The sequence below is a fragment of the Sarcophilus harrisii genome, chromosome 6 (genome assembly GCF_902635505.1).
Source record: "Sarcophilus harrisii chromosome 6, mSarHar1.11, whole genome shotgun sequence".
NCBI classification, from domain to species: domain Eukaryota; kingdom Metazoa; phylum Chordata; class Mammalia; order Dasyuromorphia; family Dasyuridae; genus Sarcophilus; species Sarcophilus harrisii.
Genome location: NC_045431.1, coordinates 77,442,671 through 77,586,849, shown reverse-complemented (window position 1 = coordinate 77,586,849; position 144,179 = coordinate 77,442,671). Strand labels below are relative to the sequence as shown.

At 32.8% G+C, this 144,179-nt stretch overlaps 1 protein-coding gene across 3 annotated transcripts; it reads left to right on the top strand.

Moving 5' to 3' along the window:
* The first annotated feature begins 30,976 nt into the window (after positions 1 to 30,976).
* Positions 30,977 to 140,434, top strand: FBXW7 (F-box and WD repeat domain containing 7). Of its 3 annotated transcripts, XM_031943820.1 has the most exons (12): positions 30,977 to 31,099; positions 43,701 to 44,273; positions 108,587 to 108,669; positions 112,700 to 112,841; positions 119,096 to 119,230; positions 128,582 to 128,705; positions 129,237 to 129,373; positions 130,878 to 130,991; positions 132,170 to 132,351; positions 135,436 to 135,661; positions 137,560 to 137,770; positions 139,247 to 140,434. In XM_031943820.1, exons 2-12 carry the CDS (start codon positions 43,770 to 43,772, stop codon positions 139,513 to 139,515), a joined length of 2,127 nt encoding a protein of 708 aa, XP_031799680.1. In that variant the 5' UTR covers positions 30,977 to 31,099; positions 43,701 to 43,769; the 3' UTR covers positions 139,516 to 140,434. The 3 variants fall into 3 exon arrangements, with proteins under 3 accessions (XP_031799680.1, XP_023361706.1, XP_023361705.1); XM_023505938.2 differs by lacking the exons at positions 30,977 to 31,099; positions 43,701 to 44,273 and adding an exon at positions 62,977 to 63,735; XM_023505937.2 differs by lacking the exons at positions 30,977 to 31,099; positions 43,701 to 44,273 and adding an exon at positions 105,138 to 106,085.
* Positions 140,435 to 144,179: the final 3,745 nt, after the last annotated feature.

The following is a 144,179-nucleotide window of genomic DNA, read 5'->3' as shown; positions in this document are numbered from 1 at the left end:
CCTTTGACTGTAAAAATATTTTCCCAGTTTATTGCTTCCCTTCTAATCTTGTCTGCATTAGTTTTGTTTGTACAAAAACTTTTCAGTTTGGTATAATCGAAATTTTCTATTTTGTGATCAGTAATGATCTCTAGTTCTGCTTTGGTCATAATGCCCTTCCCCTTCCACAGGTCTGAGAGGTAAACTATCCTGTGTTGAACTGACTTTGGAAGGAAGTGAAATATTCTTATAAGCAAGAGGTGAGAAGGATATCATGGATGACTTATTCACAAGTCCAGAGATGTGACATGAAATATCATGTGTGAGAAGGAACAGTAAGAAGGACAGTTTGAATATGCTTAAGAGTATGTAAAGAGTTGTAGTGTAGGTTTGGACACAGATTATAAAAAGCTTTAAATGACCAATGGAGGGGTTTGTGTTAAATCTCAGAGGTAGAATCAAGGAATTTTTATTGATCAATGAATGGATTAATTAGAACTGTGACATAGGAATATTACTTTAGCTTCTATGTGGAGACTATCCTGAAAAAGGGAGAGAATAGAAGCAAGGAGAACATTTAGGGGCTTTTATAAGTGGTTATAGTGAGAGATCATGAAAGCCTTTACTAAGGGTATAGATGGAAGTAGGTGGAGAAGTTGAAATTAACAAAACTGGTCATTTCATTAGTTATATGAGATAAGATGGAGAGTGAAGAATGGTCTGGGTTCCACATTTTTGTATTTACCTTTCTAGTCATGAGTACCAAGTCATTAGCTACTATGTAATTTAGGCAGAGTTTCCTAAAAGAATAAGGTAAATCTGTAATATATAAAACTTTTTGTTTACTATTCAACTTATTCCACTGAGGGTTTTAAGACAGAATAGGAGAGTGAAGGTCACAACCGCCTAATTTCATGTAAAATATATACAAAATGGCTATTGAAAAGACCAAATTAGATTCTGAGTAGAAAAACCAAATGCTCAGAGTACATCATTGTCACAGAGCAACTTAGAGAGATATGCAGACACTGAAGTGAGAAACTAAGATTGAAGCTTGCTGGGAGCACACCATAGTTTTTGGTAGAAGAATAAGCAAGCTGTGTCCTTTTGATGGGGATAGCTTTTTTTTTTAAATAGCTTTTTATTTTAATAAATATATGCAAAGATAGTTTTCAGCATTCATCTTTGTAAAACCTTGTGTTCCAAATTTTTCTCCTCATTATGCCCTTCCCTATGGATAGCAAACAATCCCAATATAGGTTAAACATGTGCAGTTCTTCTAAACTTATTTCCATATTCGTCATGCTTCACAAGAAAAATCAAATCAAAAGGTGAAAGAAAAAATCATGAGAAACCCTCCCTCCTCCAGCAAACAAAAAAACTACAAAAATAAGGTGAAAATATTATGCTTTGATCCAAATTCAGTATCCATAATTCTCTCTCTGGATACAGATGGTTCTTTTCATCCCAAGTCTATTGGAATTGCTTTGTATCCCCTCATTGTTGAAAAAAAAAGTATATCCATCACAGTTGATCATCACATAATCTTGTTGCTGTAGACAATGTTCTCTTAGTTTTACTCATTTCACTTAGCATTAGTTAATGTAAGTCTTTCCAGACTTTTCTGAAATTAGCCTGCTCATCGTTTCTTATAGAACAATAATATTCCATTATACTCATATACCATGATTTGTTCAGTCATTCCCCAACTGATAGGTATCCACTCGACTTGCAGTTCCTTGCTACTACAAAAGAGCTGCTATAAATATTTCTGCAGATGTGGGTCCTTTTTCCTCTTTGTGATCTTTTTGGTATACAGACCTAGTAGAGGCACTAATGGACCAAAGGACATGCACATTTTGATAGCCCTTTGGGCATAGTTCCAAATTGTTTTTCAGAATGGCTGGATCAATTCACAACTCTAGCAACCATGCATTAGAATGCCAGTTTTTTCACATCCCCTACAGCATTTATCATTATCTTTTCCTATCATCTTAGCCAATCTCAGAGGTGTGTAGTAGTACCCCAGAGTTGTCTTAAATTTGCCTTTCTCTGATCAAAAGTGAGTTAGAGTATTTTTTTCATGACTAGAAATGGCTTTAATTTTATCATCTGAAAATTGTCTGTTCATATCCTTTGACCATTTATCATTTGGGGAATAGCTTGTATTCTTATAAATGCATAGAGAACTATGTTCTCTATGTATTTTAGGCCATTATCAGAAACATTGGATATAAAAATTTCTCTTGCAGCTTTCTGTTTCCCTTCTAATCTTGGCTGTATTGGTTTTTGTTGTATAAAACTTTTTAATTTAGTGTAATTAAATTCATCCATTTTGTATTTCATAATGTCTCTAGCTCTTCTTTGGCCATAAAATCCATCCTCCTCCACAGATCTGAGAGGAAGCAAAATGCCACTTGTTCTCCTAATTTATTTATAGTATCACCCTCTATGTCTAAATCATGAGCCCATTTTGATCTGCTTTTGGTGTACGGTGTTAGATGCTTGTCATTACCTAGTTTCTCCATATCATTTTGCAGTTTTCCCAGCAATTTTTGTCAAATTGTGAGTTTTTACCTCAGGAGTTGAAGTCTTTGGGAAGGGATAGATAGCGTTAGCAACAGTAGTGGGAGCACCAGACACAGAACACTGGAATGGCAAGTCAACTGGACACCTAGCTGGAAAGAGATTCCAGGGGATCCCTTTGCTAAACTTGAGTGCAGGCTCTAGGGCCATTTGGCAGTTCCATAGACTATTACCTAATTCTAGGTTACATTCAGTGAAGAGAGAACTAGTCCCAGTACCCAGTATGTGAGATGGAAAGATGAAGAACTTACAAGATAAGTATTGTATGAATCTTCCCCCTTGTCCTGCATAAGTATAATATATGCAGACATATTTACTTGACATTACTCAGTGACATTTATCAGTATTTGACATTTATGGGTATTTAGTCTATTAGCTTGACCACTTTCGACTCAATTATCTAAAGCCTGAAGGCCCAAGTTTTGTTTTCCTAGAAATCAGGTGATTTCGGGGAAAGGAAACCTTCCATCCCAATCTTTTCTGGTAGCAACTACCAATTAGATGGCCCCAGGCCTCTCAATGCTCTCTAACTTGTGATGTAATCCCTTGTAACAAAATCTATAAAAGCTGTGTGTATTCACTGATTCTTCCGCTCTCCTGCTGTGAGTACTTTCACTTCCCTTTTTCAGCTCATTGCTGGATCCCCCTCTTCTCATGAGATTCTACAATAAAAATTCTTCTACTTTCTACTTTCAGTGATCTCTGAGTAGTCATTTTGGGTAAGGGTCCTTACGTCCCCACACAACAGTAGTAAGGGATCAGGGACAATCTGGGTAAGGATCTGAGCCCAGAGCAGGACACCCTCTCTGGATCACATTACTGTGGAAGTATAGAAATCTTATAACCCCCTCCCATCCCCAGATCAAGCTACAAAAGCTCAAAATAGTGAACTCCTCCAGAGATGAACCAATCTGAACTCTAATATGAAGGCCAAAATTAAAAAATAATCTGGAAAAATGATGAAACAAACAAAAAGAACTTGATCATGAAAATTTCTCTGGGGGCAGGGAACTTTAAGAAACAAATTTGGAAAAAGATAACATCTTGAAAACATCTACAAACAAAGCCTTAAAGAAAAACACAGGTAGGACTCAAGCCCAACACGAATTAAGGAGACTTTTTTTTTAAATGAATAAAAAAAGACTTAAAAAAATCAAATAAAAGCATTAATGAAAAAGTTGAGAAAAGAAATGAGAGCAATACAAGAAAATTATGAAAAGAGAATTAAAAGCCTGATTAAAAAAAAAACAAACTTAAAACTTCACTAAAGAAAATAATTCCTTAAAAATTAGAATTGATTAAATGGAAGTTAATGACTTCATCACAGATCAAGAAATGATGAAACAAAATCAAAACACTGAAGCAAAGTAGAAGGAAATGTGAAATATCTCATCAGAAAAACAACTGACCTGGAAAATAGATTGAGGAGAAATAGTTTAAGAATAATTGGATTATCTCAAAGCTACTATCAAGAAAAGAGTCCAGATAATCAGATTTCAAGAAATTATAAAGGAAAGCTGCCCAGACACCATAGAGCTAGAAGGAAAAGAAGAAATTGAAAGAATCCACTGTTTACTTCTTGAGATACCAAAATAAAAACTCCCAGGAATATCATAGCCAAATTTCCGGGTTCTCAGGTTAATGAGATATTGCTACAAATAGCCAGAAAGAATCCAAGTATCATGGTATCACAAAACATGTTGCAGCTACCATGATAAAGAAGTGGAGGACTTGAAATAAAATGTTCTGAAAGACTAAGGAGCTAGGATTGTAACTAATAACCTAACCAGCAAAACTGTTGAATATGCAGTGTTACCTTGGTACTTATCTTTAATTGATTATAGAAGGCATGAATGAATTTTTCCCTATAAGGAGTACATCTCCATTTCACAGCTTAACCACCCCAATTCCACAAAGAATCAAAAGGAACTTTCAGTTGTGGAGAAATAAGCCTGCTCAGCCCAGCTTAGCCAGGTTCCTCTTTTCTTGACCCAAAATCACTTTCTGAGAAGAATTGAGACCTTTGTACTCTTCCCTCTACTCCACATCATCCAATCTTCCTTGGGGGAAAGGGGGTTGCATATGGAGATAGAAGCAAACCATGTTCTGTACCTACTCAGAGCCACAAGTCTTTGTTCCATGCCAGTGTCTTCACATACACTTGAAACTGTGACCCAGAACAGTGTTTGGGCAGTGCAATGGAGCCCACTACTTATGCCATCAAAGGGTTTCATGTAATCAACTTCTGGCTAGTTTTTTGTTCCCCTTACAATCTGTGGACTAAGAGCTCCTGAAGCTATTACTCCTAATTCAGTTGCCCACGAAGACTGCTCCAGTTTGCTGGGGTGTGGCCTGCTCCAGTCTATGTTGGACTATGCTCCACTCTTGCCCCAATGAGACAGAACTTTATTAATGACTTTCTTAAGTAGTCTTGGGCCGGAAAATTGTCTTACCCCATACTTTTTTTTGGTTCTTCTCCAGAATTCATTTTGAGTAGTTGTTTAGAGAGAATTTGGGAGGACTCAAATGAGTCCCTAAATTTACTCTGCCATCTTTATTATTACTCTGTCCCTTCTACCAAAATTCTTGAAGGAAAAATTAAAATGAATTACAGGAGGAAATAGACAAGTAAAAATATTCTGGTGAGCATCAATTTACTCTTCTCAGAACCAGACACATCTAACCTTAAAATAAGTAAGGAAGAAATTATGGAGATGAATACAATTTTAGACAAATTAGGTATGATAGATCTCTAGAAAAATGCTGAAAGAAATGTACCTTTTTTTCAGTTTGTACATGACACCCTCTTAAAAATTGAACATTTATAAAAAAAAAAGTCTTAAACATGTATAAATACCTCACAGATGCTTATGCCTTTTTGAAACCATTATGCAATAAAAAATATTTCATAAAAAGTCATGGAAACTAATTCTAAAGAATAAGTTGGTCAAAGATCAAATCATAGTATCAATAAATTCATTGAAGATAATAAGAACAGTGAGGCAATATATCAAAACTTGTGGGATGCAACCAAAGCAATGGTTAATGGAAATTGTAGATGTATAACATACTTATGTTAATAAAAGAGAGAAAGAACAGATCAAATTGTGCACACAATTTACACCAGTGAAGCCTTAGATTCTAAAACAAACACTGGAATCTGTGATGCACTGGAATGATCTTTAGGTCACAACAGGAGGAGTGGGTGGTGATAACCACTTGCTAATTGGGCATTTGCAATCTTTGAAGATTTTGTTGTTGTTGTTGTTGTTGTTGGTCATTCTGTCTTAGAAACTCGGTGTTTATTAGAGAATTGGTTCTTGCTGAAGATTTCTGTGTTCCTGGATTCCTTCTTTACTATAGTATCTGTTCCGTTAGCTTTCTCAGTAGTAGTCAAGTGAGTTTTACAAAATAACTTTTGGTGGGGTGGTAGATAGGACTTAGAGTAGAAATACATATTATCCATAGGGGTTTTGGAGGGAGTCTACTTAGACAGGGTTCTGAATGTCATGCTCTTATGCTGGTACAATATCAGAAAGCAATGAGAAAATGAGAAAGGACAAATGAGAACAGGGATTCATTATGAGTGCAGAAAGCAAAAAGGGATAGTTTATATAGGTGAAGAAAGAGAAGGGAAAAGGGCCACACTTGAGCTTCACTTTCACCTAAACTACTTTAGGTACAGAACACCACCTATACAAGTATTCTTAATTCCACACAGGTGAGAGAGATACGGTTCTAAGAGGTTAAAAAACTAGACCCAAACAAAACAAAAGAGGATAATGAGCTGGAAGATAATGGTTTAGATCTTGGCTGTATGGGCAGGTCATTCTTCACTGAACTTTCTTTTTCTTATTTATAAATAAGGATGAGGGAAATTAGAATTATTCAAAAAGGCCCCTTTCAGTTCTTTATTTTTTGATTTGGTCTCTAGTCACATGGAGCAGGAATTCAAAAGCCACTTATTTATTTGTTTATTTTTAAATTGAGGCAGTTGGAATTAAGTGACTTGACCAGGTTCACATAGCTAGAAAATGTTAAGTGTCTGAGGTCAAATTTGAACTCAGATCCTCCTGACTTTAGGGCTGGTGTTCTATCCACTGCACCACCTAGCTGCCCCAAAAGCCACTCTTAAGTTTAGGTTTTTGTTGTTCATTCTCATTCATATATATATATATATATATATATATATATATATATATATATAATATATTATATTATATTATGTATATATATTATATATATATATTATATTATATTATGTATATATATTATATATATAATGTTCTATCATGCTATCTCTTATTGCTCTATAGTGTTGTTGAAGAGAGGACTGGACTCCTCATGTCTGAGATTTAAAAATCTGATTGAAAATTAGTTAATCTTTATGTATTTTAATCACCTCATCTGTAAAATGGAGATAATAACTCCAGTCCTGCCTCAGGGTTATTGTAAGAGGTAAATGAAATAATGTATGTTTAAATTACTTTATAAACTTCATATAAATGTTAGCAATTAATATTCTTGAAAGGACACAGCAACACTTTGTAAATCTTATGGTGTGAAGTATAAGCTGATTCTTGAATATAGAGATACTTTTTATAGGGTAAGATTCTAGGAAAGTAGAACATCAGAGAAGTTTTTTAACGAGTCTTCCAAATTCATCTCAGGTATATAAATGTTAAATAAGACTCATTTCCTAGTCATGGAACTGATAAAGGCTTGCTATTCCAGGAAACCATTGGACTAATATTAATAGTGATTAACACATTACTTAAAAGACATATTGGAAGTAATTGTTGCTATCTCTTCTAAAAAGCAACAAAAGATTTAAATGCATCTGCTCAAGATTTCAGAAAATCAACACCTAGTGACTTCCCCTCATATGAATCATACTTATCTGCCAAGGCCTATCTCCTCTGCAGATCCCTCTCATTGCTTGTAGGCCTCAGATCTCTCTTCTAAATACTATAAAACTTATTTCCTACTTTTTTTGACTTTTATATTTCATTATATTTTGGTTATTTTTCTTTGTACATACATTATCTTTTCCAACTTCCAATGGCAAATTTTTTGAAGAAACTTGCTGTTATATGCCTCAATGAATATATTTGTTTTTTTGATTGAAGTCTCTGACAGTTGTCTCACTTTATGCAATACACATTATTCCTTCAAAGTTTGTATATTATCATTTAAAAAGAACCATTTCCCATTGCTTTTTGTCATAATTTCAGACAATATTCTCTCATCTCCTGTTTGCTATTATTCAATAGCAATATTTAAGTATCTTTTCCCTTATCTCAATCCACTTGAAGATCGATTTAAATGTACTGTTGGTAAAATTGGTGATCATGATCCTTCATAATCCAATAGGTTTTTATTCAATTATATTTCCTAACAATTAATATGTTCTGTATCAGTCAAATATGGATATACTTTTCTTCTTACTGAATTTTCTGATTGCTTATGATGTTTAATAATGAATTCCTCTTCCTATTTCTCAAATTGAACAAGTTCCTAAAGGTCCAAGGGCATACTTTTTACCTTTGTGACCTTGAGACAAAACACTTTAAATTTGCCGCACTTTAGTTTCCTCATTTATTTAATGAGAGTTGAACTATATTTCTAAGGGTTCCTCCTGTCTAGATCCTTTGATAAGGATCTTGTTTAAGTTGGAATCTCTGAGGATAGGGAATTCCTGAGGGTTTTTGCCTTTGCTTCTACTACATGCTGCACTGTGCCTTTGTACAAAGTAAGCATTTAAATGCTTCTTGATTGAATTAGAAAACAAATAACTTTCTTCTAGGTTAGGTGGGAATAGGGTGAACTAGGTGGTAGTCTTTCTTGGCTTGAAGAGAATGGAAAATATGAAATTTTTCCTGAAACTTGAGATTCTGGGAAAATTCATAGAAAAGCTTCTTGTCAGGCATTGTTTAGGTGTTCAAGAAGGACTAGTACCTCTGAGAGCTTGCTGAGCCATTTTCAGAGCTGTTTATCCATCCGCCTTGGTATCTATCTATCTAGCACTCATCTCCCACTTGTGGCTCTAAAAAGCTTTAGCAAGTACAGTGGCCACATGGCAGAAATTGTCTCGTCAGGTGGTCTAAACCAGGTTAGGGGTAAATGGGCATGGTTGGTGAATTAGGGAGTGTTTCCTCAAGCAGATGAAGACTTTTCTTAGCAAAATGGATATTTGAGAACAATTTGTTCCAGTGACCATGAAGGTGACTGAAGCAGGCACTTTGGTACACTTAGAGCTTGATCAGGCATGGAAGATGCCAAGATCATCTATAGCATTCTGGGCATTGTCATGAGTCATCTTGACTTTTGCTTTGGTGCTGGACTTTGATGACTCTGGAAGGGAGAGTGAAGTTGATGACTTTGAATTGGTTTTAAATAAGGCTGAGTTGTACTGTCACAAGTCAAGATGAGTCATTGGTCCTTTTCAGAAACGAATGACAAACAACAACAAAATGGTAAATGATTTGGAGAGTTCTGCAGGTGAGGGAAGCTGAAGTGATTATGAATTTGTAATGTGTCCAGTTGATTTTTTTCCTTTTGTTTTTAAAGAAGTAACTTGGCATTTGTTGGTTGTAGAGGTTTGGCAAAGAATTGAAGAATTCTAGGATTCTGAAAGTGTCTTTGAAAAAGACTGCTAAACACTGATCCAGGTTGTATAGAGAGGTGAAAGGAGGAGAGAAACAAGTAGAGATTGTAGTCAATCAGAAAAGAGAAATTTTAGGGTTTGAAGTTTCTGAGGCAAAGTGATGATAGATACATTTGTGTGACTGAAATAGATTAGAGTTGATGAGAATTGTGATGGAGGTCAAAGGACTATAAGGTAAGGGAGAACTGTTCAGTATTCCCTTCATTGTTACAATTAACAGCCTGATTATGTGTTAGCCTGAATGATTCTTAGTATTCTTTTAGAGGCTATCCACAGAGGAAATAACCAGGTTGCTAGAGGCCTTTTAGGACTTTTTATGTATTTATTGATATAATGGAGTACTTGAGCTGTTAATCTTTTGTGCTTCACATTTGTGACACAAGTGGTCCATGCTCATACATTTCTTCAGTGGTATTCTGTAAACTACTTCTTGGCTTATATGCCAAGAAGTTAATGTCGGATTTCTTAGCTTGCTTTTTCAGATCTTTAAAGGAATCATGAAGAAATTTCATGGGGGCCCACAAATTTGGAGGAAGAAAAAAAATAACATTTTTATTTCAATAAAATTTATTTTTCTGTTATTTTATTTTATACTTTTAAAAACATTGTTTAAGAGGAGTTCATTTGACTTCACCATACAGCCTGCCAAAGGGGTCCATAACACAAAAAATTAATGAGTCCCAATTTGACAATTTTTTTCTGTTCAGATATTGATGATGATGATGATGAGCTGTTGATTATTTAAAAAGGTTTTTAGGCAAGGTTTTCTCTTGATCTAAGTTTTTTCCTATAATATTTATACTCTTGAGTGAAGAATGCTATATTTAATGTTTTATCAGCACTTCTATTCATAGGCTTTTCCAGTATACTATAAAAATGTTCCTAAACTGGATATAATACTTAAGTGTAACAGCTAAAAATAAATGTATTGTTGCTTTTCTTCCTCCCTCCCTCTTTCCCTCTCTTTTTCTCTTCTTTCCCTTCTCTCTTCCTTCCTTCTCTTGAGGGATGAGACACCCCTAGCAGCGTTTGGGCCTTCCCAGGTTGGTGTCGGTGTTTCAGGTATTGTGAAAGAATTCACAGTCTCAGTCTCCAAGTTGGCCAAAAAAAGAGTTTATTTTGACACTGAGAATTCTTAGTGGGTTATATTCCTGTTTGGGAAATAGAAAGCAAATTGGAGAGAATTACATGAACTGATGCTAAGTGAAATGAGCAGAACCAAGAGATCATTATATACGTCAACAACGATACTGTATGAAGATGTAATCTGATGGAAGTGGATTTCTTTGACAAAGAGACCCAATTCAGTTTCAGTTGATCAATGATGGACAGAAGCAGCTAGACCCAAAGAAAAAACACTGGGAAATGAATGTAAACTGTTTGCAATTTTGTTTTTCTTCCCACGTTATTTCTACCTTCTGAATCCAGTTCTCCCTGTGCAACAAGAAAACTGTTTGGATCTGCACACATACATTGTATCTAGGATATACTAGGACATATTCAACATATATAGGACTGCTTGCCATCTAGGGGAGGGGGTGGAGAGTGGGAGGGAAAAATCGGAACAGAAGTGAGTGCAAGGGATAATGTTGTAAAAAAAAAATTACCCTGGCATGGATTCTGTCAATAAAAAGTTACTATAATAATAAAAAAAAAAAAAAAAAAAGGAAATAGAAAGCATTGAGAGACAGAGAGCAGCCTTTAGGGTTAGTCTTAAGAGCTAAGGCTAAGGAATATGTGTTGATTCTATGACTTGAGTTTAGAGAGCAGTCTCCAGATGATTAAGGATGGTGGGCTAGGGAGTAATCTCCAGATGAATTAAGGGTGAAGGGTGGTGGGCTAAGGAGTAATCTCCAGGGGAATTAAGAGTTGTGGTTATCCTAGGAGTTTCCTGAGACTAGAAGCTAAAGAGTGGTCAGAGTCAGGAGAGTTCTCTGAGATTCTAAAGCCAGAAGAGTCAGGTCCTGACCCAGCCTCTTCATCCCCCTCCAAAGATTAGGGGACCAAGGAATCCTGTTACATCCCTCCATCTATCCCTTTGTTCCTCCCTCCCTCTGTTCCTCCCTCCCTTTCTCCTTCCTTCTTTATTCCCTCCCTTCCTTTTCTCCCTTCTTCCCTCCCTTCCTTTCTCCTTTTCTCCCTTCCTCCTTCCCTTGAATTTTAACCAGATGTTAAAAATTGTCTTCCTAATGTTTTTGAGTACAATATTTTGCAGTTTTCTTTATAACTGCATGATAATTAAGACCATAGACTTCTTTTCTACTGTGAAAACTTTGTTGAAAGGGAACTTGATACCTTGGAGACTTTCCATGTTATAAAACTAGAAGAGTAGAAGGAGAAAGAAGCAATTTTGATTTATCAAAGAAAGGTTAACCAGCTTTCCACAAGTCAAATAAATTTGCAAATAACCTAAAACTCCTTTTAATCAGATTGTAAAATGAGGTAGAGTTGAATTATATAGTGCTCAAGTTCCTGTTTTTTCTTCCTTAATTCTTCTCATTCCTTTACAAAATTTGAAATGTGGCACCCTGACTTGGAGTTACAAGTCTGAAGGTCAGATAAAGTCTGCTCTGGTATAAGAAAAGGTGTAAGGTGACAAATTCCCTGAGCTCTAGCTTTCAAGCATAGGTAAAGGAGCCGTTTCAAATTTTCTCCCTTACGTGATGAAATTAGATCTCATTGGCATCTGTGCCCAAGGAAAATTTATTTGGCTCAAGTTGAACATTTGTTTTTTTTCCTGCTAGTAACACTGATATTTTGCTTTTAGAACTCAGAACAGAGATAAAACAAGTATAAGTATTACCTTATTTTCTCATTAGGGTATTGTTCTTTTCTTTTTTTTTAAATAGCTTTTTATTTACAAGTTATATGCATGGGTAATTTTATAGCATTGACAATTGCCAAACCTTTTGTTCCAATTTTTCCCCTCCTCCCCCCAACCCCTCCCCCAGATGGCAGGTTGATCAATACATGTTAAATATGTTAAAGTATAGATTAAATACAATATAAATATACATGTCCAAACAGTTGTTTTGCTGTTCAAAAAGAATTGGACTTTGAAATAGTGTACAATCAGCCTGTGAAGAAAATCAAAAATGCAGGTGGACAAAAACATAGGGATTGGGAATTCAATGTAATGGTTCATAGTCGTCTCCCAGAGTTCTTTCGCTGCTCCATTGGAACTGATTTGGTTCATTTCATTGCTGAGGATGGCCAGGTCCATCAGAACTGGTCATCATATAGTATATTGTTGAAGTATATAATGATCTCCTGGTCCTGCTCATTTCACTCAGCATCAGTTCATGTAAGTCTCTCCAGGCCTCTCTGAAATCCTCCTGTTGGTCATTTCTTACAAAACAATAATATTCCATAATATTCATATACCACAATTTATTCAGCCATTCTCCAATTGATGGGCATCCATTCAGTTTCCTGCTTCTGGCCACTACAAAGAGGGCTGCCACAAACATTCGTGCACATACAGGTTAGAGTATTGTTCTTGTCTTGTGTCATAATAAGTTATAAATCTAAGTTTCATTATTATAATGTGCTATTTAAACACTTTTATTGTCATTAAAATGACTCTAGATTTCAAAATAATGTCTCTAGGTCTAAAGAATGTTCCCTACTAATCTTTACTATATTCTATGTATTGTATTTTGGTGCTGATAAAAAGAGAAACATGAAGTAGTTCCTTCTTTCAGGGAGGTTTTTTGTTTTTGTTTTTGTTTTTGTTTTTTCTTTTTGTGGTAAACATTGCACATGCAGAAAAATGCAAAATAAATACTAGTTAGTTTTGGGATTGTGAACAATTTGGGGATTGGAGGGAATCCAGAAAAAACCTCATGTAGCTCTTAATATATACATATATACAGAGTAGCACGAGTCATTTGGAAGGAAGGAAGAGATTCTAGGGGAAGGTGAGAAGGAAATCCTTAAATAGCCTGAGGTTTTAAAAGACATAAGAAGTTACACTAAGCCAGAGTCAAACTTAGAGGTCCTCTCCTATCTCCCATTTTTATAGGTGAGGAATTTAAGATCCAGAAAGTGGAAAGTGTCTTGTTGTTAATTACACTGTTTTCAATGATTGAGCTGCAGTTTTAACATAGTTTTTCTGATTCCAAATCCAGAGTGCTTTTTGTGGTTGAATGATGACTTCTTAGTTCTCATCTTCACTTTTTTTTTGGAATAGGAATAGAGCCTATTCTGTCTTGTAAAATCTTCCAATCTTTGTACTGGAATTAGGCTGATGACACTTTCTGCATTTTCTTCTAACATTGATAGTTGAACATAAAGTGCCTCACAAGTATTATTTCTTTCTACTTATACAAAAGTAATTAGATAATAAGAACTATATTTACCACCCCTAATTCTACCTGATCTTCTGTCAATTTTCTAGTTGATGGTTCTTCAAAGAGAAACTGGGATTTGCAATGATAGATATGTTTTCGGGGTCATGAACTGTTACAGACCAAATAAGATTACTTATGTTTTTTAAGGTTTGCTGATCTGATGAGATTAAATGGAATGTAATAAACTATCAAAGCCTAAGTCTAATTTTGCCCAACTTTTAAACTTAGTTTAGGAAGTGCTGGACTGGAGGGGAAAGAAAGGTGGCTTGATGATGCTATGGACCTGGTTTCAGTAAATAGTTTCTTGACATTAGGTGAGTTACTTAACTTCTTTAGACACAGTTTCTTCATCTTTAAAATGAAAAGGATTAGGTCAGATGAGAGGCACAGAAACCCTGCTAGTAGCAGCGCTCTTCAGACCCCTGGTTTTGCTTTTAGTCTGGTTCTTACAATCTTCATCCTGGTAAATAACTTTGTGGAGAAGGGGACCTGTACTGACAGGTGTCATCCCAACAGAGGACTAACATCTGTGGAGAATGGACCAAGAATCCTCACCAATTGTCAGCCAAATGGCATGCATGTGGCGGGCAAGCCAGCTTAGGCAAGAGATAGGGAAGGAGGCAAAATGTGCCAGACAAGTCAGATTCCCACCACCTCCTTAATTACCATCTTTACTTGGATCCTGATGGAGATAGCCCAGGGCCCTGAGCCCAAGAGCCTTGGGATTGGCAGTGATTGCAGCCCAGTGCCCTCAGCCATTATCCTTGGAAGCAGTTCCTGGGAAGATTCTGCCTAGCACCTGCTCCTGAGGTAATAAGCCTGCTAGTTATAAGCAGTTCTTACCACTAAAGTCATTGGCACTGGCAAATGGTTCAAAATATCATAAACTGATATTTTATCAGTGGAAATGACATTAAGGAAGAGGCATTTAAAAATCTGGGTTGCCATTGCACCTTAAGGATTTTTGGAGGTTTCCATTTGACGTCTAGATGAAACCATCCACATGTAACCATCCAGATGTATATTATCTCCCCCATTAGAATGTGAACTTCTTGAAAGGGGGAACTTTCTTACTTGCCTATTTTTAGTGCTTAGTGTAGTTCTTTGTCCATAGTAAATCTTTAATAAATGCTTCATTCATTTGTTTCTCCATTCATTTGGTATAGTGTGTGTGGTACATAATGATGTTCATAAATAATGCTTTAAAGTTTGCAAAGCTTGTCTGAGTTTCACAAACAACTTTGTGAGTTGGGTACTGTAGTATTCATTTTACTGCTGAAGAGTCTGAGATTCAGCAGTTAAGTTACTCGTTCATGATCACAACCCTATGCTTGACTCCAAATCTCTTCTGTGACTCTTTAATGAAAGAAAAATACTGCTTGGTGACAGGTGTCGTAAGTTTGAATGCCAGATAGGTCATTTAACCCACAATTTCATTATATGAAAAAGGCAATAATACTTGCTTGCTAGGATTGTTTTGAGTAAAAATGTTATATAATCTTTTAAGAACTTCATTAATACATTTGTTATTATTGTGGAAAGGTTTAAATATTTTTGAGAAGTTATAGAAAGTAGCTTACATGTAGGGTCTTTGAAATTCAAACAAAAAGAAATGTTATTGGAAATTGTTTCATGAACGTTTTACTTTGTATGAGGGAAGTTGGGTTGGAAGCTCTTTGTAACAGGGATACTTATTGGTGGAGCTTGATGTCCAAATCATTATCACCTAAAATAGAAATGCTTTTGTACACAGCAAGAGTAGGAAGTATTCAATATTCTATTTACTAATTTCCTAATTTTGGATTCTTCTTTTATGTCTTCTTTCTTTTTTGGATAAGTATGTTTTTCTTTAGACTTTGCAATCCAAAGTTTTGACACTGATGGTATGTTTGATAATTCAGTTAATAAGCCTTTTGCTGTATATTTATTTCAGCTAAACTCTTTTATTGCTCATTATTATTGTTTATTTATATCTCTACAAGGAGGAAAACTGGGGAAACAAAGTAAAACTAAAATCTCTTAAATATAATTTTAGAAGTTTATCAATATGGAATAATTTCTATGGAGATGATGAGCAGGATGCTCTCAGAAAAACCTGGAAAGTCCTCCATGAACTCAAGCCAAGTGAAGTGTACTGTGTACATAGTAATAGCTATGTTGAGGGATGATCAGTTGTGAGTGACATTACTATTCTCAGCAGTACAATCATCCATGACTACTCTGAAAGACTTATGATGAAAAATTCTAACCATATCCAGAGAAAGAACTGATTGTGTCTGAATACAGATTGATGCATACTCTCTCTATTTTTTCATACTTTGTTTCTTGAGGATTTGTGTTGTTGGGAGGAGGAAGGTGTATGTTTTCTTTTACAGCAACATGACTTGTATGGAAATGTTTTTTGTAATTTCACATGTACTTTCTTAATGGGGATTGGGGATGGGACTAAGGGAGAGAATCTGGAATTCAGTTTTTGAAAAGGGTAAAAAAAATTGCTTTAAATGTAGCTGGGGAAAATATTTTTTAAAAGACCCTCCAAAAAAACCTTAAAATTAAAAAAAGAAATTATTAACATCAATTATATGTTATGACAGGTAAGCCAGCAATCACTTACTTGAAATATACAGCCATTTTACCATGTTTGTTGTAAAATAAACATATAAATAAACCCCCCAGAAGAACTTGAAGCAGACCTTCTTTTGAGATAGCTATTATTATTATTTACATGTGGCGTTTTGAATTTTAAAAAACCTTGGGTTGAGCCTCAATTCTGCCATTTATTTTACTTTGAGACTTACAATGGGTTATAGGGAGGGGAAGATTGGTTGCCTATTCCCTCTCTTAGGTCTCACAGATAACAGGTTGAAACCAGCATTTGAACCTAGGTGTCTCTTCACTTTAATTTATATCTGAACTGTCTCCTTTAAAATTCTACTCAGTACTCCTAGTTTTGGATTGTAGGAGCTAGAATAAGCTCTTTCCTTTTCCCATATGAAAGACCTCTGTCTGTATCAGATATTATCAGTCAGTGTAAATGTCCTTCTTCTCCTTATCTTATCATCATATGGCATATTATTGATAATCTTGATCATCTCAGATGCCCGTGTGAATTCTTTTAAGAATTCTTTAATACTCAGATTTCCTTCCTAAAATAGTGGTACCTAGAACTGAACACAGTACTCCAATCTGAGTTTGAACAGGACAGAATCCTTGGCTCTCTAGTTCTGGACACTGCTTCTCAATTCAGGCTATAATTTCATTACTTTTTTTGGTTGACATATTAAATTGTTGTCTCATGTTGACTTAGCAGTTCACTTCTATCACCTCCCTTCTCTGTAATTATTGTCCTTTACATTGTCCATATAATCATTTTTCTGGGTTTATAGTCTCCCATCTTTCAGGGTACCAATTCTCTATTGGAGCTCCAGTTTACTTCCTCTTGAGTCAGCATGAGGCACATCACTAATCATTTCCAAATTAAATTCATGCCAAATTCCCAATCTTTTGTCATAAACAAGATACTGTCCTCTTTCACTATTGGAAGAGTTCTTTAGTTTCTTTAAGAAATTTGTTGGGTTGAGAGCTTCTTTTTTTATTTCCCTAGTCAATCCTTTGTTTTTCTGCCATCTCTCCTGTTCATTTTCTTAGCAGGAGACTAGCAGCTATTTTTCCTTTGATGTTCGTCCATAAACTTGATGAGTGTATATTTCACATTCCCCACTATCTTCTATATTTCCTGTTCCTATTTATTACATTGATTCACCTGTAAAGGGCTTAATAATGTTAATCCATTATGTTTCAGACCTGCTTTTCTACCATCACTTTCTATTTCTTTAAATTCTGCTTTCATTTTTGGCATCATGACATCTTAAAATAAATTCTCATGATAATTTTTAAAAAATTCCTTAGGTTGATCATATTTTGAAAAAGAAAACTCTTGAGATAGTTATTTCTTTGGTAGTTGTACTTATTATCAATAATTCTTATCTTTCTTTTGTTTGCAAGTTGAATAATTTTTTGCATACCTCTTTTTCTTGTCTTTTATTTAGATTTCATCTTTTTTCATTGATAATCAGACTTAGGTTTGAAGGATACATAATTTTGAGTTTCATATTGAACTGTTTTTCTTTGTGGAATAATATATTCTGTTCCCTTCTCTGACCTCTAGTGGGTACAGATTAATCTTGAATTATTCAAATTTCTCTTGCATTATCTTTGAAGTCTATTTCCTGGATATTTACAGAATTTATTATTCATCATTGGAATTGTTAAATTTAATCACTACATGTCTTGGGATTTGATGTCTAGGATTTTATTGTGGATATGAGCTATGTTTTTTTTTTTTAAACTTTTATTGCTTTGTTTTTTGTTTTCAAAAGTTTTCAGTATTTTTTATTATTTCTTACCATGTTTTTTGACTTGTCTTATTCTTTTTGGAGAATTATAATCCTTAAATTGTGTCTCTACAGCCTTTTTGAGATCGGTGGTTTTTGCTTTTGTAAGATAATGTGTTCTTTTAATGTTCTTGCCACTTTCTTCTATATTATCTTTCCACTGAAAATTTTTCTAATTGCTTATTATTTTTTGCCATGAAGGTATTAATTTCTAAGCTTTTTTCCCCTTCTAACTTCTTTGTTTTTCATTTTTCTTTTGAAGTAATCTGGAATATCTTCTTGTTCTTTGTGCTCTGGGAATGCTATAAGTTTTTGTATTTCACTAGACCTTGGTTTATTTTCCTTCATTTTGTAATATTTAAGAGAATGTTGTTATTTCTTGGAAAATGTAGTATTATTATTTGGGGGGATGGCTACTCCAAGCACATGAAGACTTTCCCTGGCAGAATGGTGGATGAGAACATGTTGTTTCAAAAACTCTGAATGAAGGTAACTGAAGCAGGCATTATGGAGCCTGGTTAGGCTTTGAAGACACTAAGGTTATCTGCTGCACACCAGGCCATTGCTAGTCCACACTTTTTTGTCTTCCTACTGGACTTCATTGACTCTGCAGGAATATGAGGCTGACAACTTTGTGCAGCTGTGTGCCTTGTTTAAATCCATTTCACATGTGAGTCCCATGATGCCATTGATCCTTCTCAAAAACAAAGGATAAACAACAACTTTATGCTCATCCTTCCTACTATTTTCTCTTGATTTGTCAGCTCGTGCTCTAGAATGTTACTTGAATTTCCTTTCCCTTCATCTTTAATATTCTAAACTTCAAAGCTGATTGAATTTTCCCAAAAGGAAAAAGATTTCCTTTTCACTGACCTTGATTGAGTCCAATAGTTTTATTTCTCTTTTGAGCATATTCCACTCATTCTGGTCTTCTGCCCCCGTTTCTTCCCCAGCTCATGCACTTTCTATAGCTGGGCTACATCAGCTTCTGCCTTTATTTTTTATTTTTTATTTTTTTTAAAGAGTATTGGGAGTAGTGGTCTGGACCAAGCTTTGTCCTTCTCTAACCTGAGGCTACTCTAATTCCAGTAGTGACTCATACTTATAGAGCCTCTATAAGAGAATGGGAATTACCCCAAACACAAGCTCATGATTGAATTTGTGCATTGCTACTTGAGCATCCAGGCTGGGAAGTGTTGCTGAGTGAGCAGAGCATTCACCATTATTGAGCATAGCATTCGGGTTTCTGTATCTTGTCCTGTGGATTGAATTCTATTTGCTTAAAGTCTGGTGTATAATAACTCTTTGTCTACATTTTTGAGAAGTTATAGAGAATAGGGGACGGAGTCTCATCTTAGTAGTTAGATGACCAGAATCTTAACCATGAGTTTGTTCTATAACCAAGAACCTGTCTCTGCCCAGATTGTACTGCTTGCCATATAATGAATTATTTTTTATTATCTATCTTTAAGGTAGTGATGAATGCAGCTGATCTTGTGATACCCAACTAGTATGTTCTGTTCACTTGTTAGGCTCAAGCTATCAATTTATTAACATATATATATATATATATATATATATATATATATATATATATATATATATATTTACATGTTTGAGTTTGATAGTTAACTACAAAAGCCATTGTTCTATGAGACTATATTTTCTCAGAGTATACTTATAATTTCAAAAATAGTCCTCTTGTAACATCTCATTCTCAGAGGAGAATATGAGCCCTTTGAGATGACCTCACACTACTGTTTTTTTTTTCTTCTTCTTTGTATCCCAGCACTTAGAGAGAGCCTTCAATATATAGTCCTTAATAAGTGCTGGAAATGAATAAAATATTTGAAAATTGGTAGCTGCAAAATTTCTTGGAAAAAAAATCATGGACCTTATGAATATCTTCTCCATCCTATGAAGGAGAAAAAAAAAAGAAAGACAAGAAGAAGATGATCAAGAAAACATACTTCATTAAGATAGCATTCAAAAACCCAGAATCAATTCTATTGTAAGATGAAGCATCAGAATAGTACTTGATATACATACCATATCATTAAGGGAACATTTTAAAAAGAGATTCAAAGTTTTTCTTGAAAAATTTCTTTAATAGTATCTTTACTACTTAGTGTTCTGATACAGATCTTAATTCCCTGATATCTAATATATTTGATAGTAGAATATTACCTGGGAGATAAACCTATTTATATAACTTGCTGTCCTTTTATTTTGCTCCTTATGAAATTAGAGAAAAGAGAAACTATTTCCATTGATCTTGAATTATAACATTCTGTGAGAACAAAGCACCATGATAACTCTCTCTAATCTTCAATGGCCAAAAAAATCCCATTTGTTCTTTATGCCTTTAGTCTTGTCATCATCCATAAATGTTCAGCTTCCATGTTTATGAATTTTGAAATTTGCTTATCTGATCATAGTCTCTTGTCATTCCATCTTTTCTTTTGCCTTACATCTCTTAATTCTATTCTTCATCTTCGTCATGACTTCCAGTTTTCCTACCCTTAAGTTGTTCATTCAATAAGTTCTAACATCCTAGGATTGGTTACACTTTGCTTTTAACCGCAGCTTGATCCTTTGCTGAACTAAATCATCTCTAAACTGCTCTCTAGGTTTTTAAGATATTCTCTCCTGACTTTCCTCCCTATTTAGCCATTCCTTTTCATTTCTCTTTGCTGGAACGTCACTTAGTTCATGCCTACCATGCTTCTCTTCCAGCTCTCTTTCCTGAACCCTCTTCTCTTTTCTCTCTGTACTTTTGTGCTTGTTGATCTTTTCATTTTCTGTGGATTCACTTATCTCTATGCTGATTATTCTCAAATCTAACTATTTATCTTTAATATTTTTCCTGATTTACAATCTCACATTTCCATACATTGAGCTGGGCATCTCAAATTGAATGGCTCATTCGCATCTTAAATACAGCATGTCCAAAACTGAACACATTATCTTTCTCCCAAAATTCTTCTTTCTTCTTAAATGTTCTATTTTTTCCACCATCTTACCGATCAGCCAGGTTCATAAAACAAGCTTCATCCTTGAATCCTTATTTTCTCAAGACTGGCTTAAGTATCAAACTAGGCAAGACAGGCATGTACTGTTTTGACTGAAATATAAGAAGGGTAACATTAAACAATACTTGGAAAAGGGTAGATTGGATTCAGATTGTAGAGATCATTTAACATCATATTTAAGCCTTTACACTTTGTCCTAAAGGCAATAGGCTAGCCACTTGTGCTTTAAAAAGATGATTTTCTTCCTTCCCCTCACCCCCCCCCCCCCCAAATCCAGTTTCCCCCCTAGCTGTGTGGAGGAGAGAAGGAAGAAAGACAATGCTGGAGATCAATAAGTAAGTTGGGAGAATTGTGATTGAGATGCATAAGATATAGTATAGATAAATTGATAGGGCTTAATGATTGATTAGATATAAGGAGATAAGGGAAATAGAAAAGTCAAGTATCATTCTGGGGCAATGATCCTTAATGACTAGAAGGATAGTTGCAACCTTCATAGGCATGGGGATGCTTAGGAGAGGATGGAGAAGATGACTAATTCTTTTATGAACATTTAGGTTTTGAGATGCCAAATGCATGTTCAAGTCAAGTCCAACATTAAGTTGGTTATGTGAGACTGGAGCTTAGGGGAAAGATATGGTTCAATAAAAAGATTTGAGAGGCAGCTGTATAAAAAGTTATATTAATTGAGGCCCCACTATAGATAAAATTGGCAAGGAAGAAAGCACAGAAAAAGAAAGTGGTCCATTTATATACCTATATATATATACCCATATCAGGAGATAGATTATAATCCTTCAAGGAAAATGAAACATTCAGAAAAGGGAATAAATCAGCAGAAAATAATTTCATGAAAGCCAAGGGAAGAAAATATTTGGGAGAAAAGGATGGTTTTGAGTGTCAAATATTGCAGAAATTTACATTAGGATCAGAAAAAGAAAAGGGTAGTAAATTTTGCCATTGAAATCACTGGTAATATTTATAAGAGTAGTTTTAGTAGCGTGATAGTTAGAAACCAAATCAGAATAGTCTGAGAAGTGAGTGGGCTGTGTGACATGGTTTGTTTGTTTCGGGAGTTTGGCAAGGAAAAGGAGGAAAGGGATGGGATAGAATTTGTGAAATTAATAGGATTATGAGAACATTTAAAGATAGGAGAAAATGTTCTGGGCCTCAGTTACCTCTGCCTTTGTTTGGACCAGATGATCTTCAATGCCCTGAAATTCGTTCTTTATTATTCTATTAGACATGTTCAAAAATCCCCAAAATGAGCAAAAAAGAGACAAAATAAGTCACAAAGTTCATATGTAAAATAAAGTATGTCTTTTTTTCATAAGAAAGTCCATCAGTCTCTTATCTTACTTTAGAAGTAGACTATAACTCAAAAAGTTATCAAGCTGTGCATACCCTTGACCCAGCAGTGTTTCTATTGGGTTTATATCCCAAAGAGATCATAAAGAAGGGAAAGAGACCCACATGTGCAATAATTTTTGTGGTAGCCCTTTTTGTAGTGGCAAGAAACTGGAAACTGGATGCCTATCAGTAGGAGAATGAATGGCTGAATAAGTTATGGTATATGAATGCTATGGAATATTATTGTTCTGTTAGAAATGACCAGCAGGATTATTTTCAGAGAGGCCTGGAGAGACTTACATGAACTGATGCTAAGTGAAATGAGCAGAACCAGGAGATCTTTATACATGACAACAAGAAGACTATATGACAATAAATTCTGATAGACATGGCTCTCTTCAACAATGAGATGATTCAAACCAGTTCCACTTGCGCAGTGATGGAGAGAGGCATCTACACCCATTGAGAGAACCATGGGAACTGAATGTGGAACACAACATAGCGTTCTCACTCTCTTTGTTATTTGCTTACATTTTGTTTTCTTTCTCAATTTTTCTTCTCCCTCTTGATCTGATTTTTCTTGTGCAGCAAGATAATTATATAAATATGTATACATATATATTGGATTTAACATGTATTTTAACATATTTAACATATATTGGACCACCTGCCAACTAGGGGAGAGGATGGGGGGAAGGAGGGGAAAATTTGGAACAAAAAGTTTTGCAAGGGTCAATGTTGAAAAAATTACCTATGCATATGCTTTATAAATAAAAAACTTTTTAAAAAATGAGATTGAACACCTTAAAACTTACTTTAATTAGGATGGGAGTTACTTGGCTGATTAAATCAATCAACTAATTTTCCACTTAAAATCTGTTCTAACAACACAAACTGATAATTTTGACCAGTCAGTGTTGGGATAGAAAGAGCATTGTTTTTATAGTAAGGAGGAACCTGGATTGGGATTCTAGTTGAATACACTCTGAATGACCCTAGGGAAATTGCTGAGACTCAATTTGTTCTTCAATAAAATAGGAATTAAAAAAAAAAAAAAAGTAGTAAACTATAAGCCTACCATTTTCTCTATTTTTCAATACCACAGCAGATTAGAAGAAGGCATACTGCTAGACAGCTAATAGGGAGAAAGAACCTGAATTATAAGAAGTATCCAGAAGCCCAAAAAAAAAAAAAAATTGTCTTGTGCAATTTGGGGCATAGCATATCATTTCTATATTGATCTTGTACCATCAATAAAATTGTTTTGTAGGGGCAGCTAAGTGGCTCGGTGAACAGAGCACCAGCTCTGAAGTCAGGAGGACCTGAGTTCAAATGTGGCGTCAGACACTTAACACTTCGTACCTGTGTGTCCCTGGGCAAATCATTTAACCCCAACTGCCTCAGCAAAAACAAAAACAAAACCATAAAATTATTTTATTCTATAATATACTAAAAGACAAGAATGAATAGGTACTTTTAGCAAATTTTCATCTAAATTTGTTAAAATTATGTAAAGTTCATATATTAGTCAATCTTCAGTTATATAGAAACTTCTTGATGGATCTATTGAAAATACATGGGAGCACTTTAAAACTTATGAACTTTTTCTACTAAATTGCAAAACAACTCTGCTTAGGTAGTAAATATTCCTATGAAAAAATACTTTACAGTAGTTATTTGTATTTCAGAGAAAAGAGAGAACAGTGATCATAGATCTTAGCAGGGAGTCATCAAAAAGGTAGGATTTAAGCTAGAAGTTGAATGTTAAGTAGTATTTTCAAGGACTTTAGAATCATAGAGGTAGAAAGACTTCAAAAGCTGGTTAAGCCAATCTTCCCATTTTTATCAGTGAGGAAACTGAAATTGAGGTATGTCAGATAGTAAGGCAATATAGTAAGTGACAGAGCCAGAATTTAAACCTTGAACTTTGAACTCCCCAAACAGCACCCTTTCCATGTAAATTACACGCTTATTTTTTTTTCCTCAAGCTATTTTTATTGCTGGAAATCACCAGATCCCAAGGAGATGTACCAACTTGCCCAAATTGCTAATTTTCTAAGTATTTGGATCTTAAAATAGTTTTTGTATAGCATTTTAAGGTTCACAAAATACTTCATAAATGTTATCTCTTATTCTCACAGCAGCCCTGGGAGATAGGTGCTATTAGTATCCTTATTTTACAAATAAGGAAACGGGCAGACATAGGTGTAAAGTGTCTTGTCCAGGTTCATACAACTAGAAAGTTTCTATGGCTGGAATTGTACTCAGATCTTACATTCTTAAGTTCAGCATCCTATCCGCTGAATTGTACAGCTATTTTTTACCTATAGATATGTCACTTTCTTAAGAGGTATTTTATTTCTTATTTCTCATACTATACTAGTTTAATATGTTATATGCACAATAGATAATCAGTAAGTATGTTAGTTGATTGATTTATAGGTATTTATAAACATTTTGGATTTCAGGAGACTAGAGTTAATTAGCTATATATAATCTTTTAATTCAAAGCTTTATCTTAAAGACCAAGGAGTCTAATTTAAAGGAAAGATGAATATGAAATACACTAATTCTAAAATAACTAATAGTAGATCATTTGCAAACATTCATCTGGAGTTGCATAGCAATTAGGGAAAACAATTGCAATTTAGCTCTTCTGTTTTCTCTTTCTTTTGATTGTTTCGTTATTTAGAATAAGAGTTTCAAGTCTTTTATTGCATTTTTGTATGAGAAATCTGCATATAAAATGATGATCTGCTTGTAATTGAAATATATCACTGGTATATACCGAGGAATTCCTTTCTTTTTAAGTTGCAAGCCCAATTCTTCTGACATAGTTGTAGGTGCATAGCATAGTTTATAGTTTATAGGCTGTAAAACACTAATTTGGTATAGATCTGGTTCAGAGATAGTGGAAGGAGTTGGGAGACCTCTTTGTATTATATATATATATAGTATTATGCAAATGGTAATTAGTTCTTCTGTAGCCACTTGTGAGCCACTGTGTATACTTTTGATTTTTTTCCTCTCTCAAAAGATAACATGTTCATTTTGGATGGAGGGATGGGATCAATAATCACTTTAATAACTTGAAGAAGAGTTTCATTTTAGGAGGCAGAAAGATGCTTAAAATTAAAACTTGATAATTCTAGTCCTTCCAGTTTAATACTGAGTATACCAGAATAACTAGTTCCTTTGTTGGTCACAGTTAAGATGAATTTTCGAAATATTTATAACTCAAGAGTCCCTCAAAAGGAACTGATTTTTGTCAGTCCTTTTCCTCATGTAGTTTACTTTCTCTTAGGAGACCCTAAAACTTAAGTGCTCTAGTTTTTAGAAAAAGATCATTGCTTAGTAAATCTGTATTTGATAATCAATTAGCAGTTATTTTATGCACAATCATATATTATGAGGGAATTGTCCATATGTGTGGAAAAATATCCTGTGGTTAGTATTGTTTCTGAAGAGAATCTCATATAATGAATATACTAGCAATTTTTCAAAAACATACCCAGCTGTTTCAAAAAATAATTTAATAGCTAGCTAATTTTAATAGCTATTGTTTTAAGGTTTGCAAAACACTTTATATATGTTGACTTTGTTGATCCTTATGATAATCTTATGAGGTAGATGCAAGTGAGGGAATGGAGGCAAAAGTAAGTTAAAGTGACTTTCCCTGTGTCATATAGTTAGTGAATGTATGAGGTAGCATTCACGTTTGATTTTGTTTGACTTAAAGTCCTGTGCTTTATTTACTGTGCCTCTTGGTTGCCTAAGTTATCAAATATTTTTAAGCATCTTGGGAGTTAAGATCATTATTCTTCTAGAACCTGTTTAAAGTATCATAGATTTAGAGCCAGAATGAACTGTGAAGGTCATGTAGCCTAACCCTTTCATTACAAATGAGGAAACCACTGCAGAGAAATAGCTTTTCCAAGACTACATAGGTAACAGAATATGAACCCAAGAAGATTGATCTGATTCCAAATTTGGTGCTTTTTCCAATCTACCATACATCCGCTTACCCATTGTTTATGTAGACCTGCGTGTAGTATGTTAAATATTAGCATGAATCTCATATTAGGAGAAATTGAATAGAGAGATTGTAAGAGGGGAAATTATATTCTTCAGTCATGATTTTTCACATAATTACCTTTGCAAATGTATTCAGAAATATCCTTTAAATATTTCCTATATTTACAATTGTTTTGAACAAATAATAAGTACCTTCTACCCACAAATTACTTTATTAGATGCTTAGGTTTATCAGGGCAATTAGGTAGCACAGTGGTTAGAGTACTAGATCTGGACTCAGGAAGTCTTCTCTTCCCGAGTTCAGTCTGCCTTAGAAGCTTAACTATCTGTGTGACGCTAGGCATGTCACTGAACCTTGTTTGCCTCAATTTCCTCATCTCTCAAATGATTTGTAGAAGGAAATGTTAAACTGCTTCAGGATCTTTGCCAGGAAAATCCCCACATGGGATTATGGAGAGTTGGACATGACTGAAATGATTGAACAACAGATGTAGCAATATATCTGACTATAACAATGGAAATGAAAATGACAAAAATAAAAAATAAAACTCAAATGATTTGCCTTGAAATAGTAGTTGAAATAGTATTCCTGTAATAATTTCTGAGATGGGAGTTGAGAATGAGGGGAATAGCTAGAAGAATATGGAGATGCAATTTGAAATCTTTTCTGGAACTTTTTTTTTTCCTGAAGTAATTGAGGTTAAGTGACTGTTCCAGGGTCACACAGCTAGGAAGTGTTAAGTGTCTGAGACCAGATTTGAACTCAGGTCCTCCTGACTTCAGGGCTGGTACACTATTCACTGTACCACCTAGTTGCCCCTCCTGAACCATTCTTTAACAACCCTTTCTTTGTTTTTCTTTTTCTTCATAACTTTGAATTCAAGTTATAACAAATACTTTCTGGCTTTTACTTAAGCTTAAGGTGAGCCTTGACAGTTCTGGTAGTACTAATTATTTATGTATGAATTCATATTCCTATATTTGTACTTTATTAGATACTTGACTAAAAGTTATAGCTGTTAAGTCAGACAAGAAGTCAAAGATTCAGAGATGTAAATTTTAGTTTAATATGAATCTGCTTCAAGTACAGTGGACTTGTTACTAAATGGGAGTCTTGTAAGCAGAGGCTGCCAGATGGATATATGCTGTATGTAGTCTTGTAGATTATGAGACTCATTCAAATAATACACAGTATTGCTTGATCAACATAGTAGAGAATTGTGGGCCCCCCCTCCAAAAAAAAAAAAAAGCCCTGTGATGTTCAAAGGGGAAGGGTTTACTAAGTAGAGGGATCAAGGAGCAGTTGGCATTTAAGTTGGGCTTTAAAAACTGGGTAAAACAGGAGAGTGGGTCCTTCCATAGAGGTGCAATCTAGGCATCAAGACTACTTAATTGACTTCATTGGGAGAGTTTTTTCCTCTGTTGCTGCTCTGCCAGGACTTTTCTCATGTGATTATTAAGCTCTCATCTTATTTTAATTCCTTTATTCTAGTGAAACTGAATTCTCAATTGTCAAAAGATATAAAACATCCCCTTCTACTCCGTATTCTCTCATTCCTATCCATCCTTAATTGAACTTCTTCAGTGTCCTATTCCAGTTCCCTCTGTACACCATAGGCTGTCATACCTTTTACCTGTGGATGCTTTGCCTAAAGGAATGTAAACTTTGATCGATGAAATCTCTCAAGATATCTTGAGGTATGTGGTCTAAGACCATGCCTTAAACCCCAGTTCAGGGCTATCTCCAGTCATTCTGATCTCTGTCTGGCCACTAGACCAGATAGTTCTGGAGGAGATTGTCCTTTTTAAGAATAAAGGATAAACAACAAAATAATGTATTACTCAAGTTTTAACCATTCTACCCTCACACCTCACTCCTTCCATTGCCACAACACCAATAAAGCCTAGCCATATAATCTTGGACATGTTACTTAACCTTTGGGAACAATTGCTTTGAAATATTTGAAAGACTGTCACCCAATAGGATTAGATTTACTCTGCTTTGCCTTGAAGGGCTGAGGTAGGAACAAAATGTGAAAGTTATAAGGAGGCAGGTATAGGCTGCAAGTAAAGAAACTGTTCTTCAATAGTAGATTATTTCAAAAGGGAGGTACTTAAATCTGTTTCTGGAGGTTGTAGCTTTCCTATCAATAGAATTCTTATATTTGATTGCCATTTATTGAACTAATGCCATTCAAATTTCCTTTTAGCTTTCAGACTGAGAGCAGATAATCATTTGAGGCACTTTTAAGTAGAAGTTTATTACATATATATGTATGCATATATTTGTATGTTTAATTCTGGTGCAGGAATCACCAGTATAATTTTCTTTTGGAAATGATTATGGCACTTTGAAAAGGATGATAACAACCTTCATTTAAGAAATTTATAATAACCATAAGAACTCTATATTAACTTACAAATAATTGTGGTTTTATTAAATTCTGACCATACCAAGAATTAAAAAAAAAAAAAAAAAAAACTATTCCTGTTAAGAGAAATATTTTTGAGAGGACTTGGCTGAATAATTAAGAGAGAGTGTGTGTGTGTGTGTGTGTGTGTGTGTGTGTGTGTATCTGAGGAGAAAAATTCCATTTGTTAAATATTCAATTAGTCTTTATCTAGCTATGATTTTTTTTGTCTTTTTCATTTTCAATATTACTAGGCTTAAATCCATCTTTTCTGCTATGTAATTACCTTAAAGTTTTAGATGAAGAAATTATTTTTCATATCCTAGCTTGATAAAACTTTTTATTGTATGATTTTATAAATAGCTGTAATTAGGTAAATGAGGGGAAATGATTATTTTTTCCTTTTTTAAGTCAGGAGATTCTTGGCATAGATATATTTGCTACTTCAAGACTACAATACACCACCCATAGTAGAACTAGGAACTAGACTATGATATTTTCCGTAATAATCAAATAATTCTTAATCAAACAACGTCTCCCACTACAATTTTTAGAGTTGATTTTTAAATTTTATTTAATTTTTTTTAATTTAGATTTTAAAATAAGTATAAAATGTTTAAAAGTAGTTTGTTAGCCATTTAATCAACTGTTAAGTACTTAAAGTGGCGTGCTGCAGACATACTTAAATTTTTAGGGCAGATAATTTATCACAGACCTGATAAAATTGCCTGTCTCAATTTGGAAGGAGTAAAATTTTATTTTCTTTCCTAGCCATTGAGGTTGTACAACTGAGGTTAATATGACTCAGGAAAACTTCATATTGTATTATTTTAAGTGTGTGTGTGTGTGTGTGTGTGTGTGTGTGTAATTGAAATCATTTAATGCCTTTATAAATTTTACAAAAATGTGTCCTCTTACCTTACTTTAATTTTTGAGTAGTTTTTTTTTTCCTTTCCCAGAAGTTAACAGTTGAAGTTACTTTTTTTTTTTCTGATTATTTGGCATATTTAACATTTTGTTTAAAATTTTTATACAACATAGTTTTATACAACATAGTTTTAATATTCTGGTTGATGTATATTTATAGTTTTGTGAGAAATTTGAAATATTTTCTAGATTTTGGAATCATATACTAGAAACCTCAGAGATTTGATCTTATACAGTTTACCTAAATTAATGTTATTAAAAGTAAAGTGCCACACCTGCATCTTTGATTTCCTTCACAAGCTAATTGTACAATAATTCAGAGTCTGATTCTTTTTGTACAGCAAAATAATGTTTTGGTCATGTATACTTATTGTGTATCTAAGTTATATTTTAATATATTTAACATCTACTGGTCATCCTGCCATTTAGGGGAGGGGGTGGGGAGGGGTAAGAGGTGAAAAATTGGAACAAGAGGTTTGGCAATTGTTAATGCTGTAAAGTTACCCATGTATATATCCTGTAAATAAAAGGCTATTAAATAAAAAAAAAAATAAAAAAAATAAAAAGTAAAGTGCCATATGAATTTTGTGATTTTTCATTGGTGATGTAAAAGTACTAGAAATGTATTCCCTCAAAACAAATGAAAGTTTTGTAGTAATGATATTAATGACTGTTTTTTAGCTAAAAGATTTTGTGAATATGTAAATGTACTATCTATCTGTTCATATATTGTTGCATACATTTTAAATTTTAAAAATCATTCTGATTTTGTTGCATTATGTCCTCCTCTATATCTGATCTGGCACATTCATCCTTTACCCTTTTTTTATCCCTCACTTATTGGTCATAATGTCCCTAGCTGCATGTAAGAGTCTGTAGTGTCAAAGAAAAGGGATATAGCATCTAGGATGTAGAGTTATGAGGTCAGTATGTTCATTTGAAAAATTTATGTTCTTGCCACTGAGAGGAGAGAATACATGAAAACAAAAATGTGCTGAACTTCTAGGGTAACCAAAGGGGGAAAAGAGGCATTCAGGTTGGTTGAGATGTCCTGGGCCTATTTCAGATATTGTGGTATGGTACAATGTGGTATAGTTTATTATAGGGTAGTGTAGGATAGTATAGTATAGTTTAGTGTTGTATAATTTAATACAATGTAATACAATACAGTGTAATATAGTAAAGGATAGTATGGCACAATTTGTATTATAGCATTGTGGTACAGTATAGTATAGTAAGGCACAGTTCATTTTTCCAATTTTGTTCTTTTGTCTGTGCAGTGTGGCCTACTGGATAGGGCACTCGACCTGAAGTCAGGAGATCTGTTCCTAATTCTTCTACTGATTTGCAGTTTGAATTTGGGCAAGTAAGTTTTTTTTTTTTTTTTTTTTTTTTTTGTGTGTGTGTGTTGTGTTGTGTTGTTTTATTTTATTTTGTTTTATTTTGTTTTGTTTTGTTTTTTTGGTTTTCTGTATCTATTTGCTCCTGGATAGAATGGGTCTAAAAATATCAGTTCACCCATTTTCCACCAACAGAACTTGTGAGATTGCATCTTCAAAATATGTGGAATTTGGAAAATTTAATAATATGTAAAATAATATTTTAAATTGGTATTTTTATAAGTGTAGAAAAAATTGTCTATTACAACCTTTTTAGTAAATGTGACCTTTATGAAAAGATAAACTTAGATTATCTAGCTACATCTTTACAAGGTAATATGGTAACTATTGATATTTGTAGGCTTTGAATTCATGTTTACAATACTTGGAATTTGTTATTTGTTAATTTTGTATTTGTTAAACAAACGTTTGGTTATTTATAGTATTTGCCCAGTGTCTCAAATATTGGAGTTTTTTAAACTTGATTTTCTTCAATGGATGCTGCATATAGATCATGTTGAAGAAAGATCAAATGGCATAAAATTTGTGCATAAAAATGGAATAGAACATTTTACTTTTTGAGCAAAAGAAGTAATTGTTAGTTAACTCTTACCAAAGCTTTGGCATGCATATACATAGCATTTATTTATGTTGAAAATAAAGGGGAAATGGTAGAACTCTTGAACTGCTCCAACTCTTTTGGAAAGAAATTTGGAATTTTAACATTTACATTTTCTAAACTATGCATTGACCCAGTGATATCACTGTTGGGCATATACCCGAAAAAAAAATCAGAGAAGGAAAAGACTTATGTTAATAATTAAGCAGCACCTTTTATTGTAGCAACAAACTGAAAATAACGTCTATGCTCATCACTTAGGAAATGACTATACAAAGTATGAAATAAACTAATCTATCATTTTTGTACTACATTAAGTGGAATAGATTCAGAAAAAGGAAAAAAAAACCTGAGAAAATTTTTTTGTGAACTGGTATTAAGTGAAATGCAGAGTAGTACACTTTTGAGATCTTGCCAATGTGTAAAAAAATTTTTTTTCTAGACTTAATTAATTATAGGAGGGCTTTTTTTTGGTGTGGGTGGGGAAGGAGCAGTTGGAGATAGTAATGGTAATGTCAAAGTAAAAAAGAAAAAAACATTTTAAATGCACAATAGAGAAGGAAATTCATAAGCACAATTGGTAATACCAGGTTTGATTTAATATATTTAACAAATAAGTTGTAATAGATTCATAGTTTCATAAAAATAAAGTTTTGACTGAGTTACTTATACAAGGGAGCCAGCTCTGAAGGTGTTAATGCAGAAGACCGATTAAGCAAATTTAAAAATATTTAGCATATAATCCTCTTGTTTTCAAATCTGTTTAAAGATTTACAAGTTAAGTAAAATGTAAAATTGAACAAGATTAAATTTGGGTTAAAGTAACTGTTACTATGTAAAGATGTCTTAACTTTGAAACATAGTTGATTATGTTTCTTCAGCAAATAGGACTGATCACTACCTCACCCTGCTTTTTTTTCTCTGTTGGTATTCTGTTAATCTTGCCCTATAAAATGTCTTGCTTGCTGCCAATCCTTGGAATGAATCTGTAATTCTTCTCTCCATCACCAACTATATAAATGATGCATGAATATAGAATGGTTTTGAATCTTTGATCATTATTTCCAGGTATTAGCCTTGATATATTAGCTGAATTATTTTTCCTACTTTACCTTATGAGTAAGAAATCAATTTGTTTTCTGGACTTGTTCCTTGAATCTCAGATCTCTTACTTTGGTGGGGAATAAAAATGTGCATTTCTGTTATAGTATGCACACTTGAGTTAATTATAAACATGCCAGACCTGGAAATTTTGGGGTTCTAAGACATGATACATTTTATTTATTCTCACACAGATTAGACAATCATCATTTTTAGATTATTTTTGTGAGCAACTAAATTTCTGAAAATCTTTTCTCTTCTTACTCATATAAATTATAAGTAATAGAAAACCAGTCAAATTTTTTTTTCTTTTTTCCCCTTAGAACTCTGATTTCATTGGTTCAGATAACTCCTAGATGAAGAAACTTCCCTCCTCTTATTCAGATCAAAATCAGTACCATCAGTGGTTTTGGAGTTAGCAAAATCTGAATTTGAATCCTGACTCACACTTCTAGCAGTGTGATCCTGGATAAGTCACTTTACTTCTTTATCTGTAAAAATAGAGAGTTGGTCTCAGGTAGCTCCAAGGTTCCTTTTATATTTTGAATTATGCATAACCTTAGAGAATTTAGGGCATTGAGAAATTAATTTGATTTGCATAAAGACATATCTAATTATTTATTACTGGTGTTAAGGCTTGAACTCTGGTGTCTTTTCTAAGTTCTCTAGCCATTATATCATACTTATTTCTCATGTTCATACTCACACCTACCCACATCCACACCTACTCACCCACACAGGTACATGAATATTTTATTTTGAAAGATTTTATATAAGTTGTCACATTACCTAAAACAGTTTGGTTTGTTATAAATGAAATGGCATTTTTAACTTCTTCAAATAATATCTTTGATTTCTTTGAGCAAACTTGGCACCATGTTCAAAATTTCTAAGTCTTATGATTTAAATGATGAGGCTATTTCCTCTCCACTTTCTTAGAAGATAACCTATAAGTTGCTGTAACCCTGAGCAAACCAACCTTTGGCTTGGTGATGATTCTTTTCAATTATATTTGAGTTGGTCATACTCAATGAGTTTTACAATAAGTGGTTTTTGAGTTCCTGTTACATGCACAGTAGCATATTAGACACTGGCGTTGCAAAAATAGCAGAGAACTTAATATCATCTCATTATAAGTAAAAACTGTGGAGTTTAAATGTAAATCAATATATTATGCTAGGTTCACTTTTTTTTCCTATTTTTTTTTCCTTTTGTGGTTTTCTCTTTTGTTCTGATTTTTCTCCACCACGATTCATAAAGAAATGTGTTTTAAAAGTTAATATACATATGTAACCAGAAAAAATAATAAAACAATTAATTAAAAAGCTAACAATGGTGTTCGTTATAGAGTTTGTAATATTGGCAGAATATGTATTCTATGCTTTGGGTGGCCAGATGGCTGTAAGCCAAAGTGGTCTGGATAGGAAGTTAGGAACAAGTGGCACCTCCAGCTGATGCTAAACATATATTCAGCATCTACTGGATTTGAACCTTGCTGCCTAACTAATTATTTTTCCCCTCTTTGAATCTGACCCTTACTACATTTCTGAAACTTTATGTTGCTCTTTTTTTTTTTTTTTTTTTTTTGGATGTCAGTTTAAATCTTGCCTTTCTGACACCATTTTGCCTTTCTTCTCATTATCATTTCCCTAGGTATTGATTTCACTTTTGTGTAATAGTAACAACAGCAACAGCAACATCTAACATTTGTATAATGCTTACCATGTGTCAGGCCTTGTCCTGAGTACTTTAAATTATAGTTGCATTTGATTTTCATAACAACCCAGGGAGGTAGGCACTATTCTTATCCCCATTTTACAGATGAAGGAGCTGAGAAAAACAGTGGTTTAGTGACTTGCTCAGGTTACACAGCTAGTAAATGTCTGAAACTGGATTTGAACTCAAGTCTTCCTAAGTTTAGGTCATATGTACTATCTACTGTAACACTTAGCTACCATGTATATAGCTGTTTATGTAGTTGTACATATATGTATATTCCTATATATATGTAACAGGTGGGTACTTAGTCCTTCCATGTTGTTTTGGGAAAGATCATTAGGTCAGTTTCGTCTAGTTGAGGAGAATCTTAGTCCCTTTGGAGAAAACCAGACTTAAATGTCATGGTGAATCCTTATGTATAAGATATCAGTATGAAGCATTGAAAAATTGGTGGTAAATTAAATTTTAGGACAATGTTATTTAAGACATGTTCTAATTTATTTCTGTAGTGAAGTATTATCTTGGAAATATCTCTCAAAGGTATAAACTCTCTAGATATAGCTTGCACAGTTCTCTTACAATCATAATATTATGAAAGTGTGATTTTTATATTATCATAGTGTTGTAATTTTCTTTTGACTAATCAGCTGAGTACTTTCTGTCCTTCTATCTTCTCATTCTCTGTTATTATAGTCCTCTCTTTTCTCACTTTTTAAATCCCTCCTTTCTAGCAAACATACCCAATCTCATCTATCCCTCTTTCTTTATTTATAAGTATTGTCCCTTGTAAGCTAACTGCACCTTAAATCTAATCATTGCAATTGCTAATTGGTATTATTTAATCATACATCATAGTTATTTTGTATACTCTTACATTCTTTTGAATGTAATGATTAGGGTAAAATTGTTCTAATATTTAGAGAGTATATGTTTAAGAATTAATTTAAACTGACACCTCTGAATATTATATTATCTAAATGTTTTTGTTTATGCCTTCTTGCTTACATATAGATTAAGTCTCAGGATTTTTCTCTGCCATAACTGGTAAACATCATGCTATGGGTTACTGTGGGCTGCTTCCAGAGTATCCTGAGATGATTATTCTTCTTGCTAATTAAAGGAAAGAGTGGATTATGTATAATTTTAGTGTTCAAATTATCCCATATCCCTTGGTGCATTTCATTGGGGGCTAATTTTTTTTTTTTTAAATTTGCTTGGCTTAAAATTTTAAAATAATAATGGTGTTATGTGGTTTATTAAAATGCTAGTATAAAAACTTTTTACATATAATTTAAATATTTTGTATAAACTTTTATATGTGATTTCACATGATTTTCCTAGGTATGCTTATTCTTATTGTACAGTATGCTATTATGGAATATCTAATTGTCTGCATCTTTTTTATTTTAAAGAAATTTTTCATTTACATGTTAACTATTCTAAATGTTATGGTATTATTTTCATTGTGTTAAGTGTTTTTACAAATGTCTTCTTTTTTGTTAAAGCATTATTTTTTATTGAATTGTGATTATCCCATTTATGTGGCAGATTTGCTTCCCTTACATTTCTCTTCTAGTGATTCATCAGGACACGAAGGTCAGTCACTCTAGATTTCTAAAGGCTATGCTAATGAAACATAAGTTTTTGCAGGACCCCCCTTGTTGAGAAAGGCCTAGAATGTGCCTTTTCAGCAAACTTTCTGTCTGTTAGAAAAGGTTCTCATTAGCAAAGTTCACGGAGATACATCAGCAGTGTTGACCATCAAATGATAAATTCTTTTGGCCACATCAACTCAAAATGTTATCTCCTAATTTCTTTTTAAAGAGATTACAAAGATAAATAGAAATAAAAAGTTTAGAAAATTAAAAAAAATGAATTGGTAAATACCATTTTTTGTCTTAGAATATAATAAAATTGATAGATCATTGATAAATTTAATAGAAAAGCAAGTGTATACAATCAGGATTACAAATGAAAAAGGAGATATCACAAACAAAACAGAAGAAGTTAAGAATATTACTAAGTAATGAGATGCATCGATATAATCTAATGAATTTGTGAACTTAAAGGAAATAATTACCTTAATTAATCTTTTTAAAACTGACAAAACAGGAAAATGATCATTTAAATAAATATCAGAGGTAGAAATATCAACACATTTTCTGCTTCCCTCTTTTGCACTTTTCTCAAAAATTCTTAGCCTAGGTTATTCGTAGCTGAATTCTTTCAAATTTTTCAAGTATAAATGTATGTAGATTATATAGATTACCCAAATGTGGAAAAAGATAAAAACACTATCCAGTACTTTTATAAGGCAGATAGGTGATTCACCTTGATTCCTAGTAAAATTGACACATATTCCTAATTAAATATAGGTACTAAATTGCTAAACAAAACATTAGCTGTTAAAATGCAATACTGTTTTTAAAAAAGGATTATTAACTACAATCAAGCAACAATACATTTTCACCTTGGATGCTGAACTCATTCAAAATCAGAAAAACTCATAATAAAATAATGTGCACAATGGAAGAGAAAAAAGTCAACAAATCATGATTTAGATGGATGCAAAAATAAAATTTAGCAAATGTTTACCAATAAAATATATAATCTCTCTCTAAAAAATCCTTGAGACCTTGTCTTGAGTTGTTTGTGGACAAAAGTATTTATCACTTGATGGTCACACTGCACCCACTTTTCCTTATATAACAACCATGAAAATAAGCACCTACTGTCAAAGCCAGACAGTTTGCCTTAAATCATGATATTTCATATACTCATTCTCTTTTCCAGTTCTTTTTTTTTTTTTTTTCTCCATTATAACTGTATGTGTCATATAACACTGTCAGTATGCTGGGGCATCTGAATGGGAGTGTGATGGCAGATTGGTATTCCGAATATAGCTGGAAGAAGACAATATTTATATTATTTCAGCCCATTGACTGATGTACTTTGGCATAAGAAAGAGAATACTGGGCTTAAAACATCTGAGTTCAAATAATGCCTCGAGTAATGAGTAGCTAAATAATTTTGGAGTCACTTAAAACTCTTTTGAGCCAGAATAATTCCCTAAACTTTATTAATTTATGTGTTAGCATTTCAGGGTTTTAACCTTATGCTAGGCAGCTAGCTGACACAATGGATAGAATGCTAGACTTGGAATCTGGGGAAGATCTGTGTTCCAGTCTCGTCTCAGCTGCTAATAGTGTGACATGAGCAAGTTCTTTAATCTCTGCCTACCTCAGTTTCCTCATCTGTAGAATGGCAATAGTAATAGACTTCCAGGATTGTTGTGAAGACCATATAAAATATACTTGTAAAGACTTTAGCATGGTGCCTGCCTGACACAGACTGTCTATCACATCCTCCTTCAGTATTTTTGGTTGTATCAAATTCTGGTAATAATGGCAACAGTTCTCAGCAATATACTTAAAAGAACACGGGAATGGAGAAATGCTTATGGCAAATATGACAGGTCAAAACTTGACTTCTAAATTTAAAAGAAATTGTTAAAAAAAAAAAAATGGAGTAACTCCCCATGCACTATAGATACATGATCAAATACTAAGAACAGTTTTCAAAACAAGAAATGTAAATTATTGTTAATCTCTTGGGGAAAAAAACACTCAGAAAACTGCAAAATAAAACAATATGTAATTCACACCCATGAAATTCACAAAAACAATGTAAATCAACAAATGCTATGTTCACTTCTTTTTTCTGTTTTTTTTTTCCTCTTGTGGTTTTCCCCTTTTGTTCTGATTTTTCTCTCCCAACATGATCCATAAAGAAATGTATATTTAAAAAGTTAATATCCACGTACAACCCAGAAAAAAATAAAACAATTAAAAAAAAGAAATTTGTAAAAACCATTTGATAAGTATTGAAACTCAGTATTTAAAGGGTAATGGAGAAACAGGAGCTCTTTCATTGCTGGTATACTCGCAAGATTCATAGAATCTTTCTGGATACCATTTGGTGGCATACAGTAAATTTAAAAAATTTTCAAAGTAGTATTGGTAATTGCAAAAAAAAAAAAAAAAAAAAAAGCTTGAAAGAAGCCTAAATGTCTACTAATGAGGCATTTAAATTGTACATTGATGAAATTAAAATTGATGAGTATGAGGAAGAAAAAGAAATCTACAAAGATCTTTATGTAATATTTATAAGTAGGGGAATGAAGAGCAGAGCTGTAAGAACAGATTATCTAGTAAGTATGACCATATGAGGAAATGAGAGTCAGAATGGATGGAGAAAGAATCCTGACAGACTTAAAGAGGAGAACTCTTGCTATCTTCAATCCTGTCATCTTCAGGTGTTTTTTACATATAGATAGATCTAAATTTAGATCTATCTATCTATCTATATTAGCATCTCGGGATGGTATAGCCTTCTTATTTATCTAAATATTTGGAAAATACCAGAAAAAGAAAAGATATTTTTTGTGAGTAGTTTTATAGGGTCAATATGGGAGGGGCTTTGGAACAATAAGCATACTAAGGTTCTCTTGTTGGACTTATGAATTAATATAACCATTCTTCAGAGCAATTTGGAATTATCCTAAAAAGAAAGTGACAAAAATATACATATGCTTTGACTCCAAGAGCCTATTGATAGTCATAATTTCTCAGGAGGTCAAAGAGAAAAAGTATAATTTACACCAAAATATTAAATAGCAACATCAAAATGTTCATAGCACAACTTTTTGTAGTAGCAAAGAACTAGAAAAAATAATGACCATCAATTGGGAAATGACTAAATGAACTATGGCTATATTAGGAAATTACTCTTCTTTAAATGAATGTAAAGAAATCAGAGAAGCATAGAAGGACATGAATTGATGAAGACTTAGCAGGAGATAAGGCTGCACAATGAGTATGATAGTGTTAGTGAAAACAGGAAGGAAGGGAGGAAGGAAGAGAGGAAGGAAGGAAGGGAGGAAGGAAGGAAATGGTATGTAATTATAATGATCAAGTTTGGTGACAGAAGAATTGATAAAAAAAAAAAAATCTTCCTCCTTTCTTTTCAGAAGTGGGACTATTTATAGGTTTGGACTATTCTCAGTATTAATAGACTTTAGTTTTTCCAGGCTGCTTTTTAAACAAGGGTAATAATAACAATAGAAATAGTATTAATGTAGTGCCTTAAGATTTAGGAATTGTTTTGTTAACATCTCTTTTTACTCTCACAACACCACTGGAAGGTACATGATATTATTATTTTATTTTACAGATGAGGAAACTGAAGCACACAGGTAAAATGACTTTTGTAGTCATAGAAGATTGTGTGAGACTAGATTTGAACTCAGATTTTCTTAATTCCAGGTCTTTACCCATTTTGCCACCTACTTATTTTGTTTCCTTCCCCTTTTTAAAAATATTTGTTATTGTGTGTAGATTGCTGGAGAGGAGAGGGAAGGAGAGAGAAATTCAGACAGTAGAAATGCTATTATTAGTAAAAAAAAAAATTAGATGGAAAAACAAGGTCTGTAGTAGTCTTACATTTTTCAGGAATGGAACACTGACACTGAAAAGAATGGTGGATCGCTGTAATAATAATAGGTTTGTTTTTTTTTAAGTCTAAAAATGGTAGTTTTAGATCTTTGTTTTTCCACAACTTCATTTTCAAATACTTAAAAACTGCTCTGACTTTTGAGTACCTTGTATATCCCTTCCTTTTCTTCCCTGGGAACCATCCTTTATAATTTAGAATAAACAGAATAAAAAAGAATGTAAATAAGGATGGGACAGTTACATCATACTTGACCTATACTTATTTGTAAATTACCACATACCTAACTTTGCAAAAGAGGAAACACAAGAAAGTGTTGTCCTTGATAATTGTATTTGTGTTCAATTTCTGAATATTGTTGTTTTGCCATATTTTGTTTTTGATGCGGTAGTAGGATCATTTACTTATCATATATATATATATTGCTTATTCTGCTTGCTTTACATTTCATCAGTTCTTATTAATCATCCTGTAATTCTCTGTGCTCTATTTTATCACAAATTTAGTATTTTATTATGCAAAGAACAAAAGAAGATTTTATATGAAACTTAAATTATAAAAAGTATATATATATCTTTGCATTAAGTGTGTATATATTCTTTGTATTCTTCATATTCATTATTATTGAACAGTAATATCCTATTATATTTATTTAGCTATTCCATTGTTGATGGGCATTTTGTTTTCTATTTTTCTTATGACAGTAAAAACCATGGTGTTGTCTTTTTTTTTTTTTTAATGTACATAGGACCTTTCTTGATGGAGTGTATATGGGACCTTTTATGATGGCATATACCTTGGAGTGATATGGCTTTAGCCTAGTATAATTCCAAATGCCTTTTAGAATATTTCAACTAATTCATAATTCTGGTAGCAGTGTGATATTATTATTATCTTTATTTATAACACCTCCAATATTCACTCTTCTCATCTTTTGTCTTCCTTGCCAGTTTGATGAGGATGAAGTGAAATCCGTTTGTATTACAAAGATCATTTAATTGGTTGCTAATAATTTTCAGTAATTTTTTTGACAATTAATTTTAGAAGTGTCCTTTAATTGTTTATCTATTGGGAAATGGTTCTGTGTCTTAGAGAATTGTCTCAGTCCCCTATATGCCTTTTGCATATCAGTCTTCAGCAGAAATATTTGATACAAAGGTTTTCCCATTTGAAAGGTATTATAGCAACAATGATTTTTTACAATATAAAACTTCATATTTGCAAAATCAATTACCCATTGTTTCTTCTGGAATCTCTGTCTCTTGCTTAGAATTCACCCCTTCAACAGCATGACTGAAAAGGTATCATATTTTCTTCAAATTAAAAAAAATGACCTTTATATTCAGGTCTCAGTCATTTAGTGCTCGCCTATCTTGATAGATGTATGATGTTGAACTAAATTTAATTTCTACTAATTGAAGTTTGTAGATATTATGTTACCACTTATGTATGTGTATTAATTTGACCCAACTATTTCAGCTACATCATTTATCAAAAATTAGGGAGATGAAGTTGTGAAGAAAAAAATAATAGATTTGAAGTCAAAATATTGCCTTCTATCCTTAAGAGCAACTAATTTCCCTGTAAAAATGAGGTTAGACTAAATTGCCTCTACTTAAAATCTCTTCCAAATCTAAAATTCTGTAATATTTATGACTTACTTGGTAGTAATTCTAACCTAATATTTTATATTCTTATAGTATAGTGTTTCTAGAGGGGGAAATGGCTACATTAAAAAGAAATTTATAAAGTTAATGATATTAGCTACTATCTTGTTACTTAATGATCCTGGTTTTTGGTATCCTTATATCAAATTTGTCACTATGGTGCCTTCAAGCCTTTCATTTCTTCTCCCCTATTGCCCTATTTATTTTACATATATCCAGTGTTTGCTTTTCTATGAGTCTTTTGTATACCTTCAATGTAATAATGTAAAATCTGTGAAGTCATAGATTATCTTAATTTTATATTGGGATTCCTTAGCATATTACCTTATGAAAAGTTCATGCTTACTAAATGTTGCTGACTCTTTATTTCAGTTTCAAAGAAATAGAATTTTTGTGCCACATATAGTTTCTTGCCTTGTCTTCATCAGTAAAGAAATTTGTTCAATTTTGTAAAAAGCAAAACAAAACAAAAAAAAAACAAAAACCACAACAAAACAAACCCTAAATTCTTTTTAGAATAGAAATCAAAGAAAATAATTTGTTAGTATATAAGTTAAACTTTTAAAAGAAGATAAAAAATTTTTAATTTCCTTAGCTAGAGAAAAAAGTTTTGCATGGTAATTCCTGATCTTTTGCTTGAGTAGGCAGATACATTCTTTTTTTTTTTTTTTTTTTTAATGTTCTGGAAGTTAACTTATTTTAAAATTCATTTCCCCTTCAAAATGTACTTTCTTGAATTACATGCAATGTTAATGATAGAATAATATAAAGGCTTGGAATCTTAACAGTTAGAATGATATTCTCATGGTTCTTTGTTCCAATTTGTAGATGAAATACTCTGTTAAACATCTCAAAATACATATGGTCCTATTGTTATTTGCCTTTGTGGGGACTGTGTTAAATTTTTTTACTTTCTATTTCTGGCAAACATTTATCAAAATTGGCCTTGGAGATAAGACCTTGGGCAACTCAAAAAAAAAAAAAACCCACCCAAGTCAAAAGCCATTTGATAAAATGATTCTAAACAATAAAGACTTTGATGGCTATAAGATTTACCTAGTGGATTTTTGTAATAATAATAATAATAATTCTAAATATTACTGAGAAATAGATTAATGACTTGAAGTATACCATTCCCCAGGACCTTTATTAAAGATGTTTTCATGTCATTTTAGGAAGAAGAATCAGTTAGGATAGTCTATGACCATTGCATGATGAAAGATCATTTTAGTTTATATAATATTCACTTTAAAGACTGTACTGAATACTATAGATAGGTTGGGATCCCCCTCTAGTGGTGACAGATGGCAAAACTGAAGTTTTTTTCCTCTCCTGAAGATTTTTGTGACAGTTTTAATATTGACTTACTAACATTTAACATAAAAAGTTAATGCTAGCAGATTGAGAATACAAAGACTAAAAGCAAACATTTATATGCCAATTTATGTGCATCATTTTCTGTGTTTCCCTTTTTGTCTCAGATAAGGTTTTAATTTTTAGTCTAGTCAAAGGGAAAAATTACTGAAACCAGATTACTTTAGATGTGATATACCTATGTTTTATAATTCCAACTATGATGTTCTTATATTCATACATTAAGTTTTAACTCTCCCTTTTTGATGTGTTATGTATCTTATATGTCTATATCTATATATTAAAGAGTCCTATACTAAATTATTTTTAGTTAAGCATTCTAGTTTGTAATTATGGAAAATATGTTTTTATAACCCAGGCAAAATTACATGTATAAGTGCCAACACTGGTGAGAAGAGGATAGAAAAAGTACTTACTATATTGTATATTTAGAATAGATATTCAAATAGCCTGTTATCGCCTTGATGACTCCAAGCAAGTATTGCTTCCATAGCTTTTAAAGATGCTTTTGAGATATGACCCAGAACTTTTTGATTTGAGAATGAAAGAAAAATAGATGAATATTGAAAATATGTATTTTTTTCATTTTCTCAACAGAATGTGAAAACCTTTGCATCTTCAGATAGTCTAGCCAAGGTCCAAGAAGTAGCAAGCTGGCTTTTGGAAATGAATCAAGAACTGCTGTCTGTGGGCAGCAAGAGGAGACGAACTGGAGGCTCTCTAAGAGGTAATTCTTCCTCAAGCCAGGTAGATGAGGATCAGATGAATCGAGTTGTGGAGGAGGAACAGCATCAGCAGCAACAATTACGACAAGAGGAGGAGCACATTGCAAGGAACGGGGAAGTTATTGGTGCAGATCCCAGACATGGAGATCAAAATGATTCCCAGCAAGAACAATTAGAAGAAAATAATAATCGGTTTATTTCAGTAGATGAAGAATCCACAGGAATTCAAGAAGAACAAGAGGATGATGAGGAACATGCTGGTGAACAAGATGAAGAGGATGAAGAGGAAGAGGAAATGGACCAGGAGAGTGATGATTTTGATCAATCTGATGACAGTAGCAGAGAAGATGAACACACAAATAGTAACAGTGTCACAAATTCCAATAGTATCATGGACTTGCCTATTCACCAACTTTCTTCCCCTTTCTATACAAAGACATCAAAAGTAAGTATGTTATTTTTCAATTTATGCTTTTGTTAACTAAAGGGAAAACTCTTGTGTTGTCATTCTTATATGTGACCATATATATGTTGTGTTTACATAACATGTTAAAACATATATCATCTTAATTTTTACTATGTTCAGCCAGAAAACTAAAAGCCATAGGTAATCCATATATTTATCCATCAAATTATTTTGTCACTTGCATAATTTCATAATATTTACATTCACACAAGCTTTGTTCAATTTCAAGCATAGTAATAGTACTTCAGCAGTCTTTTTATAGATCATTGTGAAGGAATTTGACAGATTCCTTTGAAAACCAGAATGTGAATAATTCTTTCCTTTGCTTCTTAATGCTATGAGCTACCTTGTGATTTGTGGCCACTAATAATATGGATGTAATCTTCAAAAATTGTCTGCTTGCATACCTGCTACTACAAAGCCATTTTGTTTAACATGTAGTGATAATATTATTTAGATCAACTGTAATATTTGTAAGCAAATCATTTAAAATTTCCTTTACAGAGCAGACATTACATGTAAAAATTATATTCTTCAGTTTGATTTATAAATTGCTATGGTTAGTCCAAAATTTTCTCACTTTTAAAGGTGATTAGAACATAATTCTCTATTAGAAAATAGTTCTCAGTACAAAAGTAAATAGGCTGTTACTTCACATAGAATCTAAATGAAGTATCAGCCTAAAGTGAGAATTTTTAGAAGTATTAGAAATATCAGTTACTACTATACTTGTTTACTTTCTGGAGGATTTCTCCTTTTTCTTTTCATATAATATAGAGGTCTTTAGTACTTTTGTTTTAATAAAACTATTTTACTTAAATTTTTTTATATGACAATTGAGTACTGTATTACCATAATATGGATATAGTCTTCAAAAAGCATCTGTTCACAGTTGTATTACCACAAAGCCATTTTGCTTGACCTATGGACATAATATGGCTCCAGTAGGGGATTGGGATCAGGTAAATTTTCTAACTTATAGAAAACTACTACCACCACTTCATTCTGTAATGGTAGCCATGCTGTGTCTGACTTTGGCTCTCCTACAATTTATGGGGGGCAGCCAGGGATTCTGTTAAAGCAGTATATGCTTCACTCAACTTTACCTAGTGATCATGTTAACCCAGGACTTTAATGACTAGTCCTCTAGTGCTTTGGGAAGAATAGTCCTGCTATTAATCACTACTTTTTCCATTCTAGAGATAAAAAGAATAGAAGACAATGAGTGATTACAGGAAAAGAGGAGGAAATGACAAATTGTTAATAAGAGTGTATACTTACACCTTTGAGTTAGCTTGTTCCCTACCCCTGAAAAAGCCTGCATTCAAAATTTCCTGGATCTTGTACCACCTAGAACTCTTATTTTAAGCAAAATTGTGGAAATGGAAGAAGACAGGGAAGTACTAATCCTCACAACACTTCCTATGTCCAACAGAGTACATCGTTGGCTTCAAAATTCTTCTAGACCTTAGTTTTATTGATTGGGACCTAAGTCAAATCAGTGCTGACCCTCATTCTATATAATTTTATGTTCTTTGCATATATTGGTAATAATGTCAAACAATACAGGAAACTCAATTAGGGCATTACTATTTTGGATAGTACTGGAATTCTATTCTCAGAATATTAATAGAAAAAGGCATCAACCCTTTGAAGGATAATATGGATGTAGCTGTCTTATTAGGTATCATAGAATTAGGAAATGAAAGGAAATGAATATTTCAGATTGAATAAAGAGATCTTTTAGATTTGCCTTTATCTTGTTTTCTCCAAGTTTTTTTTGAGTTGTATGTGAATGCATGTGTGTGTCCTGTTGGATTTATTTTTTGGAGTCTAGTTGAGAATAATGGATGTTTGGGAGTACAGAAGAACAGCTGAATAATTATTTGTTAAGCTAAAATGGTTAACCAGTGTTTTATTTCACTCTATCCCATACACAGACAAACTATTAAAATCAATTCTAATGAATTGACCTGCAGATAGGCACAGTAGTACAGTTATTGCAATATAATCTTGAGTAAGACTTTTTCCAAAAGTTGGGAGTTTGCCCTCTAGAATTTCAACTTTGTCTTCCTAGAACTTAGCATATCACCTTGCTTATAGCAGATGTGCAGAAAACTTGAACCCTTTTAGATTTTCCCTGTGATTTTATTAGTATAGGAAAATCACTTAATGAATGTAGATTGACTCCTCTTCTGCAATTCACAAGGTTAAGGGTATTTCCTCTCTAATGTTTAAATTGAACTTAGCCCTTTATGCACTGAAGCTTTTTATAAACAAAAATTTTTCTAAAATTTATTACTAACTTTCTACCTTATAGAATATGCAAATGTATAATTTCACATTTTCCCAATAACTTTAAAACCATTTATGAACAAATTGTATTAATACTAATAGCCATAATAAGTAATATTTATATATAATATTTTAAGATTTGTGAAGTGCTTTACATATATTATTTTATCTGATCCTCATAACATCTTGATTTTATATTTGAAGAAACAGAGGCAGACAGAGGTTAAATGACTTACTTTCAGTCACACAATTAATAATAATAGCAGGAACAACAGTAATCTGAGACTAGATTTGAACTTGGCTTTTCCTGACTTTAGGCCCAAATGTTTCATCTTTTCTGCTACCTAGCTGCCTCCAAAGAAAATTAATAACAAATGTCATGAAAGGTTAGGAGGGGAAAATCATATTCCAGAGATAAAAGGAAAATCTGTCGAAAATGGCACATATACTGGCCTGGCAAGGGTTTCTACTACTAAGGCGGCAAACCACTTCAAGGGCAAAGCAGAAGGCGTTCTGGAATATGGCAACTAATGCCATTTAGCATTAAAAGCATTAAAAAAGTTTCTTTTTTTATTTACCCATTATTCCAGTCCATTTCTTGATTTTAGATTTGGTTTGGGCTGGAGTGAAGGTCTGGGCTGATGCTCTTGCTGGTTTCATAGGGTGTTAAATGTTGTGTTATTCCAAAATCTCAGAAAGCCACTGGGACTTGCAAGCTTTCAGTGTTCTCAGTGATCTAAGGCAGTCTACTTGCTGGTCTGAGCTCTGTAAGTAACTGTTCTGGATTTGGATCTGAGCAAGGCTCGATTGTTTTTGGATTCCACTCTAATCAGCCAGTTAGAAAGCTCTCTTAGTTTAGAGAATCAGAATTATATGCATTCCTGCCTTGTTTATTAGGATGGGTTAGATGTTGGAAGGCAGACCCTACTCAGATCTTGGAGCCTGAACCTTATAACTGTTGCTCCTGGTTTTAAACTTCCTTTTTTTTTTTTTTTTTTTTTTTTTAATATATATATGTCATCCAGAATCTCCTTCCCTGCGAAAGGAAATGTATAGACTTGCAAAGCACTTTGCTCTGGTTTTGTGAACTGGAACTAGAAAATGGGCAAGTTGTTCTGTTAGTGGTGCCCTTGTGTTGGTCTGGGTATGCTCCAAAAAAGGCCTGGGATTTCTTTTTGTGTTGGTGCATAGACTTCCCTCTGAGCCATGTGCTCTTGCTCTAAATCTGTTTCCAGGGTCTACAAACCTCTCAATTTCTCTATGCTGACCTGGGCCAGACAAAGGACTTGCTAGATTTCTTTAGATTTCTCCATCAGTACTCTAGTTGGTGGGTTTTTTTTTTTTTGTTGTTGTTGTTGTTGTTGTTGTTTTGTTTTGTTTTTAATGGAAGAAGTATAGAGAGGATTTCAGCTGCCTTGGTTCATTCTGTTCTGCCATGTTGCCATAACCCCCCACCCTCCCAACTCATTCCTTTTAAAGTTTATAAAAAGTCTTTGAAGGGAACTTCAAAAGATAAATTTTGGAAATATTTTGGGTAATCACATCATCATGACACAAAGGCTATGATTTCACAAAGTTCCTGCTTTTAATATTAGTGTAATCATTGGTTATATAGATTTTTATGCTCGTTTATGTACCTTTCTCATCTTTTAATCAAATCTCTTATTTTCAATGGTTGGTTCCTACTTTATTTTGGCAGGTAAAAAGCTAATTTGAAAGGAAGATAGGGAAATTGAAGTCCAAACCACTGTCAATTCCTCTTTAAAGGACTGACATGATAAACAAAATCTAGTCCCATCATAAAGTCACTGTCCAATCTTAAACTTAATAACTTCTTACCCTTAAAATAAGAAACAAATGGTAAGTGGCATTTAGAGGCAGATTGAATGTTCTTATGACTGGGCTTGACTTTGCAACTTCCAGGAGATGCTAACTTCTCAAAATTGCTAGTGTTCATTTTTCATCTACTGTTTAATAATAATACTTTTTTCGTGATTGTACAATATAGTTTTGAACTTAAATTTATCACTAAAATTTTAAGTTTAAGTAGTTCTCAAAGTTATGTTTTCAGGACTGCTTGTAATTTTAAATATTCTTGAGAACCCTTTACTTTTCCTCTCCCCTTCCCAAGAGATTTTATGTGGGTTATATCTGTCAATATTTACAGTATTAGAAATAAAAGTCTTAGTATTATTATGAAAGTAGTTTTGTTTGACCTTTGAGTCTTGAGGCTCCCAAACAGCACATGAAAACGCCACTGCTGTAAAAGATACAAAGCCTATTACACTGTTAAGTTCCTTTAGGACACAAAGTATGTCTTGTTATTTTTCTTTTCTTTCTCTAAAGTCTTAACACTATGTTGGTCTCCATGAAGTAGTCACTCAATAAATTTTGGCCCCCCCAAAAAATGCAATATAAATTGTGAATCATGGACTTTTCTGACAATTGCTAGACTTGAGAATAACACCTTAAGGGTGATAGATTCTCTCAAGTTTTTCTCTGGATTGAACTATCATCTTCATTCTTTCAAAATAAATCAACAAATTAAAAGTTAAGGATATATTTTAATTTGTTTTGGTATGTTATTTTTCCTTGAGGTTGATTAAATATTTTTTTTCCTTTAACAGCCCATAATGAAAAGATTTTTATAATTGCTTATTATTCCAATATAAAAGGAAACGGGGAGCAATTATAATATGAATTTTAGAGCTCTTTAGAATAAAAATGAACAACATATATATTGTATTTTAAAGTTAGCTATACTAATTTGAAATATTCATTTTCTTATCAACTCTTTTATTGTGGTAATAGAGGGAAAATCACAGATCAAAACTACATATTAATTTTTTCCCCTTCTCATTGTGTGTTTTGTAATATAAACACATTTATTCTACTTGATTTCCACTGCCTGTCACAGTGAAAAAGTTGATGAGAAGATAGGAACGAAAAAAGGAGAGGTAGAATTTAAGAATCCTAAGATAGACACTGTTCCTGATATTATATATGTGATATAGAACACAGACACACACACAGAGTTGCTTTTTATTTTTTCTCAGTATTCAGATTGCAAAGTAAAAGGGGGATTACATATGTAAGGTATGAAAATAGACATGAGAAAAACATACAGGAATTTAAAAAATAACAGAAGGAGCTTTCTTTTTTTATAGATTTCAGAAATGATTTTTAATAAAGGACCATAGTAGAATAGTTGTAGCACAAAATATCATTAAAGATTTAAATTGGTTTTAGAAATAGGAATGCCCATAGAAGTCTTAATTAACTGGATGACACATATTATTCCTACTGCCCAAGAAGGTCTCAGATATGTTCAAGGACAGAAATTCATCACAGCCATGTTATACTTCAGCCAAATATTTCATTTACTCAGTAAACACTGAGTACTTACTTAAAGTGCAGTGTTCTACTAATAGTAAAAAAGTGAATACTAGTAAAGAATAAAGAGTAAAGAATGCTTGTCAACTATGTTGTAGAAGAGTTTCTTTACCAATTGCCAGTCAGACTAGGTTTTCTGAATTCTTTTCAGCTCTGAAATTCTGCAACTTTAATAAAAAAAACTTTTTTTATTTTACATCATTTACATTTATTTTACTTATGCTATACATATTAAATATTTGTTGAATACTTGTTCTAAGAAATTGATAATTGTTATTATAAGGGGAAAAACACTATGCTGGGGTAATGCCAGTAATTATTTGATGACCCTACATGTAGCATATACAGCTAAAGTTAGAAAATTAAACTTTAAAAATTGTGCTTGTCAAAGCTAAGCTCCAAGACTATTGAAGAATCTTCAAAAGGTATATGAGTAAGAATAACTTGAACTAAAATTTGAAATGTGTATGTGGGAAGTTACTTAAACGGAAACATGGCTTTTGGGGGCAGGACTTATCCCTGTGACTGTTAAGTAGCTAGCCTTTTTATTTTTACTCCTGTCACGGAAAAAATATTTGGCCCTGTCGCTAACTTAGTCTTTAAAATTATGAATGATACACTTTTAATTCTTAGTCTCTTAAGACTTTGAAGCTCCTTTTCAGCTATAACATTTTATGGATCATAGATCCAGAGCCTGTAGTAATTAGATCACTAATATCTTATTTCATTGTTAAACACTAGAGGGCATAAATGATCACCATATTATATTTAATGGTCAAAGTTACTTAATGCATTTGATGAATGCTTTTTTCCTTTTCCCATCTTTTGGTGTAATATTTTTACAGTTTTAATGAAATATTTCTAAAACCGATGTTGGAATAAAACACATTGTTGCATTTGGCCCTGTAATTTGATAAGAAACTAAAGAAATTAATATGCTTTATTTTGCTTTAAAATAAATACTGATTAAAAGAAAGTTTTTGGAGCATGTATATGTATTGGATCTAATTATTTTTGATCATGGAAGTATTGAGTCTACTGAAGGCAGTCCATCCATACAAAGCAGGTTGAGTCTGCCACTATCTCTTCGTAGTGGATACCCATTCTGCATCAGAGAGTAATGGTCTCTTCCAGGTAAGGTTGTCTTCCTTAATTAAATTTTGTTTCTCAAATCCTTGACATATCTAATTATCTATTCTCTTAGTTGTTTTAGGGGAAAGTCTTACTCCTTGAGTTTGGTGAGGTAAATATGATAAGCTATGGTTTTATTTGTTTGCAGTATTCTTTTACAGTGCTATGTAAAATAAATTTAAATGAGTTATGCTTTTTATTTTTTATCATTTTTTGAATTAATTGATTTCTTGATGAGATAATGGCTACTTGAGCTTAAAGACTGCTTTTTAAAAAATGCCTGTATCCCTTGAGATTTGTATGGGTTTATTCTGTAGGTCCTTTTGTTCTTTTGACTATTCAAATTGAAATGACTTGGAAAACAATACACTTGCCTCAGGCCTCAAAGATGTGTAGGGCCTAGGTTCCAGGTTCCTAACCTTTATTCTGTCATGGACATTTTTGAAAGTATGATGAAGTGGATGGACTGTCAATATTTTTAAATGCTTAAATTAAAATATGTAAGATTACAAAGGAAATCAGTTATATTGAATTATTTTTATAAAATAGATTTTCAAAAGTTCATGGTCCACAGTTTAAAAAAAAAAAAAACCTGTTGTCATTGAAACATTAAACTTTACGTTTGTTTTTGAAAAAAGATTTGAGAGAGATCATTTTATGGCAACATTTTCTTAGATTCTTCAGAGTCTTCATCATTTCTTGTTTCCATTTTCTTTTAACATAGTTTAGGTGAAGTCTGGGGAAAGAAGTTCATGTTCTTAAAACCTCCAAAATAGATATATTGGGAATGGATGACTATATAGATAAATTGACAGAGAACATTTAAGTACCTATTGTGTGTCAAGCAGTCATTGCTAGGAAGTTCATTGTAATGATGGAAGATAACATATATATAGGGATTGGAAATGGGGGTGGGATCTAGATAATCTAGAGTGGAGGAAACCTGGGTAGCCTATACTCTTCCTAAAAATAGTGGGCTAAGCAGGAAATCGCAAATCAGAGGAGGCATCTTTAAGGCCAGAATGATTTATACAGAGATTAGGAAAATCAAGAGTGAAGCTGGAAAAGAAAGGGGAAAAGTAGAATTTATATAAGAAAATAAGCTGAACATTAATTTCTGAAACTTTTAAATCTGAGAGTTTATTATTTTGTATTATTGCAAAATCTCTTGAAGTTATTTTCTCTGTGGTAGAATAATCACTTCAATAGTAAAGTGAGATTCTAATCTCTTTATGATAATAGGATAATAATTATTGGTAGGGCAGCTAAATAGATGACTAAACTCCATGGCTTCTCTTCTTACATGGGAATGGATATGAGTTCCTAGGTTATTTCTATTGAGGAAGCTGGAGCAGGGACAGGGGAAGAGAGTGTCAGAATAATCAGACTTAATTGTCCTTTCTTTGAGAACATCAAGACTTTGTCTTCCCAGCATTTGTCTGGAAACAATTTATAAAATGAAAATAGTATCCTCATATTGAAATACTCAAGTATTTGTTCAGCACCAGAAGAAATGAAAGAATCATGTGTTCACCTGGCAAAATGATGAATTTTCTCTTTTGAAGATACGGTAGTAGCAATTATCTTTTTAGATCACTGTTTTAACCCAAAGTTGCTATGTTGGGAAAGCATGAAAACATACTGGGTTAGTGAAAATCAAGGAGGATGTAACAAGGTAGAATAGAGAATAGAACACTGGGTCTAGAGCAAGGACGACCTGAATTCAAATGCAGCTTGAAGACTGTTACTAAATGTGTAACCTCGGTTGAGCAACTCACCCTCTGTTTGCCTCAGTTTCTTAGATGGTAAAATTAAAAATAATTATGCACCTATCTCTCAGACTGCTTGTGTAGTTCATATAAGATCTTTGTAAAGTACTTCACACAGTACTGACAGATAGTGTAAATGTGATAGGTACTATATAAATGCTGTGCTGTTGATGATGATGATGGATGCATAGTCCCTTTTTAAAGAATGAATAGACTTTTTGCCATCTGATGCAAGATCATATTTAGTATCTTCATCAGGTATATCAGATGCCCTGGGTTGTTACATTAAATCTTCTTAGTAGTGCATTTAGCACTCTGATAAAATAAGTAATGCGTGGCATTTTAATTTTTTGTTCTTTGTGAAATTAATAGACCTCTTTTGAGAATTAAACCAGGCAAGCTTTGCCTCATTAGGTTGATACTATAACCAACTCAACTGTCATGTCCACAAGGTTGTGCCTTACACAACCAAATAAAATCTCACAGAATCATATAAAAGTAAATTAAAATAATTTTAGCTAACTTATTTTTATTCAATATACAAACCTATCTTTGAAAGGCTAAACCATTCCAGTGATATGTTAAACTTAACCTGACAAAGAAGAACAATATTTCAGTTAATTCACAGTCACCTCCTAATGATAATACTTGGAGAAGACACTTGACCTTCTTGGACTTAAACTTCCTCTCTGGACTAGTTATTTTAATCTCTATCATATAATAATAACTTATTATTACTGAAAATGAAATTCATTCTGTCTCTACCAATTTTAATTTGATCTCCAGTTGGCTAGTTATGCTTAACCTGGGAAAAATATGGAGAACATGAATCCCAAACTTCTTAATCTGCAGGTTTTTAATTGTCACATGGAAACATTTCCTGTAGTGTCATTTTATCCCACCAAGCAGAAAAACCAGATTTCTTCAAGTTTGATTCAGGGTGGCTTTAAAAACAACAACAAAAAAAGAGAATTTTCTATGCATTTTTAAAAACTTTACCAAATTGTTAAAATCATTATTGGGAAAACAAGGACTGTTCAACATTTTCATAGTATCTAATAGAGATTGTTATAAATAAATAGAGTTAACAGCAAATGTTGAATTTTACTTTGGTTAAAAGCATCACTACTTAGATGTGAGGATAGAAACATATTTATTCTTCCAAGTAATGGAACCATATCTGAAGTATAATTTTATTCTGTCTTATTTTCCCCTGGCAATAGGGATTGTTTACAGCATAACATTATAAATAAACGATTTAAAAACAATTATATGAACTATAATTCTATAAAATAAAAATGATCAGGAATTTTAAGAATCAAAAGGGTTAAGAACTATGCATTTGTTAACTGTAGCTTTTTTAGATTCTTGACTAATTTGTCCTATCTAAATATGCCATTTATCCTTCCAGCAGATGGTTGTGATTTTTAGGCTAAGTTTCTTCAGCCCAGAAACGAAAAGGACTTTTAATGAATGTCATTATTTTCAGAAGTCAGAAGAATTTAATTTTTTAAATTTTTTTGCCTTAAATTGCATTTATTATGAAATTTCACATGAAATGGACCACAGGAGTGGGAAGAAAGTAAAAACTGCTCCTGATATGTTTGGGGAATCTGAATAGTATTTTTTACTTGTGAAGCTTTTGGTGTTAGTTTTATATCTCTGTACTATCAATGAAACTTCTGGGAGTAAATGCACTTTGTTTGAATATACTGCCATTTGCCTTCCTATTTAATAAATGTAAAAGACTATTTAAAGTGATACATCTTTTCTCTCTTTTTTAAAAATTCAGTTTATGGACTTTTATGTATACTTCTGACAACTAATTGTACTATATTAACTGATTTTGTGATAATAGATAAAGCTTTCAGATGGAATGCTTATTACATCTGCATTTTATTTTTAGATAAATGTTTAACATAATTGATTTAAAGCTTGAAGGAACCTTAGTAATCTAGTTCAGCCTCTCATTTTACAGGTGAACCTAACATTTATACAGTGCTGTATAAAGTAGTAAACTACTTACCTTCTCATTTAGACCTTGTAACTGTCTTGTAAAATAGGTACTAGAGATATTGTCCCCATTTTATAAATGAAGAAATTGATCTGACAGATTAGTTAATTAATTTTTTGAACTATATTTCAGAGGGGAAAATCAAACCTAGGATTCTCCTTATAAGTGTACAACTCCATCCACTATCACACATAGCTTCCATGTAGCATATAAGTTACTCAAAGTTTAAAAAAAAAAAAAAGGGTACCAAAAGTTATTTTGGTACTTATCATCTTTAATAGGTAGCAAATATTGACCTGTATAATGCAAATACTACTTCTCTTTCTATACCTGTTACCAGTTTAAAGTTTCTATTTTTCTTCATGAAATATATTTATTTCTGAAGTTTAAATCGGCTTTAATAGTATTTAAATTTTTTTCATTTCTCTCAACAGAGAGATATCCAACACAGAACTGTAAGAGACGATTTTGCTGGATGACATTTTTCTACATTTTAACAGGCACAACAAGCAAAATTCTCAGTATTTACTTTTAATGGAAGAAATGTGCTACAATGTGGTTAAATACATTTTTCAGGAAACACTGAAACCGTAGCATGAAAATTTTAAAAGATTACCTAATGTGAAGGAAATTGTATTTCAGTGCCTTTTCTGCATTTAAATAATTTTGAGTACTAGAGCAATAATTTCTTACCCTTCTTAAAGGTATTGTAAGGCTGTTGAGTGAAAAACTTTTTCCAGAGGTTCTAAATTAAATTCTGAATTTGTAGTTGATTCATGTCATGGAATATTTGTTTGCTTAAGTATCTATAAAAAAAGTACTTATGCCAATATAGTAATGATTTCAAAGACATTTTATGCCTACCTATCCAAGTTATTATACTTAAGAAAAAGTTTTATTGCTAACCCATAATTTTGGCAAATTTATGGGAAAACATGTTCAAGAATTTCACAGAATGGCTAGCTTGTTGTAACTTGCATCATTGGAGGGAACTCCCAAAATGATGAAATCCAGTATCCATAATTTATCAGTGTCACCCTCTCATTTTCGATATTGACAGGCTTTTTTGCATTTGTTCTCTGTTTTTATTTAGCCATGAGAACAAAAGTACTCACATTTCACTCATTAAAACCTAATTGCCAAATCAAAGGAAACTACTTTAGAATATTCAGTAATTTGTGCTGTTGTTCTAATTTATTTGAAGTTTATATGTACAGTAATTTACACAGCTGATTTATGTCCATTCAGTGTGTTTAGCATTGGACTCTTTATATTAATCTCATCCACATTAGATTATTAGCTTCTTTAACTTCCTCATATTAAAAAAACAAAACAAAACTCAATGTAGTATAGTGTGTACTATTGGCATTTATTCAAGAATATATGAATATAAGTACTTTATAGAAAGTATCAGATGTGTTTATGCTTCTCATTACAGACAGAGATCCCTATAGTCTTATTAGTATAGTATGTACCGGCTTTGGTTGGCCACTGAGTCCCTAGTTCTTGCCTATGATTTGGAGAACCAGAAGACTATCCCAGTTTGGTTTTCTCTAACCTCAGAATGTGTGAATGAGGAAGGAAGTTCAAATGGGATTCTACATTTATTGGGCACGTTTAACTATTTTTGACTAATGAAATGATGGTCATACATTTTCCCTTTTGGGGAATGTTGCAGTTTTATCCACTTGACAGTATACTAAAAGAATGCCTATTCCGCTCTTCATCCACTTCCCATTCATGGCACTTTTACTATAGAGGTAATAGAAGGGGAGGATACATTCTATTCATTTCAATAAGCATTTATTAAGCACCAGCATTGTTCATAGCACTGAGAAAACAAAGTCAAAATCAAACTATGATAGCCTTCTAAGAGGATATATTTTAAAAAGCAATAATCTAGACTAAGGTAGTTTTCAGACTTACAACTGTCAAAATGGGACATCTATATAACGAGAATTTTTCAGAGTGAAATCACATTTCAAGTAAGGTCTTTTTAAAATGAATAAGTCTAATGTCACATGTAATAGAATAAATTATTCTAATTATCATTTAAAGTTTTGCTTCATGAAATTTTTGCAGATTACTGTTAGAAAAATAAATCCATAAAGTTAAGATAAATTTGCATAACTGTCTTGGCATAAGTGGAAAAATATATTTGCTCAGGCTTATACAGCTAGTTACCTTGAGACAAAATTCAAACAAAACTGTTCCTGCTTGTAGCCCCCAACACTCTTTCAGATATATCACATGGCCCAATTTAATTGAAAGCATTACTTGTACTGTTCAGTCTTTTTCCATAGATTAGATGAAATTTCAAAATCAGGATATTTAACTCAAATTTAGATCTTATGGATAATTTGATAAAGTTTTTTGAGTATACTATTTTAGAATGATTGTTTTCACCAAAAAACAACAACCAGATTTACCCATGAAATATTGAACATATTATTTTCTTTGACTTAAATAGAATAGGCTTAGTACTGTATAACTTCTGGAAATTTACTTAAGCCATTTACCTTAAGTTTCCTATTCTGTAAAATAGGGTAACAATAGCTTCTATGTCCCCAGGGTTAGCACTTTATAAACATCAACTATATTAATAACAGAGTAGATATTTTGGATATTTTAGATATTTCAGTGAAAACATGAAATGTTTATTTTTTTTTTAAAGTTTTCAACTAGATCAAAATAAGAAGCTTAAAGTGAGCTCTGCAGATTATTTTGGTTTTACACTGTATTATACAGATAAATTTTTCTTTCATTGTCAAATGATTTTTCAATTTTAAATAAGTTACTTTAAAGGAAGAAAAAAAATTTCCCTTCTGCATTTGCAAACTTTTGTGAAAGCAGCTTCACTGGTCCTTGAATTCGAGGTTTGAAGTGACTTTGATCTGTTACCTGGGATAATTTTATTTAAAATATTTTTAGCAAGCATATATTTCTTATACAGTTTACCCTTAATCTTTTTTTTTTAACCTTTAATCTTAGTTGCTGTTTTAGAAGTTTGACTTCTGAATAAACAAAATTGTGTCAAATCTGTGACTTATTTTTGTATTGAGTAATAAAAATATTGAGAAATTAAATTGAAAGTATTAAGAAATAAAAATAAATTAAATTAAGTGATCTGTTTTTGTTTAACTTATAATTTTCCCAAAAGGTTACTGAAATGTGGTATTTCAAATAGGATAATATGTTTAAGCTATAATAATTATTGAAAATATTTGTAAGAAACTTGAAGGCCTAAAAAATATTAGCTGCTATTATTGTTGTGTGTGTTCTAGATTAGAGCGACTTTTTTTTTTTTTTTTTTTTTTTAATATGCTGAGGCAATTAGGGTTAAATGATTTGTCCAGGGTCACACAGCTAGGAAGTGTTAAGTATCTGAGGCCATATTTGAACTCAGGTCTCCTGACTTTGGGGTTGGTGCTCTATCCACTGCACTGCATAGTTGCCCCAAGAACAGGGATTCTTAAACTTTTCCCACTTGTAACCCTCCCTTTTTTTTTTTTCCCAAGAAATTTTTGTGTGACTCTGGGTGTATATTATATAAAATTGCTATAGAGATCAAACATTTACTTATAATATACTGATAATAATTTATTTTGTGATTTCTACATTCAGTTATGAGACTCCACATGGAGTGAATCACAGTTTAAAGAAGCTAGACTCTAGATGATAATGTTTTTTTTGATGAAAAACTCTTAATTTTCTTGGGAGAGGAGAGATAATGTTGCATAGAGAGATAGATATGTTACATCTTGAATTGAGAAAGTAGGTACAAATGCTGACCTTGGCTATATTAACTCTGCTCTCTCTAAGCTTCATTCTCCCCATTTGTACCTATCTGTCAAGGTTGATGAGAAACCCAAAGCAAGAATATTTTGTAAAATATAATGCTCAAACATTAAAGGGCTACAAATATGTCAGCTGAAATTAGGAAAAGCAGCATAATGCAGTGAAAGGACTACGGGCCATTGAGAAGAAACATGGGTTTAAATCCTGCTTCTAAAATTATATGGCCACGAGCATATCACTTGACCTCTTAAATCCCCAATATCTTCATCTGTAAAATGGGACTAATAATACTAGTTGTTTACCTCTCAGAATAGATATGAAAATGCATACAGAATGTGCTGCGTAGGGACATTTTTTATTATCTATATTGCTTCTCAAATAATGGCCATACTTTGAGATCACTTTTTCCTTTAGCATAGATAGTGCAATGTTTTCTTAAGCTGAGGGTTTTGCCATGCTTATCCCATCTGCTCTATTATTCTTGAAAGTTTCTCATACCAAGAGTTGGTATTGAACTCTAGAACTGATATTGGTTACTTATATGTTTTGGGATTTTATTTTATGATGAAAAAATTTGTAGTGTTGAGTTTTTGAAGATTGTAATTAATGAGCTAGTTTTGAGGATGCTTAAACTTGGTAGCAAAACTATTTGCCAGATCTTCTCATTTAAAAGTATCTTGGGAGAGTAGATAGAGAGCTGTTCTTAGGAGTGGGGAAGAAGGGAAGACTTGATTTGAAATCCTGTGTTCCATATACTGGTGGTGGAGCTCTAGTCAAGTCACTCAAGTTCTAAGATTGATTTCTAAGACTTTGTTACAGAAAAGTTGTGATACTACATTGGTAGATAATGATAATAGAAGGTAATGAAAGGTTCTTCCCTAGAGCTCCCTATAATGGTGAAATTATAGCTCTACCTTTTTTTTAAAATTCCCTCACTTAAATCTCAACTCTTCAGCCTACTATTGGGATAGTAAAATAAATCAAAGTCAACACTTTTTAAAAAATCATTTTTTCTACACACACACACACACACACACACACAGACAACTGAAGGATAACCTGTGCATTACAAATGGTAGCTGGTAAAAATACGTAGTTCATAATTAATTGAAGGACAAAGAAGTTTTAAAAAGTAAAGCAAAAGTTTTGTTTTTTACCCAGAATTTAAGCTTATGCCAAAGGTCTAATATTGATATTAAGGAGTTGTAGTAAAATAACACCATTTCTTCCAAACAAATTCAAGATATACCCTCAAGATATAACCCTGGCACAACTCAAGGTGAAATAGCTCTCAGTAAGCAGTACTGGCTACTTTGGGACTATCTTCTGGGGAACTTGGTCATGCCATTAAAATAACTATCGCCTTTTAGCCATCTAATTTATTGAGGTTTAAGTAGTTGTTCAAAACTGGTTTTGTATAATGCCAATCAAAGTAGTATTTTAATACTTACTTAATTTATTCCACTTTCTATAACACTGTTAACAAGCCTTCCCTACCTGTTCACTTGCTTTGTTTCAGTAATAATGTTCTGATGTAGTAGTGTTTGGGAGTCCAAACTTGTAGGGGAAAAATAAAACTCACTTTGTCTGCATAGCTTCATTGTCTGTCTGTCTCTTTCTCTCTCTGTCTCTCTGTGTGTGTGTCTCTATGTGTCTGTCTCTGTCTCTCTTTCTCTCTCTCTTTCTCACACACCCACACACACACACACGCACACACCCTCTATTCCCTACACCCTTACCCCTCCAATAAGTGTAAGACTTCTAGTAGGTAAAAGTAAATGGTCAGAAATGAATCAATTTAATTTTAATTTTTGTTTCCTAGAGTTGCAGTACTTGATTCTATCCAGTTGAGGGCAGTTGTTAGCTAGTTAATATAATTTAAATTTTCTATTAGTTAAGATCAAGTTATTCTTATTCTCCTCCCTTATGTCCACTGAAACTTAAAAGTTGTGGACTTTTCCTCCTTTATATAACACAATGTATATATCACACATGTGCTTTGTTATCTGTTTTTTTTTTCTCCTTAGTTTTTTCTGTACTAATTTTTTGCAAATATAAAAAGTAATTTTAAATCAGAACTGCTTTTTTAGTATGACCTGATCTCAGGGAAATGAGTGATGAAAAGGCTTTTATTCCCAATTTTAATTTTGCCACTTTGAGGATTCAGTTTCATATATATATATATATATATATATATATATATATATATGTATAAATGCTTGTCAAAGTTTTTTTTTTTAAAGGAATTTTATAATACATCATTGAAAATTAAAATCATTCTCGAGAGCTTGGAAAAATCTTGCAGTATATGATCAAGTAGCCATATTTGTTACATCATTATGTAGTTGCAAAGGAACCTGCCATAAAATATCAATTAATAAAAGAATCTGTTATTTACTATTTCATTTGAGTTTGAGAACAACCTTTGGAGGGTAGGAGCTATTATCTCCATTTTAGAGAGGAAGAAAGCTGAGTTGATAACTGTTAAGTGATTGATTGGCTCGCTATTAAGCTTCTAAAGCAGGACTGGTACTCACTACTAATGTAATTGTCAGCATCAACTGAATGAACCAGATTTAAGTCAAAAAAGATAATCTCACTTGCATTTAGGGAATGTCCAGAAATGTAATTGGGGGGAGGAGGGGAGGTTGTCTTAGAAGATGGGATACTTGTCTCTGAGCAACATCAAGTCAAGGCTGAGAATATTAAGAGGGTAATTTTTGTTTCAGTGCAAATTGGAATAGTTGATTATACATCTAAAACTGGAAAGGATGGAAAATATATTTTACTGACAAGAAAACAAGAGTTCCAACAAGGTGGGAGGACTTTACCAAGATAGAACAGGTAGCAAGTAGCAGATGGGATATTTGAAACTCAAGCTTCTACTACTCTTCCACTTTCATACTTCCCTGATTTGATATATAGTCACATTGGTTGGGTGCAATGTAAACATGCATCTTTTGTAGTATTGTTATTTCTAGAGATGGAGGGGAAAGCATTGACTTTAGAAATTTGGTTTGAACCCCAGTTCTAACCAGACATATGTTTTCAGGTCATATTTCACCTGAATCTTAGTTTCTTCATCTGTAATATGAAAGGTCTTTAAAACTCTTTGAGTTTAGAGGCTAGTTTTTATCACCTTGGGCAAGCCATTTAACCCTGTTTTCTTATCATTTTTCTCATGAATAAAATGAGCCAGAGAAGGAAATGACAAACCACTACATTATCTCTTCTAAAAAAACCTAAAATGGAGTCATGAGTTGTACACAACTGAGCAGCAACAACAAAAAACAACACGTTTTATCTGTATTAAGTATGTTTTAATGGAATTTTTTTCCCCCTAAATAGCATGAATGAGGTGTTAACAGCTGGTGGGTACAGAGCTAGACAGCATAAGGAAGATCTGAGTTTAAAATCATACCACAGATACTTATTATTAATGTGAACTTGGGTAAATTATTTAATCTCTTGGCCTTAGTTTCCTCATAGATAAAAATGATGGAATTTGTTAGTACCTACCCCACAGATTTTTTGTGAGAATCAAATGAGATAACATTTATTGTGCTTTGCTTATTATAAGTGCTTATAAAATTGGTATATATGGGGGCAGCTAGTTGGTGCAGTGGATGGAGCACTGGCCCTCCAGAAGTCAGGAGGACCTGAGTTCAAATGTGACCTCAGACACTTAACACTTCCTGGTTGTGTTACCCTGGGCAAGTTACTTAACCCCAATTGCCTCAGCAAAACAAAACAAAACAACAACAAAAAAAAAACAAACAAAACAAAACAAATTGCTATATGAAGAGAGAGTATGTAAATATCAAATTTTCATACTCATTGGAGTAGGTTCAGTATCATGCCCTAAAATTTAGATAATGGTTTTCATTATGAACTTTCATCTAAATTAACCTGATCAATTGACACATTAATATAAATATATAGTTTGCATATCTATGTATATACAAACATCTATTCACATGGATGTATATATACACATATATATTACTTTACATTATAATGCTCTGTATTTTATGAAGTTCTTTCATAACAATCCTGTGACATTAGTATGATGAGAGGCTTAGGTCAAATTACTTATTCACAATTTTAAGAGCACCTAAATGCTGGTGCTCAGAGTGGAACCCAGCCCCTTTAACACTAAATCTAGCTTTCTTCCTACTAGCCTACAGAATTTCTGCATCTGTGTGTGTTCATACGAGTAGGATCATTGATTTAGAGCTAGAAGGAGTCTTGGAGGTCATTCAGTTTTGTTTTTTGTTTTTTGTTTTTTTTTTCATATTGCAGTTGAAAAAACTCGAGGTCAAAAAGATGTGAAATGCTTTGCTTCGTATTCCCAGATATAAAGCGCCAGGGCCAGGATTCAAATTCAGGTCCCCTGACTTCATTCAAATCCACCATCCACTGTGCTGCTTCAGTTAGTGCACCTCTGATTAGTTTTTAAAGTGTTCTTTAAATGTTTTTCAGTTTTAGTATAATTCGGTTTCCAGATGTTGGCAAAGAAAGATCTTAAATTTTCTAAGAAAAACTCTGGTTCATAGTTGTCATGTTAGAAGGTGGACGTTGCAATTTAGTATAGCTTTCTGTGCATGTGCTTTACTGACTTTGCATGGGAGGTCTACCAGCTGTTTGACTGGCAGGAGCAGACTGCTTTCATTTCAGTCGTTTATAATTCCTGGCTATTCTAGGATAGTTTGCACTTTACCAAGCAGCAGACAGGTCAGGACATTAGGAGGAGAAGTTTGAAAGACATAAGCAGCAGGCTTTGGGTTCTTAACTTTTATTTTCATTTCAAGAAATATTTTTATTTGGTTACTACTGGACCTAGCAATGTACCAGAGTTATATATAAAGTGATCAACAACTATCAGTTTTTTAAAATGTCAAAACTAGGAAAAACTACTATAAACAATGGCTTGGTTCCTGTTGATCTCAAAAATCCAAAAGAGCCTCTACCTCACCAAACTGTGATGAAGATTTTTAGCATTAGCATCATTGCCCAGGGCCTTCCCTTCTGCCGGAGACGGGTAAGTCTGGAAAGGTTGTAAAATATCATCATGTAATGAGTATTTAAAAAGAAAACATGCAAAAATTGGTTTAGCACACCATTACAGAATTTTGAAAATCAGAGTACTTATGTGTTTGAAATCATGTCAAATCATTCTATAATGTTTAGATTATTTCATAGTTGGGGTGAGAGGGAGAGAGTATAATGATCCATGTTTTTTTGGAGGTGTCTATATTTGTTTTTATGTGGTAAGGATCATGAAACTGCACTAACTGCTAATTGTACATTTTGAAATCTTAAGAAGTAAATACAAAAAAAGAAAAATTATTCAGTTTTCTCATTCTTTTGGTAGGGGAAAAATAAGAATATTAAATGCTATATTTTTGCACATGGGAAGTACAGTTTTGGTACCTAAAAAGATTTTCTAGGAACCAAATATTTGGAACTGTGTACATTAAATTCAAGAATTGAAAAAAAATAATAGAATTAATAGAATTTAGAATTAATAGAATTTTTTTTTTTTTTTTTTTTGCTGTTGTAGAAAATAAAAATAGTATGTTATTCTGTGGAAGTTGTGATATAGTTTATATATAGACAATTCTGAACTGTTAAAGTAACTGCAGAATTGGATTTATGCTATTTTGTTAGTAACCCTCATATTATTATTTGTGTCTTTGAAGCTATGATTTTTAAAAGCGATATAACAACTTAATAATTATTTTTTTGGAATCATAACTAGTATGGCAATTTTATTTTCATCTTAGCTTTTTACCATCAGAGCTTTCTGTGGTATAAGTTATTAGGCCCCAAATATACTTAATCAGTAAAATTTTCAACAAGAGAGCTTAGCTGGGTAGAATTGATGTAGATGTTTGACTATAATAATTCCAAGTTCTGATCCTTTTTGTATTTAGAAATAAAACAAACTCCTAAGAATCCTTTTTCTGTTCTAATAAATTCTTTCTTCAGTTTTGCATATTTCCCTTAAGTCTATATACACTTACATACATACATATACACACATAGTATGTGTTAAGAAGTATAGTGTTGTGTTTTTGTTTTTGTTTTTTACCTTTTTCCAACCTTGTTTTGCCTTGTGGGAACCATATTAAAACAAAGTTAAAATATTTTATACATATAGTTTGAAACATTTTAAATGGATTCAGATATTACAACTTGCCACATTCCCCATTCTGGTATTGCTATGTTTCTCTGAAGAAGTTGTTATTCTTTCTTTCTTGCTTATTCTAACAGAAGTTATTGCTATGGAGTTATTAATATACTATGTCTATTAATGTATTAATATGTTATCATGTCAATATGTTATTAATATACTATAATATATTAATATATAAGAAGTTATTAATATACTGTGTCTACTAAATGAGTACCACTGTTGTATTTTAAGTATGAAAGCTTCTCATAAGTTTCAGATCATAATAAATTTATCAGTTTAAAAATTTATACTGTGTAAAACTCACAGAATTATCATGCCAAATTAAGAAAATAAAAGATTGTTTTCTAGAATTGAAATTCCAGCAAATTTGTTTTTCTTTTTCCTTGGTAAATATATTTTTTAAAGGCTATATGATATATTTCATTATTATGTAAGTTTTCTGACCTCCTAAATTTGGGTGTGTTTGGTGCATTTATTAAAATATTCTTGAAAGTTTTTGATGAGATAGCATTGTTGCCTCTGAATGTATAATACTTGTTAGTGCTGTCTCTTTAAAAAGCTCCACAAATCAACCTTTCATGCTATACCTTTTTAACTAAGTTTAGAAGATGAGATTTAAACTTTTTTTTAGGATTCAGAAATTGTTTTAGTGAGAACTAACTTTGTAATTCTAAGTATTTATACAAAGGTATTGCTGCTGAAGGGTCCCATTTAACTTTTCTTAATACTATATAGATGATAATCTTGTTTTAGCAATATTATTGAGCTAATATAAATAATAAAACTGACATTTGAATGTGTAGAATATACTTTTCGTTTGCTTCCCAATTGATTAATGCCTACTGTGTTATTTAAAATCTGTGAGTATTAGCATTACAGGGGGCAGTATGCTAATATTATTTAGTTATGTCTTTGCTTCTGGTTATATCAGACTGTTCATTGTTGAATGACTTTCTTTTGTTCAAGTTTTTTTTTTTTTTTTTTTCCCTTAAACTCTTTAAATGAAAAAAAAAAAACCTCAAATGTATATATTCTATTTTTCTTAGTTTACTATAAATGCTCTCAGTATACAAAACATTACCATCTATAATTTGGAGGGTGTTTCGAGAGTAATATTATGTAGGGTGCTGTTGTTAAATTAGTATGATAAATTTAAACACTAAAGTTTCTTAAGATTGAATTGTCTTGGACTATAACATATGTTAGTGTGTTCTTTAATAGTTTAAATCAAACAATATTTGAAATGACTAGTGTAAAGGTTAATGCTATGACATTTAAAAAAATACACCAGACTATAACAACTACAGTCTTAATTATTTTCACTTCGAAAAATAATTTCATGAAATTTATAATCTTAGTGTCATGATAAATTGATAGTATAATATGTAGGTGTATACTCAGCATGTTTCTTAGTGCTAATTTATTATTAGTGCTAATTTTAGTAGTATTTTCTTTTTTAAAAGTAAAACTATATTTTTACTTCATATTTTCCTTAAGTATTCTGAATAATATATTAAAATGTATAATTAAATATTGATGTTGAATAAAAATTGGTAAATACCGATTATTCTCTCTCTATATATTTGAAGTAAAGAAATAGCCAACTGCCATAGTTTATAGATGAATATTGCCCTTTAGTGTTTCATATGCCCTTGGACATGAATCATGTACTAAATGCGTAGTAGAGGCATCAGCATCATTTCCTGCCAACGTGAGGAGGATGGCCAAGGAAGGTGGGTGGGGCATACTGATCCCTCAGCACAGGGGCTTGGAGTTTATTGGACCCTTCATTGTGTTGTCTGAGCTGGCCAAAGAAGGAAATATGTGAATAAAATAATAATTGATAGTTTAAAGACAATTTTAAAAGCCTTATATTATGTGAAATACACACACACACACACACACACACACTGTTTATCATAAGACATTCCCTAAGCTATAGAGATATAACTTTTAAATAGCCCAGTAAAAGCTGTGGACTGGCTAATATCTAGAGACATACACATACATGAAACTTCCTTAAACATAGTATAATTAAATATATATATATATATATATTCTTTAAGGATGTACGAGGTTGAGGATACCATATTAAACACAGGAGATTAAAAAAAAAAATCTGTTCTGAATCATTTCTGAAAGTGACTGCATTATATAAGGAAGAAATAACATCCAGTGGAATAATGGAGTATAGGGAGAAGATGAGAGTGTGAGAATGTGAGTTGTCACTTCAGAGATTGGCAGGTAGTGAAGGAAGGCTTAATAGAAGAGCAGCAAATCTGTCCTTGGACTCTGATTCCAACTTCAGCCTGCCCATGTCCCTTATAAAGGGAGTCCCCAACTAGAAAATGTGAGAATAAATAAAATATGAACTGACAGTGGGGGGTTGAGGGCAGACCAGTGGAACCTAATATAGGAAGGAAAGTAGTAGTACAAGGTAAAGTCGGAAAGGGAGGTTGGTGCAGGGATAAAGTGTCTCAAATAGCAGAATCAATTATTTATACTTCCTGAGGCCATGGGTAATCAATGAGCCTTGAATTGGGAATTATTTTGAGCAGAATAATGCATTAGGAAGATTAGTGAGTGGTGATGGGGGAAATGGATCCTCTCCATGCTTTTCTGCCTGAACCCAACTTCTACCTCATGTCTATAGGCTCAAGTGCTAACTCTGGGAACTTGGACCTCTGAGTCACTACACCACTTCCTGGCCATCTTTCTGCCATATCCTATTTGAAGACAGCAAATAATTAAACAAGGAAGCAAATAAATAAATAAATGGAATTGCCATTTCTGGGGGGAAAAATGTGTCTCAGTCAGTTGTCAAATTGCTAATCCCTTTGAGTTACCTCTTTAGAACATTCCTCCTTGGCCACTTTGTCGTTATATATGTTGTCCTCTTGTTTAAGACTATAATCAGCTTGACATCATGGACTATCTTGGCTTACTTTTCCCCAGTCTTTAGCACAATGTCCTGGTACATATTAAGCATATAAATGCCTTTTGATTCATTCATTCATTATTCAATCAATCAGTCTAGAGGAAATAAAATGGAGTAAGTGCTACCAGTTAGAAAGATATCATAGTGATCTAGGAAAAAAAAAAGGTAATGAGGGAGGCACAGAACAGAAATGATTGTACTAGAAAGCGAAAGAACATTATGGTTGTGAGATGTTGTGGGTGGAATTGGTAACTGCCAACAATTTTTGATGGCAGGTAGAGGAATGAAGTCCCTCTTCTATGCCATTTCATATAAATATAGACCTTCAAGCCAGTTGCCAAGCTGTCTTTGAGTTAATGGTTCTCCTTGGTGGCTCACTTAGGGAACCAAACCAGGAACTACTATCTCTCTATCTTCCTTGGCTCATATGGCTCTTCCTGTCCTCCATATTCGTCCCCTACTCCCAGGCTTTTATTTCTCATAAAGAATTATTTATGAACATCTTTTCAATTCTTGTCTAGATATTTCAGAAACCTTCATTCCTCTCCCACTTATAAATCCAAACAAAAAGATTATAATTGGTAAATAGTGCTAGTAACATACTGGTATGGGAAAAAAACAACAAACTCATAAAGGCAGGGGAATCAGGGCAGGGCTGCTTATTTATTTATTTGTTTGTTTTAAGCTTTTAAAAAACATTTTGAATTATAAATTGTTTTCCTCCTTCTCCCCCCTTACCTGAGATGGCAAGTAACACGATGTCAATTATAGATGTGAAATCATGTAAAGCTTATTTCTGTATCTTTTTAAAAGCAATAAAAATAAAGTGAGAAAATTATACTTCACTTTGTTCTCATTCTCTGTCTCTGTCTCTCTGTCTCTCTCTCTCTCTCTCTCTCTCTCTCTCTGGAGGTGGATAGAATTTTTTCATCGTCAGTCCTTTGGAATTGTCTTGAGTCATTGTGATCAGAATAGTCAACAGAGTTTTAAGTTTTGAAACAAAATTAAGTATAAAAATAATTGATGTCATCAATTCAGCATTTTTTATTCAAACTGACAAACATATACAACACACTTAATATGTAAAATGTGCTGCAAATATAAAGACAGAAACAAAACAGTCTCTACCATTTTGGAACTTATGTTCCACTTCTAAAATCTCTGAAATTACCCAAAAGTTAATCTTGACACAAGTCTTATCTCCTTGTTTTCCTTTATAAAACAATGTTTTCCCTCATGCATCAACATTCAAAATTAATAAAAACTCTTGTATGCTGATTTTTCTTGATTACTTTTATACAATAATTTGCAGTTATTTTCATTAATGTTTCAGATGCTCTGCAGTTAAATAGCTCAAGAATCTAGTTGGTACTATAGTTTAATTTTCTCTTGGAGAGTATAGTCTAACCTTCAAAGAATTGACTTAGAAATGATATTTTGGAACAAAACCTCTACATATATATGTATATTGATTTGAAGTTTCCTGTGAACATTATACGCTTAGAAAATTATCTCCTGTGATGGGTAAAATTTCAAGTTTATGTAAACTGCAGATGTCTTAAAACTTGTGCCCAGTTGGGAGATCTTAGTGGTCATAAAGGAATATATATATTTTTTAAGGTTGTATTATCTTACCCAGCCTTATACTATGCTCTCCCAGTTTTATTACACCTGAGTTAATACTTCTTAGCAAAAATATTTAGATAGATTTAGACTTGCAAAGGATACTAGAATCAATCAGGTCCAACCTCTTCATTTTATAGGTGAAAAAATCAAGATGTGGAATTGAATGACTTACCCCAAATCACGAAGGCAGAATTTGAATCGAAAACTTCCTGACTCATAAAGCAGTATCATATCTACTTTGTTATGCAGTTATGAATAGAGAAGCACAATTAGAACTTTAATATAAAAAAATTGGAAACATTTTGATTAAGATTTAAATTAAGATACTTTTAAAAATTCTAGTATCACAGTGGAATTGTGATTTTTGATGCATTTTATGTTCATTATTAAAAAACAGTTTGCTTTGATGACATTGAAGGGAGTTACGTTTAAAAATCCCCTAATTATTATTTATTTTGTCCTGATTCTGAGATATTTAAATGCATTGTGCTTTTATGACTTAAAAATTTGTGTGCATATTTTTACTTTGAAAATATCTTAAGCTAATTGACTTTCTCTAGTGCTTTGACTTATGTTTCTTTAGGATTTGTCCAATATTTTAGCGTTTAACTAATCAGCTCATTGTGACCCAATTCTGCAGAAGGACTAAAAGGATTTGGCCATTTTTCAGAAAGCAACTGGTCTAGTTACAATCTTTTTAAAGTTCAGTAGGTACTGTAATAGATCCAAGAGTGCATACACTGTGGCCTAATGGAGAGTCAAGAGTCAGGGAGACTTGTTTCAAGTTCTCCCTCTGACATATAATAGCTCAATGGCACTGGCACTTTATTTAATTTCTCAGTGTTCCAAGGTATTCTTGTATACTTCAGAATTCCAGAGGACTCTAGTGATCTACATTGGTGAAGGGAATTTTTATACTAGGAGTTCCCTTCAACAGTTTTGCCTCTCCAAAGTTAGTCTTGACATGGAAAGTCAACCATCAGTATTTCTGGTGAAATAAATTATGTATAGGGAGTTACTATTTGCATATTCCCTAAATCCCTTGGAAGAGAATAGATGGAGGCATAAAATTTACAGCAAAAGCAATCTCTTGATGATGTTCAAGAAAAGAATAATGTTATTGGTTTTTAGGAATGAAAGATTCTATCGCAAAATTTTATGTTTTGCATTTTCTCATCTTTATATGATTGTCTAATATGATCATGTAAAGAGAGGAGCGTAATTTGGAAGATTTTTAATCAGAGTATTACTGTTTAGTAAAGTCCCTTTAAAAAATAACTTTGTTTCTTTAAGGGAAACCAACTACTTGAACTGAAACAGTTCTCTGCATATCTTTATTATTTGTCATGAAACAACTAAAATGTTGGGATAGGCTGATTCTTTCATTATTCCTTTAAGTTTTATACTTTAATCTCTATTTTCATAGTCTTATTGTTTACTGAACTTATGCATTTGGGAGTGTTTAGTGCATTGTATGTGCGGTTCAAATGTAAGCCTTTCCCTAAGCATGTTGCTATTAATAAACAGCACCATAAGATTACTTCTCACATTAACTGCAGCAGCTGACCGGAATGCTGGCATATTTCTTAGAGCACCACTGCATTCTATCTTAACATTTTTATCATAGCTATGTCATATAAGAAGAGTCCATGTCTTAACATTTTTTTTGGTTTTGTAGATACTGCTATATTGTCAACTTTATTGCTATTTATTTGCCACTTTATAGCATTGAAAATTGTCACATATTAAAGTGTACATTTATATATATATATATATATATATATATATATATATATATACATTTTTCAATTAAAACTATCAACACAGATTCTTTTCCTGTGTTTTGTTTTGCCTTCTTTCAGTAGAATTCAATAAATATTGTCTTCTATTTACTGGGTTCTTCTTCTCTTCCCTCCTTCTTCCTACCTCCTGTGCTCCGTAATCTTTTACTTATACCTGGATAAGCTACCATAGACCATCTTGTATGGCTTCCTAATTTTACAGAAAAAGAAACTAAGGCACTGAAGTGAATTATGCAGTTTTGCATAATTAGTGATGGACACGACTTGTTTTTGTGTATGTGTATCATTCTATGATTTAAAAGGAATGAGATGCTTAGTAGGTAAGTGTCAGAATGAGGTGTTGGGTGGAACTGCGTCATCATAACACAGACTATAGTTGTCATTTTTTGTTTTTTGGTGGTGAAACATCCAGAAACAAATTGTGTACTTTAGCACTAGAACTAGATGAGTTTAACCATTTTTGTGTTAAGGACTTCTTTGGTAATCTGCTGAAGCCCATGGTCTTCTTCTCAGAATGTCTTTAAATACATAAAATAAAATACTTAGGATTATAAAAGAAAATGATTATTGAAATATTTATTAAAATAATTTTTTAGAATGAGTTCATGAACCCCAGGTAAAGAATCTCTCCCTTAGAGCACGCCTAAATTCCAATGGAATTAAAAGTTATAAGGTTCAGGCTAAGAATGTCTGTGCAAATCAACACCAGGTGGCAGCAGCAGCTTCTACTTTGCCTGCTACCTGTTAATCCAGACAGCACAGAAATGTCAGGAATGAGATGAGAGTCATTGTCACATTCCAAAACTTTATCTTGACCCTGATTAGAGGCCTATATTAATGACTGTTTCAGCTTCACATAGTGATTGCTCTACTGGATAGATTAGTACAATTTAAGCACATAAAACCTTCTTAATATAGGAGACATGAGGCCATCTACTTGAACATCAACTTAGAACAAAGGGACTTAAATAATTAAAAAAAAAAAATAAGGCTTTTGTTGATAATTTAGCCTGAGTAAAATAATTTTTTTCTTAAGAAACTGAATCTCGTATTGATTAGTTTTATAAAACTGCTCCTCCTACCCCTTGCCTTTAATTTTTTTTTTTTTTTAAATAAGTTATCTCTTTAGAGAGAGGAGGGCTGTATTTGGAAAGGAAGGTATTAGAGAATCAGAGAAGATGCTAAAAATTAAAATATACAGAAATTTTATTAGAGAAGCTTTAGGTTCACTTAAATGTTACTTGTATTGTATTCTAAACCAACCTGACTTTACAGTTGTATGATTCTGAAAGTCAGTTAATCTCTGTGAAGCCCAGTTTGCCCATTTGTAATATAAGGCAATAATAGCATTCATTTTATAAGATTATGAAAATCAGTTGAGGTCATAGATGTAAAGTTTTATATATTTCAAGTTATTGTTATAATAGAAATCTGAGAACTGATTGCCATTCTTGGATTTGTAATTTGGATTGACAAGCATTTCCCATTACCTCTGAGAGATTTGGATCTGTTTCCAATCTGAGAAAGGAGGTAAAACAAGTCAGTCCTGAGGATTCTTAAAAGTACACATAGTCTTTTGAGATACACACTAAGGGGAAAGAATGGGGGCTTCAAGAATTGAGCTGCTTCAAAAGAGGCAAGATAGCATCCCTATAATGAGATGGACTGGAAAGAATTGGACTACAAAGGTATGTATGGGCAAACTGAAGGGATGAAAATAAAAGGAATTTTGAGCAGCAGTGAAGGAAGGGAAAGAGGGGAGCCCCTATGGAGAAAGACAAATGCTATATTTTTGTTGAAAATTGAAACATTAAAGTTTTTTAAGTCCTTAAGACATTTCTACATATATGAAATACTGACTATTGAATATGGTCCTCTTTGTGAGGTAGAATTTGTGAAATTTTAAAATTTCCCTATGAAGGACTTTTGTTTAATTCATTTCAGATTCATATATTAATGATGTCTCTTGACTTATTATTAAAACAGAGGTCACAACTATTCTTATGTGCAAACCAAGAAGAATTTACGAATTTGCCAATCTGCTTTGAACGTCAGCTTTTAGTTGTTGTTGTTGTTGTTGTTGTTGTTTGTGTATGTGTGTGTACACATTGAAGATTTCTGAGTAGAGGAATCAGTTTTAGGCAGCTGTTTGGAAAATAGATTGGAAAGAGAAAATAGGAAGGGGTCTATTGCAACAATACAGGAAATTCTGAATAATATAGTTGGTGAGATTTCCTCAAGATCATATAAGTAGTCAAACATCTTTGGAAACCTAAGGGAAAGTGGGTGTAGTAGTCAGGAAACTTTGTACTATGTAATAAATCAGAAAATTAGTTACATTGTTATGGATACTAAAGTTAAATATAATAATAATGATAACTAACACTTATGTAGTACTTAATATATTATAGGCCCTGTGCTAAGTGCTTTATAATTATTATCTCATTTGATCCTCACAACAAGGTGCTGTTATTACTCACATTTTACAGATGAGGAAACAGACCCATTGAAATTGTGACTTTCTAGTTAGTATTTGAGTTTGGATTTGAACTCAGATCTTCATGCCTTCAGGCTAGATTGCACCATCATTTACTTATATAATGTATAGCTGTCCCATTAATAAAAAACTACATGGAAATGTATCTAGTTTTGCCCACTATGTGCTGACAACATAATTTTTTTTTTTTTTTTTGAGAATTTTAAGTGCTCGCTAGTTTTTTTTTCCATCAATACATCTTACTCCTTGCCATGTTTTCTTTGATCTAATGGCCTGGTCTTATTGTTCCAAGATAGCTCATCTGTATTCATGAGTATATCATGTTTGTGTGTTTATATGTATGTACACATATCTACTTAAAGGCATATACATGTTTAAGTGTGTAGAATAAAAAGATGGACACTAAAGAGATGCCCATCAACTAGAATGGTCATATTGTGGTATATTAATGTAATGGAATATTATTGTGCCATTAAAAATGATGAGAAGGGACAATTTCAGAGGAACTCAATCAAAAAACATTTGTTAAGCACCGATCACCTGCTGGGGGCTGTGCTAAGTGTTGGGGATTCAAAAAAATAGGCTAAAGATAGTCCCTGTTCTTAGGAGCTTGCAGTTGATTGGGAGAGACAGCAGATAAACATATACAAAGCAAACTATATAAAGGATGAATAGGAAATTTTTAACAGAGAAGGAACTGGAATTAAGAGGGCCTGGAGAAAGCTTCCTGTAGAAGGTGGGATTTTAATTGGGACTTAAAGGAAACCAGGACGACGAGTAATCTTAGTGGAGGAGGGAGAGTGTTCCAGGAATGGGGACAGCCTGACAAGTGCCGGAGGTTGAGAAATGGCGTGTCTCGTTCATGGAACAGCTAGGAGGCTTTGGGTCAAAGATTACTTGTATGAATTGATGATACAGGGTGAAGTGAGCAGAACTGGAATAATGTATGTGGTAACAATGTTGTAATGGCAACAACTTTGATGAACTTAAGAATGCTGAACAGCTCAATGACCAGTCATGATTCCAGAAGACTGATGATGAACTCTGCTGCCCACCTCCTGACAGTCACCTCCTGTGACTGAGGACACACAAAGAGCATGGACACGGGCAGTGTGGGAATTCTGAAGTGAGGTTAGGGATTCCGAACCTCTCTGGTATTGTGTTCACCACCAGTCCTTCCCCCATTGGCAGTCTGTTGAAGTCTCTGGATCCCTTCTCAGAATTATTCTTAGAATAATGTTTTTACATGCATCAAACAAAAACCATACAGGATTACAAAGGGAAGCAATTATATTGAAATAGTTAACACATTTTTTTTTTTTTTAGTTCATAAATCCTATGTTATGAACACCCTCAAATAGATCATCAGCAAGTATAAAAGTTACTTAGATAGTTGTAAATTATTTAATTAATCTCCTAAAAACTCTTTAGTTTTTTCCTGTCACAGCCCCAATTAAAAAAGGATGAAATTTAATTTTAGGAACTTTTTCCTCTGTAATTTTTTTAAATTTGTATTGTCTTCCTTGCAAAAACTCTCTACTCTAGCCAGATTTGTTTATTTGGTTTGCCAGAAACATGCTTTGGCCTTCCTATCTTTTCTGTCTTTTTTGTTCAGTTGTCCCTCCTTAGAATGCCTTCCCTTCACTTTACCTAGCCAAATTATGCTACTTCCTTAAGGCCCAACTGCCTTACCTCCAAACTACTGTGTTACCTTCTTTGCCTCCTTCTCTTCCCTCCTTTCTCCGTCCCCTCCTTCCCCCACTCATTTTGTTGCTGATCATCTCCTATCTTATGTTGTTGTTTACATGCTCTGGCTATATCAAAAGCTCTTTGAGAGTTGGGCTATTCATGTGATTTTTCTTAGATTTGGAATTCAGTACTGAGTTGTATGAAACATTTATTAAACAGCAGGAAATTTATCTTGAAGTTTCAAAAGAAAATTTCAGTAAGAATAGGGATCTTTTTTTTTTTTTTGAATATTTTCAAACTATTTCTTCAAGTGTGAATCTGAATTTTTTTATTATAGCTTTTTATTGACAGAACATATGCGTGGGTAATTTTTTAACATTGACCCTTGCAAACACTTCTGTTCAACTTTTCCCTTCCTTCACCACCTCCCTAGATGGCAGGCAGCTTCCTCATACATGTTAAACATGTTGAAGTATTGAATCTGAATTTTTAAAATGTTTTCATTTCTTTATTCAGACTTTAGTTTAATTTTTAAATGATTATTTTTTTTGTAATTTGTAAAGTAATATAAATTTACTTAGAGGTATGGGTTACTTGACTCAGGAAAGATAAGTGTACAATCATTTATCTAGTGGGATTTAATTCTGGGAGTATCAGAAAATATTAAATATTATTATGTATCTGTTTTAGTGGAGAGGATAATTAATTTTTGATGAGCAAAGGGACTATGGAGTCTAGACATAGGGCACCTTCATCCCCCTTGATCCCTTCTTTGTTTTCCAAACTTGTTTTTAACTATCTTTTGCTTTATCTTCATTTTGCATTTGACTAAGGGCCAGATGTTATGGTCTCATTTTTAAGAAATATGACTAATAGAAGTATAAAACTTTAATCTATCAGTTTCATAATTTAGCTTAATACAATTCATTATAATTTCAAGGGAAAAAGTAAAAAGTGATGCTGAAAATCTTAAATACTTATAAAGTTTAGAATAAATGTAATTTGGTAATTCTGATAATACCTGATAATTCTTCAAAAGCAGTATAATCAGTATTATGTTAAATGCTATAGTTTTGAGATAAATAGTTTACATATAAACTCACTCAAAATTTAATTTGCAAATATTTAGCTCTTTCCTCACTAGCATAAATGAGGCAACAGTGTGGCACATTAGAACACTGGGCCTGGAGTCAGGAAAATCTGAATCCAAATTTGTCCAGGTATACTAAATAGCTTTTATGACTCAAGCAAATCACTTCCCCTCTTCTTGCTTCAATTTTCTTATCCATAAAATGGGATAATGAGCACTATTGCCTGTCAGGATTGTCATGAGGATCAAATGAGGTAATATTTATAAAGTGCTTTGCAAACCATAAAGCATGATAAAAATGCTAGTCCCTAACATTAATATAATGCTACATCCTAACCAATGACTTCCTATTAGAATGTGTTTTAATTAAATGCCCTGTTTTCCCCTTATGTTGCTTTAGGAATTTTTTTTATTTTAATGTACTAGTTTCAAACTAACTTGTATTAAGTGTCTACTATATGCCTACACTTTGACAGACACTGAGGCTACAAATGCAATTAATAAAGTGATCCCTACTTATGAAAACTTCTGGACAACAAGGACATGTATAAAGAAAATTTATACAATGGACTTAGGAGGGAGAAAAAGAAAGTCAAGGGGAGAGAATCAGAAAAAGCTTCAAGGGCAAGATGGAGTTTGAGTTTGTACCTGGAAGGAAGAAAAGAATTCTGTGAGGCAGGGGTGAAGAGAGGATGAACAATGTAAAGGCAGTTATTCAGGATGAACAGTGTAAAGACACTGAGACAAGAGATAAAGACAGTGTATGTTATGAAGGGGAGAAGACCAGTTTGGCTTTATTTTGGAAGTGTAATGTTCTTTGAGGCTAGAAGGATAGTTTGGGACCATGTTGTGAAAATAATTTGAGGATAGATTGGGACCAGGCTGTAAAGAAGTTTAAAAGCTAAACAGAGTTGGTTATATTTCATCGAAAAAGAAATAAAAGAACCACTTCAGGTGATTGAGTTAAAGCAGAAATATGGTCAGATTTGTGCTTAAGGAAAATTGCTTTGGCAGCAGTATGGAGTATGGACTGGAATGGAGAGATACTTGAGTTTGGAAGATTGGTTAGGCTATAGGAGTAATTATGAAGATGAATGTCATAACTGAAGCATTGAAGGTAGAATTAGCATGATTTGGCAACTGATTCTAAATGTAAAATGAAGAAGCATGAGGACTTGAGGGTAATATCATGTTTATATACCTGGAAGGTTGTGAAGGATAGTGATGTCTTCAACAGAAATAATCAAGTTTGAAAGAAAGTGAGGACTTGGGGAAAATAAGGAGTTTAATTTTTAATGTTTATTTCACAGTAGGCTGTACTCCATCCTTCCTCAGAAAGTTCTTTATCCTGGAGAATTGCTTCATTCTAATTCATGAACTCATACTTCATAATTTTTTTCTGCTCCTGGGACCCCTTCCTCTGTTTGAAGAGTTGAGAGTTCTCAGAATCTATTCAAGGATGGTCATTTTTTCACGAGATTACACCAGTTTTAGTGAGATCACAGTGATGATAGATTATGCAACTCTTATTCTTCCTGTAAATCTTTTTGCCTTCACCATGTTCTCATGGTCTACCTATTATGTTTGGGTGTGGTGGGGAGCTAGTGGTGGTTCTCACTTTCTCCAGAAAATTCAAACGATCACAGTAGAGCACTTTGCACTATCATTCTCTCTTCTTGTTTTATTCTTGGCAAAACTCATATCCAGTATATGTGTGAGGATTTGCTGAGCCTTTTTGGGGGCTGCTTATCTACCTTTGGTATCCATTTTCCACTAGACTCTCTCCTGTGACTCTTAATAAACTGTAAATGGGCAGCGGCCACACTTTGGTACAACCATCTGTATCAAAGTCATCATTGGTACAGTAAATGGGTTAAACCAGGTGGAAGTAACTGACCGACTTCAAATTCATCAGTGAATTAGGGAGATGTCTTTCCAAGCATGTAAAGACTCCCTGGTGGAATATGTGGATGAGAACAATTTGTTGCAGTGACCATGAAGGTACCTGAAGCAGACTTTGTGGAATACTTAGAACATGATCAGGCATTAGAGATGCCAAGATCATCTGCTGCACCCAGGCTATCCCTAGTCATCTTGACTTTGTCTGGCCCCTGGAATTAAGTAACTCTGGAAGAAAGAGCAAGTCTGGCGGCTTCATGCCACTTTTGCCTCACTTAAATCCAATTCATGCTCAGGTCAAGACATCTTCCTGTGATGTCATTGGTCCTCTTCAAGATGAAGAAAAAATGAAGAGCTTATCATTCATGGATAAGCTCTATATTTGTCCATCCAAATGCATGTCATAATCTGAGCAATGGAAATTGCTTATCCACTTCTTTTTTCCTGCGTAGATAGTGAAGACAAACTCATATGAGTAGGTTTTAAATCTCTTTCAGATTGCTCTTCAGTGCTCCAGAGTTAGACGCAACTAGTGTGTAATCTGAATACATGCACACTGGATGACTTCATCATGCACTAGGAATCTATCTTCATTTTAGACTCTGAACTTTTGGTTTCTTAAACTTGACTTAAGTGTGGTTGAGCAGAGGGGATATAATACCTACTATATGCCAGACACTGTACACTTTTGCAAATATTATTTCATTTGATCATAGTGTAAGTACTATTTGGCATATCCTTTATGTTTAAAGTAGCTTTTGTTGTTGTTGTTGTTGTTGTTAAATGTCATTAATAGTTCTGCAAAGCTTTAATTTTATATATAAATATTTCACACAGACACACAAAGTATTTGGCCATAGAAGACGATTCAAATAATTTTTTCAATCACTTTATAAATATTCTGATGGGGGGGGTAGTACCAGTGAATGTGAGATTATTTGGGATAACAATAACAATTATTTGGGATAAGCTGCAAATCTTTGAAAATCTGAAAGCTGTAGTTCCTTATCTATTTTTTTAGTAGTCATTTGACTAGTTCATATATCTTCAAGCTTAAAAACATCAAATTTTAAGAAAAATGGGCAGATCTTTTTAAATTCTAAGAATTGAATTCTTAGAATTCAAAAAAAATTTTTTTAAATAGATTTATCACTGACTTTCCATGGAAATTTGAGCACTTATTTAGCTATTCAGTGTACATGTCACATATAGTATGAAATTCCAATTGCCAGTTTTATTCTACTGGCTATTTTCCTGGGAGAAAAATTTTCCAGCAATAGATGGTAATACAGTTATGAAAAGAAAGTGATACATCTTTACTATTAAGAAATTATTTTAGAGAGAGAATTTTTTTTTTCTTTTCATTGAAACCAGTGGTCTAAATTATCTAATATAACATTTTTCTAGAATGCAAGTTGTTAACCTGGGATCCATGAACTTTTAAAATATATTTTGTTAAATAATGTGCTAAAATATAACAATATAAAAAATAACAAAATGCAAAAAATATAAAATAACAATAACAATGATTTTCTTTGTAATCTTGTTTGTTTTATTTATGCATTTTAAAACATTCTGAAAAGTGATCCATAGGTTTCATTAGATTCCTAAAGGAATCCATGATAAGACAAAACAAAACAAAAAAGCAAAACAAAAAATCTTCTGCTCTTAAATCACAAGAGATTATTAAAATCTCTATATTTTCCATTCAATTAAAAGCATTTCCTTTTACAGCTAAGTAATAGGAATTTATACAACTGATCTTTTTGTCTAATTGTACTTAAGAACTTTTTTAGTGGACTATAAGCTTCTTGAAAGAATGAACTCTTTCAATTTTCTTTCTTTTATTTTTCCAGTCTGTCAAAGTGCCTGAGAAAAGTAGATGCTTAATAAATAAATGCTTATTGAATTTTTTCCCCTGAATGTGAATATTCTTCCCAAAATGCATACTGCATCCCTCCATTGCATCCATCTTACAGATCTCCCTTCTAACTATTTCTCATAAGTTCACCATAAAAGATATGCTCATCATCATCATTCTGGGAGCTTTCTCATGTTCTTCATATCACAAGGATACCATTGGCACACATGGAACATCTATTGGTTGTCCTTTCTCACCATGTGACTGATCAGTCTTCTTTGTATTATAATTTTTTTCTTAGCTCCTTTATATAACTTCTCTTCTGTAAGTCTTTCTTGGTAATGTAATAGAAGTAAAGCTTCAGGAAAAAAAACTATTATACTTTTAACAACGGTGTTGGCAATTTATAACAAAAACCTGCCATCTGATTACTATAATTGTACCTGTTTTTCATGATTTCAGATAGTGTCCACAGATACACAGTAGTATGTGTATTCTGGAGAAAGAAACATTATATCAGAAGTAAAAATTATCCTTTTCCTCCTCTTTTCTCTTAAAATTTGTTATGGCTAGTGAGCTGCAAAATAGCCATCATTTCTCATTTAGTGAACTGTTGCTTCTTAAGTACAAATTCTATTCCTTATTTTTCTTTTGAAGAAAGAACTGCCACATTTTGTTAATTGGGGAAAATAGTGGTAAATACATATATGTCTAGTAGCTTAGGATTTAGCACACGATTTAAGCATGATTTCCCTAAGACCATAGCAAATTTGTCAAGTGTTTTATTTAGTTTTTGATTTGTTAATAATTTGCACAAGTTTTCTGAAAAAAATTTTTTCATAATAGGAAAATAATTCTTAACTTCATTGATTTATTAAGATAGGCAATGATTTTTGACTTTCAGAAGCCTTTCTTTTTTATTTATTGGCTTAATTCTATTAGGCAGCTCTCTTTATCACTATTAATAGGTTGTTAGGATTCTTGGATCACAGTGATTATTTGCCAATGTAAGATCATCTTTCTGAGAATCATAATTTTTTTTCTTTAAGGTTATCCAGTGTTTGTCTTCTCTTAGATTTCTAGAAGTTTTCATTAAATCCACTCATGCTTCTTGATAAATCTAATTCTGACCTTTTTGTTAATTTTCCTTTCACTAATTACAATACTGTTATGTCAGTAAGTCTTGAAAATGAAAGTTAAGCATTGAATAGTAAACTGACTTAAATATTTTTGGGTTTGTTGCTCGATAGTCTAAACACATATATGTATGTATGTATGTATGTATGTATAGTGTGAGTTATTTGTACCTGTATTTAAAGGTACAATTTAGTTGAAAGGAAGTGAAAATGATCAAGTCTGGAGAATACATATGTTTAAACTTAAACATAGATCAGAAGATCTATGATTTCATTGCTGTAGGCATTCCCTCCATTAAGTCCATCTATCATTAAACTTTTAGCACTTAGTCTGTGCCAGGATTGTTCCTAAGCACCAGTGATATAAAGAGAGGTAAGAAATGGTACCTTTTGAGATAAGTAGATCCACAAACAGGCTATTGCAGTAATGTATGCATGAAGTGAAATCCCCCCTGCCCCCCATTTCACCATCGACTTTATGTTACAAAAGTAATATCAATGTGCTTTGGCAACAGACTTGATATGGAGGGTGAGCCAGAATTAGGAATTGAGGATGGCACCTAGATTGGAAGCTCAAGAGATTGAGAGGATACCAGTGCCCTCAACAGTAATAAGGATGTTTGGAAGCTTGAAGGGGAGGAGGGGTGCAGATAATGAGTTCTGAGCCATGTGGCCACTATTAGTGGGAATGACCTGAATGAAGATAACTCAAAAGAGACTGAGAAGGAACAAGGACCTTCCCCATTCCTTGATATATGATCTTCATGATCTGTTTCAATCAAAAAAATCTGATGGCCAACCTGTTGAAAAGGAAACCATCCAGATATGGATTGATCTTTAGGTACTATATAATATATGTTCTGCAATTAAAGTTAATATGCTTGTAGTCACTTTTGTTTCACTTCATAAGTGAGTGTGCTTAGATCAGCAAAATGCTTCATTAGTACTGTATAATTTTATACATACAATAATTCTGAGACTATAATGGGATTATTGTCCTCATGCTACAGACATAGGAAGTCAGACAGAGGTTAAATGACTTAGTTAAGCTCATGGTATGGTGGTGTTTGAGGCAAGATTTGAACTTGGCCCTTTCTGACTTCAGGTCTGGTCTTCTATCCATTGTAGCATCTAGTTACCTCAGTTCAGAAACCTTATACCCATATAAAGATAACTTAAGGTCAAAAATTAGTTTTTAAAAATTAAGAGCTGTTTGTGGAATAATGGGCTTTTTAAAGGTTCAAGTCCTCTTTAGAAATAAGGAAGTTGAGACTTAAAAGGGGTAAAATGACACACCTTTACATTGTGACAGAATTTTAATCTCTTGGCTTCCTTAGAGCTCTTTGCCCTACACACAGTAACTTATGTTTCTCATGAACATTGCCTCAAGAAAGAGAAGATGCGGAAGCTTATTGGCATCTTATTTTCAAAATGAACTATGATGGAGAAATGGCTAAAAACTTGTGGACTTTATGGAAAAGAATATTTGTATGTTATACTTGCTTTTAAATAAATTTCTGTAGAGTTTTAAAAAATTAACTTGCTATTTTTGATCACAAATTAGGAAAATATTCTTTTTATCCTTTGTCTAATATTTTATTATTGTTTTTTGTGGAAAAATTAATATCATTCATATGTGAGCAATTTTAGTTGAATAATTTAGACATTCCACTATAATGTATTTTTATTACTATATCAATTATTTAAAATTGCATTGTTACTTTTTGGCATGAACGTGTAGGGGCAGTATTGTACTATCTTCTTACTACTTTGTTGAATGATTCATTCAGCAAAGTAGTAAGAATATTTTGGGTGTATGTGTATATGTATGTATATAAAAGCTAAGAGTGTTACTGACAAATATCTTCAAAAATATACTTTAGTACTTAAAGCTGGACTGATTGCTATTTTAATAGCTAAAAATGGTTTCAAATTTCAATTTTTATACAGAATTTATAATTGCTACCTACTGCTAGGCCTTAGCTTTTCATAGAAACTTTTGTCTGCTACTTCTATTTGTGATCAAAGAACATGTTAGTTTAGTTAGGAAGAACATGAATACAAAAGGAATAAAAAATCCAAATGAGCTTCATGTTTTTAAAATTCCATTTATAATGCTTTAGTCAAAATGTGTTCCTCCCTTCTCTCTCTCCTTTTGAAAATTAGCAAAATCTTACCCTCATTCATTATCAACCAGGTATTCAAAGCAAGGAGTATGTATATAGGATAATTAATTGTTTTTTGTTTTTTTTTTTTTTTTCATTTTGTGTTATACTTTACTATTTTCTGCCATTTACTACACTCCATTTGGAGTCATGCATGACCTGCAGTTTAAGAAGCTTTGCTTATAAATACATCTCAGACTTTTTCCATATACTTTTAATGTAATCAAACAGTCAGCTCTACTAATAAATTTCTTTAATTTGCAAAATGAGAAAATATTCCTCTATCATTTTAAAACAGCAGAATTTCCTTTTGACTATTTTTGGTAATTCTCTAATTTCATGAAAAAAGAAAATACATAGAATTAAACATATGAAATCAGTAATTATTATCAACTATTTGATTATTTGGGGATGCTGGATATTTCCCTAGAATTCCAAAAATTTTAATTCCTTTCCCAAATTTCTCCAAAAAAAAAAAAAAAAGCATGAAGTAATAATCATGTGGAGAGTTTAATTGCTAAAAATATCACTTGTGCTTACCTATTTTGTAGGTATATCATAAATACTAGTGAGAAGAGGAATTATCTTAAATTTAGCTCCCTTATCTAGATGGAAAAAAAAAAAACATACCTTCTTGATTGGTTGTTCTAAGGATGGCTCTCTAAATTATATTTACCTCATTTCAGCATGAAAATTCTTAAATGTCATGATTTTGTAAAGTATATTACCTAATGGATTAATGTATGTTACTGAAACATACTCTCAGTGAAACAATGATTTTAAATACTGAAACCCTTTCCCTTTTTTCAGTTTCACAAATGAGTTGTGAATTAATGAATGTAAGTATTCATGAACAACCTACCTTCTTTGAAAACTTTATTGATAAATATAATCTATAACATATCATGAAACTTAAGAAATAAGAACTTAGAAAATCTGAAGAACTGGTTCATATATTTTAGCAAAAGTATCTACAGTTTAGATTTGGGGAATGCAGGGTCCAGGGTGGTAATTTGTGGTCCCTTTAGTCCTTTTCATTGTCTAGTTATCTGAAGACCCCTTAATTTAAACACAAACCTCACCTCCTCCTCCATCGTAGTTAATCTGTTAAATTTGAACTGCAACTGCTTTATTGAGTAGAAGCGTTATCCTGTCCATTTTGCACCAGCTTTGTTCCTGAGCAGGATTTTTCAGCTGTTTGTGTGCATTACCATACAGCTGGTATGTAGAGGGGAGAAGGAAACAGGCAGAAGCTGCTCTGTCTGCAAGTCTAAGAAGCCCTTTTGCAAACAGGGTGCTAGCAGATGGGGCATGTGTTTGAACGGGTTTTACTGATAACAGAGTGCATTAAAAATCATTCTAAGGAAGTCAAAGGTCGGCCCCATGAATTCAGATCTTGAGAGGTATTCAGCCTTTTGAAAACCTTTATAGAATATTAATTAATCATGGTACATGAAAGTGATAAATGGCCTGTGGGGCAAGGAGATACTATCCATATTGTTTCCTCTTCAATTTAATATGCTTTTATCATTTCTTAGTAAATTTTGAAGGTATTCATATCTTTGGGGCTTTGTCTTCATCTTATAGTGGATTTCATATTTTTAGTTGGTTTCATTTACTTAATTTTTTTCACCTAAACATATTATTATAGACAAACTGTTTCTATAAAAGTATTAAAATATGTATAGACTTTGTTTTATTATGTCATAAGAAGGATAACACATTTAAAAGGCTTATCATCCTTTCAATTTAAAGATATTTCTGCCCTAATAATTTTTAGTTCCATTTTATATTTTGGTAGTTTGACTTGTCTACCTTTAAAATTAGATGACATTATATATTTACTATAGGTATATGGTATTAAAATTACTCTCTGAATCTCATTGTTAGAGAAGTATTTTGTGAGCATGATGTAGTGAGAAAAGTACTGGATTTTGAACCCAACACTGTTTATCGTGTGGTCTTAAGTAAGTCGTTTAACTTTTCTTTACTCAGATTCATCTATAAAACATGGAAGTTGTAATAGTTGTCTTGTATTCGTCCAGCTCTAAATTTATAGAAAAACACTTGGCCAAAATTATATGGTTTTTCTAAGGACCTCTTCTGTTCCACATATAGTATCTTCTTATATGTCTACTGCCAGGTGGTAGTAATTTTTAAAACTTATGGAAAATTGAAAATAGGCATTTTAAAATAACAAAATTATGTATTCAGCATCAACATTGCCTGCTAATCTATTTCCTAAGACAAAAAGTCACGACCCTCTTGAATTATGTTGTTAGAACAGAGATCTTATCAGCTATACAGCCTTTTGCTAAAACATTAATTTTATCCTAAAGGCAATGGGGAAATCATTGAAGCACTCAGTTATCATGATCAACTTAGTATAATGATTAAATAGACATGGGTTGGGTCATGAATAACTATATTGCCCAATAGCTTGAAATCAAGAGTCATAGCAATGATGGCATCCACTTACTTCACATATACAGACAATGAAAGGAGACTACAGGCTATCTTTTTGTCTATCTATGTCTGTGTCCATCTTTCTGTGCCTGTCCGTGTTTTTAAAATCAGCAGTGTTTACGTAAGCACTACATCAAATTATGGCAGGGACCAAAAAAAATGTAGAGACCTTATTCATTGACCTTGTGGAGCTTACTGTATGGTTAAGAAATTGAAATGTGAGTTAATGAAAAGAGCAGAAAACAATACAAGACATAACATAATCACATGCTCATTATTTGGTAGAATCTTTGATACTGTAAGAATTCTAAGAAAATCTAAGGAAAAGGACTGTGTAGGTTGGATAGTGATAAATTGACGCTCCTAAATTGACCCTCAAGTACTTTGTCACAAAGCAGATAATTTCTTCAACATTGCCCTTCCAGCATCCTCTTTCATTTTCTCCCCTCTTCTCCGGAAAACCTGGAATTGATTTCTTCCTAATTTTATTTGAGAATGCTTTATCATTCTTTTATGTGCTCTTGTTCTAAATTGTAGTATAGTTATCTACATATTAATCTTTCCTTAATAGATTGTAAGCTCCTTGAAGGCAGGAGACTTGTTTTTAACCTTAGCATCTTTATGACAGAACACAATGCATTGTAAATAATGAGGTGCTTAATAATCTTCCAGTTCCTAAATTTAGGTAAAGTTTCCTAGAGCAATGGCTATATAATCAGAATTGAATGCCTATTAAATCAGATTTAAATATTAGACATTAAAACCATAGATCTTTTCCCTCAAAATCTTTTTTGTTATTGTTTTTTTTTTTAACTTATGTTTTATAGAATCATAAGATTTAGGACTAGAAAAGATCCTTAGAGAGTAAATCACCTTATTGTACAAATAAAAAGAATGAGCCCCAGAGAATTTGAGGGATTGAATCAAAGCCTAGCAAATATAAGAACCAAGATTCTTTCTGGAGCCTCTGACTTCAAATCTGGTATTCTTTCCATCACATAAAAATGCTAACAAGTGAATTTTCCAAATTAGATATATGCATGAGGGTTTTGTTTTTTGTTTTTCCATATTATTGTACATGTAGTATCATTTGAAGTGTATTTATATGGCTCTAAGAAAAAAATTACTTAAAATTACTATCATTTTTGACCTCCAATATTTGGAGACGGAGCTTAAATTATTTCCTTTTTTTAATCAGTTACTAAATATGTTTTTTTTTTTTTGCATTATATAACAGTGATTTTAAACTACAAATGATATTGATAATATAATGGAATTTTTGATGGGATATTTGAATTAATCTCATTCATTAATTCATTATTTCATCAGAGAAATAGTTCTTTGCAGTATTATACTCTGTACTCTCTAGAGCAATTTTATTTTTCAGAGAAATGAATCCTTTTAAAAATGGATCCTTATATGTATAACAACTTATCCCAATAAAACCCCAATGTTTAGAAAAGGCCATCCAAATAAAAATTCTTTGTAAGGAATCTTAAATTATTCTGTGTACTTATTAATTATTAGCGCTTCTTCTCATAACAACTCTTGGAAGTTATTCCACTTGTTTAATCTTACAAAGTTTTTTCTTAATTTGGAAAATATTTCAGTTGGAATAAAACTGAAAGTAGAACCTTGATGATAAAATCAAAAGGGTCAGTTCCAGAGGGAGGTGCAAAAGAATATATTTCAAGAATTAACACAGTATTTATTGTTGACATTAGGGCATTAGAAACATCAAAAAAAATTTTTTTAATAACTTTTTATTGACAGAACCCATGCCAGGGTAATTTTTCACAACATTATCTTTTGTACTCACTTATGTTTCGATTTTTCCCCTCCCTCCCAGTACCCCCTCCCCCAGATGGCAAGCAGTCCTATACATGTTACATAGGTTGCAGTATATCCTAGATATAATATATGTGTGTAGAACCGAACAATTCTCTTGTTGCACAGGGAGAATTGGATTCAGAAGGTATAAATATCCCGGGAAGAAAAACAAAAATGCAAGCAGTTTACATTCATTTCCCAGTGTTCTTTCTTTGGGTGTAGCTACTTCTGTCCATCCTTGATCAATTGGAACTGAATTAGGTCTTCTCTTTGTTGAAGAAATCCACTTCCATCAGAATACATCCTCATACAGTATTGTTGTTGAGGTATAGAATGATCTCCTGGTTCTGCTCATTTCACTCAGCATCAGTTCATGTAAGTCTCGCCAATCCTCTCTGTATTCATCCTGCTGGTCATTTCTTACAGAACAATAATATTCCATAACATTCATATACCACAATTTACCCAATCATTCTCCAATTGATGGGCATCCATTCATTTTCCAGTTTCTGGCCACTACAAACAGGGCTGCCACAAACATTTTGGCACATACAGGTCCCTTTCCCTTCTTTAGTATCTCTTTGGGGTATAAGCCCAGTAGTAACACTGCTGGATCAAAGGGTATGCACAGTTTGATAACTTTTTGAGCATAGTTCCAAATTGCTCTCCAGAATGGCTGGATGTGTTCACAATTCCACCAACAATGAAACATCAAAAATTTTTTGTATGGACTTTGACTTTATATTCATTTCTATATTTGAATGATTTCTCATAGAAATGTGTTTTTTCTTATTGCACATTTTTTGAACTGGAATAGACTTGTTGAAAAAGTTTGAAATCAGCTTTTAAAAGAGCCCTTTAAGAGATTAGCTAATTTTAAAAAATGTATATTCATTTCAAATTTTTCAAAGATTTTAGTTAAAATGCTATATATTCTATAAACAAAAGAATGTCTATGTTTCTTTGTTAAAAGTCATATGGTGTGATGGATAGAGATAGTCATAGAGTCAGAAAAACCTGGCTTCAGTCCATTGACTTCCACATCCCAGCCATGTTACCTTGGGCAGGGCCCTTAACCTAAATTTAAGGCCCCCAGGATATTCTCTTAAGACCATGAGTTGCAGAGTAGTGGCCAATCTGCCTCTCTAGAATGAGCTTCTCACGATATTGACATTTTAAGTTCAAATAATAAAATACATTTGATATGTTCATGCTTGTCATTCTGTTCTGTTTCTTCTTGGGCAGCTAGGTTTCACAGAAGATTGAGCACTGGACTGGTAGTCAGAAAAATCTGAATTCAAATCTGGCCTCCAAGTTGCATGACCTGGAAAAACCCCTTAATTTCTGTCTGCCTCATTTCTCTCTATTCTAAAATGGGAATTATTATAGCATCTACCTCCCAGGGTTGTTATGATGATCACATGAAGGAATAATTTAAAGTGGGTGATGTGTATTAGGTACTTAATAAATGTTTATTTCCTTTATTCCCTATGGTTAAGAAATACAGTATCTCTGTGTCTAACATAGGTAGAACTTTAGAAGCATGTCAATAAAATATCCACATCTTTTGATCTAGTGATTACTTTGTTGCGTACCCCAAGGATGTCAGTGATAAAATAAAAGGCCCAATATTCACAAAAAATATTTATAGTAGCACTTTTTGTAGTAGCAAAAAACTACAAACAAGTAGATAGCTATTGACTAGGCAACGGCTAAACCAATCCATATTTGCCAAATTATAGTATGTGAATATAATGGAATATCACTCTGTTATATTAAAAATATGATGAATGTAGAAAAGCAAGTGGAGACTTAACATGAACTGATGCAATGTGAACTTAAACAGAACCCGAAAAACATTATTTCCAGTGATTGCAATTGAAACTGCTATCAAATTGTAATGACTAAGTTTGGTCCCATATAAGAAGGATGAGAAGATACCTTCTTCTATTCTTTAGAGAAATGGGGGATTATAAGCAATAGAACATTACTGATGGCTTTGGACATTTTTATGTCTTAGTTTTGCTTAGATTTAGATGCTGTAAAATAAGATTTTCATAAAATTTATATTAAAAAGAACCATATGTCAAGTGTGCTGAATTTTTTAGTTTTTTCTCCATTTATAAAGTCATTTAAAAAAATTTTTATTTGCCAAAATATTTAAACATCATAGTCTTTTAAATTCAACATGCTTGAAAATCAAACTTCACACCTAGACAAAATATTGTATGAATACCTTTCAATATAAAGCCCTGCCATTTCACTACTAATCAAAAGGGACAAATTTAGATTAAATCCCTTCATAATAAAAATAATTATAATAGGAACATCTTTGTGAGGAAAAGTGTAATAAGCTCTAGTCCATGGTCTCCTTATCAGTCAGTAAACATTTATTAAGTGCCTATCCTGTGCCAGGCACAAAGTGCTGTGGATAAAGCATTGGACTAAGTGCTTAGGATACAAAGAAAAGCAAACTGTCTCTGCTCTCTGAAGTGATGGTGTCAGGAGAAGAGGAAGCCTTTGCAAGAAATTTTATGAAGGTAAACTTAACAAATCTTGGTAACAACTTGGATATGTGAATCGAGACAAAGTAAGGAATCAAGGATATTACTGAGATTGCAAGCCTGGAGGCGTGGTTTTTTTTAAAGAGAGAATGGAAGAATGGAAATTTGGGGTCATGTAGGAGGACATAAGTTCAGTTTTGAGCATGCTGAATTTAAGATGTTTATGGAACATTCAGTTCAAACCATTCAGTAGGCAGTTGATGGTACCAGTTTGGAGATCAACAGAAGTTAGGTTTGGATAAGTAGATTTGAGAATCATTAGGTTACAGATCATAACTGAATCTGTGAGAACTAATGAGATCACAAGTGAAGTAGCATAGAGGGACAAGTGAAGAAAGCACAGGACAGAATCCCAAGGGATATCCAGGGTTAACAGGGGTAGCATGGCTAAAAACCCAGCAAAGAAGACTAAAGGAAGGTCAGATAGGTAGGAGGAGAACCAGAAGTGAAGAGTGTCACAGAAAACCAAAGAGAAAAGAGTATTAAGGAGGAATGGATGATTGACAGTATCAAGACCATAGAGAGGTCAAGAAGGTTGAGGCTTCAGAAAAGGTCATTAGATATGAAGAGATTGTTAAGTCACTTTGTAGTGAGCAGTTTCAATTGAAAGCCAAATTGTTAAGAGTTAATAAAAGGGTGAAAGGAAAGGATGTGGAGGCATTTATTGTAGAGAATTGTCTCAAGGGTGGTATTTCAAATGAGTGTTTTTTACAGGTGAAGGAAACGTGATGTAGTGGTAGGCAGTAGAGAAACAGCCAACAGACAAGAAGAGATTGAAGATAGGTGAGATAGTGGGGGTGAGAGAAGATAATCTGCTGGAAAATGCAGGATAGAAGATCATTTGTACATGTAGGAGAGTTTACTTTAGCAAGAAAATGGCCGTACTATTATGTAAGATGGATTTAACATGGAGATAATGGCAGAAGATAACTCAGCAATGGGACTTTGAGGAGGGAGAAAGTGAAAACAAAATTTGAGCCACATATGTACATCTATTGATCAATTTTAAATGGGAATAGTTATATATTGAACTGATATTTATATTTCTCTTTTCTAATTAGAATAAAGGATCGATTAGCAAATTCTTTCTATCTTCTGTGCTCTATTGATGAGAACATCAAAAAGTCAGATGCATTTAATATATGAAAAGTAGAAAGTCAAAATATGGATATGGTTTCTTCTTTTATTTCTAAGAGGAATTATCACTGAAAAGGGGGATTCAACTTTGTGTATGTATGTATATGCATATGTATGTATATGTATATGTGTTTAGGTCTGTTTTATGTCCTCATGGTCTTGGGCATTAGGAGACAGAAATAGGAATAATGGGAAAAATACATTAAAAAGAGATATCAGAAGGAAAAAAAGGCTACAGTTACAAAAAAAAAATTTTTTTTAAGGGAAGAGATACTTTTATTTTTTCCCCTCTGAGGCAATTGGGGTTAAATGACTTGCCTAGGTCATATGGCTATGACCTTAACCATATGGCTATGACTTAACCATATAACTATGGTTAAGTGTCTGAGATTAAATTTGAACTTGGGTCCTCCTGACTTCAGGGCTGATGCTCTATCCACTGCGCCATTCAGCTGCTCCAGGAAGAGATACTTCTTAAACTGAATTTCCCATCATTAGAACTTATGATTTTTATAAATCTCTAGATTTTCATTTGTGATTTAAATCCAGAAATAATAAGGATTTACTTAGTCATCCTATTCCAGATTCATTTGATATCATTTTTGCATTATTAAAGTATATTAGTGTAATGTTCAAGAGTCTACTAGATAAAAGCTAAACATGTCTATCTTCAGAAATGGTAAATTTGTTGATCTATCAGCCTAATACTCAGATCTGATTATCCAAAAAAAAAAAAAAAATCAATGAACTACCACTTTTGAAGTGCATAAGAGTTGGGAGCAATACATATTATTAGATGTTTTTATTATTGAAAACAATAAAGGTAACATTTTAACATCCTGAATAAAATTATAACAGATAAAATCCTTTTATCTGTTTTGTTAAATGGACCAATGAATCAGCAAGAGATAAAAAAAAAAATCCCAAATATGTGATTGGGGGTGGGTGGGACAGTGATTATGGGAGGCATGAAGAACACTTACTTTTGCTCTAATTTTTTTTTCGATTCCTCCAAATTCTTGAAACTTTTCTATTTCCTTGAGTGCAATGGATATGGCATATTTTCTTTTGATGAGTAATTTGGAAGTTTAGATGGAGCTTTGGGATTTTTGAATTAGGAATGTATGAAAAGAATGAAAATGCCATTGTTTAAAAAAGAAAGAAAGTAATGCAAAGGGTTCAGTACTCTTAGCTTCTTTCTTTGCCTAAACTTCTTTGATAATTTTCATAGTAAATGAGTGAAGATTGTTTTTTATACTGTGTATATTCTTTTTTTTTTTTTTGTATGTGCTATAGGGATTGGAGAAAAGTTTTGTTGAACTCATGGTAATTAAATTATTAGTACCTCAGTTCATTTGCTGGGTCATTCTTTGTTTTAGAAAACCTTTTGTTTGTTATAAAAGAATGTTCCTATATAAGAAATCCGATTATAGATTGTCAGATACTCTAAGACATCACAAAATGAATTGAATTCTTCATAGTAAATGATTTAATAATATATGACATTTCCCTCTGTTTTAATTTCCATCTTTTGCCAAGAAAATAGCTGATCATGGGCATAGAAGAACTCCACATTCATCTGTTCTATCAAAAAACTTCCTTTCACTTTAAGGATCCCTACAACTTCACCAGAAAAAAATAATACACACTTAAGCTGACCACTATGGGTGAGTGGAAAGCACATTAAAAGGAAAAGAAAGCACATCAATATAGAGCACAACAGAAGAAAATATTTCTTGCCCCAAACACTTTAAAAATATATATATCTTGGGTTTAAAACCCTTTAAAAATTAGTTTATTAAATTTACCAGTTTGCTATAATCAGTTTAATAAATTAGTGATAAGTCATTTATTAAGGGCCTACTATATGCCAGACACTCTGCTAAGCATTAAGCTTTGCAATGATGTTTGGCATCAGTTCCACTAGAAAATTGAAAATATGACTTATTATATATTTTTTAAAAATTGGGAAGCTTCCTTAGATTCATTTGATTAAAACATTTTGTCAGCACTGCATCTATGGCTCCTTAAACCAGTTTCATGACAGTCTGACCAGCACTGTTTTCTTGGAAACTGTGGGAGAAGTACCATTGCATATATTCATTACATATACATATACAATATGTATATTACATATACATACACATACATTCATTACATATACATATACATATATATTCAAATCTGGTCTCAGACACTTAACATTTTCTAACTGTGTGACCCTGGGCAAGTCACTTAACCCCAATTGCCTCAGCAAAATAAAATAAAATAAAATAAAAAAATATGCCCAAATAGAATAAGGTCCAATATATCCTTCTAGACTGAAAAGGATTTTGTAGTAATAATAATACTAATATTTATAGCAACAACAACAATAATGGTGAAAACTTATACACTACATCACTGTAGGCTTTACAAATTTAGCAACTGCTGAATTATTAGCAAGACATGATCTGATGGCTAGTGCTATGCATCAGAAACTCTATATCCTATATAAGCTATAAAATAACAAATCTCCATTTAGGTACAGAGCTCAAAATATTCTGGATAAGTATCAACAAATGATATTGAAAACAATCATTCTCTAAGAACAAATGGTATTCACAAGAACGCAACAAAACATATTCATCCATAAAATTTAAGTGTCATTTTTTAATAGATGTTGCCATCCCAAATACTCAACTTCCAAGTGACATTGAATGAAAAGTAAAGCTTTCAAAATAGAGGGAACTACAAGAGGAGATAAGTCATGACAGAACAATATGAAGTGGATTTCATCCCTGTTTTCCTATCCTTTTTGACTTATACCAAAGATTCTTTCAGTAAGCCTACAATAGACAATGACTTTACATTCCTTATACTTTATTTCTCAATAAAATGTTGTTTTTTCCATCTGTGTGGGAGTGAATAGACTACTGACTTAAAAGTTTACAAGTACTTTTCAAACATTATTTCTTTAATAATAAAGTATAATCATTTAAAGCAAGTATAGTTGTGGTTGTGGATGGTATGTTTGCAGCCTGAGCCTCAAACTAAGTTTAGGAAGGCTGTTCATCAGATTAGTTGAGGGATCCAAAACATCGCAAAAGCATTTCCATAAAATTATAAGTAGTTGAAATATTCCTTTATTAATGGATTTAATTCTGCTTTGTGGATAGAATTCTTTGAAATATTTAAAGTTTCACATCGTTATAATAGTTAAGGGCAATATGTACCTTAAGTAAATAGAGAAATTTTTTCTTCTATGTGAAAAAAATACTCATTTTAATCCATCTTTTGAAAAAGTATACAGCCTAGATTTTTCTTGTGAAATGTTGGTTGAAAACTGATTCTTTTAAAGCAACATCTTGTTCTTAATTTCTTGTAATCATTTCCCTGAGATAAAATGACCTTTTAATATATAAATTAGTGTATTTATAGCTGTAAAACTTAATGGATAGGTGTTTTTTTTTTTTTTTTTTTTCATTTATAAGGACTGATTATTGATAGAAAATAAAATGTTGATTTGCTACTTCCTGGTTAAATTTAGGCTTGAGATTAAAATGGTTCATGGAACTGAATTGTTGTTTATACCTAATCTTTTTATTTTACATAATTAAAATTCCTGAAAATAATTTTTTTTCTTTTTCCTCTGCCTCAAAGAAAAGTATGCATGGGAGGAAAGTAGGTTTGCAAATTAACAGTTTTGACACTTAACATACCAACTGTTTCTGACCCCCCTTCCCAAATACCTGAAAAAAGGTAAGGGAGATACAATTTATTAACCTTTCTCATGGATAAGGCTTTATTCTCTATATTTTTGTGTCAACATAAAGATGCCATTTTATTGAGAGTTAGTGTGACAAAGTAGAAAGAGGTACGAATCTTGGAGTTAGAGATTAAGTTCCCACTCCTCATCTCACATTAGCTGTCCACATAGCTAAATCATGTCATCTCACGGAGATGACATTTCCTATTCTGTGAGATATCTATAATTCCACTTATATTACTTAATTTATAGGGTTACTTTTTGGTTCATGTGAATAACAAATATAAAATGCCTTATAAAGTCTTGTATAAATTTATTTATTTTCTGAATAATTTTACTATTACCTATATTTAATAAGAGAGCCCTGATAATAATAGTAGCTTTTGCTATAAGCATCACCTTCCTACAAAAAAAAAAAAAAAAAGTCAATAAACTGAACACTCAACTCTCTAATTGATAAATCCCCTAAACTCTTGTGTAGAAATACTCTTTGGCTTACTTCAACTTAAAACTTGATGCTTGGATTTCAGACAGAATTCATATCAGGAGAAATAACAAATCAAGGCCAATTAATTTCTGATTTTCTGAGAATATTTGGATGGCATATTCTTTGGACACCTATATATCTGTACTGATCTGATAAGAAATAAATATTTTTCTAGCTTTTTTTATGTTTAAGATTTTGATGAGAATTTTTAGTGAAAATCAACCTTCTCAGTGTATTATACAGATAATCTTTCTCTTTTAATGTCCTTAATGAAATATAGAAATCCTTTTAATGATTTTGTTTTTATTAAAGGGAAAACACCATAATTCTCACATTTTATCCTAAAACCAAGTGGGGTGAAATGATGGAAAATAAATGGGAATGTAATATAAGCTCTCTGAAATCCAGAAGTTACAGTCTCAAATCTTTTCACAAAGAAATAAATGTTCCCAGAAATTAGTTAACTAGACAAAACTATTCCTGGAGGTGTAATGTGATAGAGAGCACACTTTGAAATTAAGGAATAAAAAATCAAGTATATTGAAAGAGTTCTTGAAAAGTAAGTGAATATATAATCATCATTATTAATTATGAGGTCCCTTTTAGTTTTAAACTTATGATCCTATTAATTATTGAATTTATTCCAGTATATTTGGAAAAAAGTAATCTAAAATGTTTCTTTTAATGTTTTGATGTCTACATGCAATTTTTACTAGTTGATAGTAATGGAAACAGGAACTACATGAATAATTAAAATATATAGATAATGCTCTTAAGCTCCTGCTCATGCCCGCTATCAAGCATTTCTAACTACTTCAGGCCATATTAATCTTCTCTGAATTCCCATAACACTAATATTTCATACTACACAACTTAGCACTTGATTGTATTCTGTCATATTATTGTCCATCTTAGCTTCTTATCTCTTCAATCAGCTTGTGAGTTTTTCTCAGGCCACTATCATATTCAGCAATTCTCTTCTGTCCTCAGTAGCATTGGTCTCCAAAGTGAGGCCAAGGCTTAACTAAAGGGTGTGTATGATCATTCAGTTTGGGGGAAGGAAGACAGATCATATCCTTCCTTCCTCAAAACAGCCAATTGTGGGGAGAGGAGGGCAAGGAGTGGTTCGCTAACATGGCCATATCTACCCTCATTCCCCTATTCTGTCCACTCCCTTCAGTAAGCTCCTGGTCTCAGTTTCTATAAAGATGCATACATATAACACCTCCCAGATACCATTTGAAATAACTCCCATTCTCTTTGCCCCCTGATTACCTGTTAATAAGAGATCTCTCTCTCCCTTTTTCATATTGAGTAGAATAGAATAAATCTCCCAGAGTGAATGAGCTGGAAGGGTTGTGATCTTCAGTATAAGGATATTACATTATCTGCCCTTCTTCCTACGATGGAGGGAACTAATATTTTTACAGTGACTCAAAATTCCAGCCTCAGCTTTATCCTCTCTCTATTCTTTCTCAACGACATATCCAATAAGTTGTCAAATGTCATTATTTCTACCTTTACAACATCTCTCTTATCTATCCCTGTCTTTCCTTTCTCATGGCCACTACTATAATTTTGCCTTTAACCATGTCTTGCCTGGACTGTGGCAATACCCTTCTAATTGATCTCCTTATCTTAGTTCTCCCCTCTCCAATTCATATTCTTCTCAGTTACTGGTGTGATTTTCCCTACATAAAGTTCTGTCTTTGCTACTCCCCTCCTCAGTAAATTTCAGTGGCTCCCTGTTTATTTTAGGGTGAGATGTTTTGTCATCGTTATCTCATCCTTTAACTTCTATGGGGGAGTTGGTTTGTAAGGTACATAATTATTAATTCAGTAGCAGGGATAGGGCCTTTATTTGTTGGTATAGGAAACACATTGGTCAAGAAATTCCTTCTTTGCTGCTTTAGAGCCTTGGGAAATTGCCTAGAGCTCTTAATTGACCTGCCCCAGGATCACAGGGCCATTTTATATCCTAGTGGGGTTTGAATCCCCTGTCTTCTTGGCTTCAAGGACAGTTTTTTGTTCCCTATCCTACACTGCTTCTTTAAATACAATAATGCATTTATATTTATAAATAGGTAAGTATACACATAGTGATATATGCTGATTTAAAAAAAAAAACTTAAAGGATCAATACACTTTTGATATAGTTGCTCTAGAGAACCATTACTTTGTAGATGGTTGGCAAATATTTGGTTGGTGATAAAGTTATTTCATTTTGAACTGGTTCTGTGGTTTCATTAGTTTAGGGAATTCCCTTTACCCAAAAGATGGACCACTCACTCATCTGCCACTTTATGGTTTGAGGCATTGAGTTTAGTGGAATTGATCAGGGTTATATAACTGATATATGTCAGAGGTTGAGTTTCAAATTAGGTTTTTTTAATCCATCACATTACACTGCATCTCAGTTGATTGCATCCTTTACAAATTTCCTCTCTATCCACTGCTTTTCATTTTCTTTTTTTGAACTACCAAATAAATTAGCTAATTCAGGGTTTCCTACTTTCCATTACTTCTTACTTTCTGACAAGGAGTAACATGGCATTTAAGAGTATCAAGTGAGTTATCATCTTTAGATTGTGTATCCAGTCCTAGAAAAATCAAGACTTTTACCTACTATTCACAAAGGCCAATTGTAAAATGTTGCTGCTGTAGCTTTTTCTGCCTTGACTCATAGGCCACCTTATAGGGACTCAGGTTGAATCTTTCCTGGAATACCAGAAAAAGCACCAAATTGGCATTCAGGAAACTAGATGCTTTGTGACTCTGCACAAGCATAGCATTTAATCTGTGAACAGTTTTTAAGTACTTGTGCCAAGCACTGTGCTAACTCCTGGTAATACAAAGAAGGGCGAAAACCAACCAACCAAACCAAACCAAAACAAAACAAAACAAAAAAACCCAACTACTGCTTCTACAGATTTCATTTCCAGATGGAGAAAATATATAAAATAACTAGGTTCATACAAGATATGGACAGAGTGAGTCTTAGTTTTCTCATTTGTAAACTAAGACAGATGTTTTCTGAGATTCCTTCCAACTCTCAAAAATTTTTATGAGCCAGGGATCAAGCATGCCGGAAATGTCATCAGGAAAAATATAGATTTTAAGAGAGACGAGAGGTAACCAAATGGGAATTTATTTATTCTTTATTAACATAAAACTTTCATGTCTCACATTTAGACTTTTTCATTCTTTTGTACCCAATTTGATTTTTCATATTTATTTGGATTTTTCTTTGCTGTGGTTAAGAGACATGTGTATGAATCTTTATGATTCTTCTTGAAAGGTTATATTCATTTATCAGTGTGAAAGATAAATTCTTTATTCTGTGTTTTGGGACAAGTTCTGCTTGGGACAAATTTATTAATTGAATTATACTAATGTTAAGCATCTTTGCTTAGAGATAAATCCAAAAGGGGCATAGTTGATGGTTTTGTAAATATCTCTGACCTAAGCCATTTCTACTCATAATATATAGTATTCCCAAATAGGAATAAAGTCTCAAAACAAAACATAATTACGGAGCTCAAGTGAAACTTTAACAGTTTATATTCATGAAGCACAAAATGATCACTTAACTTTTGGCATACCTTAGAGAAAAATTTTCCTAAACCTTTTAAGACCTTCGTAAGTGACTCAATCTAAGTATTCTTTTTTCTGTCTGGTGAAAGATGAAATCAAGAGATACTTAACTGAATTAAATATTTTTCTTAGTTCATGCACTTCATAGAGGAGGAGGGACATGAGAGTTTTGGTATCTCAATATGCTTCCACATCAACCTGAAATTTCTAAGAATTTTTAGGTTTTCCTGATAAGTTGAGGTATTCTCTATTGATTTATTGGGACTTATTGTCAATTGTTTTCATTAGCATTGTGAAAAAGACTGGTTACACAATAGTATTTGAATTTAACTGTTAAGAATTTAACACTGAAAGCCTGTCTTGTGTAATTGCTTTCCCCTGGGGGAGATGACTATGAGTAGAATTAGGAGCAACTTGACTTAATGGAGAAAGAGATTGGGTTGAATCAAGAAAACCTAGAATCTAAGCTGTGGAAGGGAAAGTGAGGCAGGTGACTTTGCCCAGTTTTCTCTTACTTCAGTTCAGTTCACTTGCTTGTCATGGCATCACCTCGCTGATGTCATGGTCCTCTTTGAGAAGGAAGGACAAACAAGATTTTTATTAGTAGCTTGAACACAAAAGATAAGTACAGTTTTTTTTTTTTTTTAAATGAAAGTTCCTAATGTAGAGTGAAATACCATGATTTTCATTTCATTGATTTAGAGCTTAAAGCAACTTGAAGTTCATCTGTTCCAACCCCCTCATCTTGTTTTACAGAGAAGAAACTGAGTCATAGACATGGTTTAAGATGTGGTCCAACAAATCAAAGTCAATTTTCTAACCTCTGGAGGGCAGAACTTTGAAGAAGTATACTTGAAACAAGGTGTTAACTCAGTGGAACTAATGAGATAATTGTTCTCTAGTTCACATATATACTTAGTACTTAGTATGGTGATATAATGGTTCTCTAAGTTCACACATATCCGCATGCTGTAATGATGTAATTATAATAAGGTATATAAGGGCTAAGAAGGACTGAAAAATAGACATTCTATCAGGGAGACTTTCATTTTAATATATTTAAGAGTCCACTGATCTGCTTCCAAGTTACCAACATCAAAATCTACAGGAATCATTGGATTCCCTGACACATGAAGTAATGGACAATAGATTGGTTTTGGACTATTTCTTGGCTGCTGAAGGAGTTGTATGCGTGATTGTTATTTATAAACTCTCCTTCTAGAACTTATGGACATATATAATTCCTCATATTGATTCATGTTGTTTACTACATCACTACTAGCCTGAGCCTGAATTGTATTACTATGTGCTTGTATAATACCTCCCATGCTGATGGATTTATGTATACCTGTTTCAAGTAAGACCCTTCAGCTCAGAGGAAACCTGCTAACAATATTTGGTTTGGTGTTCTCACCTTCCTGAGAAGTCAGGGAGGGCATGATTACTCTTTTTTGGGGGGGTGAGGGGGGTGTTTTCACCTCCCTTCCTGAGAAATCAGGGAGGGTGTGACTACCTGTATTCTAAAAAGAAAACAGGAGATGTAGAAGGCAGAACTTTGGAGAAGTATACTTGAAACAAGGTGTTAAACACTCAGTGGAATTGATGAGATAATGGTTCTCTAGTTCACACATAATCATTATGCTATAATGATGTAATTACAATAAATATATAAGGGCTAAGAAGGACTGGAAGAAAGACATTCTATCTTTGAACAGCTTGGTGGTGGCTCTCATGCCTCCTGCACTAAAATCAAGAGTGGGCCGGATAAGAAATTAGACTCTATTCTTGACCATTCTTATGGTGTCTTTCCTGATGAGACTAAGGCCCTTCTGGAGGACCTCCAGAATACTAGCCCAGACATTACATTTTGGCACTCAGCGTGGGGCGTAAGGACCTACGATCAGCAGTTTCACTGACACGATCATGAGGTCAGTGGAGGAGTCCCCATGACCCGGAAATAGGGTGAATATAAAAATAGACAAGCAGGAAGCTTTGGTAAGGGCTAAACTGGTCACTTTCATTTTTTAGCTGAAATGGGGGCAAATACTAAGAAAAGAGTCTCCTCTAAGGGAAGCATGTAGAATGCATAGTTAGGTTAAGAAGAAGCAAGGTTTGTTGGTAACTTGGAAGCAGATCACTGGTGCATGTCTCCCTGATAGAATGTCTCTCTTCTAGTCCTTCTTAATCCTTATATACCTTATTGTAATTACATCATTATAGCATCCTGATTATGTATGAACTTAGGGAACTATTACATCACCATACTAAGTACTAAGTATATATGTAAAATAAAGAACCATCACCTCATCAGTTCTATTGAGTTAACAACACCTTGTTTCAAGTATCCTTCTCCAGAGTTCCAGCCTCTACACTAACCAAGGCTTTGACTACAAGACCATCATTCTATCCATTTGTTAATTTCAAGTCCGTATACACACACACATACTCACTCTCACTCTCTTTCATTCACATCTCCAGTTTTCTTATTTATTTCTATATGGCTTAGTGATTTTACAAGATTTATAATATGATTCTGTATTTTTATCCACAATAAATCAGTGCCTCTCTCCCACCCCCTTATCCTCATATCTGCTTCATAACTGATAAGTAGTTTAGTTGACAAGGAAAATATTCTGATAAGGTATACAAGTGCCTCCTTGTCCAAGTGAAAATATGAATGATAGACATAGATATTGTTTTAACTAATGATTACTGTTATTGAACAGACTCATTAGCTTGCCAAATCCAGTTGTAACCCTGTCAGTATGAAATTGCATACCAGAAGGTTAATGACAATGGGTTAGTGAAGCTTCACTAAATTGGGTATGACCTCTACATGCCCGACATTCCTTTCTTCCTGGGTCAAAGTTTTAAATGCTCTTTCCTGGATCCAGAGGATGCCCAGGGCCAGAAACCTAATTGTAGCAGGTGGCTTTTCCACTGTAACAGCAGAATAAAATTGTCATTATAGTAAAACCAAAAGGATTGTTGACTTTTTCCCCCCTCCTGCTGGTTTAAAAATGGGATGTAAAACTATTAAAAGATTATCATAATAGTTAAAAATATCTGCATTGCTATCTTATGCTTTTATAGGAAAGGTGAATAAAACCTTTGCTTTTACTAATACCACCAGTTAACATAATTTTCTATTTGAGTATGGCTATGAACCTAGTGGCTCATCTAATACTACTTTCTAAAGCTGTGATTCTAGAAAGGTTGCTTATTGGGTTTGCATTTGTTGTTTAATGTTATTTGATATTGTATCCAACTTGGAACCAACTCAAACCCAGTCTCCAAAAAGTTACTTTTCTTCTTACTAGATACATAGCAGCTCAACTGGATAATTTATTGCCATTGTCTCAGAATTTCCTGGCCATGTTATGATAAAATTGTGCCTTTGATTATTTTTAGAACCTTTCTTTTGTCCTTGTTAATGGCTATCTTTCCCACTTCATTTCATCAAGAAACAGCTGATTGGGAAGTCCTACTTATCATCTGTTCTCCATATATACCTAATCCAGTGGATTTGTATTGCAGCAAGCATTGTGTGTATTTTATGACTGATTTGTTATGGGTACTTAATTTAAAAAAAAAAAAAAGGTTTATAAGTGGTGAAACTGCTAAATAAATATATTCAAGATGGAAAACTTTTGTGACTTTAGCCTAACATAAAAATTTATGGTTAAGTTATAGGATAAGCTAAATTCATATTTAGATGAGTGAAATTGGCTGTTTATAAGTATTTAGAAGATCTTATATATAATTGCTGCTCTACTCATAAATATTTGTATGATAAAGAAATGAATTTTTTTCTTGTAGCTATTTAGTGTTTTTTTCCCCCTTTGGTAAACTTAATTACATTCCAATAATTCTGTATATAGAATGTCAAAGATAGCTTTTGATATAATTTAACTTTTTTAAATCATGGAAAGTGCAAGTTTGCAATGATAAAATGTTATTCTCACATTGAAAACTTTTGGGTCTTCTTGAATAGGTATGGTACAAGCCTTTTCATATTGATCAAATAATATGTTCTTCATATCAAATTCATATTTTAAGATAATTTAGCAATTGGAAATACTCTGGAAATTTTCATTGAGCAATCACATGGAAACTGGCCACTGGCTGCAAGAACTCAAGCTACTTTCTCCTGGCTTGCCTATTTAGAATTTGACTTTCCTGGCCAATAAGCTTCTTGCTTAAGCTCTAGGACTGATGATGACAAACTCTAGGAATGATTTTCTTTCTTTCTTTTACTCTTCTGCTGATTTTTTTGATAGGCTCTTAAGCTTTTTTCAATAAATCTGGAGTCTTCATGGGAAAAAATGTTTTAATTATATATATAACCTCAGAATTGTGTGTTTTTCTTCTGGTGGGTCTACACATATATGTACATATATAAATATACTTAATTCTCCCTCAAGATCAAGACTTTGTTATCTTATGTTGTACTCTGTTGTGTCATATATCATGTAACATTACATCATAATGTATTTTGCCAACCAGTGGAATTTTAAATGGAGTCTCAAAATGGTCTATTGTTCGTTGATAATGTTAATATAATTTTCAAGTGACAATCATGTGAATGGCAATATGTTATAGAGAAGAGTATGGGATTTGTGATTTAAGGACGGTTTAAAGTTCTGCCTTAACCATTGACATAAACTATATGATTTTGGACAAATTATTGAACCTTTGAAATCCAATTTCCTCAACTATATTATGGAGATAATAATAACCATGTACCTTACAAGGCTGTTGTGAGGACAGTCCTTCAGGCACAATATAAATGTGAACTACTATATATTATTGATCAAACTTAAATTTGGAATCTTATTTTTATGTTTATAATCACTGACCTAGGGTTTAGTCTTTCATCTATTGCTACAATGAGAAGACATGCTGTATTAACAAAGAAATGACAAATTCTTAAAAATGTTGGCAAGAGAAAATATTAGGTGAGATATAGATATAAACACATACAAAGCCATATACATATATATATACACATACATATGTATATCTATACATATAACATAAAGAGTTGCAGCAATTGGCAGTTCCAACTCTGTACCAACAGTTATTTCAAGCCATTATTGATTGTCTTGAAAATTTGTGAGTGAAAGCATTTTTTTGCTATCCTGGACAACGATTTAGTATGTTTTTTAAGATAGTGATTTTTTTTTTTGTTTTTTTTTTTTTTAAAAAGGGCAGACAATTACTAGTACAGGTGGGACTATTTAAGCGTAATAAAACCCCCATACTTTAAATCTGCTTATGATATAGTATATGATTGAGGAGAGTAGGAATTAGTTATCTAGACTATAATAATGGACCTTTTTACTCTAAGAAATATTCTAATACCTTCAAAGCCAGTTTTCAACATTTTATAAGATGACAATTGGTACAGCTTTAACTATATTAGTATTTAAAATGTGTTCCTAAGAAAATTGAAATAAATTAAAAAAAAATTTGAAATAGACCTGTGCCTCTTTATTTGAACTGGCAACCATGAAGTCATAAAATGAACACAGTTCATGTGCCAAAGTTGAGACATGGGGTGGGGTGGGGAATGAGAGGGGACACCTTTCAGCAAAACTTTTATGTTATCCTTTTGACCACTGCTAAGCCATCAGCATTCTGGTGGTAACTTAGGTTCATGTAAATGTGTGAGAGGAGGGAGTGTTCCTGTCTTCTCTTTTTGGAGGATAGGGAACAGAATGGGAAAGTATAGAGAGTTGCTATTTTCATAAAATTTTAATTGACTTCAGCACTACAGACTTCAAAATTCATAAGCAAATGTCTAATCCATATTACATAATTGTTACCAATGTTGTGCCCTCCAGACCTCTTTATTCTTGTTTGTAAACCCTGCAAATAATAATATTTTATTCCTCTCCTTGGGATTGATGACTCTGCATCCCCAGTCTCCCCAGTCTTCTCCAGGACTACAGTATCATCATAGTTAGGTCCAAATAGTCTGTTATACTAATGCTCCTTCAGTTGTGTAAAAAGGGTAAATTGGTAAAAATGTCACCTGCCTGTTAATGTTTTTCTAAAATCCTATGTTTTTTTAAGATGAAGATAAGAGACAAAAAGTTTGGGGAGGGGACGCTGGCATAGGGGTTGTCTCATTTCCTGCCCACATCCTCCCTCTGTTCAATGCCTTGTGTGCTTACGGGCTCCCTGGAGCGGATCACCATATAATTGATGTGCAGTCTGCATTGCTGAATCCTGGACTGCACCATTCTGTGTTCGAGGGAAGATGTAATCTGATCCCTCTGCTGCTAAGGGAGGAATCTGTTCAGTCAAGGCTTTGACAGGGCAGAGTCTCCTCCAATAATCTTCTCCGTTCTCTCTCATTATTCCCTTGAGTTCTCTTCAGTCGGGCTGCATGTATGTATGTGTGTCCTGAGAAGCGGTTTGATACTGAGCTGCATTTGCCTTTACAGTGGAGTTTTGTTGCTGGTTCTGCTGCCTAATCTTCCTTTTCTGACGTGCCTGAGCATGTCCACATTAGAGTCTGTGACATACCTACCTGAAAAAGGTTTATATTGTCAGAGACTGCCAAGCAGCCGGACACGCGGGGGCACAGAATCACTGAAGGGGAAAAATACAGAAAACATGGGGTTCTACGGCACATTAAAAATGATTTTTTACAAAGTAAGTAATCTGTTTTCTTCCTAGCATGTGTGTGTGTGTGTGTGTGTGTGTGTGTGTGTGTGTGCTTGGCTAAGGAGGAAAATCTGTATCATCAGAGATGGCTGCAGTATCCTCTAATTTTGGTGGGTGGCTAGATGCCTGGTATTCTGTTTTATGCTGTGATTGAGAGCAAATAAGGAAGGAGAACATAGCCGTAAAAAGCTCGAATTTAGGAATCTGAATAAGTAGTGCCATTTTAAAACTGAGCATTTAGCACCAGAAATCTGTTATGACTTTGAAATGTAGCTCTCTAAATGCTGACCTGGAAATTCTTTAACCTTAGTTGGTTGTTAATGAATCTTAAATCTGATTTTTGCATCTTATACATGGGTTTTTCCCCCCCTTACTTGGTTGTGGTGAAGTGTACGATTGCTACAGCTCTTGAGAATTAGATTTGCATTTCTTTTAAAATTCATTTAGTATCTTTCTCTACCAAAAAAAAATGCAAAAATTGATTATATTTGCAAGTCAGGGTTTCAGTAAGCTATATGTCATCTTAAATGACTTTTGAATTTCAGTGTATATATTTGATTTTATTTTTTTTTCCTGACAGTCTTATGAGGATTTCCTTAAGGCATTACATTGGGCAATTTATTCATTGGAGAATCTCTAAGATAGGAATAAAGTTTTTTAGTGTGTCAAATGGCAACTGCACCCGTATTATTTATGAGTGATCCTGAGAAGTTGTGAAAGCCAGTCCTACCCACCAACTTAATTAGAACAGATACCCGAGGTTTTTTTGTTTTTCCCATAGTAAATGTTAAACTGTGCACCAATGAGATAGTTATCCAAAGACCAGAACATTTTTTTAAAGCATTCTATACTGGTCCTTTGGTGCATGGATGCGTGTGTGTATACATCTGTATTTAGACATACATCAACTAAGAATTTTGTTCCAGCTTTTATTTTGTTCTACTTCTTTAAAAAACAAATCTGCTTCAGGAAGGAGAAACAATGATTTCTTTAAGAATGACTTTAAAACAGATTTAATGAGCAGGGAAACTTCTTCAAGGTAGCAGAACAGACCAGCTCTAGTCTTCTCTAGTTAGCTGTCATGAACCATGGAATAAACTCTCTGTGTTTTTGCTGGTTTTTCCTACATGATGTTAAAAAAATGGAACTCATTATCCTCAGCATTGCTCTGCAGGTTTGTTTTGGGAGCTTAGAGTTCTTTTTAGTTTTAATGTTATATAGCATGTTTTTCGGTGATGTTCCCATGTGAGGCAATAGGCAGGAAAAAGGTTCCTGCAATGTAAGCTGCTGCTGCTGCTTCTTTTTTTTTTTAATCATAGAAATGAAAGAGGCTATCCATCACTTTGGAGGCTGTTGGGTTTTCTTATATACCTTGAGTACAACAGTAAATCAGGGAACAAACATAGGGGAGGAAACATTTAAGGCTGGGGGGGGGGGTGAGTTGAATTTTTACCATCAGATTTAATTCTTTTCAGTTTTCAAATAAATGTAGTCAGGGGTAGTAAACTCAACTGACAAATGTTAAAGCATGTTCTGCAACTTAATATTCTACTATTCTGCAAAAAGTAAAATCATATGAAAGTGAACACATAATATCATTATTAAAACAGCATTGTTAAAATATTTTTTATACAGTGTTGTGTAGTGAAGCAAGATGTATCATTTAAAACCCGGATCTTGTATTTGCCTCTTAGGGTGGCACAACTATGTATATATTAATTGTATCCCTTGCTTTGAAGATTTGGGGCATTTTAGAGTAGCATTAGATTATTTTAGTTTTAAATGTATGTATGTGCATATGGAAACTAATGATGCACCCTTTGATTTTTCCCCCCCTAGTCATGTTATTCCTTTTTCTGACAGCTAGCCCTTTAATTTTATGATTTTTTTTCTTTCAATATGCTCTCTCCCTGTTATTAATTATTTAAATAACAGTTGATATTTACATTTAGATTTTATGACTTTTTTCTTTTCCTTATAGTAAATGTCAATGTGTTTCAAAAGTTCATCTAGTTTTGCTAAAAAAAAAAAAAAAAAAAAAAAAAAAATCTAAGAAATAAGTTCAAAATGCTGTAAAATTCAAATGTAGTTCGAGAGGGGACTTCTTAAATTTGATCCTTATCTGTATGAGCTATCATGAGACATGTTTTTCTTACAGAAAATACATGATAGGGAAATACATAGTAATAAAGTCATACCACATCAACAAAAAATAAATAAGTAAAAAAAATACTTATATCTGGGCATTTTGTGAATTAATGTACATGTACCATAATAAAGCTTTAATATTTGTACTTATTTAATTAATGGCATCCTGCTAAAATTCTAAGCTTTTTTTTTTTAATATTCTGTTTTATGGTAGATCATTTCTGAGATTCCTTCCAGCTCTGAGAGTTTGATTTAGGTGAAAATTTAAAAATGTTCAGTATTGCTAGCTAAAAATGGCGTAGTGGAAAAAATTTTAAAACATGTACTTTTTTATCTTGTAGATGAAAAGAAAGTTGGACCATGGTTCTGAGGTCCGGTCATTTTCTTTGGGAAAGAAACCATGCAAAGTCTCAGAATATACAAGGTAATTAAATGAAATAACTCTCTTATAATGTTACATATATCCTCTTTTTCCAGTTGGCTATGACAAAAGACAGCTTTCCATTTATTTTAAATTGTTGATGATTTAAAATGACTATATTTCATTGGTATTAGGATTTTTTTTTTAATAAAGGAGGGGTCAATGTTTCTTATTTAAGAATTTGTGTTGTTGCAACAATTACCTATGGAACAAAACATTTCATACATAGAAGCTTTCACTGAAGACAAAAATGTGAACTGACTACAATTTTAAAAGCACAGTCCTTAAGAAATTCTGAAAAGGAAATCCCAAAATGTGAGTATCATGTTGCTATAGCAACTGTGATCCTAAGGTAGAAATTTATACATGCAAAACTGAAGTCTCAATTTTAAACTAGTAATACAAACCTCATAATTACTAACTAGAGTTTATTTCTTGAAATTATTGTTAAAATCCACATTTTACTTGCTTAGTAGTTCTTACATGTTTTCAGAACATACATTTCCATACCAGTCCAAATAGTTACCATAACAACTAACTACAATTGTTCTCTTGTGTCTTACTGGAGCATTCCATCATTTGAGATTTATACGTCACTACAAAACTTTTCCTACTCTCATGCTAATTAGCCTAACTTAAGCATACTATCGATTAAGCTGCCAATTAAAAGTAACTTTTGATGGTTTGTGTGTATCCTTTAAAAATTAAAGAAAGGTATCAATTCTTCGGAATTTAAATTTATATTTTCCAAATGTCTTCAGATTTCTTTGAATATATACCAGAATGGAAGTTGGCACGTGAATTTTTATTGATGCATTTCTTTCTTTCCATCTCCCTCTTGATAAATGTTTAGGAGAAATGATTCTTATGACTTAAGTTGTTGCTTATATAAAACCAACCACCAGATATCCCACTCCCCATCCTTCCTCTCCACACATACACACACACACACACACACACACACACACACTTCTTCATTTCTGACTTAGGATAGTTTACTTCCACAATAAAATTTTTCTTTAGTTCAATTCCAGAAGACATTACTTTTTCAGATTCTTCTATTTAGAGTCTCATGATTCTGTATAATTATGACTGTTTATAGCACAAGACAATTGAAGGGAAGGCAATGTAGTATGAAAAAATGTATACTTTTTCCTTCAATCAATTCTTAGTTCTTCTAGTACTGTCTTAACTCTGATTTGTAGATATTCTCTGTTTTAGGTTTTTTCTTTTCTTCTTGCTTGCCTATCCTTAGACAGTTTCACTGTTTTTGGGCAGCAGAGGGTGTGAAATGATAAAGGGAATGAAACTCTCAGTCTGTTTTCTTATTTTTATTAGCTGCCTTGCTAAAGGATTTGATAACTGGGGGAGTTTGAATCAATGGCAAAATGAGAATTAGGATGTATCTATGGGTTTCTGTTATTCCTATGCTCTATTAGCAATGATAATTGATTTGAACTGGGATGTATAAAAATATTTCATATTAATTTTTAAGCATCATGAAAACTTTATTTTAGTACAGGTATTTTACTTGCCTTATTAGTATGGGCAGTAAAATGAAAGAAATTAGCTTTTTTTCTCTTTTTTAGTCTAATAATACTATATATAATGCTTTATAGTTTGGCAGCTAGGTGGCATAGTAAACAGAGTGACCAGCTTAAAGTCAGGAAGACTTGTCTTCCTGAATTCAAATCTATCCTCAGGTGCTTGCTAGCTTTGTGACCTTGGGCAAATCACTACTGCCTCAGTTTCCTCATCTGTCAAATAAGGTAAAGAAGGAAATGGCAAATCAGTCCAGTATCATTGCCAAGAAAACCCAAATGTGAGGTCATGAAGAGTTGGGCATGGACAGCAACAACAACAAAAAGCATATTATTTCAGTTATTCCTTATAGTAATGTCCTACACACATTTGGACACACATACACACGCACACATACATATATACATCCCACATGCACACACATTCATAGTTACTATAGTATATTTCACTATATAAAAAACTTAGTTTAAATTGGTTTTCCATACAAGTAAATAGATTTAGAGTTGAAAAGGATCTTAGAGGTCATTAAATCTAACCTCTTTAGCTTCGCCAATAATGTTTCTCCTAGATAATTAACAATTTCAAAGAAAGGCCCACTTTCATTTCTTGAATTTTATTTGTATTTATTTTTTGTATTCTTAGGAAAGTAACCTTTTAGGGTTTAGTTCGATGTCACTTTTTCATAATATATCCCAGAAACAAGAATAAAAAAATAGGCTTTCATGATTTTCTGATTACCATAAAAGCAACTAGTAGGGTTTTCTTTTGGTTTATTTAAAACAAGAAAAGGTAGAAGTTGAATTAGCTTTTTCACAAATAATCTCAGTAAATAGGATTAGATTAAATGTAGAACGGTTCTGAATTTTGGATGATTTTCCAGTTATGAAAATGCATGTTTGCCATTTTGAACATATGAGAATGAGTAAAGAGATCTTTTTCACATCATCTTGTGCCATACAAGACATAAGCATAGATCATTCTTATTTTAGAAAATGAAATTAACTCATTTCTTCTTGAAGAGAAAAACAGAATCTTCATTTTGAAATTTGGAAGTAGGAAATTAGTAGAACTAAGCCAAAGCAGTTTAATGCTATATGGTGTTCATTTTGTAGTCTGAAATATTTAAATTATAGAGCAGGATATTTTGTTAAGAATGAGACTGTGAAATGATGAGAATTGGTAAAGAAGTACAATTATTTCATAAGTTGACATTTTCATCAATTATCAAAACATTGATAAGCACCTATAGCAATAAGATTCCATTTCTCTCCATTGATTAGATTTGAAAACCCTCAGAAGTAGCATAGTGAATTGAATTTGTAATGTATTGCATGTAGTAGTTGCTTAAAAAAAAGTTAGTGGAATAAATGTAATGTATTTTGCTATTATGATTTGGTTGCCCTTGCAAAAGCATCACTAAATATATTCATTGAAGACCTCTAGTAAGGAAAGATTAAAATGATCACATTTATTCTTGATTTTTATGACTTCAAACAAATTTTATATTACTTAATTAGAAAAATAAAATAGTATTATAATTAAGATTAAGACAGTGTATTATCAGTAGGCATCTGTATGTAGGAGCATATAATTTTTAGAGCTACAAAAGTCTCCTTTGAGATCATCTACTCTAGTGCCCTAGTTTTACAAATGAGGAAACTGAATTATTAATGTTTTTCCCCTAAAAAGTAATCTTTCTACTTAAATTTATTAGACAAAAATATTTAGGTATTCTCTATTATATTTTAGATTTCCATTTCTCCAGTTTCTCCTCTCTACTTAGATACTTTCTGCATAAAAATGATACAAAATTTCAAACCAGAGAATATCCCTGTCAGTTATATATAATTAGAGAAGACTAGACCATAATAGTAAGGGAAGATTATGAGGACATGCAGAGAAAAATTCAGAAATAATTTGGTTTGCAAAATTCAGAACCAATGGATCTAATGCTTCTATTTTTTTAGGTTCTCACATCTATGCAGCTTATTAAATATAAACATTTAGATTATTTCTGCTGGATAATTGGAACTCTATCCCAATTCTTTTCTAAAGAGATAATTTAAACTTTAACTTTCAATATAAGGTAAAGCTGAGAGGAAAGGGGCATCAACAGCCTCAGGTAGTAGGATATGTGAATTCTAAAATCAATTAAATATTTTGATGTCATTTGTTTACTTATTCCCTACTAATGATTTACATTGGCAGCTTTACCATGGAGATTTTTTGATTCTCTTGAGAGGAACTGTACTGTTGTGATAGTAACAGGTGGTTATGTGGGAGGGAGGAAACTAAGTCTAAGAATAGAAAAAATAAGTTTTACTTATCCCCATGTTCTCTGGGGAATTTTCAAATAAATGGTTAATATATATAATATGCGCCATATCATCATTACCTTTTGGAATTAAGAAACTCCTTATTTTAAAGTTTGGGGGTTGGTAGGTAGAAAGCAGTTATCTGTGTAGTACCATCTCTGTTGTTTGTTTTGCAGCACTACTGGCCTGGTGCCATGCTCGGCAACACCTACCACATTTGGGGACCTCAGAGCTGCCAATGGCCAAGGTCAACAAAGGCGCCGAATTACATCTGTCCAGCCACCTACGGGCCTTCAGGAATGGCTGAAAATGTTTCAGGTAACAAATCTAGACTGCAGATTGTTTTCCTTAATCATTAGTTATAAAAGATTAATTTAAAATTTTGAATAGCAGTAATTTTAAAAAGACTATCCAGTGTTATCCAGTCATTAAAACCTTTTGATTTTAGATTGAGAAAATTTCTTTTATACATTTGTTTTTTGTTCATTTATTATACTTGGTTTCTGGTGTTGCCTTGTACCTTTTGAAACCATGTTGCTCCATGCCCAAACATTATGTTGAGATGCGTCATCAATGTACTTCTCTTTAATATGCTAACGTGGGCATTTACTATCCCCACTAGTGGCCCAAAGGAGCTAATGCATCTTACAAAAATGCCAAGCTCACAGCAAGAAGTAGCTTTCTAAACACTTAAAACTGTGTAAGACCTTTCTAACCACCTCCTAAGTCTTAAATACTGAATATTTTGTAGAAAAAGCTGGTATACTGATAAACTGGTATACTGGATACTGATACAAATAAGGTAAGCTGAAAGTGCTTCTTGGATCTTCAGCCAGACATACCACAAACAAGCTAAGCAGATATGACTTACTGCCTCACTCAACACTCTGAACACTCTCACTCCCTGAGAGTCTACGAATGCAGAGAGGAAGGTGTCTAACAAGAATATACTTTAATCATTTGAAGAGATAATTTTAGATTTCAAAAGTTGTCTTCATTTATTTTGTAACTGGGTTTTTAAATCTAAGCAAAAAAACCAGAAAGTGCATTTTTTAAAAAATTACTTTCTAGGTACTCGGGCAGCAATGTAGATTTAAAAATTATGTCGATGTACTTAAACACATCCTTTTGTATCCACCAAGTTGATTTTAGTTGAATTGTAATCGTATATTATTTTAGATAACAAACTAAAAGCTAAAGGGATTGAAAAATGTACACTAGATTTTCCCCTACAATGAATGATCTAGTATTAGGCCTACAAATGACCTAGTATTAGGCCTTACATGTATTTCCTAAATAAATAAGAATATATTTTATGTAATATGTAATTATAATATTTACATATTAAGCATATCATTTAGAAATCCATTATTTTCCAATTTATTTGAAGACAGTTTTCCTTAAAACATCCCAGTATTGCCATCATTTCTTTACAAACATATTTCTTTATAGTGAGAGATGGAAACTACACATGTTTTAAGTTTTCAAGAGCTACTTTGAAAAACAGTTCATATAAGAGACTTTAAATTTAGCTCTCTGGTGAATGCAAAAAGGGTATAATTGTTTATATATGTATGTTTTTAAACTTTTCCTTCTTTGAGTTTTACTGTTTTCAAGAAGAGCATGAACTGTTTTCTTCATACTCTAATACCAATATGGTGGAAAATTAGTAGTACTAGTGATGAGTGAAATTTTCATCATGGCAGCCTGTCTCAAAAGAAAATGTTTAATATGAGCAAATTATCTCAAATTTCCATAGTGTCAGAAGGCAGCCCAGGGCAAAGTTTCACTCCTCATTTTAATGACCCAACCAATTATGTTTTTGTTTTGTGGATGGAGAACCAAAGTCTTATTTGATTATTTGGTTTTATCCCATTTTTCCTCATTGATCAGCCTGCAGTTTGGCATCTGGGCAGTACTTTTACAATGTTTATTTGTTTTGATGGTGTCTCATCTTATTAATTATTAAGAATCCTATAAGTGAGTAATTACTACCAGCTTTCTAAAAAAAATAGAGTACATAAAAGGGAGAAAAATGTAAAACTTGAGATTTGGATCAGTTGAATTGCCTGAAAGAACAGATATACCCCAACAAAATCTAAAGTGGTAGGCTATCATTTGTCCATATACAGGTCTATTTGATCATTGCTTCAAAAGGGGAAAGGTTTCAATGAGCAAAACTTGTTTGTGATTAGCAACAGTGGCATTTCAAATTATCCCTAGAGGTATACTGCTTTTTTTTCCACATAAGTTTTCTGTAACAAAGAAATATATTCACAATGAAAAGCTAGCTAAATAGGTAGTCTTAAATTTTTTTAATTTTTAATTTTTAAAGCATAAAAATTTCCCTTAATTTTTTAAGTATCAGGTCTCTAATATACCCAAGAATTTTTGTTGTTTTGCTATACTCTTTATCTTCAGTGTTTGTGCCAAAGCTGCTAGAAATGACTCATTCTACTAAAGACTCATCTCTTAAAAATTTATTTAAATGCCCAACTAGTAGATTTAATTTTATATGAAAAGGAGACATAGTCATTGTGTTAAATTTTGACCTATGTGATATAGCTAAAGTATAATTAAAATGGCATGATTTCTGTGAAAACAGTGTTGGAACATAGTGTTGAATTTTCTTTACTTAACTAGCAAAATGGAATATCTTGAACCCTTACTATTTTGCGATTGCTCCTAAGCCACTTGCTACAGCTCTGGTTTGATCTAACTCCATCAGTATTGACAGTATTTCTTCAGTCATTGTAAATAGAATAGGCATAAATGAGATAGCATTTTAGGTCAGAGGAAACTAAAAAAGTCTTTTTATAAAAAGAGTACATATTAAAGACAAACAAGACAAAACTTTTATATAATTCAAGTTTTTATTTTGCCAAATTTGGCTTGCTTTTATTGGGGGGTGGGGGTGGGAACCACAACTAATGCTTCAGCTGATTTTAGGTTTTTTTGGGTGCCATAAGATTTTTCCCTCTTAAAAAAGATTCAGAATAGTTTAACATATAAATAATATAATTTCCTTATTAAGATTTACTTGGGGTTGCCCATAGATGTATTTATATTATTGTCTATGAATATAATATCTATATTTGTTCATAGATACATGAACTCCAGCTGCAAATTATAGACTTTCCATAGCTTTTTGTTCTTTATGATTTTTGTCCATGACCTCCCATAAATCCTCCCCAAATTTCTCACAAATTAGAAATCTCATGCTCTTTTACCACTTCTGAGTACTAATATATCACTCAGGTTATCCATTTATTATCACTTACTCTGGATTCATGAACAGCTCATCTGTTCAGAAGTATTTTCTTAATAATATATTGAACATGAGAGGGGTGAGGAGTTGTCCTTGGGTTCAAAGCAAGTTTTCAGAAATAATTAATTTAAAATACTCTTTTTTTATTATTTTTTAGAATTTAAATGTAGAGACAAGAGGAACTACATTATAAAAGGTCTAATGTACCAAATAATTCCCCCTCCCCCATTTTCATGTTGACCCTTGGAAATAGTGGCACTAAATACTCTCTAGCATTTCTTTCCACTCTTTCCCATTTTGTTTAGATACTCTTATATATTAATGGGCTTTCATAGTGCTTTTTTCACAGGAAAAAAAAGATTATAAGTATTACTTAACTATTAGTTTCAGACAGTATTACAAAGAAATCAAATCACAAAGAGTGCTTGAATGACTGAATATATCAGCAAGAGAGAGATGGGAGGTATGGTATATGGAGACTGTCTTGTCTATCTTTAGATTGGGGGAGGCATACTGCAGTGTGCTATTGACTTGAAAAGTTGAGCTAAATGATCTCTAAATTCGCTTCTAACTCAAAATTTCATGAAATAATACATAAATTCCACAGAGAATTTTAAACTTGCAATTGGCATTTGTTCCACATTATTTCTCCACAAATTGTAGCTTTTCATTTCCTGACCCTTCAGTTATAATTGTTTCTCTCCTATAATATCTTAAAATAGAAGACCAAAGAAAAGTATACACTTATTTTTTGGGGGGAGGGGGGAGACAAAGGATAATTATCTCCATTAAAAAAATAACATAACAAATAAAATTATGGAATTTTTGAAGTAGAAGAGACCTTAGAAATCTAGCTATTCCCTTTATAAATGAAGAAAACAAAGCCCAGAGAAGTTAAATGTCCTACCTGAAGTCACACAGTTAATTAATGGTAGTTGAATTCATCATTTACAGCTTTGTCCAGCACCCTTCCACTAACTCCCTTATCCTCGTTTTCCCTTCTCAGCACAATAATTAGCTATGCTCATTGCTGCAAAGTCATAATCAAATGTAAAATTTGGAGCTAAGCTTATCACTTGGAGTAAGTCTATACATGCAGGAAATTCATTTTGTTGTTTTCCAGAAAGGTAGTTCATTGTATTTTTTTTTTTTTTTTTTTTTTTTTTTTTGTGCCAGAATAGTGATGTGTGACAGGGAAAAGAGGAATCTTAAGAGTTGTGTCATTATTTCAAATCAAATATCAGACTTCAAATGACTGATTTTCTAAAGGTCCTAATTAGACATGTTTGTTTATAATTGATGAATGTCAAATCTTACTGAAACAAAATTTAAGAAACTCATTTGCATGGCTTTTGCTTTATCCAATATTATTTGAAACAGAATGTCATTAGGTCTGTGAAGATCTCTTAGAGGTTGCCTAGGCTAACTTCTTATTTTGCAGATGAAGAAGCTGAGATCCATTGTTAAAGTGACTTGTCCAAGTTTTTTTACATCGCACATCAGTGAGCCAATTCAGAACTAAAATCTGGATCCCCAGAGTCTCAGACTGGTGCTATTTAAACTATACTTACCTTACCACGAGTTATTTTGTGAGAATAAAATGAGATAATATATTTCAACAAATGAAATAATTTAATTTACTTCTCTTTCCTAACTTAGGGTGAGAAAAAAATGGTATATTATACAAAGGCAAAGAGACAGAGATAATCTCTATTTCATTATGTAGCATAGTGGCTTCGACTGAAGGATAACTTTAAAGTAATGATATGGGTGTGTGTGTGTGTGTGTGTGTGTGTGTGTGTGTGTGTAGTACATTATGTATATATACATGTATAAATTATGTAAATCTAGATGTACATGTATGCATATAGGTATCATGTAAATTGTGCTTTAAAAAAAAGGTATCTAAGTAGAAATCTCCAAAGATAACTACAACAGTATCTGAGCTAGTTACATCATAACTTCAGTTTGCTTTTATCTGCAATACAATGTCAGTTATAAGATCAAGTCCAAACTCCCTATCTTGGCCAGAAACGGAGTAAAGAATTAATTTCTTCATCTAACTCTGTCTCTGACTTGTCTGACATTAGTTTGATGACTTTATTAATTCTCAAAAATGGGGGTATTGCTTTATTTGATCTGAGTTTTTAAACCTTTACTTTAATAGAAGACAGTGTATGCATGCAAAACAATACCACTTTATATTAATGAGATAAACAAAGGACCTTATAACTGTGGTTTTTATTTTAAAGAAGCAGTTTGAAAAAACAAATTTAATATTTTAACACCCTTCCCCCCAGTGCCCTTTTATGTCTTGTTATAGTCATGGATGTCATTTTAAAAACACACACACACACACACACACACACACACACACAACATGTGATTATGTATTGGTTTCCAGTATTGTGGCATCCCATTTCATGTCAACTTTTTTTTACTCCTTTATTCAAGTTCTAATTTAACCAACTAAATCAGTTACCATTTTTTATTGTTCGTGGGATTTTAGTTGAAGTTGTTTTGGAATAACAAATCAAAGGCCTTTGAGTTTGTGGAAGACACACTTGTCAGATGTGCAGTATGTTCAGTTATTAATTTTTCTGCAAATGATGTTGTTAATCTGCAATACTCTCAGATGAGTGCCTTATTAAAAACATCCAATTTTATGGTGCCCATTAGAAAGAATGTAGAGAAAGGAAAATTACCAATCAAAATTCCCTATTTACTCAGTAATGTAAATTGATGTTTACAGAACAAAATTTTGGTTTACAGCCAGAATCCTGGTTACAGATGAACATGCAACTACAATAATATAATAAATAAGTTTCAGCTATATGCAAAGCATTTTATGAAATAAGCTTTGGTGAGATGAAATTGCCATTCCAAATGAAATTTTTGGTTTATTTTGTGAAACTTTAAAACTAAATGATTATATCGTTTAAATTTGAATGAGGAAAAAAAGATAATCTTATTTAAAAAAAAAAAAACCCTTCCTGGTTCACAGTCCATAAACTTTGGAAATATTTTTTAAACTACTCTAACTTTAAATTGTAGTTTTATTTTACTTGTGTTCAATGACAATGTAATCTTGTGTTTGAAAATTTAATTTGGTTAATGAGTGTTGTGCAGTAATTAGAATTTTTTAAAGGGTAACTTACTATTTAAAAGCTAAATTTCAAAGAATTTAATCAATTAAATTTTTATTTTCTTGATATAGAAATCTACCTCAGGTTTTATATTCAAATTATTTTTTAAGGCTTCTATTGAAATAATACTAATGCTAAGGGTATTTTCTGTTTGACAGAGCTGGAGTGGACCAGAGAAGCTGCTTGCTTTAGATGAGCTTATTGATAGTTGTGAACCAACACAAGTAAAACATATGATGCAAGTAATAGAGCCTCAGTTTCAGCGAGACTTCATTTCGTTGCTCCCCAAAGAGGTGAGGATTATCAATTAATGTTGGGTACTAGGTGCTGTTTAACTACATAAAGCATCTTTTGCTACTTTCAAACACTTATATGCTAATTATGATATTCAGTATTGTCAGTTTAACACAGTTAATTGGTGTTAAAGAGGACAGTAAGTTAACAAAACTGCCTTGACTTTAATAATGTAATTCTCAGATTAATGTATTCTCATAAGCTGAGAGACTTCTTTCCACTACTGGGATATTTTCCATGTAAAAAGGGAAAACTAGTGAATTCAGTTACTTTGAATGCCTCATCAAGACTTTTTCAAACTCCCAGACTATTGACAGTCTTCATGTATTTTGTAGGTTGTTTCTGAATCTTTAGCGTAATGTTTTTAAAGTTGAAATTCTAGTAGGAATGGAAATACTAGTGGCTTTAATTTTTTTTTTAAATTTCTTCTGAATTTATCAATTTATGATCCTTTTAAAAAATTTAAGTTGCCTGGTACTTGTTTACCACAATTCATATTTTCTCTGAGCAATTTTATTTTAAAGACGTGCATGAAATTAATGGAATTTAAGTTTATATTAGCATTTTCAATATGTGTTGTGGGGTATATAATACACAAAATCAATTTCAAGAAGAAATAAACATATTTGAAAAATTACATCATCTTGTCAAAGGGTTTATTCATTTGCTTTTGAGGCAGAATAAAACTGATAAGTAGAATATTTTGTGAACATCATTGTAATTGGTATTTACACAGCTCATTCAGTTTTATGTGTGTATCACTAGCTATATGGAGGTTAGGAAAAAAGAAATTGTGAAAGAAATATACTGCCTTATTTCAAATAATGCTTATAGCTATGAGCAATTTGAGTTTGAAAGAGAATTCTTTTCATATAACTATTTCAAATGGCTTAAGGATCCTGAAGGTGCATAATTATCATTTCAGATATGAAAATAATTAACCTGATGACATAATTAATGTATACTGATATTAAGTATAATTCCAGAGTAAGACAGTCTGGGAAAAATATCTTTGCTGGGAGTGTATTTTCTTTCATATAAAAGAACAATTTAGTCCCACTTGTAACAAAATTTGTTTTGTTTTTTGTTTTTCCCCTCACGATAATTCTTGTAGTAAAACAGTGAATCTTTTAGGTAAAATTGGCTTCAGAAAGTGACATGGGTTTCTTTGACTTCAGAAGGAGATTAATAATGAGAAGCCCTTTTATAGATGTTGGACTCAATGAGTCTCTTCATCTTTGACCTTTGATTTATTTCCCTGTTTCTCTCAATACCCTTATTCTAGAGACTTTTATTTTCATTAAAATAATGTTGCTCTTCCTTGTAGCAGTTTTCTCTCTTTCTTTCACCAAGAGCAAAGCATTTGACTTCAGATCTTCATAGTGACATCATTTTGGGAAAATAAAAAAAAGAATCATTTTATTGTCAGAACCAAACAAAATAGGGAAATATCTTAAGAGGCTAAAATTCAATACAAATCTCCAATAACAAAAGGCATATCATTTTATTGACTTGACTTGTGTTCTTTTTTAGTGTTTTTAAATGAAAAGTCATTTTAAAGGGAAGATATGGCAAAAATTGGTTCAAAAATGGGGAAAAGTCTACAGACAACTTTATAGATTAGTATTGTTTATATTGTACTTTTCAAGTACCAATAAAAATTCCTTCTAGATTAACAGAATAGTTCCTTTCATACATGTAAATATTAGTAAAACATAATTTCTTGAGGAAATAAAACTGAAACCAATATTTAATAACCTAAGAACTGTTATCAATTTGCAAAATATAATCTATATAGCAGGAAAATGGTCTTTATATGTATTTAGTAAATAATACTTAATACTTCTTTCTCTCCAGTGTATTTCTGTGATCTCCAGATTCCTTAACCAGTAGCAGATTATTAGGCTCATAAAATCTCACAAAGGACTCTTAAGGTGCTCTTTAAAAAAAAAAAATAAAGTAAATATAGACATACTCCTTCCTGATAGTTTAATTGTTTTTTCTAGACAAAAGGATATCACCAGGTGGTCAATTCTAAGGGATGTGTATGGCAAATGACATTTGTTTAGATGATGTGGGTTAAGGCAAATTTAGTATAACAAATGTAGCAAATAAGTAGAAGAGCTGACTGTAACATGCATGGTTCTCAACTCATTCTTTAGGTCCTCATAGTGCTTTACCCCTGACATAGAGCCAATGAGGTTCCACGTAGCAGCTATTAAACTGCCCTAAGTAGTTAGTAGAAGCAAAAGCTTAACAAAGCATTTGCAGCGGACAAAATTACTTGCCCAAATTGGAACTGAAATCCCAAGGGTTTGTAGAAAGTATCTTCATCGTCTTTTTCAGAAATCATGAAAACTTGGATTTCATGGTTCCAAGGGTTTTTTGAACTTTTTTTACTTAGACCCTGTATGGGTGAACAGAGTCAGATCTGTTCAATTCATCAAGTCAATTAAATATCTCTAACAGGTGGTATAGTCCAGATTTTGACCCAATTAAGGGGTTCTTTTGTTAGAAATCTTTCTATTCATTAAAAAAAACAAACAAACAAACCAAAACAAAAATTGTAAACTTCTCTGTTCTGACTTGTCCCTATTGAGTTTTTCTTTTACTCTCATTCATTTTGGTGCCATATAATTAAATTGTCTGTCTTTGATGTAGAAAGGCAAAGGCAACAGGATGCTCCCCTTCCTTGACTCCCCTTGGTCAACCATGAAACCCAAGTTGCAAAGTTGGGTAACTAGGAAGATGGAAGTACCTTTCCCTCTTAATAAAGGATCTCAGTTCATGCTTTATCAAAAAGATTAAGGCTATCCCTAATTGCCACAATTCCATATCTGATATCCCCTCAATATCCTTCTCCATTCTTTCAAAACTTGACCTTTTTTTTTTTTTTTTTTTTTTTTAAACCAAGGTCAGTTCCTCTACTTCTGCCCTTGATTTCATTTTTTCTGGAAATCTACCTTTTCACATATCCCTTTTCTCCTAATCTTTAGTCTTGCTTTATTCACTGATTACTTCTCTGCCTTTTTATATCATATAAAAAATTCCATTATATTCATACATCACAAATCATTTAACTCCAAATAATGGGCACCCATTCTCCTTCTTTACTTTACTACAGAAAAAAAAATACTGATATAAATAATTTTGTTTATATAGAATCTTTCCTTCTTTTTAAAATTTTCTTATATTCCTTAGATAAAAGGGTGTGCCATGTTAGTGAATTACAATGTAATACAAAAATAAATTTTAGATTGGTTAGACCAGTTTATAGTATTACCAACAGTGTATTAATATGCCTGTCTTCCCATCATCCCTCCAGCATTTGCCATTTTCATTTTTGAAAGTTCAAGTTCAAGGCAGATACTTCTCTTTATTTCCCTGCTCCCAACAGATAGATCACCAGTCCTGGGATATAGTTTTTATGATTTGACTTTACTTCTCACTTCCCTTTTTTCTCTAGGATGCTACATCTTCCTAGTTATCTAGCTTTGCAACTTGGGTCTAATCTTCAATTATTCCTCTCTGCTCAAATCTGTCCAAAATCTTACCAAATTGTTAATGATTCTACCTTTCCAAGTCCCTCTCATATAGACCTTGTCACTTCTTTAACATTGCCAACCACCCTAAGATAGATCCTTGATGTCTCACTCCTGTACTATACAATAATCTGGTGCTTGTCCCCTTACCATGGGTTTCCTCCTATTCCAGATTTGTCTTCCATTCAGCAAAGTCATGTTCCTTAAGCACAAATCTGATCATCCCACCCCCTCATTCAGTCAATTCCAGTGCCTCCCTGTTGTTTCCATGGCCAAGTGTAAATTCCTCTCTTTGGCATTCAAAGCCCTTCATAAGCTGCTCTCCTTCAGTCCCCCTTCCAGTCTTCTTACCCCACTCCCGTGGATTCTTTTGGTCCCATGTAGTCTTTGGTGATATTGGCGTCCTGGCTGTTCCTCGCACACAAACTTGGTCATCTTCTGATTTTGGACATTTTCTCTGGCAATCCCTAGGACTTGGATGTATTTTTCCAATGTAGTCTTTTGCATGTTGTCTCCACTATTAGATTCCTCAAAAGCAAGAACTGTTTATTGTTTAATTTTTGCCTTTCATTGTATCCCCAGTGCTTATTGCAGTGCCTAATACAAAACATGTGCTTAGTAAATGTTTGGCTTTTCTTTGTGGTGTGTAAGGGCCTTTACAATCTGACTCCAACCTGTATTTCTTGATTTATTTTATACTACTCCCACTCACTTACTTTGGTTCAGCCCAACTGGCTCATTGGCTGATTCTTTGCTTCCTTTTCCTTCTCTGTGCCTTTGAATAGGTGACCATGCCTGAGAGGCTCTGCTCCACCTCTGCCTCAGGGGGGGAATTCTTAGGTCCTTCCATTCTCAGCTCTAGCATCCCTCACACAAGGCCTTTCCTCATCCTTTTGGTCTTTAGTGTTTACCCCTTCAGAATTATTTTCTGTAAGCTTTGTATTTACTTCTCTGCATGATTTAATTTTTATCTTTTTCTATCTCTGGAAACTATTACACTGCTCAACATAGGTGTTTGATAAGTGCTTCTTAGATTGAAAGGCCATGCATAAATAACTGGCTTACTGAACATTTGTATTGAGTTGACATTTTCCTGTTGTTTTGGCACTGTATAAAGGGGATTGGCTTCTTAACACTTTGGAAATTCCAAGCATTACTTATCTTGGTTATCATCCAATTAAGCAACAATTAGCTTTATCATGGGGGGGGGGGGAAGAAATTACTAAGGCAGCTGAGGAATTTTTATTACAGTAAATTTTCATAATTTTCATTAAGCCTATACACATTATATTTCATATTGTTATTAAATATGACCACTTTATTAGTTTAGAGTTCTGTTGAAATTAGTGAAAAAGTAATATAAATTAACTAGTAATAAAAATTCTTTATAGATATTTTTTAATAGATATTGATGAAATACAGTTTGCTTTTATTGTACCTTTTCAGGGGATAAAATACCCTCTGCTTTTTTGCCAAAGTTTTTCTTTACAACTATGTTTAGATCTCCCCTAACTTCAAAAAAAATTAAAATCAATTATCACCCCCCCAAAAAAAAACAAAAAACAAAAAGTCTTTATCTTGACATTGCCCTTTCCCTAATTTAGCTCCTCTTAAAATGTGGCCCAGGGATCCACAAGATCAAAAAATTATCTTTATAATAATACTGATGTTTTAATTTATAATATAATAAGTATCAATAGATAAAATCTACATCAATAAGAATTATTGTGAAGGAGGTCTTCAGTAATTTTTAAGTTTATAAACTTTGGTCCTGAGACCAAAAAGTTTGAGAATTGTTGCCTTAAGCTATCATCTGATAATCTTTCCCCTGCTTTGTTGCTAAACATTATAAAGAGTAGTATATAATCATTGCCTTTGTTTGCTAATCAATTTTTTATAATATGGCTTCCATCCCTATCATCCTACCGAAATTTGTTCCAAGGTAGTCTTTTATTCATGAAACCTAATTATCTTTCCTCAGTCCTTATCCTCCTTGATCCTTCATCATTGGACCATTGGCCACCTGATCCTTCCTGAAACTCAGTCCTCCTTCAACTGTACTACGATACTGAATTTTCCTGGCTTTAGTCTTTAGTGGTTCATCATCTTTGTCTTGTCCACCAAGGATGTGTCCCTGTGAGCCTTCTCTGTCCTCTTCTTTCCTTTGATAATCTCACCTGATACCATGGATCTCATTAGCATTAGTTAATTTCCCGTAAAATTAACTCCCAAATCTATATCTCCAGCCTTGATCTCTCATAAACTGTAGTCTCAGACTTTCTATTGTCTGATAGATCTCTCTTCCTGAATATACCACTAAGATCTTAAACTGGTCTATTCACAATTAAGTGTGCCTCAAAATCTGCCTCTCTTTCTAATTTCCCAATTTCACTTGAAGGTACCACCATCTTCTTAGTTAAGATAAAGTTGATGATGTCTCAAAGCCATATTTGGCTCTTCACATTTTCACTTTTCTCACTTCCAGCCAGTTGCCATCTTCTATATGTCCCCTTGTAGGAATTTACACCGTTGGCACCCGAATTCTTCTCTTCCATTTGGATTATTTTAAACTCCTTCACCCCTTATGAGTGTATATGATTCTATTCTCTCACTCTTTAATCTGTCCTTCACATGGCTGCCAAATTATTTTCTTAAAACCTAGATAGAATTGTACAGCTCACCTCCTAAAACAAAATTCCAAACAACCTGATGTGCTTACTTATTGCTTCAGGATAAAATATACAATCTTGAGTTTTTTTTTAATTTAAAGACTTTACACCATTTGAAACTAACCTGCCTTTTCTGCTTCATTTTAATACTGTTCCCTTTTGTGTACTTTATGTTCTTGACATATTGGTTTGTAGCTACTCTCTGATCTTTTCTCACCTTCATGCATTTACTTAGGCCCATCCCCCAAATACAATTTTCATGTCTGTGCCCATTGAAATTGTTTCTTCCTGTAAGGTTCGACTCAAGAATCATCCCCCCCAAAAACCTTTTATCATTCTCCCCAAGCTAAAAGTGATCACTTTCAACATTTCTTAGAGCTCTTACCATAGTTCCTTTAATCTTTCACATTCTTCCTCCTTGAAGACAAAATATATACTACACATACACACACACACACACACACTATTTGTGTATTTGGGTGTGTGTAAAATTCAGAAATCAAAATTCATTTTTTTTTTCATTTTTCATCCCCAATACATTGCAAGAATAAATATTAATATGTATTTATATGAATTATCACTGCATTGAAATTTTTGGAAACTATTTCTTAGCTAATAACTGTAATTTATTATGCTCTTTTGAATTATTATTGTTTTAAGAGAATGATAAGAAAGAGTTGGGGCTCTTCTTCCTTTTATTTCTACTCAAAACTTCCTAACTATAAATTGGTTCTTACCATTCCAAGCAGGAAAGCTGCTAACTTCAAAACCAAAAAGAATTAAACCTTTTCTCAATATTTCTGGTTGTCACCCATCATATCTTGCAATAGGGATGTTGCATTAGAAGGTAGCTACTGAAAATAGTTTCTTATCACTTCTAAAGCTTCACATTTACTGCATAGAAACTTGTCACACAAGAAAGAGGCAGTGTAATACAGTGGAGAGAACTCTGGACCCAGAGTCAGAAAACCTTTATTCAAATCCCACTTCTTGATACTTAATATCTGCTTGATCTCTGGTAAATCACCTCATCTCCCTGCTCTCCCATTTCCCTTTCTTTGAAATGGAAAAGTTGGACTAGATGACTTTTGTGGTCTCAAAAAAAGAAACTTAAATTGTACTTTTATTGAATGGCAACTTTGTCCCTGGTCTTTATACTTACAAGCATTCTTTTTTTAATCACATGAAACATTTTGGTTTATGGGAAAATACTAAAAGTTTTGTGACTTCCTTTTAAAAAGCATGAAATCTCCAACTTCATTACTTTCTTTGGTTATGTTTTCTTGTTTGCCTTAGTCATCTTAAATCTGATCATTTTCAAATTATTTGTGAAGTTAATTTTATAATTTTGTTCATTGTTTGTCCTTTGTCTCTCCCCCCACCCAACTCTCTCCTTTCCTCTCAACATTTCCCAATATATTTTGCAACTTAGCCTCTCTGAGTTGGTTTTCCCACCTATGAAAAGGGTAGGTAGCTCTACCTATCTCACAAGAGTGTTATAGGGGACTGAATGAAATAGGGTTTACAAAGCACTTTGTTAACTTTTTTGAACTATATTAGTGAACTTTTCTTTACTGAAAATAAGTTGATGTTTATCATTGATATACAAATGTTATGTTGAAGACTCTAATAGGGGGCAAAAACATTCAATTCAGTAAATAAATATTTGTTTTTACTCTCTCCAAAGAATTCACAAGAGCAATTTGGAGAAATTATAACACAATTATTTTGATACAGTCTAGTGAAAAATAATTCTCCAGCCAAAATAATTCTTTTTATCTTTAATTGCCAAGGATATATATGTTGAAGAAATTCAACAATTTGATAATAAATAACTTTTTTTGATAGTTTGTATTATATGTTAACTAGGAGGTCTGGCTTTCAGCCTAAGAATTCTCATCTTCCTTTAAATATCTCCTTATTAGTGATTCAGGCCAGTTCCAGTGGCCTGTGATGGAGAGAGTCATCTGCATCCAGAGCTCTGACTTTTAGGGACTGAGGGTGGATTACAACATAGTATTTTCACTTTTTTTGTTGTTGTTTGCTTCCATTTTGTTTTCCTTCTCATTTTTTTTTCTTTTTGATCTGATTTTGCGTGTGTGTGTGTGTGTGTGTGTGTGTGTGTTGCATAATTGTGGAAAGGTATAGAAGAATTGCCATGTTTCATATATATTGGATTGTTTCATATATTGGATTGGAGCGAGGAAGGGAAAGAGAAAAAAATTTGGAATACAAGGTTTTGCAAGGCTGAGAGTTGAAAACTATTTATGCATATGTTTTGAAAATAATTTTTAAAAAAATCTCATTCCTTGATTTTTTTTCCCCTCATTTTCATGATCCCAATTCATATCTCCTCTGACATTGCACTTTGGCATCTCCCTTATGTACTAATCATATAAAAATATATATTATGTGTTATTTTTTATCTGTTTTGTAATCCTATGAAAGCATGGATTCTGCCTTATATGAGCATTTCCTTTGGCCTAACATAACACTCTGCACACTAGTGCTTCATCAGTTTAGAAAACAGTTCAGTTCGATTATGTTTCTTTAGACAGTCTATATTGGATAGATAAAATGTTCCTGTTCAAGGAAGCACTGAAGGGGGAAATGGCAGTATTGTAGAAGGAAAGTTCATTTTAACACATGAAAAGTATTAACAAATGACATTTAAGTAGATGCAAAGCAATATGCAATTGGTAGGATAGAAGTCCTGCTAGTCATAGCATAAAGCCAAGAAAAGAAAATTGATCAGCAAAGACTTCTTGGAAAGAAATAAGTTTGATCTGGGTTAATTGAACAACATGAGTCAGTTAAGTAAGTTAAAAGAGAGGAAAAGATTGTTGTTGTTTTTTAAGAATAATTAGAACTGATTTTTTTTTTTTTTTTTTTTAGAATTGAACAAGATAATAATGTGATCCATTTAAATATGCTGGGAAATAACTACCTATTTAGATTAGTGACAATAACTTGACCTTTTAGATCCTTTTGCTTTTTCCAGCAATCTTATCTACCTTTGAATATATGATATTATTGAGTATACCAATCTTTATCTTCTGGGAGTTTGAGGATATATTTGTGTACAGTAGTTATAAGGTTTTGGTGATGATGCTTTAATTTGGCACCATTTTCTTCCCAGTTGGCACTTTATGTGCTTTCATTCCTGGAACCCAAGGACCTGCTGCAAGCAGCTCAGACATGCCGATACTGGAGAATTCTGGCTGAAGACAACCTTCTCTGGAGAGAGAAATGCAAGGAAGAAGGTAAGAGCCAAAATCTCCAACCTGTTTTTATAGAAAGAAGTGGTGCCCAAAATGGAGCACTTTTTTAAACAGTGAAAGTAGTTTTGTTTATAGATGAGAAATTGGGAAAATGTAAATTATATAGTTGGATGAAAAGACAAATATAAACTTAATTTAATATCTCTTGTAGGCCAAATGAGCATATTTCTCATAATTACAACTTTGAATAAGACACATTTGAATACATAGGACCTCTTAATGCGATTCATTATTTGAACTAATGGGAACCTGGCTATGTAGTATCATCTATCCTGCTTCATAGAGTTGTCGTGAAGCTCAAATGAAGAGTTGTCATGAAAATAATTTGAAAAATTAAAAGCACTCTACAAATGAAAAGTATTATGATTATAATAATTTAGTTTTTAAAATAATGAAGAAATAAATAGTATTTATACATCTGTTTGAGAAAAAAGGAAATATTCACAGTGCTTTTATATGTAAATTTTGTGTTCTTAATTATAGAAAAAAATTTTTTTAAACTTTTTCAAACAGGGATTGATGAACCACTTCATATCAAAAGAAGAAAAATCATAAAGCCAGGTTTCATACATAGTCCATGGAAAAGTGCATACATCAGGCAGCACAGAATTGATACAAACTGGCGGCGAGGAGAACTGAAATCTCCAAAGGTAATGGAGATTTCTAAATGACATCCTTTTATGGTAGGAATTATTAAGCATTTAGCAGCTAGCCATTGCTGTTCTGGATGAGTAACATAATTTGAGACATCTTTCTTCTAAGAAAAGAACCAAAATCTTTTAAAGTAATTGAACTGGGTTTCTGACAGACACAGTTCTGAGCAGAACCAGGTGGACAACTTTATTTAATAACACTATTATTCTAAGGACAAACAGCTGTAAAACTTAGGAACATTATTGTTGTTGTTTAGTCATTTTTCAGTTGCACCCAACTTTTTGTGACCCCTTATTTGGGAGTTTTCTTGGCCCAGTTTAGAGTGGTTTGTCATTTCCTTCTCAAGCTCATTTTGCTGATGAGGCAATTAAGGCAAATATGGGTCAGTGACTTTTACTCAAGGTCACCCAACCAGTAAGTATCTGAGACTGAACTTGAACTCAGATCTTCCTGACTTCAGGCCCAGTGTTTGATCTACCATGAGACCTAGTTGCCATGTTCCAACCACAGTTCTAAAAGCCCACCTTCTGACAGACACATGATGGCCTACAGTGCAGAATGCTATTTTGGGGTGAGGTAGAACAGGGCATGACCAGTGTGGAAATTTGTTTTGCTTTAACTATCTAAGTTTGTTAATAGGGGTTTTGTTTTTCTTGCTTTCTCCTTGTGGGGAAGGGAAAAAGAGAGAAGAAAGTTTTTCATGAAAATAAAATAAAATTTAATTAAAAAATAAAGAATAATTGTTGAGTTCTATAGTGAATTTCTTTCTCTAATCTGAAAAAATAATTAAATCTGATGGGGAAAGGCATGTAAAATTGAGTATGACATAAGGTATATGTTTCTACTGCTTCTATTACCAAATGAGTGAAAAGTTTTGAGCATCTTCTTGGATTTTATAATAAAGAATTATTTACAGATTATACACACTTAGTGTATATTTATTTGCTCAATTTTTTGGCTGTTTCCTCTAACTTTTTAGTAACTTTTTTATACTGTGAGAGTTGCATGAATTTAGACTTTATTTCATATTTTCTATGCATTGCTATAGTTTCTATGCATTCTATAGTTTTCATGTATTGGAAAAATTACCTGAAATTTTTGAGATTATATACTTATATAAATTTTAAAGATAGTTTAGAAAATCATTGTCTAAAAAATAATTAGAACTAGTTAGATCAAGATTTAGCTTCTTGAACACTCAATTCATATGTAAGAGCTCTTCTCAACTTTCTTCTCAACTATTTTAAAAATGAGATTGGTTCGGTAAAATTTGTAAATTTTGAATTTCCAAACAAAAGTAATGGACAATAGGATGCATTTACATTTAAATTTCCTAAATTTAGTTCATCTGCCATAAGAATGAGATTTGGTATCTTTTATATGCATTTTCATTCTAGATAGTGTATTTAAAGGTGGTATTTCTTCTTATATATACTTTTTTCCTTGTGTAATATGAAAAAAAATTATTTATACTTTTCTGTTTCTTGTTTGTCTTATCAGGTGCTCAAAGGACATGATGATCATGTGATCACATGCTTACAGTTTTGTGGAAACAGGATAGTGAGTGGTTCTGATGACAACACCCTAAAAGTTTGGTCAGCAATCACAGGCAAAGTGAGTTTGCTTTAAAGATCATGAAATCTTATATTTTTTCCATGTAATGGCAAATGAGAAAGTATGGCAAATTATTAGCACCCACTTATTTTTAGCAATAAACAGTTTATATAACAAGCCCAAGGTTTGTGAAAGTCATCTTGATGTAATATGATCTAGTCATAGATAAACTGAGAATTTGAGCAAATGTACTTTATCTTCATTTAACTTTAACTTTCTTACCATCATCAACCTGAATGGCATATTACTTCTTTTTTTTTTTTAAAGTTGTGATTGTGAAAGATTTATTTTCCCTATGCATCTGTTCCATTTATAAGCCACATTTAATTTAAAAATTAAATGTTTCATGTTAGATTAAACTAATTTCAGGTCATATGACATAATACTGAAGCAGACAAAGCATTGAAATTGAAGTTTGATGGGGAAAAGCAGTCTAAGCAATCACTTTGAAGACACACAATAGTATCTCTTGTAATAGTACTGAAGTCTAGCACTTATCAGTCTAGTGCAATAGCATTGTACAGATTGATTAATTGACCATTTTTCTGTTAAAAAAAAAAAGTTATAGTAAAAGGAAAGGAATATATAGAAAACTTCCAGTTTTGTTTTGTTTTAACAGTTTTTCTATGCAGTACTTCAATCAGAAGTCATTAATCTTCTAAATATCTCAAGTCAGATTTGAAGATAAAAAAGGAACTTCACATTTCCGTGGTGTAATATTAGTTTGGGATTTATCTTCAAGGTTTAAAGTCTGTCTTTACATGTCTGGAAGTAAGTTGGCTGGATCATAACTACTGCCTTCGGGCAGGCTCAGATGAAATGTGGTATGCAACCACACCCCATACTGTTGGCATTCTTTGGCTAAAACCATTCCCATTAAAGAAACCAAGTTACAATTTAGTATTCTTTCATCAAAAAAGGCCAGCCTGGAACTATCACACCTTAGTAATAAACATTTGTTTTCTATCTACTTAGCCCTTTGTGACATTCGTTGTGATGTGCTGCTGAATATATGAGTTGACATGATTCTTATGTCAGAATTAAAAATTATTTTCTGATGCTTCTGGCAACTCAATTTTGAACATTTTTCAACACAGATTTTAATGAATGATGAAAAGGGTGTTTAAATTTTGCTTTTTATTCAAAAGTAAGATCTTGAGGTTTATTTTTTTTTCCAGTGTTTGAGAACATTAGTAGGACACACTGGTGGAGTATGGTCATCACAAATGAGAGACAATATCATCATCAGTGGATCTACTGATCGTACTCTTAAAGTTTGGAATGCAGAGACTGGAGAATGTATACATACTTTATATGGACATACCTCCACTGTTCGCTGTATGCACCTCCATGAAAAGCGGTAAGAGCAAAAACCTTGGTAAATAGTAAAATGATTGTCCTGCATTACTGAAATCATTTTCTACTGACTACTATTAGGTATCAATTATGCAGTCATTTTCAGGTTTCAACTTTAAATACGTATTTAATTGCCTTTAACATGTTATTTTGTTGCCATAGATGATGGTGATGTTAGTGGTGGTGATGACAATGACAACAACAACAACAACTATTAAGAAGAATTTATGCTAACATTTAATGTCATTTGAATTACTAGGTCACTTTTTTTTTTTTTTTTGAGGGCATATTTTCTTAGCCAGCCTTTCAAAATAATCAGTATTATGTTGTTTGTAGATAGTATCTTCAGTACTCCTGTGTGAAATAAGTTTTTAAGTTGGTCTGAAAAAAATAGAGGGTTAGACTGGACCATTACAGCACTAGATTCCCTCCCTGGTTTCGCCCCAATCTGATTGGACTCTTGGCTTTGTCACTAAGATGCTATAAAGTTTTCCCTTTTCTAGGCCTTAGATTTTTATCTGTAAAATGAGGATTTATGGTTGCCACCCCTAAAAACTCCATAATTCCAAATTACGCTGGGTTGTTATCTGTACAGTGTTTCCTCTTACCTTCCACACAGGAAAATTGTGTGAGAGTACAAAAGAATACATATGAATACATTTTCAGAGAAAAATGGCATAATAATGGAAAGTACAATAGTGCAGGAATAGTAACTTTTCCAAGGGGAAAAAAAATTAGAAGTTTCAAAGAGGTCATACTTAAACTTACCAAAAAATGTTTATAACACAGGACCGTGGATATAAGAATTTGTAGTTAGGATCACATAGAGCAATTTATAGCAAAGGAAAACATCTTTAAAATAACCTCTACTTGGTAATCTGGTCTTCTATAAACCTGACTTTTTAAACCTATTAAGCCTCTATGTGCCATTGTATTCCAATTCAATCCATTACAGTGTGTCCTAATTTGTAGATGAAATGGTACAGAATTCTTGAAAAATATTTTTTTCCTCAATAGCTTAGGGACTAGCTGTTTGAAAACCCATTCATGTGAAAGTTTGTATAAATGTAAATATAAAAATTATTATATGACTGTCTTAGCTTGAGCAAATCACATCTAATACAACACAGCATTTAATTAATGCTCAAGATTTGTTTTCTTTGTTGAATTGAGTTGATTATTAGAGTACTCATCTGAGCCTAATGTGTTTTTCTTTTCTTTTTTTTTTATTATTATTTATTATTTTTTAAATAGCCTTTTATTTACAGACTATATGTATGGGTAACTTTACAGCATTGACAATTGCCAAACCTTTTGTTCCAATTTTTCCCCTTTCACCCCACTCCCTCCCTTAGATGGCAGGATGACCAATAGATGCTAAATATATTAAAATATAAATTAGATACACAATAAATATATATGACCAAACTGTTATTTTGCTGTACAAAAAGAATCAGACTCTGAAATATTGTACAATTAGCCTGTGAAGGAAATCAAAAATGCAGGTGGGCAAAAATATAGGGATTGGGAATTCAATGTAATGGTTCTTAGTCATCTCCCAGAGTTCTTTTCTTGGGTGTAGTTGCTTCAGTTCATAACTGCTCCATTGGAACTGGTTTGGTTCATCTCATTGCCGAGGATGGCCAGGTCCATCAGAATTGGTCATCATATAGTATTGTTGTTGAAGTATATAATGATCTCCTGGTCCTGCTCATTTCACTCAGCATCAGTTCGTGTAAGTCTCTCCAGGTCTTTCTGAAATCATCCTGTTGGTCATTTCTTACCGAACAATAATATTCCATAATATTCATATACCACAATTTTTTCAGCCATTCTCCCATTGATGGACATCCACTCAGTTTCCAGTTTTTGGCCACTACAAAGAGGACTGCCTAATGTATTTTTCTTAAAGAACTTTTTTTTTTTTTTTTGGATAACTATGGTTTTTATATCACCTTTGTTTCCACACACATATATAATCCCATATTCCATGTCAGGCTTTTTTTGTCTTTTCTCATGTTTTTCATTCTTGATACTGGTTTCCTGGTTCTTACTTCATTGTTATTTCATATTGTTACATACAACCTAGTAATAGTGCATTATATTTCCTATAGGAAAAGGATGAAAAGAAGGAATAAGCATTTATATTGTAGGCATTATGATAAGCATTTAGGTATCCTGTCTCTTTTAATCCTTGCAACAACCCTTTGAGATAGATGATGTAATTATCCCCATCTTGCAGTTGAGGAAACTGAGGCAGACAGTTAAGTAAATTGTACAGAGTAATCATTTTTTGTAAATATCTGAGACTATATCCACTGTATCATCTAACTGCTTAATTTGTTTAAATGGAGACCAGTGTGTATTTTACAGGAATTAAAAAAAAGAAATATATGAAACTAGTGTATTCTGAAAGCAAATATTTCTATATTGTATCCCTTATTATGACACCATTTATGACTCTTTTTCTACCATATTAACAGTAACATTGTTTTCAGTAAGAAAGTAAGAACCATTCAGCATATTCCATGTCAGAATTTTGATGTGTAGAGATAATGAAGGATATATAATGTTAATGCAATGTCTTAACACAAGTGGTTATGAATGTATGCAGTTAAATTCTATTTTCATTTCTAATTTGAATTGAATTGGAAACTATTTAAGCAATGCAAAGACACTATGATCTGCTAAGTAAGGCTATTAGATTAGGTGTCAGGTAATCTGAATTCTAGTTCTAGTTATGTTATGCGTTAATTGCTCTTTGTCAATTTCCCAAATGTGGGTATTACATCCATCCCTAATTCTTGAAAATATCATAAGACAAAATGTGAGAATTTTGAATTCTTTTGAAATAAGTTACTTTATAAATATAAAAGGTGTTTGTTTAATTATTACATCATTTTGGCCTTCAAGAATCACGGTAGCAGGTATGACATTGAATAAATTTTTCTAAGAGTTATGTGGTTCTTGAATGCACATATTTTCTGTATATTTTAACTTCTGTATCAGATTCACTTTTAACTCTGTTAGACATGGTTCACTGTCAGACACTTGGATTTTAAATTTTGTTTTTATTTTTTTCCTCCAGGGTTGTTAGCGGTTCTCGAGATGCTACTCTTAGGGTTTGGGACATTGAGACAGGCCAGTGTTTACATGTCCTGATGGGTCATGTAGCTGCAGTCCGATGTGTTCAGTATGATGGCAGGAGGGTTGTTAGTGGAGCATATGATTTCATGGTGAAGGTGTGGGATCCAGAGACTGAGACTTGTCTACACACACTGCAAGGGCATACTAATAGAGTCTATTCATTACAGGTAAGAGATCCTGTGTGCAACATCCCAGGAATGTTTTACTAATTAATCATATGTTTGTAAAAACCGCAATAATAAATTATCTCATAAATGATGTTCCATAGGAGTACAAGAAAAATAGTAAGAACAGAATTTTCCTATAACTTGTGTACTATTTATACATAAGTATGAGGAAAACATAATATTTTGGAATCATGTGTTTTACTATTTTCTACTTTATTATGTAACTTCATTCAAAAATAGAAATATCTGTGTTTAAAAGCTGGAGCCTGCTACTTTGGATTCTTTAGTTGTGATACAATAGATATTGTTACCAGAGTAAACCTGGTTTTAATTCCCTCCTTAGCCAAGGATTAATTTAGCCAAAAAGTTCCCCTTGACATTGGTAGCTTGAGTTTGATGGACCATGTAATTGGGATTCCATCCTTACTCATAACTGCAGCCTACTGCAAGAGGCTGCTGTTTCTCTGCCAGAGGTGTTCCTAGACATCTAACCAGAGGTTCTGTAGAGAACTGACTTTAATTTTTTTTTATAGCTGTATTTTAATTGGTTTTCTTTTGTAATCATTTATATACATTTGGCATACTTCAGTCTGTGGAGAGGTCCTTAGATTTTACCAAATTGCCTAAGGGATCCATAAGACAAAAAAGTTTCAGAAATACACTTCTAGACTGGATTTTTAACACTTCAGTTTAAGTGTTTCCTTAAATAAATGTACCACTGTTTTCAAAGTTAAGAAGCTAAACTGATGTGCTCTTTAGAAAAAAAAGTAGTTGTTACTATGTATTTAGTTCCCCCAGACATTCTCATTTTCATTTTAAAAAGTTTTCATATACATTTCCATTCACTAGCTAATGTCCATCCACAATCTGTATGTGATAGATTGCTTATATTGACATTTTCGTTTTCAACTTAAAACTGTGTTTAGTAGATACAGTACACTGTTGATTTTGGGGCCATTGCCACTTTGAAATGATTTTTGACACTGGACAAATAATTTGGTGGTGATGGTGGGGGGGGGGTGGCTATTTAAGAGGAGGAGGAGGAAAGAATGTTTTGTGGGACAGTCAGTTTAGAAAGTTTTTTTTTGGGGTTTTTTTTTTTTTTATGAACACTAATAACACTGAAATTTTCTTTTAAGTGAATCATTGGTCCACAAATTGAAAATGACAGTGTTGGCATCATCTTAATTTTGTTTGGGTTGATGGTCATTTATTCGGTGGAAATAAAAGTAGTGAGGAATAATATGGGTCTTGCAGTAACTCTGTCATCAGAATGGCACCATTCCTAATTGCAAACATGATTCATTATTTGTTAGCATATTTCCTAATTAGTTTTAGGTTCTTGTAAATACTGTACTACTTTTCTATGCAGTTTCTAAATGAGATTTGAGCACTGTGAAAAGTTGTCTCCAGTCCTTTCCTATATTTAGATGCTGATAAGCACTTCCATTATCACAAGCTATGTCAGCAGGTTCAACTTCCTGCTGAAGGTAATAGTCATTGGTTTTCTCATTGATGCCAGAACCATCCCAAGGTATGTAGATGCCATGGGGGATGGGTCTTCTAAAAAATAAAAAAGGCTTAAAAATGAGATGTTAAGTTATATTCTGTGTTCACTTTGCATTTATGAAGTATTAGAATTAATGTTGTACAATGTTGCATTTTTTCCTTTTTCTTTTTCTTTTTTTTTAGTTTAAGAATATTTCTGCAGCCAAGTGATATAATGTCATGCATTGGTAGCAGAAGCTTTTTGACAACTTGCTCAGTGTGACTGTGCTTGATTTCACTGGGCTGAGTGACTTTGCATGAGAGCTGATTTCATGTCCCCTACAACATGGGTTTTCATCATGACAAATATCATATTCAAATTCATTGCTAATAGTGTCTCTTTCTTCTAGTTTGATGGCATCCATGTGGTGAGTGGATCTCTTGATACTTCAATCCGCGTCTGGGATGTGGAAACAGGGAACTGCATTCACACATTAACGGGACATCAGTCATTAACTAGTGGAATGGAACTCAAGGACAATATTCTTGTCTCTGGAAATGCAGATTCCACAGTTAAAATCTGGGATATAAAAACAGGACAGTGTTTACAGACGTTGCAAGGTGAGTTTAAATAACTAAATTTAGTAATAATTGCCTAAAGAATGTTGAATTATCTGTTTCTTTAAACAGAAACAGGATTGCTTTTAATTTACATGATCCTGTGAACATTTTTCCTTTGAACTAGGCCTGTAAGTATCATATTCAATTTGGTGAAAAAAAGTTTTATTTTGAAAAGGAAAATTATTTTAATGACTTACTACATATATCCAGTAAACAGAACACATAAAATTAGAGTGTAGATTCTTTCTAAAAACAACATTGCACGTAAGAAAAACTTACATGTTGCTTTCAGAATATACCAATTATATAGCAATTTGTTTAAGGGGACATGTGGAAGATAGAACTGGGGTTCAACAACTATTTAACTTGAATTTAACATTTGCTTTTGGGTGGGGAGTAGAGTTGCATTGCATTTTAAAAATTTCCTTTATAATTCCTTAAAATCACTTTAATATTTTTTTTCTTCAAGGAAGTCTTTTTTTTTTTTTTTTTTAATCACGTATTTTACAGAATATAAAGTAAGCTGAAAAGGAGACTGGATCAAACATTTCTTTCTTTTTTTTCTTTTTTTAATAATTATAACTTTTTATTGATAGAACCCATGCCTGGATAATTTTTTTTTTTTTTTTAACAACATTATTCTTCAAGGAAGTCTTTAACAAAGATTTTGTAATGGAGTCACTTGGGTGGGAAGTAGCATGTAGTATGAGGGTGATCTGTTGAAAACTCCCATTTGGAAATCAATCACTTAAGAGTTTCATTTGTTTTACTGTCATTTCATGCTCTATAAATCAGTTTTAATGGTTGTCTCTCAAGTGAGATTCTTAATTTTTTTATTCTCAGATTTATTCTGATTTTCCTGAGTTTTAAACATTTTTTCCTACAATGCTTGCATACTTTCTGTCTTGTTAGACTTCCATCACATCATTCTCTGAATATTGTGAGAGTTTGAGGTCAATTATGATTACTCATACTCTTAAGCAATTATAGAGAAAAACTATTTTTTCAACTAGACATTAAGGTGACAGCAATAGCAGTGTCTTGTTTGCTGACTTTTGTCATTAGAGTCATTCTCGTCAAGTTGTGTGGTACTTTTGAATAAACAACTTAAAGGTTTAAGGTGGTGGGTCACACACAAAAACTGGTCCTCAACAACAATGCATGAAACTGTAATACCGCTACTATAACTCAGAAAAACTTTTATCCAGGCATTTTGAAAATGAAATATTTCCAAGATTTCTGAATAAATAGATCTCTAGAAAATAAATTTAAGTCACAAATGCCTACCAGATTTCCCCATATCCATACTAGTTTTTTTTTAATTTAAAAAAAAAGAACAGAACAAGATTTCTAAATATGTAAAGCTTTAAATATTTCATTTACTGTATGTTCTAATGTAGAAGTCTACAAATTACTATGTATATAACCCATACTCATAGTTCCTAACCAATAACTAAATTTTTGTGGTTTTCTTAGGTCCCAACAAACATCAGAGTGCTGTGACCTGTTTACAGTTCAACAAGAACTTTGTAATTACCAGCTCAGATGATGGGACTGTAAAACTGTGGGACTTGAAAACGGGTGAATTTATCCGAAACCTAGTCACATTGGAGAGTGGGGGCAGTGGGGGAGTCGTGTGGCGGATCAGGGCCTCTAACACAAAGCTAGTGTGTGCAGTTGGAAGCCGCAATGGGACTGAGGAAACAAAGCTGCTGGTGCTGGACTTTGATGTGGACATGAAGTGAAGAGCAGAAAAGATGAATTTGTCCAAACATGTAGAAGATGTACTCCCTGCCCTTCCCCCTGCAAAAAAAAAAAAAAAAAAAAAAATCCCTTGTTCTCCGTGGTGCAGGATGTTGGTTTGGGGCAACAGATTGTAGAGACCTACAGACGAAGGGGAAGACGAGATGACAAACCGTAGCTGACAAGCGAGGCATCTGCTGTCTCATCACGTACAAGGCTTCACTTTGGACTTGGGGGCAGCTTTGCAAAATATGACTTTCTAAATCAAACCAGGTGCAATTATTTCTTTATTTTCCTCTCAAGTGGTCATTGGGCAGTGCGATGCTGAAACCTTGTTCCAAATCCTGCGCTAACCTGTTCTTTTACCACCGAGGTCTAGAAAGGAGCTGCAATAACATCAAAATGTGGACTGGTTGCCTTTTCAAATTAGAGAGAGCATCTGCAACAAAACAAGTCATTTCTGGAGTGGAAAAGCTAAAAGTTTTTACTGTGAATTGTTTTTGTACAGTTATCATAAAAAAAAGCTTTCTTTTTTCTTTTTTTTTCTTCTTTTTTTGCCAACCATTGCCAATGTCAATCAATCACAGTATTAGCCTCTGTTAAACTATTTCCTGTTGCTTCCATTTACACTCTTCAATGCATATGTTGCTCTGAGGTGGCAAGTTGTCCTGGGTTCTGTGAGTCCTGAGATGGATTTAATTCTCGATGCTGGTGCTAGAAGTAGGTCTTCAAACATGGGATTGTTGTCCCACCCCTGTACTGTATTCCCAGTGGCCAAACTTATTTATGCTGCTAAATGAAAGAAAAAAAGCAAATTATTTTTTTTTTATTTTTTTTCTGCTGTGACGTTTTAGTCCCAGACTGAATTCCAAATTTGCTCTAGTTTGGTTACGGAAAAAAAAAAAAAGACTTTTTGCCACTGAAACTTGAGCCATCTGTGCCTCTAAGAGGCTGAGAGTGGGAGAGTTTCAGACAATAAAGAGTGAAGTTTGCCTGCAAGTAAAGAATTGAGAGTGTGTGCAAAGCTTATTTTCTTTTTTTTTTTCTGGGCAAAAATGAAAAACACATTCCTTAGAACAAAGCTATTCCAGCCTGTTCTGTTGGGAAACTTTTCTTTTTGAGGGCTGTGGTGAATGGAATGAACATACATAATAAAACTGACAAAATATTTTTTAAAACTATAAAATACAAAATGAAAATAAAGTCGCTGGTCAGTCTTAGTGTTCTACAGTATTTGGGAAAAAAAAACAGCTGTTACAGTTTTATTGCTGTGAGTAACTGACAAAGCAGAAACGATTTCGTTTTTGTAGTAAAGGCGTCACATGCAAACAAACAAAATGAATGAATAAGTCGAATGATTTTGCCTCATTCTCCAAGAGCCACAACTCAAGCTGAACTGTGAAAGTGGTTTAACACTGTATCCTAGGCGATCTTGTTTTTTATTCCTCCTCCTGTTTTTTGTTTTATTTATAGTCTGATTTAAAACAATCAGATTCCAGTTGGTTAATTTAGTTATGTAACAACCTGACATGAGGGAGGAAAACAACCTTTAAAGGGATTGTGTCTATGGTTTGATTCACTTAGAAATTTTATTTTCTTATAACTTAAGTGCAATAAAATGTGTTTTTTCATGTTAGCATGGCTGTTTCTTCCTTGAGGCAGTACTGCTTCATTGCAAATAGTTCCTTTTTTTCTTCTAAAATTTAAAACAAAAAGAAAGCTTCTTCAGTTCACATTGTCTTTGGTTTGAAATGGGCATCAATATCTTCTAAGTCCATTTTACACAACTGAAATGCTATAAGAAAAACAAAGAACAAAACTGCTTATCATTTCTGTTGTCTGATAAGAGTAGAGGATAAAATTCATCATCTTTTATGTTACATTGGTGTGTATTATTAGCTATTTTTCAGCAAGTTACTTACCCATGCCTCATTTTTCCTCATTTGCATAAAAAAAGAATTTGAACTAGATAATCTCTTTTAGTTCTAATGCCTCTAGCATGTATAATACACAAACATATATAAAGACATTTCATTTTCAAAGAATCACTACACCATTGACCTTTAAAAAAGAAATTTCTAGAATTCCTAATAATCAGTAGTTCCTACATTTTTGACTCATTTAAGAGTTCATTTAACAAGCTAAATTAATGCAAGATGAAAAGCCACATTTAAGGTCCTTGCATCTCTAGGGATCGTTCTATTAGGTAAATAAAGCTTTCATGCAGATATCTTGTACTGAAAAACACAATTGATGATTATTGATTAAAATTGGGTGATTTCAATCAATATTCAGCAATTTAAGCTATCTAGATCAAACTTCCAAATTTGGAATCAAGCAAAAAAAATAAAAGAAGCCTTAGATAAAATGCTTTGCAAACCTGAAATCACTATGCAAATACTGTTGTTAAGTTGTTGTTGTTGTTACTGATAGGAGAACCCCTTACGTTCTCAATCAGAATTTATTTACTTTGATTTTTGATACAGACATAATAAATTTGGTTATCTGGATTCCCTGCCCACTGCAGCTTGAAGGCAGCAAATTAGAATCAATATAAGTTATTCCAGGCAAACATTGAAAACAGTCTGAAATGACAACTGATAGAAAGGGAGAAAATTAAAACTAGAAAAATTTAATTATGAGAACTCAAAAAACACAGTAGCCTAGGACCAATTAAATTAAAGGCAAATAGCCTACATATCTCGGTAACTAACCCCTGAGAATTCCACTTTAGAACACAGTCTAATAATTAATTTTTCCCATTAATAATTCTGAGTCATCAAGGAAAAGAGATTTTTTCAGGATTTCCTTTAGGAAGGTAGGGAAGACACTTCAAATAGATGACCATGGAAAAAGGGATTGCCATTTGAATAAATCATATAAATACAAACATTTCACTTATCTGGAAAATTTACTTTTATAAAAGAAGTACTATTTCTTGTGCCTTGCATATAAGTATTTAATAATTGCTTATTAGATTGATATTGGGTATTGGATAGAGGGCTTCTATCCAATAATAACAATATCAATAGAAAAATAGGCTCTTTTATTGGAATCATTTTTTAAATGAGGCAGTTTTTAAAACATTAACTTCCAATTGTAAAATTTGAAGATGTGACTGAAGATAGTCTAATGCAATTATATATGAGATGATCCAAATTTTAAAATCAAAATGTTTGTAAATTTTTAGGTACATGAGAGCTCATGCCATATGTGTGTGTGTGTTTTGTTTGTGTGTGTGTATGTGTATATACATATATGTATATATGGAAATGATAGCATAAATGCATATAATAGTCTGTCAGTAGGATCATTTTTTTTAACATTCTTTTTTTTTTTCTTTTTATTTTTTTAAATAACTTTTTATTGACAGAACCCATGCCAGGGTAATTTTTTACAACATTATCCCTTGCATTCACTTCTGTTCTGATTTTTCCCCTCCCTCCCTCCACCCCCTCCCCCAGATGGCAAGCAGTCCTATACATGTTAAATAGGTTACAGTAGATCTTGGATACAATATATGTGCAGAAGCAAACAGTTCTCTTGTTGCTCAGGGAGAATTGGATTTAGAAGGTATATATAACCTGGGAAGAAAAACAAAAATGCAAGCAGTTTACATTCATTTCAGTAGGATCATTTTTAATACTTCATTATGTGCCTTGTGATACATATTTTTTAATGAGGATAATCTCTCTTGTAAATTGAGTTTCTTTTAAAATGATATTGCAAGACATCCCTTTCAGATTCTGTTCTGAAGATTCTCTATTGTTGAAGGCCAAATATGGCTTGTTTTTGAGCTATTATCTTTATCTGTTTAGATGTTAGAAAATTGTTGATTGAATAAGTAATGATAAGAACTAGAGTCAAAGAGCCTTATACTCTAGAGAACTATATGTTCCTTTACTCAGAAATTTGAGGTTCCAAGTTTTTATATTAGCTTCATAAATTGAAGTAGAATGTTAAAAGTGTATACTTTTGTTAGTTTCTCTGATTTATTCTTGGAATTACTGGCTACTCGCTACCAAGATGATGGCTTCCTGTAATAGCTAATTTCCATTCCATGACCACAAAGTTAACACACGGCAAAATCTGTTAGCCTATCATGTTTTTAAAAGATAAGACAGAAAAGCCTGTCAATTGTTATTACTCTTTTATTATACTTAGAATGATCGTGTTGGAGGAGGAGAATACTTTGTTCCGGGGACATAAGCAAAACAGCATATTTCTTTAAGCAAATCCCAAGGGAAAAAATTTCTTTGTAGTTCAATTATTTTCTTGCAAATCCTGTCCTACATTAATATAAAGGTTAAAACTCAGAATGGTTTTGACCTTTCAGCTAGAATTCTTTAAATTAGTGTTCTTGGAGTGGCAAATTTCTCTGTTCCAAAGGTAAAATTATAATACAGAGCAGTGATCCACAGAGACACATTGCAACAATTGTGAGAACAATGTACTAGGCATGGGGAGAAATCTTTGTTCAAATCGCAAGTCAGACTATATCTATATAACGGTTAGCAAGTCATGTCACAGACTTAATTTGTTCATCTGTAAAATGGGAATAATTACTCTTACCCTACTTTCTCTCAAAAGTGAATGTGAGAAAAAAATGCCCTATAAACTGTAAAGCTCTGCATAAATGTAAACTATTACTATTAGTAGAGAGAAT

What these genes read in the sequence shown, in the direction of transcription:
- FBXW7 (XM_031943820.1), top strand. Translation starts at nt 43,770, where the DNA reads ATGAATCAAGAACTGCTGTCTGTGGGCAGCAAGAGGAGACGAACTGGA. An exon ending in GGTCAGCAATCACAGGCAAA is followed by an intron (nt 130,992 to 132,169) that starts GTGAGTTTGCTT and finishes TTTTTTTTCCAG; the next exon opens with TGTTTGAGAACATTAGTAGG. An exon ending in ATAGAGTCTATTCATTACAG is followed by an intron (nt 135,662 to 137,559) that starts GTAAGAGATCCT and finishes TCTTTCTTCTAG; the next exon opens with TTTGATGGCATCCATGTGGT.